General features: G+C 44.2%; 3 protein-coding genes and 3 long non-coding RNA genes across 6 annotated transcripts; 3 read left to right on the top strand and 3 right to left on the bottom strand.

Moving 5' to 3' along the window:
• Nucleotides 1–1,515: 1,515 nt before the first annotated feature.
• Nucleotides 1,516–6,447, top strand: LOC113990288. Its single transcript, XR_003541591.2, has 3 exons — nt 1,516–1,740; nt 4,550–4,631; nt 6,239–6,447. It is a non-coding gene; the product is annotated as an uncharacterized LOC113990288 (long non-coding RNA).
• Nucleotides 6,448–61,391: 54,944 nt separating this feature from the next.
• On the top strand, nt 61,392–67,332 carry LOC113990287. The gene is made up of 3 exons (XR_005564075.1): nt 61,392–61,478; nt 64,794–64,831; nt 66,817–67,332. It is a non-coding gene; the product is annotated as an uncharacterized LOC113990287 (long non-coding RNA).
• A 16,398-nt stretch (nt 67,333–83,730) lies between these two features.
• LOC113990286 (transmembrane protein 182-like) lies at nt 83,731–99,063 on the bottom strand. Its single transcript, XM_027725551.2, has 5 exons — nt 98,911–99,063; nt 96,238–96,355; nt 94,316–94,414; nt 91,606–91,743; nt 83,731–84,096 (listed from the first exon to the last, which is right to left on the bottom strand). The coding sequence occupies exons 1-5, from the start codon at nt 99,061–99,063 to the stop codon at nt 83,867–83,869; spliced, it is 738 nt and encodes a 245-aa protein (XP_027581352.2). The 3' UTR covers nt 83,731–83,866.
• On the top strand, nt 83,862–87,093 carry LOC120323537. The gene is made up of 3 exons (XR_005564074.1): nt 83,862–84,151; nt 84,248–84,595; nt 86,962–87,093. It is a non-coding gene; the product is annotated as an uncharacterized LOC120323537 (long non-coding RNA).
• Nucleotides 99,064–105,153: 6,090 nt separating the features above from the next.
• LOC113990266 (sodium/hydrogen exchanger 2-like) lies at nt 105,154–130,465 on the bottom strand. Its single transcript, XM_027725517.2, has 12 exons — nt 130,216–130,465; nt 128,843–129,306; nt 127,855–128,105; nt 124,774–124,991; nt 121,040–121,236; nt 117,678–117,767; nt 115,455–115,525; nt 114,156–114,320; nt 113,591–113,705; nt 112,231–112,365; nt 107,594–107,660; nt 105,154–106,735 (listed from the first exon to the last, which is right to left on the bottom strand). Exons 1-12 carry the CDS (start codon nt 130,463–130,465, stop codon nt 106,590–106,592), a joined length of 2,169 nt encoding a protein of 722 aa, XP_027581318.1. The 3' UTR covers nt 105,154–106,589.
• Nucleotides 130,466–138,684: 8,219 nt separating this feature from the next.
• LOC113990290 (TLR adapter interacting with SLC15A4 on the lysosome-like) lies at nt 138,685–141,662 on the bottom strand. Its single transcript, XM_039382725.1, has 2 exons — nt 141,644–141,662; nt 138,685–139,827 (listed from the first exon to the last, which is right to left on the bottom strand). The coding sequence occupies exon 2, from the start codon at nt 139,772–139,774 to the stop codon at nt 138,839–138,841; it is 936 nt and encodes a 311-aa protein (XP_039238659.1). The 5' UTR covers nt 139,775–139,827; nt 141,644–141,662; the 3' UTR covers nt 138,685–138,838.
• Between the last annotated feature and the right edge of the window lie 1,939 nt (nt 141,663–143,601).

Genomic DNA, 143,601 nt, shown 5'->3' with positions numbered 1-143,601 from the left:
TAATAATTCATTTGAAACTTTGCAAAACTTTCTGTTGACTTAATTTGCTCCCTCTTTGAGCAGATTTTTGGTCTTGCTCAGAGATTTTAACCCAGCGTTGAGGAACTACAAATAGATGGAGATCTAAAACCCTCGACTAAAGAGCTTCACACGTGTCTGAGTTGAACACGGACAATCTGACAATTGGTTTGTCTGAATTTGGGAAGAAAAGAGGGCCCAGGAAGGCTTACAGGTGATAAATTTGCACAGGCCTGGCTTAAAGCAGCCTCTCTACTTCCCAAGAACAAGGGCAAAGAGAAAATAAGGTAAAGAGAGGCACTGATGTGTGGAAGAGGATAGAGATTTTTTGGGGGGTTTTAATGGTGAAATAGGATTTATTAATCAGAATAAAAAAGGCTTCCATGAAGAATTCATTAATTTATGCGTTTTACACAAATGCAAGACACTGCCTTCAACACCTTTCTGCTTCTACTGCTAATAAGCCTTCCTGGTAAATTTATATTTACTTCTCACCAATGTTTCAATGCTTCATTAGTGATTGTTGCCTTGTTTTTTTATGTCAACAGTCTCTCCTCCTGGGTGGCTTTTATTGTGGCACATATTCCAAATAATTTGTGGAAAATATGCCATTTCCAAAGAGATCAAAATGCTTATTGGCCACTTTATTCTGGTGCCTTCCTCTGTGGTGGCACCTTGTCTTTTAAGATAACATATTAAAACCATGCAACTGCTAATCATTAAGGTACTATGAACACCCACATTCTGCTTTAAACACATTTTTATGTGATTTTTCTCAATTTTATTCTCCCCAGGATGTGAACTTGGTTTCCAGTAGGCAACCAAGGTTCCTCAAATTTCTGCAAAACAGGTCAAGAAATAAATCCATTCCTAGCTCCATCTTGGAAATGGACTTTAAAGCAGAAAGAAGTCTTTCCCAAAGGTAAGAGGCTTTTGTTTTAGGGAGGGAAGATCTGTCTATAGGTCATAAAAACATTAACACAGTCTGAGTAGGCATCCCAAAATGAAACACATGGTGATTTTTTCATTGCAGGCACGCGGGGTTGTTGTGAAAAATGGATGTTCCAACTCAGAAAGTCAGAACAACGCGTACAAGTGGCCCAAATTGGTTTTGATTAACAAGGTTTTCTGCCTGGAAGTCACTTTATCTTCATCCCATTAGCTCCACTCCACAAAACAAATGAATCCAATGCATTAGGCTGAAACACATTCTTGCAGGGGGAATGCAAAGAAAAATCCTCTCTCAAGAGCCACACAACCATTTTATGTTTATAATGTGGATTTTCAGCTCAATATTCCCCTTGGAGTTTATGCAGAGAGAATGCAGAGTTTTCTGCCTCCTTCCATTGTCAGCTCTTGTTGTTGCTCATGCCTGTTGTTCCCAGCTGTGGATCATGGAATCTTGGGATGGATTGGCCGGTGTGATGTAACGTTGGCCATGGACATACCCATTCCATAGAGGTTTTGTAGCTCTCATCCTTTTAAAAAATACGTTTCCTGGGTTCTGTTTTTCGGTAGAGGTCACATAAAGGTGATATTTTTGTCCCGGGACCAACAGGTGAAAAACTGTTGTGTAAAAAACTTTGTGCCCGTTCTACCTCGTGTGCCAACCAAAGCACAGAATTCACTTCCACATCTCAGTCTGCTTTTCCTCCTCTTCATTTCTCCATGAGGAAGTTTAGTTTTCCTCAATCATTTCAAGCTGTGTGCTTAGGAAGTCAGGTAAAATGTCGTTTTTATTGTTCACACAAAAACATGAATTTTGGTGCTTGTTCCGTGACTGTTCAGAGGTTATTCTAAATATTCAATTTCCACATTGATAATTGTTTTGTCTTCACGACTGTTCCAAATAATCTCTTTTCCAGACTATTAATGGATAGCTGAAATGTGTTTTTGCTTCAAGGCATCTCTTCCTCTCATTCCACTCTATCCTCAGTATCTCTACCACAGAAAATATATTTAGTTTCAAAGTTATCTTGGGAACTATTAGTAAGTGCAGTCAAATTCATTTGGTGTCTGCATAAGTAAATATGAATATCTAGACAGAGGCTATGATTGTGTACCCTAAATAAGATCTATTTTTCATTATTTAAGCCCTGAAGATGACTGAATTTTCATATTTTATTTTTTGTTTCTCTAAGCAATGTAATACATGACTTTGTTTTATTCTCAGGAACAATTATCACTAAAAAGTAGCAGTTAGAGAGGACTCTTCCAAATTCTGCTGAGCAAGAGGGTGATATCAGCAATTATAATTATTATCAGCAATAGAAAAAAATATGTGTTTAACCAAAGTCCAGTGTCTTCGCTGGAAAACCAATGGCAGTGCCAGTGCTGCTTCTGGTTATACCCCAGTGTAATATCCAAGCCCAAGAGCCAAGAGAATAAATTTCCACATAATATCTTATTTTATTATGTTATATTATTATATATTTCCACACAATTCATTATCTTATTACTTAAAAATTGCCCGTGAAAACATTCATGAGAACACGACTAAAATATTCACAATAGAAAATACATAAAACCAAAATGTTATTCAAATAAAATAATATATACAATCACAACAGACTGTTCAGCTCCAGCAGACACACTGGATTGTCTGCTTTTTTTTCCAACTGGATAGTTTATTTAATTAACCAAGATGCAGTGAATTTGAAATTGTATATTAGAATGGCAAAATTAGATGGTTAGGAAAAAAAAGGATGTGGTTTAAGTTCTTATTCACTGCTAGGAAAAGTTTTATTGCAGAATTAAAAATTGCAGTTGGCACTTTTTTAACATTCATTTTGTCCACAAAAAGTGTTTTCCCTGACTGCGGAATAATTGACTGTGGAATTCCTTGACCTGCTGGAATAATTTTTTTGAATCTTTCTAAAATTCAAATGAACACACTTGCAAAAAATTATTTTTGTTCCTGTGCAACTTTTCACAACAATACTGAAGATTTTTTTTGTGTGTGTCATTTTTTGTCATCTGGAAACATGCTGAGTGCTTAACAACAAGAAATCTAAATGTGCTTTTTGTACATTCAGTCTTTTACAGTTTAAACAGAACAGGCATGTACAAAGTCCCTTTTTTTATAGATAATTTGATGCAAACTTTATTTTTCAGCTTCTATCAGGAATTGTACTTTGCTGCATTACACCTCTTGATCCCACTTATCTGCATAATTCAAATGCAACCCTGAAAGATATAAACAGAGTGACAGTTCTTAAACATATTTTCTGATAATCAGCACAAACTATTACTTGAACCTATTCAATAACATCACCCTGACAGACGGGATTCAATGACCCTCAATAACAAACAGATACAATCTCATTGTGAAAAACTCTCTGCTGACATGATTGTTGCTGAGTTCTGCCTGGGCTTGACTGCAATATGGCACACGTTGGCTCCAGGAGATGATGATGCTCGGGGACATCGAGATAATGCAGCACCCAAATTGGGCAGCCCAAGTTTCTGTCACAAAAAAAAAAAAAAAAAAAAAAGAGTCCAAATCCCCAAATAGTAAAAAAGATGCGCGAGCACAACCAGGAGACAAATAAATTGTCGAGTCTGGTGGTTTATTAGCAAGGATGTAGCTGTTAGTTTGTGGAAATTTCTTTGCTGGGGCAGATTCTTTGGTGGCTCTTGGGCCAGTTCTGTCAGGAGAGTGGACCGTGGTAGAGGTGATTGGCACCCAAAATCTCTGCAAGTGGCTCTCAGGGAGAGTTCTCCTTCCAAAGGATCTGGCAGACCAAGCTGATTCCTGAACTAAGACAGTGGCGTGTTGTCCATATGGATATTTAGTGGCCAAAAATCCAAAGTGACTTCAGAATATCAGATTCCCTGAGCTGTTGGGGCAACGTGTGTTGATCACAAGATGATAACAGTTCCTGGCCAGGAGGGTTAATGTTCCCACCTTCTGTCCTTCCTCTCTTGGTCTGAGCTCTGAATTCCAGAGAATGTGGAACATTGTGAAATTATTGGGTGTCTGGTGGGGCAAAACTACTGGAAGGGAGAATAACACAAATGATGTTTAACACTCCTGTTGCATCATTGTCAGTCTTTGGTGATGCTGATGATTATTGGCCAGATTTGCCCCAGACTGTGCCCTTGGTGTCCTGGAGATTTGGGGGTAGAGATGTGATCCTTTTGTGTGTGTTTCTCCTCCAAAGAAAAACACACTGAAACAACAAAAATAGAATAAAATGCGATTTTTTTGTATCTATGGGAAAGGTATTTTTATTTACAGTGAGAAACTTCCCAATGTCTTCAATCAGATTGAATGAGGTAAAATAACCATTTAAAAAGTGCCCAGAAGGACAATGCTCTTGTACTTGGAGAGCAATAAAGATTTTTGTCCAAGATCCAATGCTTCTTAACATTGATATTCCCAGTGCATTCAGATGTCGAGGGGTTTGGGTTTGTTTGCCCACATCATGCAGCAGAGCCCAGGATTGTATAAAACTTCATTATTACAAGCAGGTTAGAAACACAGAGCTTGTTTATGAATAAATAATTCTGAATCTATTCTGCAAGGTAGGAAGGACACCCAGGACATTCACCATCTCTGAGGATGCCGTGAGCAGGAAGTGGATGTGGCAGGAAAACAGATTTATGGTCAGGTAAATATAGGAAGAAAATGACATGCACAATAAATGGCATTACTGGGGTTTACATCCAAGGCAAAGCCAGAGCCATTGAGGGCATCCACAGGTTAAAATTCAGCATGGATAGAGAAGTGCAATATCTTGAGTTATTTCCATTACTGGTGAGATAAAAATCAATATCCAAATACTTCCTTACTGGCAAAAAGCCACTGAAAATACTAATCTGCTGTATAATATAAAATCCAGTGTCATTAATTTGAGAGAGGATACAAAACTACGTTCTGCCTTCAAAGAGCTGCTTCTGTTGTTTCCTGAAACGCGGTTTCCACAAAAATATTTCATGGAGAGATGAATCCATTGGCTGTTTGCTTTGCTGGCCTGGAAGGGGCCGCTCTGTCTGTCGTGGTCCCCCATCAATCCAGGGGCCCCAGGGGGATGTTTGGATCTCGTTATCAGGGAGGGATTGCTGGGAAAAGGATGTTAAATCCATAAATGCCGCGGTCTAGAACCACCTGCCCTGGGTGATGTGTGAATAACCCAATTAATACAAGTTTTCTGGAGTTGGTGCAGGCACGTGGGATGGTGGGAAAGCCCTGCCCACCCTCTCTGCTCTCACAGAAATAGTCTCTCTTACCTCTGAAGTTTCCCCCTCTCCTGCAGCAGAGCCAGGGGTCAGGCACACAAAGGTGCTGTCCCCTGATTGCAGCAAACACCGCCATGTGTTGTATGTTTGATGAATTAAAAGGATGCTGCCAACTTAATTACACTGTAACCCTTCAATAAAGGAAGGGCAGAGCTGATTAACTAGTGAATAATTGGGGGCTGATTGATGGCTTTCTCCCTCACTGCTAAAGGCTGTATATATAATTATTTTGCCTGTGGGCCTAATTTTGCCACTGTTAGCTTCCACTTTTGTCATCAGCTGTAATTTATGGATGGGGCCTGAAGCCTTAAAAAAGGCTGGAAAATGAAATAGCCCCAAATCCCCAGATATGTCACCTGGAAATGGCCAGCAGGCAGCCTTTAACGTCAACATTTGCAGCCATTTAGCAGCATTAACACCTCGTGCTTAGCTGGAAAATAATATTATCATTTGTCAACAACTATCATAATATAGATTTTTTTCCTGACACGTAATAAAGTTGCATCACTCACACCAATGATTTAATATATGTTTTAAATGCAAGATCAATTTGTTGCAACTGAATAGCAAATTCTTCTAGTAATGCACCAAAAGAAAATGAGAGCTGGAGGAGGAAGACCCACATCCCCTCATTGCATTGGAGGGTTGGTTACAGAATTAGTATCTAAGTCTCTAACAAACTCCCAAAATCACAGAAACTCAGATGATTTGTGAAACTTATTAAAAGATATTTTTTCTTTGAACTTTGAAAGATGCAGTAGCAGCTTCGAAGAAAACATAGTTAATAAAGCACTGAACTTCTCTCCACTGTAGTTAAAAAACGTTGTGGGACAATTTTCTGTCCCAGACAGACAGTTTTCTGTGACTGTCAGTCAGCAGAGCTGCACATGAGCCCATGGAGCTCTGCAGGTTTGCATGGGATGGAGATCTGGCCCTTTGTATTTTAAATTGAAATAAGATTTCTTACTTTTTTTTTCAGTGAGACAAACCCTAATCATTAATGCCACAAAGTAACGGCAGAAGCCAACGTGTTCTGAAGGATTGAATTGCTTCAGTGGCAAAGAGGAGAGACACCCCCCCAAAATTCAGCCTGCTTGGGGAAAACACAAGATGCTGATTAGAGCTGCTCCAGTGACTGCCTGGTTTATATTCCACAAAGATTTATTTCAATAAAGTAATAACAACTTAGATTCACTTTTCTTTTTTTTTTCTTAATTCCATTTTTTTTTCCTAACCCATATTTTTAAACATCGTGGAGAGGAGGCTTCTAATTTCTGAAGCCAAGATATACAAATCCTCTGTCTCAAATTTCCTTTGTTGTTTTGTCCTCGTGGAGCCCTCCCTTGCCTGTGAATCACAGAAAGATTTGAAGAACCTTTCAGTCAAAGCTCAGTTTTGTGCCAGTGGGCACTGGCCAGGAAAAAAAAAAAAAAAAAAAAAAAAAAAAAAAATTGATATTTGCCCTCTCTTCTTATCTGCACTTGATTTATAAGTCAGTGCGAGTATGCAAGAGAAATAAAGGCAAAGACCTTGATGCCTCCCTGTGGAGAATATGCACCATTTGGATTGAAGGCATGAAAGAGGAGAAATTAATGGTAAGCTGTTCATCTGTCACTACTGCCAGGCTGATGGTTTTGCAGAGAAGGAGAGGACTGGATGACATGCCCTCCAGTCAAGGGCATGACTGCCCGCTGTTCTCATATTATAAACACAGTGCTTTGGGTTTCCGAGGGATTTAAATTTAAATTATACTGTACTTTGGATAGGCAAATCTTTACACAAGTTTATTTTCTTGAAGTATTAACATGCAGGATTTCGCTGGCTTTATGTGGAAGAAAAATAAAAATTAAGTCCCTCTATTTGATAAAAATGTGTAGCAGACTCTTAAAATGTCTCCGTGTTTTTAAAGCAGTGCGTTAGAGTGTAATGAGATTTAAATTTATATATGCATTGAAGATTTAGGCACGGGCATAAATAGATAAGCTTCAGTTATTCTACTTTCTGGCACACAGGGAAAGATTAAAAAGTTCAAAATAGGAGTTGGATATTTTTTTTTCCTATTAAAATGATATAATACCAAGGGCTGCTATCGATGACAACATTAGGGACACATCTGGAGGATAAAAACTGACACAAAACTTTCATGTTGTGCTAAAAGACACAAAAAAATGTACTTATTGCTAAATGGCTCCTTGTCAGGGCTGAGCATTTGTGCGTTTCTTGCTGCTTTTGGAATGTTTTGGTTTGCTCAGCTCCTCAAGATGCTCCTGCGACTCCGACGTGTGTCACAAACGAGATCGGGGTTAATTGGAGCGATTTTGGGGGCCTGGCACGGTTTGGGTGAGTGCACATTCCCTGAGAACTGGTTTGCACTGCATCCAGGTTCAGAGTGCAGATTTGGTGATGTTACTCCCACCCACACCAGCTATTTAAAACCCTCTTTGCTGAGCTCCAGCACTGGGCTGGGAATTCCTGTTTGCCTTTAAGAAAAAAGGAAAAGTTGAGTTGCTTGTCCACTGGTTTCAAGTTACTTTGGGTTTTATAAACCAGAAGCCAAAATAAGAGACTCTCCCACTTACTTCTGTTAAAATCTCTGAATTTGGAGCTAAGTTTATTATTTTCTGGGGCTTGAACCATGATTCCTGAAATCCTGGTTTATGCAGCAGATTCCAGTGATAATTGTGCTCAAGTAAAGTGATGTTTGCTCTTCCTACAGAAAAATCAATGACTTGCATGTCAATTCTGAAAGATCCGTGAATCCTCCACACACCTGATAAAGATAAACCAGTCAGAGAAGAGGAGATGGAGTTTGCTCAGGTATGAGATGGTCCTCCGGGATCTTCAGGAAGGACAGGACATCCTTCCTTCCAGCATGACTGGAATCTCTCAAAGCCATGCAAACCTCAAGGGGCTCAGCAAGGCCAAGTGCAAAGTGCTGCCCCTGGGTCAGGGCAATCCCAAACACAAACCCAGGCTGGGTGGAGAAGGGATTGGAGGTGTCGGTGGGTGAGAGGCTGGAGATGCCCCAGCTCAGAACCACCCACCCCCCCCCCGTGCCCTGGGCTCATCCCCAGCGTGGGCAGCAGGGCAGGGGGGGGATTCTGCCCCTCTGCCTCCTCGGGTGAGACCCCACCTTCAGAGCTGCCTCCAGCCCCGGGGAACAACAGCACAAGGACATGGAGATGCTGGAGGAGTCCAGAGGAGGCCCCGGAGATGCTCCAAGGGCTGGAGCCCCTCTGCTCTGGAGCCAGGCTGGGAGAGCTGGGGGGATCACCTGGAGAAGAGAAGGATCCAGAGAGACCTGAGAGCCCCTTGCAGGGCCTAAAGGGGCTCCAGGAGAGCTGGAGAGGGACTTCGGACAAGAGATGGAGGGATAGGACACAGGGAATGGCTTCCCACTGCCAGAGGGCAGGGATAGATGGGATATTGTGAAAAAAATCCTTCCCTGTGGGGGTGGTGAGGCCCTGGCACAGGTTGCCCCGCTAAGCTGTGGCTGCCCCGTCCCTGGAAGTGTTCTAGGCCAGGCTGGATGGGGCTTGGAGCAACCTGGGATAGTGGATGGGGCTTTAATGTCCCTTCCAAGCCAAATCATTCCAGGATTCTATGCTCTTTTAACCTTTTCTCTCTCCCCACGCTGTTGCCGGAGGTCTAACCCTGCCTCTCACTGCAGGGCTGTGGCACAGAGGCTTTGCTTTCCTGGGCTCCTTGTCCTCTGAGCCGATTCACCTCCTCCCTTTGCTTTGCTTCCTTGGGCACCTTAATCAACCTTCTCCATCACCAGGATAACCCTCAGCAGGGTGATTTCCAGCCCTGAGTGAGGAGGAGCCAGGTGTTCACAGTCCTGTGAAAATTAGTTGACCAAAGATATCCTGCAGTCACCAGGGCTGAGAACAATCCACCCTCATGAATTTACAGCTGCTCTTATCTCCCTGCTGCTGAAGCATCTCCTCTGCAGCAGTGACAGGCTCCGTGCTTTCACTCCCTGCTTGAATCTGCCTGGAGTTTTGGCAGACTTCAAATGTTGCAGGGTATATTTTCTGTGCCAGCTGTGAGTTAAGTTAAGCAATTTTTTAGAAGCTTTTGCTAAAATGAGTCAGATTTTTTTCTTTTTTTTTCCCCCTTTTTTTTCTCTCTTAAGAGATTGTGGGAAAACGTGTTCTTTCACAGTCTTCAAAATTATCCTAATTTTCTCAAGCAACTCCAGTTCCTCCAGGCTCCAGAGCAGGTAGTTCGTTACTTTGACGGGTTGTGGGGATTTTTTTTTTATTTTATTTTATTTTTTTTTTTTTGTTCTTGTCAAAAAAATCCTCCTGTGCCCCAGTTTATCTGCATGTTAAAAATCTGTTTGCACTTGCTGAGTCCATCTGCACTGAGGCTGAGCCGTCTCCTGGCAGCTCCACACCACCAGAGTGTGGCAGTTCCACACCCAGACGGAGCAGATCCGGGTCCTTCCGAGGGGGTGAGGAAGGGGCACCACCCCCTCTGCTCTCAGGTCACCCCTTGCTGCTTCAGGGACAGCTCAAAACCCACTGAACTGAGCGTGATTTTCCCCTGCCCTGAATATTTGGGCGAATTACGTGTTTTCCGTGGCGATGGGGGATGTACAAAAAGCTGTTCGCTGTCACAAAGCACGTGGTGGGCTCGGGCACAGGAGGTGGCAGAACAAGTCTGGAGGTCCCAGTTTTGCTGATGAAGTGAAGGGAGGTCCTGTGGTCCTGCAGGCTGAACGTTTTTCAGCCTTGACTTGTTGGTTGGTTGGGAAACTGAACGTGATAGAGAGTAAAAGAATACAAAGGGTGTGAAGTTAAGGACTGAAAAGCAGGAAAATGCTAATGCAGTCATACATAGATATATTTATATGACTTTTATTATTTGCTGTGCACTAAAATGTGTCCTGGGGTTGTTCAGCCTGGACAAAAGGAGGCTCAGGGGGACCTTATCGCTCTCAACAAATATCTGACAGGAGGGGGGAGCCAGGGGAAGGTCGGGCTCTGCTCCCAGGAAACAAGGAACAGGATGAGAGGAAACGGCCTCAAGTTGTACCAGAGGAGGTTCAGTTTGGATATTAGGAAAAATTTCTTCATGGAAAGGGTTGTAAAGCCTTGGAAGAGGCTGCCCAGGGCAGTGGTGGAGTCCCCATTCCTGGAAGTGTTCAAAAAGCTTGTGGATGTGGCACTTGAGGACATGGTGTAGTGGTGAACACGGGGATGGTGCTGGTTGGTGGTTGGATTGGTGATCTTAAAGGTCTTTTCCAACCTTAATGACTCCAGCTGTGGCTGCCCCATCCCCAGAAGTGTCCAAGGCCGGGTTGGATGGGGCTTGGAGCAACCTGGTCCAGTGGAAGGTGTCCCTCCCCATGGCAGGGGGGTAGAATGGGATGGGCTTTAAGGTCCCTTCCAACCCAAACCATCCTGTGATCCCATAATTTACGGTGTGTTCACCAACTGCAGACAGCAACAAAACAAAAATCCTGCTTTAGTTCCATGCACAGTCATTCCCAGGCTCTTACAAGCCTGGGTTTCTCTGGGAAAAAAAAAAAAACAAAAGAAAAGCTGTCTGTGAGCAAGTAATTAACAACCCCATCATGGTAAAGACAGGCAAGGGCCAAATTAAAGTTGCAGAGGGACCTTTAGTTCCAGCATTTCCCAGCTATTGAGCACTGCAGTGTGTGGTATTAGGAGCCTTTTAGCCCAGTTTTGGAGATAAGGAGGTACCAACGTGAACTGAGATGCTGCATCCGAAGGCACCAGGGCAGGGAAAGCACAGGAAAAGAGGGAGACTGTGGGAGGTGCTGATGTACCACGGTGGGAAGCTGGTTCTGCTCCACATTAATTGGGAGGTGGATCCAAAGTGGAGCAGCACAGCCAGCGTGTGGACCAAACTCAGGCTGGTTTAAGGGTGGCTTGCCAGCATCCTTGAAAACTGGTGTTTTCGGATTTTTCCACTATTTTTTAACTTCTTATTTTTAGTTCTCTCTTTACCACCGAATTCTCGATGTTATCTTTAAAAAAAACCCCAACCCTATCAACATTAATGGAATATCAATACCAAAAAAAAAGTAAAAAGTGAATTCATTTCCTGTTCAGCTTCAGAGCAAAATCCTGAAGTTTCTGTGCCTGGGGTGGCCCAGTTATGAAAATATTTTGGAATTTTTGGGGAACAGTTTTTGTTCCTCTGGAATGAAAAATACATTTCACTGGAAATAACTTTTTTTTTCTTTCTGTGAGGAGGAATGAGTTTAGTAAGAAAGCTTTAAACCAAGTTGAATATTTTGTTGAAAATTGTCAGCAAATTCCTCTAAAAAAACTCACCGAAGTTCTCTCTCAGATTCTTAAACAGGGGAATACTCTCATATATAACTAATATTGAAAAGACACTTCTTACCCTTGCAGGAGACCCTCTATCAGCATCATTGCCTCGTTGTGTAGCAGAACTCAGGGATTTGCTGCTATTTTGTGTGGCCACAAAACCACCCAAAACTCACTGTGAGATGTAACTATAAGTCTAAATTACAGCAAAATTATACCCAAAAATTCAGTTCTGGATTTGAAAATATATGGGACCACTAATACTTTCTGTAAATATTTTAATGTGTCTGGACTACATTTGTTCAGCTGCTCATTTTAGTTTTTTTGGGTTTTGGTTTTTTTTTTTTTTGCTGGGCATTTGATTAAAACTTCGGAAATAAATGCAATTTTTATTTTTATTTCATCTCTGAAATATGATTATAAATGACCTTTGATAAAAAGTTAACAGAGAATATGTCAGGAAGCAGCTCAGAAGGGAAAGATTAAAAGCAGGCAGTCTAGAGAGGTGTTTAATTTCAATTTTCTTTGTGGTCTAAGAAATCTGGAGATTTTAAAGCCATCGTGCCATAGTTACTTTTATCAGTGGGGCTCTTTTGTTTTGTTCTGCCACCTAATTCTTTTGATGACAATGAGTCGCCAGTTTTCCAATGACTGATTTCGATTTGCATGTTATTGTCAGCCTTTTCTATTTTATCATATCTCCACTTTGGTTTTTATGCAGATCCTCACATCAGAAGGCAAGGGCAGCCCGAGCTAAACAGCTGGCTGGATTTGCATGAAAATGGGCTGCCCTTTTTCATTTGTTTGTTCTTGGGAAATTACAGTAGGTGAGTATCTGCCTCAAATTTCCCAAACAAATAAAGATAAAACTTCACAGATATTAAACTGTAGAGCATTAAACTGTATCATTTTACATATAAAAAGAAAAGGATTAAATAGAATTAGGCTGTTGAGCTGACTGAGGAGAAACAATGTGAGTGACAGCCTGAAAACTAAAGATACAAAAGAACTGGGGTGTCTTCAAGAGATTTTTCTCTCCAAATATTTTCCTTTCCCATGTTTAAAGGATAAACACCAATAGAAATATTTCCCTTATGAATTCAAGATATTTTTGCTAGGGAAGAGAAAACCATAATCTGTCCTAAGCCATTATATATTTGATAGCATTCATGGATTTTTATGTATATATTTTCTCTGCAGAGCACTTGCAGAAACCCCTTAGCAGTGGATGTTCTTCACAACCTGGTCTGTAAACCAGCCAAGGTCTAAATGTGAGCAGGGACAGGTGATATTTAGGAGCCCACATTGTTCCCAAGAGGCCAAAGGTGTAGGGTGAGCTAAGATCCTTTATTAGAGTGGCTGACAGAGCTGGAAAAATTGAACCAGCTTTGGAGCACAGAGAACTTGAGAGCTGACAGGTCCAAGCTTTATAGATTCCAACAGGAAGGTATCAGAAGAACACCTGGCACGACTCGGAGTTGTCAACAGCCCCATAAATTATTTAGTATGTGAGCCCCTGGGTGCTGTGAGCACCCTTCCACCGGGCTGCTCCAGCTTGGAGAAGTCAGAACCACTCCCTGCAAACCTCAGACCATCACAGAAAGAAGAGTGTGACTGTAACTCACTTTAAATAAAGGTTTGGAAAGAGAGGGCATCCAGCTGTAATATGGGATTTAATTATTTTATGGATAAGACTCTCCCGTGTTCATCTTAGGTAGGAGCTTGGATTCAAAGTGATGCTCTGCACTTCCTAGAGTTAAACATCTGGGGCAAGGAGCTGTCAGCTCTGATTTTCCCAGAAAAGTGGTAACTGTTAGTACTGGATGAGATAATAAAAGTTGATCCTTTCCTCTGCTAAAGTGGGAACTGGGTATGTAGAGTCAAAGCCGTGCAGTGCTGGGAGAGGATTGTTTAGGGAGTAGCACAGACCAGGTAGCAGCCAGGAGCCCAGGCAAAAAATTGCAGGGTAAAATATATTCTCACCTCCATTTATTGATTTATTTATTTTATTATTCCGATTCCTTCCATGATCTTTCTTAAGTACACACAGGAAAGTCTGGAGAACACTTTAAATCCATTTTCTTCTAAATGCAGAAAATCACACTGAACTTTCATTATGATTATACATTAAAACTTACTAGTGGAAAGTATTCCAAATAATTCCTAAAGCTTGGTGACATGTCCAGGTTTTGTTTTGGTGGTGGTGGTGTGGAGCCTCACCAGCAGCAGCAGGAGACAACCAGTCCCAGGTGAGTGCAGAAGGTCCTAATCCACCTCCTGAGAAGCTGAAATGATTGTTTTGGGAATGCTGGGGCTCAGCAGGTGATAAAATTGTAAATAGTTAAAAGGAGATCTAGTCCTGCAAGACTAAGGATGTTCAGCAGGGTGTTCCCTCAGATGGGCAGGAGCCTTCCTGGAAGGCAACAGGCTGCTGGGAACCTGGAATTTGGGACAACTGAGGGCATGGCCAGTTTTGGGAAGCTGTGTGTGATGGGCATTGTGCCTGGAACACTGGGCATGGCTTACATGTCCTTCTGTTGTTTTCAGCTATTTAAAAAACTAACAAATATAATTTTTTTTAGGAATTCCACATAGAGAATTGCTCCTGCTTTGCTCATCTCCCAGCAGAGATATAAAGTTGGGTTTCCAATGGGCTCAGCAGGAATATCTCTAATCTACAATTCAAGTCTCTGTCTGAAGGTAAGAAAATAGTGTGGGTTTGTTCTGAGGATCAGGGTCCATCAGTGGAGAAAGGATGTTCTTGGATAAAATGGATAATTTTGCTGGAGTGTGTCAAGGGAAGGGAACGGAGTTGGAGAAGGGTCTGGAGCACCAGGAGAGGCTGAGGGAGCTGGGGGGGCTCAGCCTGGAGAAAAGGAGGCTCAGGGGAGACCTTCTGGCTCTGCAACTCCCTGACAGGAGGGGGGAACCGAGGGGGGGTCGAGTTCTGCTCCCAGAGAACAAGAGACGGGAGGAGAGGAAACGGCCTCAAGCTGTGCCAGGGGAGGGTCAGGTTGGACATCAGGAGGAATTTCTTCCTGGAAAGGGTTGTCCAGCCCTGGCAAAGACTGCCCAGGGCAGTGGTGTTGTGCTCAGGGCTCTAGTTTAGTGGTGTATCTGCAGTTTTGGGTTCATGGTTGCATCCAATGATCCAAGAGGGCTTTTCCAACCTTTATGATTCTGTGGATTAACACTCGACATGTTTTTTGAGCAAAGAATATCAGGGGTAAGTGTTTGCTGTCACTGCACTTCCCAAGAGCTCTAAGGAGTGTCACACACCATGTGCATCTACGGTTCCATGTCTAGAGCTCCTCAAAATTCCTGCAAAACTCCTTCAGAAAGCACCATTACAAATCCCTGCCTGTCACAGTCACTGAACCTGCAGAAATTTGCTGTACAAAACCCAGAGGCTCTGCAGAAACCTCTTCCCCTTCAGTATTTCCAGAGTTGTCATGGTAGTACAAATAATTTCTGGCTTATTATTTATCTCCCATGCATTTGATGTTGTTATGTTTTATTTCTGGACTTTTCCCCTAAATTACTTTTATGTTACAATACCTAAAAATAATGCAGGAAACAAGACATTTTGGCTTTGGGAGCTGACCTGGAAATGGATTGGTAGAGGAAGTGGAGTGTTTGACTTGCTTTTCTTTTAATGAAAAGGAACAAACTGTCTCAGATTTGACTGAGTTGAGCAGTTGGATTTTTTTTTGTTGTTGGGGTTTAATCTGGGCTCGTATGAGATTTCCTTAGGTGCTTGGATCTGATTGAATGAACTCTTCCTGCTATTGCTGTTTTAATCAAACTGGGCTGGCCTGGCCACATGAAAATCAGCAGCACTGGGAGAAAGAGCCAGTGCTTTGAGGGCCAGCTCTTGTTATCAAGCTGTGATTTTTCTTTGGACCTCTTGAGTTTGGCAAACCCTTGGTGGATTTCTGTTCTGGCTCCAGTGTGATAAAAAGAAATTAGAGAAATGCGGGGGGGGTGGAGGGGGTGTTAAGAGTTAAATCTTCATGTGATATCAAACAGCTGCTTGAACTACATGAATTTACCCCTGGGGAGGGTCAAGTGCAATATGTTGGTCTACATTTTGCAGAAAATACTCTGATCCTGTTTGAAAAACACATTTTTACATTGGATTTGCAATGTAACTTCTTGCATAAATTCATGGCTATAATAGCAGTGGGGTACCACTGCCATACTTACGAAAATCTGGTGTAATTTGGGAGATCAGAACTTTTTTCAGTGAAAAACAAGCTAAGCCTCCTTGTCCTGCCACCAAAACACCTGTGGCAAAGCCTGTGCACCCCCAGCAGTGGCTGCTTTTGTTGCAGGAGGCAGGTGGAGCTCAGCTCAAGTCCCTGTTCCTGTAGGACAACCTCAATTCAAAGATATTTTGTCCTTTTTCTGATGTTTTATTGGTGCAACTAATTGTGTCCCATGGCTCTGTTGACCTAAGGGTAGAGCCAGGACTTCTCTGAGCTCGACACCTTCAGATTATCCATCTTTTCCCCAAAAATCCCATGGTTGTTTGGGCTGCTGGTGCAGGTGAACAATGTGGGTGGGAGGTTGCACTGCAGGTAAAAAAGGGAATATCTGAAATGCAGATGAATTTGGATTATTTGGGGGGGGAAAAAAGGCTATATTGGAGTTTGTTATGGTCTGATCACTTCCAATTTCCACCTGAATTATGGGCACACAAACAGAGCCTGCACAAGCCAGTTTTTCTCAGTTTTCCCCAAAATAATAGGAAAACAAGGATCTCCATAACCCTGGGCCTCTAAGCAGCTGGATTATTTTGTTTGTGAAAGAGTGTTTTGTTTTCCAAGCCTTTCACAATCCTGAAAGGACACTGGAAATGTTTCTTAAATTTCAATCAGGAAAAAACAAATGTGGCTCTTTCATGTCAATATTTTGTGTCTCCGTGGGTTTTGTGTTAAACTCCTGTACAGAGTGACTGTGTGTTATTGATAACGTGGGACTGGACTTGGTGGATTTTAATGTCTTTTTTCATGTTTATATGGAACATTTTTGAAGCAGCAATTAAAATAATTAAGGAGGGTGAAGAAATCTTTAGCATGCAACAAAGATTTCTGCAAAATGTTAATTTCTGTCAAATAAGTGAATATATGCACAGATGCCTCCTGACAGAGGCTGTGATTTCTGAGTGCTTTGCATGCCAAATAACTTGTTTACCCCCTCAATGTTTGCCAAGTTTACTGTCAATTTACAAATAATTTCCATTTTGCTGTTTATTCTGCTGCCTTTTGATGGATATGTCTTCCAGACTTTTATCTTGCATGTAGACAAACTAATTAATATTTTCCCTTCAGGCAAATATTTTTTTCTTAGATCTAAATGTGGGTTAGATTCTTCTTCGTTTCCATATGCTTTGTTCTGTCAATCATTTCTCTTCTATGTTACTAAAAATGTACCTTTGTGGATGTCATTTCTCATGTTTTACAGATTTATTTCACCTACATCTATATGGGAGTGTGTGTATGTGGAGAGACATATTTGTTATATATGTGTTCATGTATGTTTAAGGAGAAAGAGTGAAAATACCAACTCTGTGGTATGATTTGGGTTATAAGGCTGAATGAAAATGCATTTTTGTCTCGCCTGTTGCTGCCATTTCCCAGGCTTGACCCCACAGTTTGTGGTTCCTGCTGCCCATATGGCTCCTGCAACACCGAGTGAGTCTCTTCTGCAGTGTCAGCCCTGATTCCTGCACATCTTTTTGACCTAGTCCAGCCCTTTTAGCCACAGATAAAATATTTGGGATATCCCATTTCCATCCTTCTATTGCCAGCACAGCCCACAGCGGGCTGACCCTTCTGAGAGGAGCAGGATGATGCCCAAGTGGGTCTTCGGCCTTTGTGATCCTGCAGGAGGGATCATAGAATCGATCACCGCATGGCTTGGGTTGGAAGAGACCTTTAAAGGGATCTTTAAAAGCCAGCTGGTCCAACCCTTTGCCATGAGCAGGGACATCTTCAAACAGATCAAGTTGCTTCGAGTCCCGTCCAACCCGACCTTGAATGTTTCCAAGGGTGGGCATCCACCACTCTGCCAGTGTTTCACCATCTTCACCCAGACTGGTCTGGCCAAGCTTTGCCAACCTTATGCCCCAAAACTCCTCCTAATGCATCAGCCCCAGACACCCCTCCCACAACGCCCTTCGTCAACATCTACCTGCGTTTAAAGATCTCCCACAACCCAATATTGTCACATCCGAGGAACACGATTTCCACGTGGCTTCCGCAGGTTCCACGTGGCCTCCGCAGGTTCCACAAAGCTTTTAGGGGGCTACTGGAAGACACAGCATGGGATTAGAGAAACTGTTATGGGAAGGATGCCTGTTAGCCACGTTCTGCTGAGAAAAACCCAGGTGGTCACCGGGAGTGCAGATACCGCGAACAGATTCTCGCGACTTAACCAGTCACAAAAATATCTCTGCAAAAAAAAACCACTCCCAAGGCCTGTGTTTACAGAATGCCTGGTATTTCCTATATCTGGAAGTATTCTCGTGGTAGCTCCATATGTCGCAGCTAGTCTGACAAGCTCTCTTTTTGAACTGTTTGCAGGTTGCAGTCTGTCTGGAGGGCTGGGTGCTGATGCCTTCAGGTTTTTAGGCCCCGCATTATGGGCATGATTATCTTGTTCACTTTGCAGGCATCGAAAAACGGGAGCTGGGATTCAGCGGGATTTGAAGAAACTTCCTAATTATGCCAAGTGCAGAGCTGCCTGAGTGAAATCTCAGCCAGAAGCCCAGGTTTTTTATTACCGGCTCTGTTTTAAGTGTATCTCTATAATTTTCTGTGTTTCTGCTTTTGTTTATATCATCGTAGTCAGCAGGACTGGGAGATTAAAAACCGAAATATATTATCTTTGCACATCCTCAAAACCTGTCGAGAAAGGAGGAGAAATTAAACAAGGACAAAAACTCGCAGTGAAGTGAAGCTGTTTCCTTTGAGCTGCCTTATTAACCAGTCAAGTACTTGACTGCCACTGTCAGCGAGATTTCTTTAGAGAAAGAGTGGCATTTTGAAAAATACAAATCCACCGCCTGCACAAGTTAATGAGGCCCTTCAGCAATGTTCATTGATAGTGTAAATTCATCATAATACAGTGCTGCAAACCATAAATGGGATCTGCATACAGGAAATCAGCCACTATTAGAAATTTGCCAGACATGGAAAGAAAAAGAAGCCATTGATAAGCAGAAAACTCAGCTCTGTGCTGAGGGTGTGCAGCACGTCAGCAGTGCCAGAGTGCCACGAGGAGAACTTAGTAAGGTGAATTGAGGTGGCTCATCAAGTATATTTTGCTCCTCTTTGTTCGTGTTTTATGGGCTCTCAGCTGCCTCCCTCACGTTCACCAGTGTGAGGTGAGATGAAGTTTGCTGTGTAAGGACTATCGGTGACATAAAGGCACAAATGTCTCCAAACAGGGCCCTTTTCTGGGCACCACAGATGTGCTTCTGCTTTTAATTGATTTTCACTTGCATTTGCAAGGAATAGCTTTGCAGACACCAAATTATCTGAAGGGCTGTCCAGGACACCAGGAGTGGGCAGTAACAAAAATTGGCAACACCCCAGAAATAATAAACCAAGGTGACTTCCTGATCTCTGAAATAATTATCGAGTGGTGCTATTTTGCTCTCCGTATCAATCAAGAAATCTCTCTACATGCAATACATTCATTATTCCTACCCTTGTTGGGTAGTGTCAGTTTAAAAATCTCTGGGACCATTAGGTCAATATTTTAGTGTGATTTGTCTGTTGGCTGGTTTCCACCATCCTGCTCAGGAAGTGAATAGAAAATGAATACCTCACATCATGGTCATAAAACAGGAGGCTTCTTGAGGAGAAGAGGTGACCAAACTTCTTAAAAGCTTGAAGTCTGTCTCCCCTGATGTGCAGGATACCACCAAATTATGTGAATGAACTCTAAGAAATAAAGCAGACTGGCATGAAAAGGCTTTGAAACATCTGTATCTGTCTCCTGTGGTCTTGATTCCAAATATATGGAGATCTGAGATTAGACTACATGGGTTAGTCACTGAGAAGTGTCTGGAAAAAAGGGAATTGCTACCCTCAGCTCCCCACTGTCCTGACTCCCCACTTTTTAGTGGATCTGCTTGTTGGGGACCAACTGAGGACAATCAACAGAGGAGATGGAGAGGATGCAAATTCTTCTTTCCCTCTTCCCACAATGTCTTTGGTTCCACATGTGAAACCAATGAACTCTGGTCTTCTCTCCCAGGGGATTTGCTTCCAGGGCGTGGTTCAGAACTCTTTCCACGGACACCACGAAGCACAAGTGCCCTTCCCTCGGTGTGCCCTGTGTGTGTCACCAGCTGCACCAGGCACTGGGCAGAGGAGCAGCAGCCTCAGCAAACATGTCATTCTTTTGTAAACAGGAATAATTATGTTGACTGGAAGGTAACTGAGCAGAAACTGCTTTCTCTTCCCTCTGCCTTTCAAACCCCTTTGGTGGCTCCTTTGTGCTGCTCCTGTTCCCTCTCCTGGAGGCCAATCCCTGTGAGCACTCTTTGTGAGCCCCTCCAGTGTCTTTTTTTGTGCCTCTTATATCTTTCCCATGTTGCAAAAGTATTTCAAAGCTCCTTGGTCTTCTCTGGCCTCCTGTATTCCTCCTCCCCTCTTCTCTGCTCCAGCTATTCCTCTTTTCTTTCCCCATCACCCCATCAGACTTTGGGCTGGCTTTGGTTGCCCCACTCCTCTGAAACCAGTTTTTCCTCTCAACTCCTGCCAAAGTCCATAGGATGATCTCCAAAGGGATCTCAGAGCTTGGCTTCTGAAGGGGTGGTTTTCAAACAGATCTGGAGTGGAGGCTGTTTCATGCACTGTGGGCTGGAAGAGATGAAACAGAGTGAGATGCTTTTGTTCCTTTTGCCCGCTACTCAAATCCCCAGCTGATAATTAGGAACAATGGATGAAAATGTGTTTGGGATATATCATAAGAAGAGATCTTATGGAAACATTAGGCAGCCTATTATTGTAAGGCTCTTGTAAATACTGTTTTGTAAGAAGAACCTATCTAAGATGATATAAAACTTAATATTCCTATTAACAAGATGTACTATACTATTTCCAATTCATATCAGTGAAAATGCATTTTAAATTACAAAGTACTCGTATTTTATCTGAGCCAATGTTCTGATTCTTATGTCTCCTCTTTAATCCTATTCTCATTCAAAGTTTCACAATCCACATCTTTTTCCTATTTTCTATAATACTTTCTCTGTTTTCAAAATGTAATCAAAGCTTGTTAGCTTCTACCCAGCCATGTTTGGGTGAATGGGAATATTAATAATACCAGCTATTGATGTCTTTATGTTAAAATTTGATTTATTGAGCAAGTGGCACATAATCTGTGGGGAAAATACCTAGAGATAACACCTTGAGATGATTAATTGTGTTTACAGTGCATTTCTGTAATAATTGTTTACAAGGAAATTTATGCATGAGTTGTTGCCCCAGTTCAAAAGAATAACTCATCAGATTGTCAAGCTCTCTGCTCTTGAGTATTCCAGCTAATTGCTATCTTTGCTAGTTGAGCATCATAAATCCTTCTTCCACAGAGCTGAGAGCAGGATTTTTGGATCCTGCTTTTTCATGCAACCTTTTCATCCCTGGGAACATCAGTTTTCTCCTGCAGGAAAAGCAAAACAATATGCAAGGGGCTGATATCTCCAGAAGATTGTGACAAGTTGCCCGGTGGCATTGGGTACAACTTCTGAAACGAGCTTATACAATCGTGTGTTAAAATCTGTGTTGGGCAAATTTGCCAGCAATGTTGCTGATAATGAATAACATGAGGATGAGACTTAAGTCTTCTAAATCTGAACCCATTAAATTCCCAGTTCTGCTGCTCCCTGCTCCTGTATTTCGCTCTCCTTCAAGTGCTGCAGGGTAGGGATGGCAGGATGGGTTGGAGAATGGCTCCTTTGCAGCCATCTGGGCTTATTACTGATCTAATAACAACTGCACAATTCTGCTTTTTGGAATTAAATCCAGCCTTATAAATTCACAGAGATAAACCTCCTTTGCTTTTGCACAGCTTCATGTGTTTCCAGTTGGGGTTTTTTTGTTCCATTTCCAATTTTTGGGCTTAATTATTTCATAACTAACTCTCCTGTAGTTACAGGAGTGTTATCCCAGCAGTGTGTTGCCAGGAAGTAGTTGATAATGTTTAATAATTCCTGATTACATTCCTGTTCCAGTCCATGATCATGATTATACAAATGTTTCTGGTGCTATTTTTCAGTACAAATCCTCCTTTTCAGTTTTTTTCCCCCTCCTTGTTGACAGTGTGTTGGTCAGAATACAAGAGACACCGACCTATTTGCTGGTTTAATTAAAGATGTCAGTGAAATCCTTAAGGTTTGCCTGGGAAGGAGCAGATTTACTTGCTGCTTTTATGCACACTGTGGGATTTAAACATTTTGAGAATTGCTTTGGTGATTTTTCCCAGGAGATAAAGGAATGGATTAAGTGAAGTAGTTTCTGACTATAATTGGTCTGGTTTAAACACTTAAAAATAACTTTAAGAAATAAGAAAACACAAAACAGGTTTTCAAGTAGGGATTTAACCTTTTTTTTTTTTTTTTTTTTTTTTTTTTTTTTTTTTTTTTTTTTTTTTTTTTTTTTTTTTTTTTTTTTTTCTCCTCTGTGTTTATTTGAGCTTTGGTGCCTCATTGTGAACTATCAAAGTGGGCTGTACCTGAGGTGGGATATCTGTCCTTTCGCTGCTCGGAACAGCAGCCCAGGCAGAGGACAGATGTCTGAGGGAGAAGAAACAAAAGGACTAAATCTGAAGGAACAGCGGGGGAAGAGAAAAAGAGAAACGAGGGGAAAAAAAACCCAGAGGCTTTCAGGCTTTGGATCAGCTCTTTGCTCTGTTCAAACACAGTGGGCTGGGAGCGCTTTCAACCCAGGTTTTGCCGGCAAAGCGGCTCCATCAAAGCCAGATCCCAGCACCTGTTGCTCAGGTGTTCCTGGCACTGCTGCTGCTCCTCCCTGCCCGTGGATTCCATCAGGGATTCACACGGGGCAGCGGGGAAAAGCTGTTCTGTCTGGTTTTCCAGTCAAACACATGGGCTCTGCTCTGTGCCTCCCTTTGTCTCAGGTAGGTGAGCGGCCAACGCCGAGGGATTGCTGCCAAATGATTCATGTTGTGGTCGTTTAGAGAGACAGAGGGAGCGTTGGCATAAATCAAAATATTCACATGACTAAACCAAGCCTAACACTGTCACCCCCCAATACCATCAGCTCTCACGGTACCAGCTGCACCGGGTGAAGGCAATAAAACGCGCTGCTGAGCAGTCAGAAAATATCAATTTAACAGCTAAACTTAAGCTTGTGGTCCAAATAAATGAGGATTGCTATTGTGCATGTAGTCACATAGTTCCTATCAAAAGTTAGCAATATGAGAATTCTTAGGAGGAGAGTTTAAAAAAAAGCCCCCAAGACTTTACAAGCAGGTTTTGATCAAAGTAGACGAAATAACACAACACATGAAGCAGATTCTGGCGGAAATATTAGACTAATCTTACAAAATATTCCAACCATGCCTATCAAGGAACATTAATAACAGTGTTATTGACAGAGTATTCATTTAAAGTCATTCTGTTGGATACAATTAACATTTAGATGAGAGACAGTTATAGGTACTCTGCTGATATATAGGAAGGAAACAATGACTCATCCCTCCGACAGCACTGGCACCAAAGCTCACAGCAGGGAAACTGCATTTCTTCCAGCTGCAAAAAAAGAAATTCCATGGGCTTCATGGAAGAAATCAGCTTGTTCCTCTGGGAAGGATTGCTGTGTTCCATTTCCTTAGTCAAAGAGGAGGTTTCTGGGTGGTTTGGAGATGAATGTGTCCGTGGCAAGGGTAGGTGGTGCAGCAGAAAGGGCTGGGATGGACAAGCTCTGGGCTCAGGAGGAGTCTGCTGTGCTTTTTTTTTTTTTTTTGCTTTTCTACCAGGCTTTTCTTCTCCAAGTTGTTTATGCAATTAGATTAATTATAACATCACCCACATGAGCATCAGCAAATGCTGAATTTCTGTGTGACCAAGGTGAGGGCAGTGCTGGTGTCCACATCTCCTGCTCCTGTGTCTGTGCTTCAAGGCATAAATCAGAAGTCCTTTCTTACCAACACTGTGTCTCCCCAACATCAAGCCAGACTACTTAGACCTGGCTGGATGGTGAAAAGGATGCTGGAAGGATACACTGAGACAAGGATTTGAGCTTCACAATGCCTCCAACCAAACAACAAATAAACCTTGGGGCTTGAAATGGTCTCGCTTATAGTTCTACAAAATTAGTCTAGGCTTGATGTTTGACAGAGAGAAGTTTGGCCTGAAAGCCCTTCATCCTGGATGGATTCAGATCCCTTATTTTTAGGGGGCTGAGGTGTTGTCTGAATGCAACAGAACAAAAGCATCCATGGCAGCGTCTTGTCTAAGCCCCTTTGATATGCCCACGGTGAGCTGGCTCAGGAGCCTTTGCAGTAGTGAGTTGTTACATTTTTCTCTGCATCTGGACCTGCCTGGAGGTCTCTCCACCCTACTGGATCTTGTGCAGCTTTAGAAGATGCTTGGTCAGACAGAAACTTGCAAAAAAACATGAGCACAATCAACTGAAAACCTGGAACTGTGACAGAAATTTCCAATGTGAACACTCTCTGCACCAGCAGTCGCTGTGTTAGTAACTAAGACTATCGTAATTTCATTTAGAGAAAGAGGTTTGATAGTAATTAATTGGGAAGAAATGCCTTACATTCCAAACAAAAATTTTAGATGACATGTTGCCACAATAAGAAGTCTTAAAATGGAGTTCTCTCCAACCCTGCTGCCTCAAATCTGATCTGTAATAGCCTGGTAGTAGTTTATTTCTATTAATTCTGTACTGTATATTTTGCATTTTGTAGGAATGCCTCGAGCATGCATATTAAGCAGTTAAGAAAATTGATCTGCTTGAGCAGTGATAACATTTGTAGAATGAAATCCTCACAATTAGAAAGACGTTTGAAGAAACCATGTTAAAAGGTGCTGAAATGTTCTTGAAGAAATGCCACGTGTTGCTGGGGGCAGTAATGAAACATTTCCATATAAAGTACTACATAAACACATAGAAAATGTAGACATATGTTAGCAGATTATGGAGTGTGAGAGTGATAGTGATGATTATTTGCAAGTGTTAATGTTACCAATGCTTAAGGTTATCTCGTGGTCTTGGACCCTGTGTGTAAATAATTATATCTGAAAATATGTGTCTTCAAAGCTATCAAAAGTAATATACATTGAGCACTTCTGAAATCCTGTAGGATTATTGATCTGCAGTATAGAACAGTAAATTTCACTGGATTTATGCTCAGATATCAGGGAACATATGGCTTAAGACGTGCAAGTTTGAAATCAAGTTATTCGTATTACGTTCACTTCCACATGGTGAAGGATCTGCAACTCAGAGGGTGATCAATATGCAAAAGGTGAAGTCAAATATACATTATACAAAGGGAGGCATTTTCTATGCACAGCACACAGTAAAGTAGAGAAATTTGATCTCTGCATCAAGTGTTTCCTCTGAATATGTCCATCTACTATGTAAATAGATCTGTTCTAAAGATCTGTTTGTGTAAGTGAAGATAATACATATTTTCATAGCCTACTGCACCCAAATAATATATATAAAAAAAAAGAACATACAGCAATTTGAGAACCAGCTGTAATGACTTCAGCTTTGGGAACATGGTCTTAGTGGGCTTTTGATTGTGGGTTTGTTCCAAACGTACCCCAAATCCTTTAAAACCTCATTTTTCCATCAGTTATCCTTACATTAAAAAAATAAATAAATTACATTGCTGCTGCTCCAAGATCTAAAAGCACAAAAATCAAATAAGTTGGTTGAATATTCCTGTGGAGATTCCTGGTGTTGTTTTCCTAATGAGCATTTTCTCACATCCTTTTTTTGTTGTTTTTTTTTTTTTTTTTTCAAAATGTTTGCTTGAATTAGAAAACAATCTCTGTACTCCAAAGTGGCAAATCACCTGAGACTCCTTTCTGAATAGTGCTGAGAAATCCCTCTTTGCATATCTTTAAAGATGTTGCTCCAAGAAAAACAGGAATTTGTAGCTCTAAAACCTTCATCAGCCTTGTAACTTTGAAATAAATAGTTCTTGAAAGAATTCAGTGCTTGCCAGGCCTTCTAGTTGTGTGCACTGAAGCTGTGGAAATTCAAGCAGATCAGACTTGATGATCTTAATCTATGTGATAGATTAATCTATGTAATAGAGGGTGTTTGTCTACATCCCAGAATTATGTCACCATTTTCCATGCTGGAAAGACCAGAAATAGAAAAATCAGAGAAATTAATAATACAATTTATTGTAGAAAACTTTCTATCGTGTCTAGGTGGTTTAATCTATATCTCTATGTATACATTTTATGTATTATATGTATTTACAAATATTGGTCAAAAAGAGCCTCTACTAATTTCCTTTGATTCTGTGTCAGGTCTGTTCTCACACAAACAGGAAGAAAATGTAGGCTAATACGGGGTAGATTAATTATAAATTATAAAAGGCATGCTGGTATTACTTTGCATTTCATTATCAATTCCATGAGTCTCATTGATTTTATACTACTAATATCCCATATTTACAATGGGTTGTGTTGAAGGCACACAGACCTTAAAAGCAAAGTGGTATTTCCACTGTCAAAACCCACGCCCCACACGTGCAGAGCACAGCCCAGGTCCAAGGCTGGGGAGGAAGGAGCTGATGACAGCATTGCCTGACCTGAATTTCAAAGAATTGAACCCAGATTTGGGGTGCAAAGAGGTTCTGCAAACACAACAAATGATCCAGGCCATCCCACTCTTCTCCAGACCTGAATCCTACCAGGTGGGATGAGCCCAGCACTGACTCAGTGAGCGAGTTATCCCGTGTCAGGGCTGCAGGAAATCCTGGGATGGGCTCCTGCTCCCACAGCCCCCTCACCCCCCGGAGCAGTGAGGTCAGTGCCAGGTCCCCACTTCACACAGAGGGAAAGGGTATTTCTTTTTTTGATACATAATTTGCTGATTATTGATGATAGCACATCAGCAACAGGTTAAATTGTTAAAATTTAAATAAATTACATTAAAATTTGGCTCAGTTTCATGACTAGAAGCTCTTTTGCCAAGTCCTGCACATAGTGCATCAGCAAAGGTTGAAAGGGGATGCATTAAAATTTGGAAGCAAGTAATCAGATAAGTGTATTTTCCAGGTATACCTGTTTTCAGAAACCCATCTATCTCCTTTCCAGAAAGGAATTAACTTTCAGGATGAGTCTTTCCTTCTTCATTAGCTCTTTATTAGCATTGGGCTAATCAGGTCAGGTAGAATAAAAACTCATCAGAATCTCCAGTGAAAGATCAGAGGGAGCCATTTTTCCTTTTGAAAGTTACATTTCCTTTCTTTTCTGCCTTTTTTTTTTTTAATCATTTCTGTTCCTCCTGTTGTGATACAGGAACAGATGTGAACGAATTCCCCAAAGAAAATTTGTTCTTACAGCATTCTGGTTCCATTTCTTTGTCCATACCCAGCCCCAAAGACAGTAAACAGTTATTATTTATAGAAAGAATTTACGATCTGTTTACTTCAGATCCTTCTTGTATTTAGGAAAAAAAAGGAAGAAACCAAACTAAGTGATAAAACAGCAGCTAGAGCTGCCTTTTCAATTTGAGCATTCAGTAAATATTGCACTGCTAGTAAGAAAAGTCAAATTGAAAACTATTAAAATCCTTCTCATAAGAGCCTAATAGGGGAGATAATATTAGTAGTTACCATAAAAGCTGTTTGAAGGAACATTTCTAGTAACAAATATAAACCATATAATGTCAGCATGACTCTTTTCCGTGTCCATACAGGGCTCTGTAGTGGTTTAAAATGCTGATTTGGGGCTTATGGGTTTGGATTCTTGTGGGTGAAAGGATCCTTGACTGGGTCCTTGAAGGTCCTAGCTCTAAATGCCACTTTGGGGCTGCTCTGTCAATACCCTGTCAGATGCCTAAAAAGTGGGATGTATTTTTGGTAGGGTTTGCTCCATTTTTGGCAGAAAATGACCAATCAGTAAATTGATGGAGCTTAGGTGCACTTAGGTCTAATCTTAGCCTCATACTGAAAAATGGTTTAGGCCTAATGGAAGTATCTATACCAGTGGATAATAATTAATAGTGAATATTTCTTTTATTCATGTTAATTGGGCATTCCATCAGTCACTCACTGAGGGTGTGTTGTGGGAAAAGAGGCGTCTCCTCTTGGGGTAAGGAAGGTGGTCTTAATCTCAAGGAGGGAATCTCAAAGCTTGGGAGGCATCAAGGGGAGAGTCCCTGGCCTTCAGCCCAGTTGCAGTTTAAGGAGAACTCAAATTGGACTCACCCAAAGATCTGTCACTGGGAAAAGCTCTCTCTGCCTCGAGGAGCAGCTCGGAGAGCTGTCCCAGCCCCAGGGTGATCCCCACCCTGCAGCCACACTGCTCAGAGAAGACTCACTCAGGCTGGAACATTTATGGGATAAAGGGGTTGTCTCGTTGACAAATTCCATGTGATGGGAAGGGTGTGATGGGACTCCTTGTACCCACAAATGTCTTTGTTCCTGCATGAAGGGGAGTTGGAAAAGCCACCTGCTGCTCATGATTAATCCTGTGGTTGGTGTTCCACAGCTGTGTGAACTGGTGGTCCCTTGGTCACTGCTCCTTTGGGGGGTTTCTAGAGGAGGTCTGGTCCACCTTTGGCCTCTCCCTCCTTTGAAGGCTGTACCAAAACACTGTTGGTTTGGGTAAGGGGTCAAATATGTCCACTACACACCCCAAAACCAGAGCCCGGTACTGAGGACACTGTAAGTGCTTTTTTTAGGGGGAAAAAAAAAAAGATTTTCACGAGTGCTTATTGACCTTTTAGAAGCTCCCTTTTGGTCCTTTCCAGGGTGCTTTGATGTGCAGCATTTTGGGTGTTTGGCCACCTCCTGGTGGGGTTTCCATGCTCAGCACTTTGTGGAGCAGGAGACCCGGGTCCCAGAGCTGCCTCCTCCAGTACATCACTTTAAACCATCTCCACCATCTGTTTCAACCTCTAATTACAAATGCAAAATAACACAATTCGCAATTGCATCATAAAAAAGTAAAATATAAGTGATTTAAATGCATGTGTGTGTTCCTTGTGCAAGGCAACATTCATCTGTTATGTTTTACTGTCTTTTAGAAACAACTCCGGGGTGAAATCCCTCTTTGTGGAGAGAAGAAAAATTATTTCATTGTAAGAAGACAGTTTTTTAAAGGTATTTTTCCCAGATTATATTGCACTGTCTCTGTTTCTCTCTTTGCTAATTCTCTTTCTTCTGCCAAAACAGCAGCACTGATGGGATGGATGGTTTGTCCAGAGCAGTTTGCTGTCCTCAAACACATGAACTGGGGACATCTTTGGCTGACTGTGCTCTCTCCTGGTTTCCCCAAGCATCAGCCACGTGCCACTGCTGCTTTCCCTTTCCTCTTACAGGTCTGTCTTTATTTCTGTCATTGTGTTTACAGAGGCTTTTTTTAACCTACAGACGGAAACCCAAAACAATTCCAGCCAGTTCATCTCCTTCACAGGGTAAAGGCACTAGTTTTAAAAGCAACCTTTGGTTATCCCGTCATGGAGCTGTTCTCTGGGCTGTTTGACATGTACCCAGCTAAAACTCAGCTTTCTAAAAACTACATGAATAGTGAGGGGTTTTGTTTAAAGGAATTATAAAATTCCGTTATCACTCACATATGGGTGCTTAACTTTCCATTTCTATCAGAATTTCTTGTTTCAGTTCACCAGCCACATTTCTTGGTCTTGAATAAGCCTCTTGTGAATTCTCAATATTTTTTCTTGTAGTAGCCCAAACCAAAGCTCACATGCTGTCTAGACCTTCCACTTTTCTCCATCTGCACTTCTGCCTTGAGCAGAGATGACACCTTGATGTGGGAGAACAGCAAACTAAAAAATGAGCTTCCTGCAGAGAAATTCTTCCCAGTGAACAGCGACTGGGGAGCTTTGGAGTGGCTTTCTGAGCTCGGGTCTGCTGGTGAGCAACGAGCACCTTAAATGCAGAATACTGTGAATTTGTGAATGCTTTGTGAATTCGGAGAACCCTTTGTGAATTTGGAGCCTTTCTGGATAGTAAAATCCAAGCCCTGTGATGTGTCCCTGTGGGTTGTATAACATCCATACTTCCAACCTATGCACAGCCCCGTCCTGGGCTTTGTCCTCCCCTTTCCCTCCTCTCCTCATCAGCCTACTTAAAATAAGGGTCCAATATATCAAGGGATTGAACTTCATGGGTTTCCAATGAAAGCTGAAGAATTTGTTTTCACTCTAATGTGAAAGGAACAATTAGCAAGGGCTCACCCCCCTCCCCATCAATGGGAGACTTTTCAATGGCCTCGAAAGGCTTTGGATCAGGATCTAAAAGAGCAAAGACTTACTCCTAACAAAGATGCTTGAATAGGGATGGAAAACTGTTAATCAGACACTCCTGGCACACTGGATGGTGAAACAAAACCATCAGCACACTCAGAGCCTTCCCTTCAACCACTCCAGAGGCAAAGGGATGGTGGGACAACTGAGGAATCCTGGATAACTTGCGTTATGTTTCTCACTTCTAATGCAGGTTAGAGGGTTACAAATGCAACTTGTTTATTCAGTCTCATGGAAAACACCTGGGAGAGTCCTTGTTTTGGGAATGGGGAGAGGGGAGTGTTTGCTGCTGAGAGCAAGAGGAGAAGGGTGCTGGGCACAGCCAGGTGAGTGTGGAGCTACTGGGCTGTACAGGTCCTTACCTGGGGTTTGGGAGGACAGTGAGGCTGAGCTAAGGATCCTCCCATCATCCCTGTTCCTCATCTTGGTTGGGTGGGAATGGCATTGAAACATTTTTGGTGTTGGATTACAACCCCAATTTGAATCATGTTGAGGCCAGGAGACAGCAAGAGGGGGAGCAGGAGTTACTTTTCAGGGAATATTTTAGTTTTCATGTTTCCAGTTTCCAGTGTTTGGCAACCTGGGCATTCAAAAACATTTTGGAATTGTCTATTTCTCTTTTTTTTTTTCCTTCCAGTCAGCTGCACTTTGATTTTCTTACCAGCTCAGTCCTCTTATGGCTCTGTGAATTTCTTAAAAAGCTTTGTAACTGAATGTTGGGTTTGTTTTTTTCTTTCTATGTGTAATTTGCTTTTGAAGTTGTCAGGGAACAATTTTGTTCAGAAAATCAACAAACCCACTCGTATTATGAATTAGTTTTATTTGAAGAAAATATAGTTCCAGATGCATGAAGATTAAGCTATTTGGCAACTAGAAATTTTGGGTCCATTCCCTCTGGAATGACAGGGTCCTGATGGAACAATTGCTAAAAGGAATTTATTTTAAAATAACCTGACCTGTGCTTAGAAGAACTTGGCCTCAGATAGCCCAGCAAGTTGCTTTTTCCCAGGCTTGCTTATTGTTTTATTTAAAAGCTTGTTCAGAACAGACCCATTAACTGGTCACATTCACTAATTGTGAGCTTGTCTTTTCTTTGGCTCAGAGAGGCTTTGGATCGAGGTCAAAAAGCAAAGGAATGTAGTAGGCAATTTGAAATTGCCAATTTTTCTCATTTTAATATCAATTTTGTGTTGTGCAGATGTGGCACCAGAGCCTAAACCCTGGAGGTGTCCAAACTCTACTTTGGGTGCAGGGGTTCCTCTTGTGGGGTGAGGGAAAGACCTTGAAGTTTGTTCTTCATAATTTCACTCCTTTTCTGTTTGTCTGCTTTCCAAGTTGGTGATGCTGCTTTATTTTGTGCCATAGAAAATATCCTCAGTGTTTTCTTACTTTTCATCAATATAATACTGAGCAAGAGTTGGTTCTGGAGAGTCCCCTTCCAGCTGGGTATTTTTTTAGTCTTTTTTTTTTTTCTTAGACTTAAAAAGAACTCTAAAAAATAGTTATTTTTCTAAAGGAGTACGTCTGGAACCTGTGAGGAGCTTTATTGCCATTGCTCTTTCAGATTTGCTTGTGAGGAAATGCAACAAAATAATTGTTAACATCTTTCAATTACAAACATCAATCTTGACTCTCCAAAGTGTTCTGTATCTTAAATTAAGCTGGAATTTGGACTCTCCTTGGTTGTATTTATCTCCACATATTTACAGTAGTGTGGTTGGGCCTTACAAGTGTCATTTTAATACACAATGAATGTTAAAAAGTGGTGCGTTACCAGGCAGGTTTCTATCCAAATACTCTGCACATCTTTGGCTTGGGTAAACCCCCATTATTTTAATTTTTGAGAAGTGTACTGAAAATAATTTATTGTTCAGAAATCCCTATAATTTTAGACCAGTCAGTACGTGAAATATTTTCTAGCAGTACATTTTTTTTTTCTCCTAAAAGCACCGTTTCTGTTAGTTGGAGAATTCTGCTGCCTACCAGAATGTGAAAATAGGTTTCATTCAATTAATGGTCTGGAAACAGGAAGACATTACATAGTAAATGAGGTTTACATATGATAATGTTGGATTTGTCATGTAAACGATTGCTTCCTTTCAGCTCCCTGAAAGGACTAAATTTTGCTTTTGTACAGATTGTACAATGCTAATAAAAAGAGAAGGCTCTGTGGAAAGTATAACAATAAACTATATCTATAATTCTAATGTGCAGGAAGAAAAAGACGGTGATATTTTAATACACAAGTGGATCAGAGTTGGGAGAAGTGTCAGAAACTAAAGGCTCAATCAGAGCTTTGTAAGAGACTCTGAAGGCAGGGCAGCGCAGGAGGAATGGCTTTGAGCTGAAGGAGGGAGCATTTGGATTGGATATTGGGAAGAAATCCTTCCCTGGGAGGGTGGGGAGGCCCTGGCACAGGGTGCCCAGAGAAGCTGTGGCTGCCCCTGGATCCCTGGAAGTGTCCAAGGCCACGTTGGACAGGGCTTGGAGCAACCTGGGCTAGTGGAAGGTGTCCCTGCCCATGGCAGGGGGTGGAATGACATGATCTTTAAGCTCCCTTCCCACCCAAATCATTCCATGATCTTATTCCCATGAGTCTTGACCTGACCATTCCTGCTGTTCTCAGCTGGACTTTGTTAAATCCTTTCCAGCTTCTTTGCACCTTTTTAAAAATATGAGCTCTGGAAGGGGCAGAGAATTCCAGCTGAGCCCCATCTTAACGAGGGTGGGCTAATTCCCCCAGTAAGACCAGAGAATATGCCAAGTTAGAAGGAACCCACAAGGATCATCAGGTCCAGCTCCTGGCCCTGCACAGGACCCTCCCCAGGAGTCACACCACATGCCCGAGAGTATTGTCTAAATGTTTCTTAACAAATCCTTGAAATCACCTTTTCTGGAGCAGTTTCACTCCTTTGTTTGATGCAGAGCTCACAGGCCACTGTAACTTTGAAGCTGTAATAGAGCTCCTTTACTGGCAATTTCTCATTTGCATCTGATTTCTCCTCTCTAAGTGCAACACTTTACACTTGGCTTTATTGAATTTCATCTTAATTTCAGACCATCACTCCAAACTGTTAATATCTTCTTGGATTTTGATCCAGACGTCCCAAGGGTTCCCACCATCCCAGCTCCTCAACATTGCAAATTTTATAAATGTAATCTCTTTTCCCTTTAACTGAGTCATTATGAAAATATTGAACAGAGCAGGAGCAAGGACAGATCCCTGAGGAATCTCACCTGAAATTTCCTCCCAGTTTGACAGTGAACCATTGATAGCTACTTCTTGAGAGCAGTTTTTCAGCCAATTGTTCTCTCCACCTTATGGTAATTTTATCTGGTTCTAGACCATATTTTCTTAGTTTTATTATAAGAATGGCATGTGAAACAGTATCAGAAAGCTTCCTAATAACAAGATGTATCACATTGACTGCATCTCCCTTCTCCATAAGGCCAGTTATCCTGTCAAAGAGGGAAATTAAATTGGAGAGCTCTGTGCATGAGACTTTTTTTCTTAATCAAGCCATTTGAGTTATGACCCCTGCAGTATTAGATAAATTTTTCAGGAATAACAAACATGCTGGTTTTTTTTTCTAGGCTACCACTGTAAGACAGTTTGCTTGTTTGTTGTTGTTTTTTAAATAATCTGGTGACGTGAGATTAACAACAATGCTTTGAAAGCTAAAAGCCATTATCTGACTGTTACCAAAGACAAAAATTAGGGTGGGAGCAACAAGCCTTCCTTCATAATAGTGTTTTCTTCATTTCAAGCTGATCAGTAGGAAGTGGATTTAGAAGTGCTTTAAATCATTTCACATCATTTACTGGTAATCTAACCAGCATGAACTGCATGTACCCTAAGTGCTGATTTTTTAAAAAGCACAAGAGGAAGAGCAAAAGAACTTTTTATTCTAAGTCATTCTGTAATTTACACATTTTTGTATCAGCCCACTTACTAGTGCCATACATAAGTGTTTCCTCTGAACAGATTTAATTTTTAATTTTCCTGAATCAGTGTTAACCAGGAAAAAGGTAATTGTTGTCAAGAGTATTCAAACTGTCAGAATATCATTCAATCTAAAAGCTGTTAGAATCTGTGCAAAAGTAATTACTGAAACTCTATTCAACTGTAATAATAACCTGCCACTGATGACAGCAATTACTGGGGAAAGTGTAATAGAAATCAAAGGCGCATTTTTCTCTGACAAGTACATTTCTAACTAAGGTTTACATTGGTTGAATAGTGTTGACAATGATGATGTGCTGTATCACTCTTAATCACGGCTGGCATGATGTTACGGTTTGAGCTGCTCCCTGCTCGAGGGGGACTAATTGCCTGTTTCATTTGACACTGGCCATGCTTTCTGTGCACGGCAGTGGAGATTAGAGATGAGCAGAGTTTAAGTGTTGTGCCTCACTGCCTGACTTGCAGCCTTTCTAAGTGTAGGTTAGAAGTACTTTTGTGTTTAACATAAAGGCTCCAATTAGGATGGACCAGTTTAGGTCAGCGTGGAGTATGTACAAAACACAGGGGGGGGGAAGGAGAAGGGTGGCAGAGTCTGCCCACTTTCTGCCTCCTGGCTAATGAAGGCCAGGCAGAGTCCTGCTCCTGGATTTACCTCCCAGGAGCTGCCTGATCAAACATGGTTCTTAAGTTGGTGAGAAGTCACTGAAGCAAAGAGTCTGTTGTTATTGTTGGATCTAAGTGTCAGTGCTGCCCTTCAACTCAAAACCCCTCCATGACTCTACATTGTCACACACAGGGAGACAGCAGGAATATCTGCCCTGGCTCTGGTGGACTTGTGCTGGGAGAAGATGTGGCTGTACCCACTATTTGGAGAGGGAGAAAGAAAGGTCGTTCTTCTTGACATAATTTATTCCTCCGTTGGTGAATTTTGCCCACTTTTTCAGCAGCTGTTGGGAAGTTTGCTCCAGAACATTTCCCCTTTGTAAGAATTCCTTATGAACAGCTCAGTTTCAGAACAATCCATCCAGAAATCTGTTTCATCATCCCTCATGTGTTATCTCTGCAACAACCCCTGTTTCTGAGAATGAGCTCAGCAGAAATGTCCTTTGGGAGCCATCTCAGGGGAGGTGTCCAGAGTGAAATTGTGTTGGTCCTGCTCAGTCATCCTCAAAATAATTCCAAAACCAAGTTAAAACATCACAGGAGGAGTTAATTTTAGCTCTTCTTTTTGCTTCTTCAGGTCCATCAGAGTAACTTTAAGGAATGAGCACATGCAGGAGTTGAGGTGCAGGTCTGGAGCAAAGATAATGAGGGTGCTTTCAGAACACACTGATGGTCAGGTTTTCGTGCAGGAAATTGGGTCCATTGATTTTTATAGAGTGGAAGAAATGAAGGTAACTGGGTGACATTGTGTAGTTAATCACATTTCTATTGTGAGGGCTGTTGTGTCCTTCATTCACTTCCACAGTCCATAAGCTCACACTCACCACAAAGACCAAAACTTGTCATTATTTCATGACAGAACCAGCTATTTCCACCACTGAGTCCCCACAGCAAAACACGGCGTAGAATTTGGGTGTGGAATAGGGAGGCAGAGAAGTAACCAGACTTTCCACGGCCACCAAATAGAATTCATCCATTAAAGTTAATCCAAACTGTGTGCAGAACGTTTTCAACACTTCCAGGAGACTTTCTGAAATGGCTTTTAGGCGGTGCCACATCACAACACAATCATTGACAGTCCCTGAAATCCAGTTTCCCTGAAATATTTCTGGGCTTTTACAAACCACTCACACGCACTTTAATGTGTGAGCAGTCCCAGCAGACTCCCAGAATGATCTTGTGGACTTAGATACGTGCCTAATTTTTCATGGAACTGGGGCCTTGCTTGGCTCCAGAGAGGAGGCTGCCAGGAGGAGTTCGTTCTCTCATTCTACTTATTGCACTAATTGCCTGTTTGTGTTTTCTGACAGCCAACACTACCCAATAATTTTTATAAACAGAAGCTTTCACAAAATCTACTAAATAAAAGTCACAGCTCTTGAAAACCAAACTGATTTTAAAGGAAAAACTTGATGTTTCCCCTCTGATTTTCCTATTGATGTTTAACAGTTGCATCAGCTTGGGTCCCTGGTGCTCTGTTGCCATGTGGCTCTCTTTTATTATAACATAACAATAATGCAATTCAGCTGCAAACATGTGTTAAAACACTCTTAGATTTGGTGCACACCTTATTAATTATACTAACTGCAAAATGATGGGGTCTTTGACAATCATTTCTGTAAACTCTTTGGGTTTCTGAAATGACGGACTCCCTGAATGAAGGCAGAGCTTTCCTGCTTTAGTGAGCAGCGTTTGTGGAACTGGGTGATACCTGTATTTATGTGCCTCGTGCTGATACAGCACTTGCACTTCATCCCTTGGCTGAAATAAAACATGTGAGAATAAAAACAAAACCATGCCAGGACCTCCTCCCTGAGCAGAGTTTTCTACCTAATGGAAGAAAAACGCGAGCTCGGTCTGAACAACGCGAGGGAAGAGCTTGTGCAAATTCTGTGCTCAGCTTTGCTCTGTGCTAATTACAGGTCCTGGGTTTTTTTCTTCGAGGGTTGCAGACACATCAAGGTGTCACAGGCACTCTGCCATGCACGGGGTTTCCATAGGGTTCTTCCCATAGGATGAAAGCCCCCGGGGCAGAGCGATGCCTCCACGACAGTTGCTCTGGGGGTGACGTTGCTGGTGTGACCATAGGTCCCCCTTTTTATGGGGTAAGAGGGGGCAAGAGAGAGTTTGAAAGCCTTATTTGTGTGTTTGTGCCATTTGCACTTCCATGTCCAGAGGTGGAAAGGTTAGGCAGGGATCTGTGTGGGTTGCAGGTGCAAAGGTGTTCCTTCTGTATATGGTGAGTTATGGGAGAGGTCACAAAAGGGTCACCTCTCCCACATTACTCATGCAAATTTTGGGGGGAATTTAGACATTATTAGTGATGGCTTTCCCTTTGCCCATGTGCCTTTCCAGTGTTACACCTGTAAGAATTCCCCATCACCAAGTGCTTAGAAATGATCAGTCAGACCTTCCCCACATTAGGACTTGGGCTTAAAAATAAAAAGCCAATTACTTTCTTTTTTACAATGTCCTTAAAGGTCCATATTTTAGATCTTTTCTCTGAAAACGTGCGGCATATATTTATTTTTTTAAAATCATATAGATAACATAAATAAGCAGCAGTACCTGACTTACAGATGCAACATTACCTTCTTATCCTGGTGTGACCACCTCAAATGGACAATTGGAGAGATGATGGTGACCAGGCCAGTGATGAGACTCCAAGGAGTGGCAGTAAGGACAACATCTGCCTGGCATATTTCTGCCTGCCTGCATAATCACACCCAGCTTTCTATTGTTCCAGGACTTACTCAAGCATATAATAGAGTTTCAATGAGTTCAAACCTCCTGTTTTAGATGGTGTTTTAGTGAGTTGTTTTCCTGCCTCAGCATGGATTGGATTTTTTTCTCCCCAGCTCTGTCAGATGCAGGGAAGTAAATGGAGAGAGTGTGAAGGAAATCCTGGGTTGTAAATGCTGACTACACAGCTGTATCATGGATTTTAAAATGCAGGAAACAAAAATATTCCCTAAGTGATATTACTTGTGATACTTGATTACTTGTGACATTACCTGGGCTACTGCTCAGTAGCCTCTGTCTGTGGTCAGAAATAACCTCAGACCCCAAACACCTCTTGCCATGCACAGATCCTGCATCCACAGGTGAAATTCCAACCTGGTGAAAAGGAACTCGTGTGGCAGAGCCAGGGATTCACCCAGGGAACGTGGCAATGCCAGGCAGGTTTTTGTATCCTGGAGTGTTGCCCAATAATTTCGTTGCAGATTCACAGTGTTAGTTCAAGGAATGTGTTTAGTTTTGCTGGGATCACATAAAGAGTCATGAGCAGTGATGCTGGATCTAAAGGGTCTTGTCTCCTGAGCCCTGGGCTGTGTCTTCTGAGTCACGTGCAATTCAAAAATGGAGAAATCCGTAATTCAAGGGGAAAAAAAATTAGAAATCCCTACTAATTAATGAGGGAAAATATTTAAAATAATGTATTAAGTGTTTCTGGACCTATTTGGTAATAAACACTTGTATTTAAGTACACAAATGATTGACTCATGTGGGACAGGAATGGGAACAGGATTTGGGTGCCAGCTGAGCCGATGCTGAGCCAGGTCTGTGTGCCCCTGCTCCTAACTCCTCTCAGCCAGGCTGGTTTAAACTGTTTGAATGACTGGTCCCAGCTACCCCAGCTGATTTTTATTTTTTTTCATTATTTTCTCCTGCCTGAAGAGAATTAAAGTGCTCATTTGAACTGCTTTGCCAACAGATCTGTTCAGAACCTCCAGCAAAAGGGTTTTAATGAGCAGCTGGGGGAGCAACTTCTTCCTGGCACAGGCTGCTCCTAGAGAGGTTATCCATGCATATCCTTAAGACATTTTAAGAGACTGCACATTTTTCCATCTTTAAATCATATGAAAAGTGACTTCAGGTGTTGCAGAGCTGTAAGTCATTTGATTCCTGGTGCCCACACCTGTCATTAGCACATCCCTTTAATGATCAAGGCTGGACTGTTCAAACGAGGGATCCCTTGGGCAGCCAGCAGGACAGAGCTGAGCACATCAATCCTGCTTCTTAATTAGATCCCAAAATCTCCAAGTAAAAATCCAGTGATATTTTAACCAATTCTTGTATAATTGCTATCTTGGTTGATTTATTTAATTTTTTTTCCAGAGGATTTCCAGCCTGGATTTAGGAAATCACACTTAACCTTAAGCATGTAAATAACCTCATCTCTGCACAGCAATAATTCAAGCAGCTGTTCAGTCACAGGAACACCTTTGGAAGTTATGGGAGTGCATAAAACTTTGGCTCAATAGATATCTAACATTAAACAGATATCCCTGTACTTTGCTCCACCCAGACCTTAAATATGTAATTTAAGCAGATGGGTGTCTTTTCCCAATGATTTTAATAAGAGATCCGTGAGGGAATGTGGTGTGTCAGATGCAGTGGTGGCTCTGAAGAGTGCAGGGATGGATTAAAAAAATTCCCATCTCTCTTACTTTCCTTTTTCAAGCCTGTAAAAAAGGAATCTCATCCTTTTTTTTTTCAGGTGAGCAAATGAAAGGGCTGCTCTCCAAACAGCTGCACCTAAATGTCCCATTTCTTTCTGGGCATTTGGTCATTTGAATTAAAAAAAACTGACTGGTGGGCAGATGTGCTTTGAGAGACTTCTCTGAGCTTTCTCAGAGGGAAAATATTTAAAAATAAACTCACTAAGGGCAATACCATGCATGGTGGTTTATTAGCCATTGTTCTGGGTGTATGACCCATCATTCTGCCTTAAAATACACACAGCAGCAAGTTCCTGTGGCTTAGCAGTCCCAAACCTGTGCTGTTTGTCTTGTTTTCTCTGGTGGACAGCATCCCATTATTTTCACACTCCCTGGTTATATTTAATGCAAGGAGGATACAAGTCCTTTAAAAAAAAAAAGTCACTTCAGTGGTGCTCTATGCATTTTTATTCCTGAATATTAAGTCCCAATTTTTATAGCCTTAGCTCAATCTGGGGCTTCATAAAACATCATAAATTGGAGCTTAGCTTTACAGGCAAGCAAGATGATTTGATAAGCACAGGATTGCCCCTACTACATCAAATAACGTTTCCTCCCTGAGTATCCAGCAGCTCTGAGTTATGGCTCTGCTCAGTAGCCAGCCAAGACATATAAGAAGCCCCTGCAATTAACTCCTTGCATCTTGTCTCTTTTTTTTTTTCCACGGGGAAAGAACGAGAAAAGTTCTTCAAACCAGGTATTTTCTTCCAATTTTACCTTGTAGCAAAGTCAGCCAAGTGCAACCTCTTGTCAGCACAACCATTATCTATAATTTACATGCAAGAAGCAGCGAAGTTTTCGGGTGAAATGGATGCAAACCCAGGAACCTCTGCCTGTTCCATCAGCCAGCCCTGCCAGTACGGGAGCTGCGTCAGTGGCAGTATTAAGGGCTATTAAGCCTTTGATGTATTGCTGGGTTTGGGGATGATTTTCTAGTTTTTATTATTCCTCTGCCTATCATTTGCTATTTTTAAATGGGATCTGCTATTATGGGATACAAGCAGACTGTCCTTCAGAGGAGACTGCACCAATAGCCCTTGTGCTCGTCGGTGGCATGTCCAGGGGGATGCTGCTGCTCCCCTGGTATTTCGGTGTCCTAGGCACCACTTACACAATTTATCATCAAAGCAGGTTGTGATATCCAAGGTTGTGAGCAGGCACAGGAGCTGCATACGGAATGTTTCTGCTGTTTGGAGCCCCGTGGGTTTAACTCGGTGCAGATCCCTGTGGGTGCTGCCAAACCCGCTGCTCCCTCTGGCTCTGCCCTGCTGGGCAACTGGGGCTGCTCTCCCCAGATTCTTCTCCTTGGTTCAGTATGATTCTCCTGAGATAACCCACCTTTAGGAGGGCAGTGAGGATGGTGAAGAGCCTTGAGGGGAAGCCATGTCAGGACACTGAGGGCACTTGGTGTGTTCAGCTGGAGAAGAGGAGACTGAAGGGAGACATCACTGCAGTTACAACTTCCTTGGGAGGGGCAGAGGGGCAGGACTGAGCTCTGCTCTGGGGGGACCAGGGACAGGACCCAGGGAATGGCTGGAGTTGTGTCAGAGCAGGGTCAGGTTGGATCTCAGAAAAAGGTTCTTCCCCCAGAGGATGGTTGGGCACTGCCCAGGCTCCCCAGGGCAGTGGGCACAGCACCAAGGTTGCCAGAGCTCCGGGAGGGTTTGGATGATCCTCTGGGGCACAGGGGGTGACTCTTAAGGATGGGCCTGTGCATGGCTGAGGGTTGGACTCGATGATCCCTGTGAGTCCCTTCCAACTCAGCACAGTCTGGGATTCTGTGACCTTTCTCTGTCCATGGTCAGGTAGCACTCACTCAGCCACAGCTGTTTCGAGGGGTTTTCATGGAATCATAGGCTCACAGGCTGCTTTGGGTTGGAAGGGACCTTAAAACTCATCTAGTTTTTCATGAGGTTTTTCTCCAAAGCCCTGCACAGTTTTAGAATCACAGAATCAAAGTACAGCCTGAGTTGGAAGGACCCACAGGGACCATCGAGTCCAACACAGGGCTGATTTTAAGGCTAATTCAATACCTGGGTGACATGTAGAGGTGAGAAAAACAATGAGATTGTTGAGAAAAGAATAGCATTTAATGAACACTGAAATGTATTATTCCCTTTTTAACAGAGCTGCCTAAAAACTATTGATTTCGCTGCCCACAGATTTCTAATAATAAAAAATTTAAAGCCTTCCAATCATTCCCCCAAATCAGGTTTATTTCCAGCATAAGTGAGCTCAGAAATTCTCCAGTTAGAACTGTGGGGATTGGATCCTCCAAATTAACAAATTCCTCTTCAAATCTAACAAAATGCTGTGTTCATGTGCACCCTCACCCTGGGAGTTGGCATTGCTTGGTAAGAAAACCCAAAATGTGGTTGGTGTTCGGCTGCTCTGGCTCAGCCACCTTAATGAACCCTCCCCACACAGACTTATTCTCATAATTCGATTTACAAATATTCTTTGACCAAAATTAGTTTGTTTTGTCCTTGCCTGTCACTCCCACTAAACCTTTAACCTCCCATTAAACTTTTTAGGCCAGATCTGGGATGACAAGGCTTTAGATGCAACATCAAGGCACCTCACCTGGCCCTTGAGTGCTGTTGCAGCTACATCTGTGTTTGTTTTTACTATTAATTTGACTTCTTTTTTTCTTCATTTCATTGCTGATAAGGTGCCCCAACTTTTGGCCAAGTTACTGGTTTTCCTTGCAGTGGGGTTATCCACTGCATTGCTGGCAGTGCCTTTAGGGGGAAATACATAAGTTGGAAATCAAGCTTCCAAAAAAACCAACAGCACTTCTGATTAGGATCTCATATTGTTATCCTTCCTGCTTCATTTGTTTTCCAGATGGGCGAAATAAAGGTCAACAACCCCAGGGCAACGATCTGATTGGAAAGAAATGTGATTTCTGAAAGGGAAATTTGCAAAAAATAGCCATAACCAAGAAATGAGAAACATTTTAAGGAATTGGCAGTTCAGGCTAATCTTCCATGTAGTTTATCTTTGTGAATTGGTGATATTTTATTGTCCGTGCAAATATACTGAGCATCCAGTCCTGCTCTTTTTGTGGTGTTCTTGAGTTATTTTTCTTTATTCAAATTTGTGTATCGTGAACAAGGAAGATAAAGAGGACCATCATGCATTTAGTTAAAAAAGCGGCACATTGTAGTTACTACGGCCGTAATTTCCCCGGAGGGAGAAGCTGGAGCTGACACCTCCCCAGGCTGGCTCGGAGCTGCTCTTCCCACGTCCCTCCCCTCCCGTTCCCTCACGTGCCTCCCCATGTGCTTGCTCTGGCACACCGTGGGATGCGCTATCCCTGGATCCTCCGTGGCTACTCGTGGATCAGGTCAGTGCTTCCCATGGTGGTCATCAACTCCCTCGCACCCATCGCAGGGCGCGGCTGTGACCGGAGCATCCCTTTTCCACGTCTCACCCCGGCCCGGGAGCCGGGATGTGGAGCCACTGCTGCCTCCCGAGCGTGCCTCCTCCCAAAATCGGGGTCATGTCTCCCTCTAGGGGCTCGCGACGAGGATGAAACCCCCCCCTTTCCCCGCCAGAGGAGGCTTCAAACTTGCTGCGAGCCCGTGTCGGAGAAAAAAAGGTGTCTCAGCGTGTAGGGACGTGACCCCGAGCGAGTGCCCGCGGAAAAGGCGGTTTAAAAGCTATATGTTAATAAGGTTTTCTGGCAGAAATTAAATTCCTGCCTCCTCTCTGGGCTAGAAGGAGGCTGGACTATGAGCTGATGTGTTTTTGCTGGATGGATGAAGGTCCGAGGGTTTTGTCCTTGCTCTGTGCCATGTCCCCAGCCTGGGCAGAGGTGGCACTGCTCCTGCACCCCCAGACCCTCGCTGCGTGCCCATCACCCTCCTCCAGAGCATCCTTAGGCATTTTGGAGGTGGATGCTGCTGTCTGCTCTTCCAGAGGGTGCTTTGCTGATCACTGATGCATCTTAGCGTGAGGTCAGGGATGGGGACATGGATATACTCCCCAGAGCAGAGAGCAAAGAAGAAAACTGGGTGTAACATCAGGCCTTTCATTTCAGTGTTTGCTGAAATGGAAACACAGAAATGTTTAATTGCTGTGATACAATATTTAAACAAAACTCATTGACATGAGTTTCAAGTTTTCAGTTTAATTTGACACTGTTGTGGACTTTCAGGGGAGTTTATGTTTTTTGTTTTTGCAGTAACAAGAGCAGTGGGAATTTCCCCCTGTTTAGTGGCCAGGCAGCCATGAGAATCATTCTGTGCCACTGTTGACCCGGTATTGATCGGAAAGTCTGAGAAGACAAGAGGTCTAATAAATAAATATAAATCAATAAATTCAATCAAAATATAAAGGACAGTCTTCCAAGAGGCACAAGTGGGAATTGCAGAAATTGAAAGGCAGCCCATGGAATTTGAATGCCTCGGCTGGTTTGGTGGGAGAAGTCAAGCAGAGCTCTCAAAGATCTCGCTTTTACTTCGGGGACACGGAGATTCATTTCGCCAACTTTAATAGTCTAAAATTTAGGCTGAGGCTTCCTCCCAGTCAGCTGAGAGCTGGGATGAGTCATGTTCTGGAGGAGGGTGCTCATTAGCTGCAGTTCATCATCGGATGGGACGTCAGTGCCTAATTTTTGGATGACCCAAGTTAGGCGCAGTTTCTCTCATCCCTCTTGACAATCCCTTCGTGGGCTGTTGCAGCCTTTCCCCAGGGAGTAACAGAGAGTCCTGTTTACCACAGCAATTATTTCCATTGCCCAAAAGCTATTCATCTTTTTTGAAATTATAGTTCTTCACTCAGCAGAACTGGAGGATCTCTACAAAGATGTAAGGGGGAGTGTTGCTGATAAATAAACTAATGAATTTTTGAAAGAGCCCAAACCAATTTGACTGATTATTTTTTTCTTCCACTGCAGTGTAAATCAGGAACAGCTCCTGAACAGCCAGCTTGGTGTGCAGTTTATATAATGCTGATGAGCTTTTGGGTCTTGCAGGATGAGTTCACTGCTGAAACCAGGATACATCAGATAGGGGCAACCCCTACGTAATAATTACCAGTTGTTTGTTTATATTAACCCTAACTGGGGCTTGGAATGAGATGATCTTTAGGGTCCCTTCCAGCTCAAACCATTCTGGGATTCTAAATGAAGGCTCTAGTTATGCTCAAACTGGAACTGGAGGATTTGGGGGTTTGAGGATGTTCTGTATGTGTTTGTGCCACAGAATTAAAGACTTTGCTCAATACAAGCTCTCACAGCCCAATGGAAAAGACATTCAACTGACTATAAAAGCTTTGAATTGGGCTAGAATAAGCAAAAAATACTCAGTGATTACCAGGAAAACAATCCTTTTTTGGTGTTTTGGCTGAATTTGTGTTATTCCTATGAAAGCCATTTTCTAAACATGGATGTGCTGCAGGATCTGAGAGAATTGTTCTCATCCCACCCCACCTTCAGCAGATCCACGCCAGGGAAGCAGAGCATTGATGCAGGAGATGTTTTACCTGCCTGCTTGTCTCTCTCCTGCCAGTCACTGAGGGTGAGTTTGGCTCTTAAAACTTCCTTTCTTTCTTTTTGGCTCTTCTGTGTGTGGGTGTTTTGGCTCAGGGCCCTCTCAGGGGAGGTGAGACCAGCCTTGGTGGTGAGGTTCCAATCTAGGGGTGTCCCAGGCTCCTCACTGTGCCCTGACCATTGAAGTATTAGAAATATTAGGGCCAGGAAGAGCCTGTGTGTGTCTCTAGGAATGGGAGCAGGAAGGAGCCAATGTTCACATGGGCAGACTGGGGGATGTGTAAATAAGGAGTAACCAGCACAAGCCAGAGAGAAGGATGCTGACATTGCATTAAGGATGGGAATTGACCTTTTAATTTTTTTTTTATTTATTTATTTTTAGATACAGAAATTCAGGGCCAGATCTAATAAAAGGCTTAGGATCTAAAGTGGGTTTAGGATCTAAACTGGGTTGTCCCACTGACATTTGCCTTCAGGCCGCACAAGGGCAACATTGGGACTCAGTATGGTAAGTGGACCCTTGTGGTCACTCAGACCTGCTGGGACCAAAATAAGCCCCTGATTTCAATGGGAACAGAGTCCCTGGGACTTCAGGAAGGTGGCCTGAGTTCTGCTGTCGGTGGTGGTGGTTTGTGGCTGCTGTGGGTGCTTTCTCAGATTTTCTGCTGATTATGCTGGAGCAATATTGCAAGGAATTTATGCATAATGGACATAAATCTCGCTATATGAGCCACCTGAGAGGCAAGAAAAATGGGCTCTGTCAAGGATCTACATACAGAGATACATTAAACAGGAGCCCTCCGTAGAGCAGGAGCTTCGCTTTCCAGTGGAGGTTTGGGGGAATAATGAAGAATAAAATTAGCACTTTGGTAATGCATTAAGCCTTTTGGGGGGGTTTCACTGGCAGCTTTTTATAGCCTGAAAGGATAAATGGTGCTGCTAATAAATTTTTCTAACTTTTAAAGCCATCTTCCAAAGGAAGCTGCAGAAAGCTTTTGCTGCCTGGTTGTGGAGCGGGAAGAGCAGCTCAGCTGGGACTGCAGCCACTGTTGGAGCTTCCAATTAGCCAAACAGACAGGGAAAGCAGCTGCCTGCCAGGACAGGAGGGTTTCTGCTGGATGTGATGGAGGCTGTGCACCTCATGTCATCCCTCACAATCCTGCACAGGGGCTGAGCGGGGCTGGTTCTGTGTCCACACAAATTGGCCAAGCCCCGATTGTCCATCAGAGTAGGGTTGGTTAAGGATGGTTTATCCCTCTGCCTCTTCTCTTCTACCAGGATATTTTTTCAGTGATTGAGACCTGCCAACTGGTGTTGATAAAAGGGGTTTAAAGACAAAAGCACAGAACAAAGCTGTGCTTCTTTCTTTTGGTGTGCTGGTTGTGCCGAAGGGGAGCGGGATGTCACTGAGGAGCGTACGAGCCCCTTCCTGGCACATCTCTGTGGCTCTGGCTTTGTTACACATATTCTCCTAAATTATTTTGTTGCTATAGCAATACTTTTCTGTGGGCCTAATCCTTTCTCATTTACAGTGAAGCCCTTTACTTTGCTCTCTCAGTGCAACGGGGTCTTTACTTTGGCAAATTACCTTTCAAATTACACCTCGAGGTTACGTTTGCTTTTCAGTGCTAATCTGGATCAGGGAATTCTTAATTTGGGTTAAAATGGATTTGGAAATTCTTAGTAAAATAAGTGCCAAGGGATCACATCTGTTAAACTATAATATATATTGTGTGCATTTATATACATGTGTGTGTGTATATCTTTGCAATCAAAATAGATCTTCTCATCCTCTTACATCCCCTGTATGGAGAGGTAAGTGTGGGGGAATGAGAAATATATAAGAAACTCTGTATGCTCCACATTTACAATTTCTGAATTACATTATCGCTATAACCCTCCTCAGAATTTAAAAAACTCCTCTCAGTCAAAGTTTTTATTCCCAACCCTGTGGCAGGAGGAGAGGAGGGAACGTTGAGGGATGGCACAAGGCAAAGCAGTGAGCTCTGATGGTTCCCAGCATTGGTGGTTTTGTTCCAATCCATAATTTTTCTTCTTTCCTGTTTTTTCCATCAGTTTTCCTTTTTTGTGTGTGTGTGCATGTGTATCTATATGTGTGTACATGATTTTTGCAGTGCTCTTGGACCAAGTCTCTGCTGTCCCTTGCTCTGGGTCATTGCAACTCTCAGCAATCCTTCACTGTGTGGTTTGTGGATCAGCAACAGGGCTCAGAGGTTTAAATTACAGGATTTAAATGACAAAATAGTTCCTTTGGATTGTACATGTGTATGAAAGTCAGGTTCAAGGTGAAAGAATCAACTTGTTTGCTTTGTACTAGTAATAGTTATTGATCAATATTCTCTTATATTAATTTTTAATGGCAACTTTTGAGACCAGATTTTGGATGATCTTTTCATTATATCCTAAAAGAGTAATCATAACCCCAGCTATGCCACAAGCTTGCAAAATTAGTAATCAGGAAAGGTTAATAAACAAATATATATATATATAAAGGTTAATAAATATAACTCAGGTTGTTGAACAGCAGAAAGCAGCTTTTGAAAGGGCAAAACCAGGCTGGATTCTGATATTATCATCTAAAATAAAAGCATTTAAAGTCCAGCACTGAATTCATTGCACTGAATTCAGCCAGAAGGTCTTGGGCTGGTGGCAAGTGCTGAATATGGACCACAATGACCTCATTAGGCTCACAGAGCTTGGCACACCTTGGAATTCAGCCCAATTTATTCAGGGATGCTCCTACAGGCAAATCTATTCAGATGCATCAAGTCTTTCAACTATTCCCACTTGGGTAAGAGCTTCCAGCTCCTCCAGCCTTCCCAGCTGACAGATGGGGATGTTTCAGCTTCCACTGCTCTGCTTTAACACCCTCGTGTCCTTTCCTTGTGGATGAGGTCCTTCCTGCCCAGAAATGAAGCCCTGGTATCTCCCTCTGGGATGCTGCCGGTGGTGGGATGGGCAAGGTGAGCACAGTAGGGTGGAGTGAGAGCCATAGGCACAGAGGAGAATAATTAATTTCTCCGTTTAAGAAAGAGAAAATATAGAGGGGATTCATGATTTACAGGGGATTTTCCCCTGAAATCTGTTGTTTCTAAATTCCTGTGACATTTAAGGACCGATGTCATCATTTACGGATCAGGAAACATTCCCATGGTGGCTGCTGAGTCCACACCAGTCTGTCCCAGCAGAGCTGGGTCTCAGAGATTCCCTGTCATTGATGTTTTTCTGTCTTTAATTGCAGTTATCAATGTGCCTGAACATTTCATAGAATTTTTAATTTCTTTTTCTTGCCTTTTCAAGAGACCCAGCAGGAATTATCCTGTCCTTATTTTCTGTGCCTTTGTTTCTGTTCACATTCCATAACAATTATTGCTGGATTATAACATCTACTTCAGGCTAATACAGAATTTTCCATCATTTTTCCCTGAGATCCTTTTGTTTTGTAAGTCACTTCCCTGTGATACTCTTCCCAAACTGAGGTATTCCTGTGCTGGTCCCACATGGAATGTCCTTGAATCCTTTTGTAAGGCACGAACTCCTCTGGAGCCACCATGGCTTTCTCTGGAGATCTTCAATTTTCTTGACTTCAAAAGTCTATTTGTTATTTAAGGGCATGGGATGTTCCTGCTCTGTACACAGAACACATTTTAACATCCTCTCTTAAGTGTAATTGGAGGGAACTGTCTTTGATGTCTATTGTAATAATTTCCCCTAAGGGCTGCAGGATTGGTCAAAATCTATGCCAGTCTCTGGATATTTGCTTTTTTTTATTTTTTGCCTTCAAATAATGTCTGATTTTTATTTCATAAAATCCTAAAATGGGAATATTTTATGTAAGATTTAAATATTAGTTTAGTTTGGGGGGGGAGGAACTGTAAGTGGGTATATTAATATTCTACAGTAATATTTCAGAGGAATTATTGTATTTGCCTTAATTTCCCTCATTTTATCACAGTTTGTCTGGCTCTTTCTTCTTCTGGATGTTTTATATATATATATATTTATATTTATATATATAGGGAGTGGGGTAGTTGCAGGAACCAAATTGCTTCTGGGGGTTGGGAACAGAAGGGAGGAGGAGTCTGTGCCATGTTCTGAAATACCCTAATGACCCAAAGCCCCTTCTGAGGTGGTAGAAACAGGTTAAGCAAAAAACCAAGTGTTTTCTGCTCATACCTAAAGTCCTTTTGCTAAATTTCTGCCCAGTGTTTGTGGACCTCTCTCCATCTCCATCGTGAACCTTAATGATACTTTAGAGAACTTGGTGCTGTGAATTGCCTTTCTAGACTAAGATTTCCATTTTTGGGTGATATTTTAGCCATCTTTTCTTTTTCATTCTAAGTGTTCCATGCTTTGAATACTAATTTTTGGTGACCAATTAATTTTTATCATGGCCATATAACAGAACTAAGATAAGCATCATTTTTTGTTGTTTATTCCCCAACGCAACAAATCAATTTTACATTTTGAGTGGGAGGAAAACTTGACTGGAGCTGGGAGAAATATAGATAACTGTGTGTCTTTGTTAGGCCACAAAAATAAAGAGATCTCACAGCTTTTTAATCATGGATTCTCAAGGTCTATATTTAATATCTGGAGTTTAGCATAATTAATTTCATAGTTGAATTTATCATCAAATTCATTAAGTTTCATCTGAATGCATGTGATAAATTGTTCTGGATAAATAATCATCCACCTCTGCCATTGCTGGGAGAAGAGTTCTAAGTTGGACTTTGAGGCCTTGGGAATCTTGTGTCCAGGGAAGGGAACAGAGCTGGGGAAGGGGCTGGAGCACCAGGACTGGCTGAGGGAGCTGGGGGGGCTCAGCCTGGAGAAAAGGAGGCTCGGGGGGACCTTCTGGCTCTGCAACTCCCTGACAGGAGGGGAGAGCTGGGGGGAGTCAGGCTCTGCTGCCAGGGAACAAGGGACAGGAGGAGAGGGAACGGCCTCAAGCTGTGCCAGGGGAGGGTCAGTTTGGATACTGGGAAAACTTTTTTCACTGAAGGGTGGTCAGGCATTGGAATGGGCTGCACAGGGCAGTGGTGGAATCCCCATCCCTGGAAATGTAGACAAGTAGACACTTGATTGTGGCCCAGGTGGCCCCTCTCAATATGGTTTAGTGGCCTTGGTGGTATTTGGTTGAAGGTTGGTGACCTTGGAGGTCTTTTCAGCCTTAATGATTCTGTGATCTTCCTACATCAACATGTTGGTGGTGTTGGTTCTCAGCAACCATTCCCCTACCACCTGACACATCCCTGTCTGCTCCAGGTGCTCTCACACCTGGCTGGACACTGGGATGTCTTCCACCAAACCAGGGGAAAACCCACTGATGTATCTGCAGCCATCCCAGGAGGTATCTCGATGTGATCTGCTGTTACCTCCGAGCAGGGAATACATATGCATGTTGTATTATTTACCCTCAATCAGCAAAATATAGGCCAGCTTTGAAATGCAAATAAGCTGCTTCATGTACCAGGCAAAGCCTGCAGTAAGCTGAGCCTAGAGACCTGCCAAAGGAGGCCACGAGGATGGGGAAGGGTGTGGAGGGGAAGCCTTAGGAGGAGCAGCTGAGGGCACTTGGAGAGGAGGAGGCTGAGGGCAGAGCTCACTGGGGTCTTTAACATCCTCCCCAGGGGCAGTGGAGGGACAGCTCCGATCTCTGCTCTGTGTGACAGTGACAGGACCCCAGGGAATGGCTGGAGCTGTGCCAGGGAGCCTTAGGTTGGATCTCAGGAAAAGGTTCTTGTGGTGGTTGGCACTGACCAGGCTCCCCAGGGCAGTGGCCACGGCCCCAAGGCTGCCAGAGCTCCAGGAGGGTTTGGACAACGCTCTCAGGGACGGGGGGGATTGTTGGGGTGTCTGTGCAGGGCTAGGGGTTGGTCTGGATGATCCTTGTGGGTCCCTTCCAGCTCAGGATATTCTGTGATTCTACCAAAACACACCATTTTGTTGTTCAGACAGTCCTGTGGTCACTGGCAGGCCGAGCCCCCCTTTTCTCCGGGGCTTCCAGTGGAAAACAATCTCTGCTTTTCATTTGTTCTCCTGGTTCTGAAGGTCCAGGTTCCCTCCAGGTCCCCATTTGCAGGACACTCCCAGGCATGTGCTGCATCTGCTCCCTGGAGTCTCCCAGCACCCCGAGCTCCCGGGCACTAACAGCTTGCAGGTGCCGGGCCCATGTGTGCTGCACATGGGCTAAATTGGGGCTTTTCACACAGCCATCACATTTGCTTAGGAAGAAAGTTCCTTCCCAGGGCAGAAACACAACGTGGGCCTTTCTAGTGCCATCTGGTAAGAATAAACGGGGCAGCAGAGGAATTCTGTTGTCTCCAGGAATCCAGGCAGAAGTTCCTGACTTATTGCACCTGAAAACGTGTCTCCTGCAATGGCCATCAAACCCAGTGCCAACACGTGCAGACAAGCCCGTAAGTGCTATTTTGATTCCACGGTAACCTGAGCAAAGAGTGAGGGAATCCCACAAAGAGGGGAGATTGTCTTGTTAACAACATGAGCATTGGAAAAGAGGGAAAATACATCCAGTAGAGCAGATGGAGAGAGATTATGGAAATACCAGACTCGGATCTCTATGCACAGTTTTCCAGCCTCCTGACTCAGTGGTAGAAGAAAAAACTTGGCTCCTTCCACAGAACTTTTTACTCCCTAAATAAAATTATTACTCGGTATTATCACATCAAAAATAATACTGTCATACACCCATCCCCTAATGGTTATCACTTCAGTCCCAATTTTTTCGTTTTTAAATACCATTTGAGTAATATATATTATGAATTTAAATGTTATATATGTTTATATAAATCAATAGTATATCTAAATAGATATATACTTTATAAGTATATATAAATACTTATATATATATATAAGTACTACTTTTCTAACATAAATTATAGTCAGCCTTCTCAAGAAAAATAATTTTTATAGCTCTCTTTCCTTACCATCCTTCATCCCGGATGATATTCTTGGCTGAAATTTCCAAGGAATGTCCAAATTTAATTGTATTTACATTTGTCTGTCCCAACCTTCAGTCCATAAGAGTCTGGCTCTGATATTGGATCCTCCACGGGTTGGTGCTACTGAGTGTGCCCAATACCTGCACAATTCCAAGAAGAAACACATCCTTTCTTCATGAGTGACACGTAGGAAAAATGGGATGAGGAGAAGCAAAGTGGGTAACGTTGCACCACTTTTCTGCACAGCACTTCCATACTAGAAATGCAAAATGCTTGGCACTAAGAGCTAGAGGAGGAATTAGAGAATGAAGATTTATTAATCCCAGTTGTTCAAATTCCAGCTCACATAACATCTCTTTTCCCAGGAGCGTAGATTTTTATGCTAAAACTCCTCTTTTGGAAGTGTCTGGAATATTTTTCTATTACTTCGTTGTTCACGCTGAGCCATTGATTTTTTTCTTGGCTCTAATCAGATGTTATTGCTTTCTCTTAATTTAGTTTTATAGCTGTTTAATGGAGGCTGTTCCTAAATGGTAGGGGAAAAAGAAAATTCCAGAGGATTTAAGGAGCTAGAAAAACTCTTGGAATCTGATTTGTGGTGGATTTCAGGTAGGAAGGGGCAACTCCTGCTCTCCATCCTCACCCAGGCTGCACAGCACTGCAGATGAGATAATTTAGTCAGTTAAAAGTCATCCTGAAGCAAAAACAACTTCCAGATGTTCCTCTAATTTTGCAGGACACTGAACTGTGAACAGTCGTTAAACTTTATCCCTTTTGCTTCCTGAGTTTGCCGAGAGAGAGAAACAGATAAAAGAATGGGGAGGAAAAAAAATCCCAACCCACTGCTGGGAGATAATTATGTGAGGGAAAACTCTGGAGTAAATACATTTATTGTGGGGAAAGGGAAAAGGGGAGAAGTGCAAGAGGGAGGTCTGGGAGCTCATCCCTGCCCTGAAGAGTGAGATCAACCCCAGGTCTGCCAAAGCTCAGTCTTGGTAAAGTCAAGTGTTGGAAACCTTCCTGCAGAGAGAGATTTGTTTGACAGTTATCACTTCCCCTATAATTGAGAACACGAGCCTGAGATCTGTCAGGAGAAAGGGGTTTTCTTTTAAAATTAATTTTCACTTGCTGAAGAACAAGCTCCTGCCTCCCCGTCCTCCCCAACCCTGCATTACCACAGTGGGAATCAAGGATATTTTCTCCTAAAATGCTGTTTCCAGGACTGTGAATTAAATCTTCCATAAAATTTTCATCAAGATCTTGCAGCTTCAACTTTAAAAAGCATGTACTTATTAAAACTCTTCTGACTAGGTGTTTAATACAATATTGACATCCAGTAATTAGTTTATCCATGATATCCTTCAATTCTTTTCTGCCAATTAGCGTTGCAGTTTTCACTTTTGCCTGTCATGGAAATAACCAGAGAAGATGCCATTAGATTTTGTTTTGTTCCTTTTTTTAGGTGGTTTTCCCATTTCTTTTTCATCCATTTAATGCTGGAAGCTGTTCTGAGACAGGGAGATTTGCCAATCACCCCAACATCCAGCCTGCAATGCCTCTTTTTTCAGGAGAAACAACTCAGCTCTAATCTACCCAGACCATTCTGTCCATAAATTAGCACATGCTCAGTGTGGGTGACTCGCTGTTGTTGCTGCTTTAATTCCTCACGTGACAGTTGAATGGAAAACCAAGTGGATTTCAAACAGCTCTAATTTGTATTTACCAGCTACGAGCCAGTAAGATCATTTCATGTGGTTGCAACACTGTTTGGAAAAGACCCAATACAGCCTTTTTCTCTATTTTCCCTGTAAATGGTGTCACTTTCCATTAATATCGTCTCTGGTTTTGTTGAAGCAGCTCCTGTGTTTTTTTGTTGGTTCTCTGGATTAGTCTGGCTGTTCTGCATTTGACAACAGTTATCAAATCTCCCCTGCAGCGGCCTGACTGTCAAGGATATGATGGTCAAATGTTTCACATATTGCAATCAAACCATTTGTGTTTGGTTTGAAGAATTCCAAAAGAAAGCTGTCAGCTAAGAAATGAAGCTGAAGTAGCCTGAAGCTTTTGGAGCATGTTGATCCAATTATGATGATCCACTCATATCCTTCAGCCTTTTTTTTTTTTTTTTTTTTTTTTTTTTTCAAAATCAATTTTCATTTTAGCTCAGGGGACGGGTTTTTTCGGTAATGCAGAGAAACATCTGTAAGGGTATTTCAGATGTGTTGTTTCAGGAAATTTCTTTTTTTGTGTGTGTGCTAGAGAGCATTGAACTCTCTGTGGATTTTGCAAGTGGCTTTTGTCTCCAGCACACACACATTTCTATGCTACATTGTCTATACATACATGGACACACATAAAAGCAATACATACCAACCTGAATATGAAATGGAGATCAGTTTACGTGTGTTTAATCTGGTTACTTGAACCTGAGGGGGAAAAAATTACAGCAAAACTCCAAGGGGTTAAATTGCCAGCACAGAAGGATGAATAAACCTAAACCAAGAGCATTGTGGACCAGATTCCCAGCTGGTGTTTAACAGGGAAGCTGTTTGTCACCAGCAGGGCTCCATCCTGGAGAGACACTGCCGCCTGTGACATGTTGACATGACAAGTCAGTGGGCAGATAGCTCCTTTCACTGCTTTAGCTGAAAAATAACAGTTGAAACCACTTAATATTTGTTATTCTGCTGCCAGGGTGTTGTTGCTGGTGAGTCTCAATGTCTTTGTCCCCAGGGCAGACTGTGAGCGATGCCTGGTGTGAAGGGTGTGGTGATGAGGACCAAACCATGTCCACCCACATTGCCCCCCTGCCATGGGGACACAGCATTTGCAAGTGGGACATCAGAGCTGATCCAAGAGTGCTGTGCCAGCCTCATCTCAGATAATGGGCTGTCACTGTGCTGTTTTCATCTCACGTGGCAAGAATTTAACCAGTGTAATTCATTCAGGAGATATTCCAAGTCCTTGGCCACGGTAGTAAGAATTAGGGCTGGGTATTATCTTTGGGATGACACTGCCTTTGGAACTGTAGACTCTCCATGTCCAACAGAGACATGAGATCCCTGATGCTGGGAGCAGACCCAAATCAGGCCCTCAGCCCTTTGGTCAGTGTTCCTGTTAGATCCAGTCCTGCTGGTGATTCCCTAAGCCCTGTCCCACCATCAGCCCCCACACCCTGTCCTCCTCTTGGGCAGGAGCTCTATAAACTCTTCAAACTGGCACTTTTTTCCCAATCCACACTCCCAGCAAGCTGCGAGTCCGGTGACCTTTTGGAGATCCAGAAACGCTGTTCAGAAACCACCTGTATAAAATCTCCTCCATTTAACCCCCCAGGAAGAATTGTGTGAGTCCTCCAAACCTCCAGGAAGGGAAATCTGACCTTTACCTCACAGTTCATCTTTGAGCTTCATTTAATGATGCTTCTGCTCTGAGAATACACTGCTCTGAGATAAGGAGGGGCAGCCTGGCTTTAGCAGCAAGAAATACTTCCAACTTTTTGTGTTGGAACACACATTTGTGTTCTGAGAGTGGAAAAACCACCTTGATTTTAGTAAAGCCCTAAAGGTTTTTTCATGGGAACAGGTGCCCAACCACCATGAACATGCTGTGATCAGCAAAATCCTTTAAAACAATATCCCAGTACAACAGATTTAGGGGGAAATAGCAGATATTGCAGTTCTTACCTGGCACTCAACTCCTTGAATCACCTCACTGTGGTGGCAGAATGTCCTTTATACTGTTTGTCATCGATGCCATGGGACATCCTGCTCATTCACTCAGCACAGGGAGCTTGGGAGCCTTTCCATTGACTCTTTTGGCTCCTGATTTACTGAAGGCCACCGAAAACTATTCAATATTGTCAGCTTTATTAAGGGTTTTAAGATCTTAAATGAGATGTTTACAGAGAAGTTAATCTTCTTGATTTTTGTGCCAACATACCTAAAGCTGAGGGACAAATTTAACCACTCTTTCAACAGTATATTTTGTTAGATGAAGATATTAATATCAGTTGGATTGCTTATATTTCTTGTGGTATAATGTAAGTCAAGGCAGAGTTGATGGTGTTCAAATATCTTTACACCTTGCAATACTAGATTTTAAGAATTATTTTGACAAATGCTGGCTTTCAGCAGAAATCAGGTTTATTTTCTTTTGGTTCTGAAGTCCTGGCATTTCTCAAGGAAATTAAGGGTTTATTTGATAAACCCCAAATACCCAGGAACAGACTCCAAATGCTGATTTAACAGAATGATTTGCACGGGGTGAAACTTTCAGCCCTTTCTCTCTCAAAATTTGCAGTAAAGCAGCACCAAATTCCCTTATGATTTTAGTAGGAACTGGATCAGCCCCATAAAAGTTCTCTGGAAAGGAACAGACCAATAGATACTGAACCAACAGACACTGAACACCTTGCCAAGTATTTTAATGAACTGATGATGGACAACTGTGCTAAGATCAGACATCACCTTTCAAACCTTTTGGCCTAAATGTACTTTATCTTGGACTTAGAACACATCCATCAAACTTTGAAGTTAAAAAATGAACCAGAGAGGGTTTCTTGAGTCCTTTCACGCTGTACAGTAGCACTGTTGTTCAAAAGAATCATTCAAAAATCATTTAAGGTTTTATTTAACTGTAAATATTTATTTTTCATCAAAGGAAGGGATTCCCAGAGGTAGGCTGAGCATCCAGCTGGCAGCTTTTCAGTGATATATTAATTTTTTTACACTCTTTTCCAAGCTGTGCAGTCAGCAGGAGTCAGGAGCTGGCGAAGACAGGGTCTCCTGCAAAGGGCAAGTTCCTCACAGATAAACAACATCAGGCATATTCTGCTCTAGAAAGGATTTATCCTGCTTTTTTTTCCCCCAAACCAAAGCTTTGATTTCATTATAAAGCAAAGCAAAACATTTGTTTCCAGTAAACAAAGCATTCTGTAGGCTTCTGAATATTTCATTAGAAAACCTTTCCCCAATTTAGGTAAATTTTTCAAACTATTTTCTTTTTTACCGTAGGATAGGAATTGAAGCTTGAGTTTGAGGCTCCTCCAGGAGACACTAAACCTCTGTGTTTGCCAACACGATAACAACCCTCCACAGATGTTCCAGACAAACATGGACCTGCATAAACACGGGGAAAAAAACCCTGACAATCTCTCTAGATACTGAATTGTACAAGGAAGAAAGCACACAAAATTAATCCAGCTCATGATACTGAAATAAGGAAAATGCCAAGCAGAGTCTCCAACTGCTGATGTGAAGTGTCCCAGAAACTCAGGATTTGGATGAAAACCTGTGTCAGCAGTTTGGGGTGAATCATTATTTTGCAAAATGGGGTGAATCATTATTTTTCAGCAGGACCACCCCTGGGTGCTTTAGCAGTGGCCTGGGATGGGTCTGTGTTAGTGCTGCAGGAAAGCAAACTTCAGTCTGGGGTGAAAAACAGGGATGTTATTGGTAATAGTGAGGAAAATATTAATTGCCTGCATGTCATAAATCTGGCCTGTGACATTCATTCTTTAGCTGAGCCAAGGAAGGAAAATTTTGCAGATGGATTTGAAGAATAATCCAGTTGTTCTTCCCACCCGTGTGGAGTTGTTTGGATGAACATAAAAAACAGGGTTTTTTTGAAATATTGGCTTCCCAACATTGAATTGGGTGAGGGGGAGAAATTCAGAGTTTGAGCAGTTCCTCAGGAACCTGCTCTGGCTGGACCTGCTGCAGCAGCAGACTGGCCTGGGGGGCTTCTGGAGGTCCTGTGAAGACACAAAATGCTATTGGTTTGCTGATGGATGAACAGAAAAAGCCATGTTTTAGTCGTATCATAGAGGGGAAAAAAAAAATCTGAGACTTCAGCAGAGCCTGGAGGCACAAACACAAGGAGATTTACCAGTGAATATAAAGTCAGTATTACATAAATACAAGCTAAAGGCTGAAAAGGCAGATAATGTGGTGGTGTTTCCCACAATATTTAAGTACTCTCATAATCAGGCTTGGGAAGAAAGATGAATAATTCTGTTTAAATCATATTGAGCCAGCATAGGTGGCTCAAGAGCTACACCAGGACTAGAAAGACCAGGAGAGAAGCAAGATGGGCAGAAGGATGGTGTGAGGTTTGGGCAAACCCACCTGATCCACGGTGGCTGAAGGTCAGCCCTGAGGGACCTGCTTTGCTCCAGGGCACAGAGTGTCCCAGCAAATATTTTGGGACTCTTCATTGGTGTTTTCTCCTCAAGGGGAGGAGGAAGATCCTTGACCCTTCCTGCTTTCTGCTTTAAGCATAAACCCCTTATCAAATCCACGCCTAAACAACTTCCAGAGTTGTGTTCAGCTGCTTAAATTTCCCACCTGAGCATCTGGAACAATGGTATCTATTTGTTTCTCCCTCTTCTCGGGGGCAAATCCATAAAGATGGGGCATTTTCCAGTGGAAGCTTTTGACTCCAGGTTGAGTGGAGTCATTAGTCACGTCACACATGCCAAGGCTGGTGGAATTTGGCAGAGCTGCTTAAACTTTAACAAGGCTGAATTAAAAGAACCTTTACCTGAGCTGCACTGCCGGGGACAGAACGATGGTTACAACGTGGATGTTTAATTTATCAAGAGCTGTTGAGTGCTAAGCTTCCTATTAAAATCCCACTCTCAGCCAGGATCAATCCCTACAAATCTGCCAAGAAAGATACAACTTGGATCAAACAATAACATTTTTGCTCAGGCTGCACAGACAGGGCTTGGCTCTGATGTGTTTTCCTGGGTGAATTACAAAAGCAGGATTTGGAGATTCTTCCGTCTCGGGAATTAAATGCTCAGAACCATTGGCTGTCAACTTGAAAAATGTTAGATCTGCATCTCTCCACAATTGTCTTAAGTTTCTTGGCACTGAGCCCAGCTATTAGCAGGGGGTAAATAAGACAAAAATTGACAACAATGTGCATTATAGGGTGAAGCGAGGAAGGATGATGTGAACAGTTAATGGATTTCTTAGAACTGTGGTATTTGATTTGAGCTTACCATGGGTTTGAAGCAGGTTCACCTCAGTTGCTCTCTGGAAATTTGAAAAAAGGAAAAAAGTGTCTTTTTTTCTGTTTGAAATAGTGCAAAAATATGGGGTAGTGTTTATTAACATGACGTGATTTTTGGAGTTGTCCTGTGCAGAGACAGCAGATGGACTCAATGATCCTTGTGTGTCCTTTTCAACTCAGCATTGTCTTTGATACTATGATTGTTAAAAATTTGTTTTAAATGTGCAGTTTGAGTCAGCCAGATTCAATTTGGTTGTTGGGGTGGACCAACACAGTAAAATGAAAATCGCTCGGTGAAATAGGGGTTGAGGATCTGTTATTTCCAAGTTTATTTATGTTTTTCCAAACTCCTCCTTCTGTTTTTATAATATCAGTGGGGTACAAGGTTGTCAGGTCAGACTGGGAGTGATTCTGCCTTTTCAGATAAATGCTTTTTTGCTTTATTTTTTCTGCTGACTTACACGTTTGGACAGTAAGAATCCTCCTCCTCTGTGTGCTGAGCTGTGCTTTCTATCCCACATCATCTTCACTAATGCTGACAAGCCAAAAGAAATGAATGATAATTTTTCCACAGAGCCAACCAGTGAACAGCAGAGTTAAAATATCCAAACTTGTAAAACATCCCATTTCAACAAGTTGGAGCACAAGTTTATTTAGTTGTGTGTGATGAGCACAAATACAAATACCTCGACACAAGCCCCAAGCAGCACAAAAAACCTGAATACACAGGAAAAAGCCTAAATACACATTAAAGCTCAGCTCAGCAAGCTACCTGAGCCTGAGGTTATTGGATGTGCACATAGCCCTGTTAAATCCACAGGTTTATTTACATGCACCCCCAGTTTTGTGTGTACAAACCCCTTGCCAAGCTGAGGGCTGGTGAGCAAAGCCTTTATTCCCTTCTCTTTATTTCACTGCTGAAGCAAATGAGTGATTTTCTCACCTCTCTCTGGGCTTCCTTTCTTAGGAAAATTTGTTCAGTGGTATTTTTCTTTAGGTTCTGGATGTGTTTCTGGAATGACAGTGAGTTCCCCACCCTCCTCTGTGGCAGTGCTGCCTGAGCCTCTCTCCAAGCAGCTGATGGAGGATTTGGAGAGAGCTTGGCTGCAATTCACCACCTTCAGTTCCTTCCCAGTGACAGCACCAAGTTTTACTTGGGTTTCTACCCAGAACACAGATAAATCTGCAGCCAATAATGTTGAATTTGGGCACACAGACTCTAAAAACACTGTGCACATAAGGCCTTTAAAAATTGACTTTATTCAGTTGGGAAATATCACCCCCTGCCCTGTCCTGCCTTTAGTAACTGTTGTTATGTTCCAGGATTCACATTTTATATCTGGAGGCCACTGGTGATTTGTTTTTGGGGTTTTTTTTATTATTTATACAAACAACTCTTGTTTTTATATTTTCTAAAGAAGGAAAAGAGGAACTTTTAAACATTGTATTCCCATGTTTGCAGGTGTGTATTATGGTACTTGAAAGGAAACAATTTCCACATATATATATATATATGGTTGATGGAGACCCTTCAGGGGTCATGATGTACAATGAGAAACTCCCAAACAGTTTGTCAAGGCACGACTTTAGTCAGAAACTTAAGCCTGAGCCTGAAAATAATCATCTGGTTTTTTACTTTTGGTGAGACCATACAGTCAACAAAAGCTGGGCTGAACCACAGTGACTTTGTGCGTGTTTTTACCAAAATATCACCCACTTGGGACTAAGACCCTGTAGCAGCATAAACTAATAGCTTATATTCAGTAGCTGCATTAGTAAAAAATGAGAGAAGATATTAAATGGAAACTATTTGGAGTACACCAGGAAGTCCCAGGAAAGCAGGGGAACAGACAGGTTTGGTGCGGCTTTTCCAGGGCTCCTGTAACTGAGGAGTTTCCAGGTCCCCATTGATCATTCCTCTTCACACCATGTGTATAAAATAGCAATTGGAGGCTTCAGGAGTGTCATGTCTGCATGATGAGTCCATCAATTTTCCTTGGCTGCAGGTTTCCCTTCGGTGGCTGGGAAGTAAATGATGAGAAGCTGAAGGAGAAAGCCGTAAATTACTGGGCTCTGCCAACTCCAATATCCGCAGCCTGACGGCTCCTGGGTTTGACAACAATCTGCTTGTCAGTCTCTCTTGCAAAATATTAACATGCTCAATTATCAGAGGTGTTAGTCAACTGTTAAATCTGAGGATTGAGCAGTCCAAAGGCCAGGGATGGGCAGGCCCATCTTCCCTTCCTGCTGCAAAGCCTCTGCTAAGGCTCAGGAGCTGCTCCTTCTCTGCCTGTGGTAAGAGTTTCTTCAGGGTTAACAGTATTTTTTGGGAAATTCCGTCTCCTTCTATGAGAAGAATGGAAAGCAGGGCACAAGTGTTGTTGCTGGATTCCCCTGGGTGCAGCCTGAGCTTCTGGTCGTGGGAATGGGCTGTGCCCAGTGCTCCCCAAATTGGTCTCTTTGAGCAGGCAGAAAACAAATCCTGTACTTTAACAAAGCCCCCAAGTCTGGGAGGAAAAGCCAGATCACCTTCACTGAAGAGCATTTTAATAGCTAGTAACTCAGGTGTCTCCTAATAGACAGCCCAAAAACTCATCTTCCTCTGAAAGACCCTTTGGGAAAACCATCCCATTTGAGCTTGATTTTCTCTGTCTTCCTATGCTTTTTCCCATCAGATCTGTGACCTGGTGCTGGGATTTGGACCTGTTGCCTCCATCAGACAGGGAACAGTCTCTAAAGTTGAAGAGAAATTCCCAATGCAGTAAAGGTAGGTTGTTCATTCTCCCACCTCACCCCAAAAATATGAATTTTAAGATCATTTTATTGGCAATAATGGAGGGAATCCATTTAATTTAAGTTACAAGGCCTCTCAAAAATTCCTATGAATTCCTGTGGCTATAATAAGTCCTCCTGTAATAACATCTCTGGTTAAATAAGCACTGACCACTGGTTTAGAAAGCTCTGAGGCACCTCCCATCCACTCATGTTGGCAAGTTTTTTATAGAGGAGGCATTGATCAATTATTACATTTAATTGTTTGTGTGGAATTTAAAAAGAAAGGTGTATTTTTAAGCTCACTACTTTGCCTCAGGCAATGATGATGAGCATTAGTCCATCTCCTCATGCTGTAAATTAGGATGGGCTTCTGCAGATAAGGGTGTTGTGCTAAATATTAGAAACAGTCACCTGGAAACAAATAAAAGGGTGAGCAATAAGCACATGCAAATTTATCCCCCATTTCAAACGTGCTAGTAAATGCTGACTTTCATAGAGGGAATGTGGTGCAGGAGGAGGATGTTGGGCTTTGCAATTACAGTCCCAATCCATTCTCCAAAGATTAAAGTTTTACACAGTGGTTGTTCTGGGGAAATTCGCTGAATCCTAATATTTAAGATGAAAGCATAATGAAGGATGATTTTTTTTTTTTTTTAAAGAATTGTCTGATAGGCTTGATTTGCTGGTTCTCACTGAAGCAAAACTTCCCTCTGACTTCAATTATCAGTAAATTATGTTGACCTCAATAAGGGTTTTTGCAGAACTGGACCTGTAGCATGAATAGGCTGTTCTGTGCAAAAAAAAGTGACTGCATGGAAATGGCATCTTCTTACTCATCAGTTCTGCCTCCCGAGGGCATACGAGCTGCTGCCTCTGCCTTTAATGACAAAAATGAGCTTTTGCTGCTCTTTCCTCCTATGAGACCTTCAGAGCTGCTGGGACTGGGCTGAGAATTTGTGCAACAACGTGAGAGTCTGGGTGAGAACCACCCTGTAGGGCAGTGGTGTCCCCCTGGTGCTCCACACCCACAGGGGTGTGAGTCCCAAGGTTGTCCCCAAAAAGGCTGTGAGCCCCAAGGTTGTCCCCAAACCCCTTTCCCCCCCATCACAGTAAATCAACCATCATTTTCCCAGTGGGCTACTCCAGACTGAGAGCTTTAAACTCTCTCTGTTTGACATCCTCCTGATTTATTGCATTTGTAAAGGTGACCTTAAATATTTTAATGGTAATAATTCTTTCAAGGGCTTGAATCAGTAAATGTGCTGTGTTCATATTTTGGCATTATATACTGGAGGCAATTTAATCCATATAAGCAGTTTCAGTGATATTAACACTGTAGGCAAACTGATACTAAAGTTTAAATGTCAGAGAGAGTTTTCATATTACATCTAGTGCAAACAAAGCATTTTTTCTCCAACTACTGACGCATAAAATACCAGGAGATAGTAAAGACAGAGAGTGCCAATGAATCTGAAATAAACAGGAGGTGAAATTTATAGTATTTTCAAATATGTGCCCTATCCAAGGACTGCTGCAGCTGCACAGATCTATAAAATTAGAGATAAGAGGAAAACCTTGTAGTGCTCCACAATAAATGCACCTCCACCAGGGTATCTATCTGGATTTCTGTAACTCCTTGGAGATTTACTGTTTCCCCTTGGATTTATTACCCACTGTGCATACCATGGATGGTATCTTACATTCCCTCCATTGGCCTGTTCATTATTTAATGACAGGTCCCAGTTATAATCCCTGTGCAGGGAGGTGCCATCACGTGGCCACCCCCTCGTAGGAGCAGAGAAGCTCTGGGAGGATCCCACCAATATTTATCCAGGGATGCTCTGGGAGCTGTGGATTCAGGCAGGTTTCCATCCTCTGGCCCCAAAGCTCTGGGTGGCTTCTCACACTCCGTGGCCGGCCGAGACTTTGCCTTATTGGGGAAAAAAAAGCAAGGATTGGGTAAAAGGATGAGTCTTTTATGGTTTCCAGCCTGCAGTGTTGGATAAATGATGGGATGATGATGGACTGGGTGGGATAAATGATGCTTGAGGCTCTCCAGAGCCACTGGTCCTGGGAAGGTGCACCTGAGCCCACCAGGAGCTCAGTGGCACCAGCTCATAAAACCTGTGCCACATGGTCAGAAGGTTTATTGTCCATGTGCTGCTACTGCAACCCCATAAAGCACCAGGGATAATGTGTGTGGAAACATGGGCTGCTTGATTGGGTGTTTTCCTGTTAAGTAACCTGAGCTGCTCTGAAATGTCCTGCTGGCATCACTGGGCAAGAAAAGGGGCAGTTGTAGGGAGCAACTCACTAAAAATAAATAAAGCCACCCATGAGTGACATGTAGGAAGTCACAGGAGGAGGAAGCACAGGTGCTGTCACGGGGGAAGGGAATGAGCACCGAGAAACAAAATTTATGAGCTAATGATGCTCCTTTTTCTAAGGATTTTTTTCCTTGTTTTAAACCCTCTGAAGCTGTGGTGACCGTGGCTCCTGGGTATGCCCATCACTGTCACTTAGGTACATGGGATGGGGTAGTGGAATTGGCAGTGCCCCTTTATCCCAAGGAATTCTGGAGGTGCCTCAGACAATTTTAGACAAATCCTGCTCCTGGGGTGGTAAAAAAGGTCTTCAGCCTTCATCCTTCCCCAACTCCCAGAGCTCCCAAACTAAGCCCTGCTAGACCTTGATGAGATGTCCCAGACCAAACCAAGAAGAGCTCAAGACCCCATGGGAGGAAGGGACAGCCTCTGTCAGGAGCAGTTTACCTCTAAAACTGAAGAGAAAACGAACGTGCTCAAAAGCTTGTTGTGAATTTCAATCTTCTGCTGAAACAGAGCCAAGATCATTAATTCATATTCAGATCTCTAATCAATATTTCGAGAAAATCAAAGTGTAAAGCTCTACCTGTATAATGGTGTTTCTGTCTTCATCCTGATTGCACTTAATTTCATCAGGGTCACACTGAAGAGCTCAGCCTTGTTTAATTCTAAACTCCAATGACAGTCAGAGGAACGTTTTTAGCTGTGGCTCTGCAGGATTTTTTTTTTAGTCAAAAGCAATTAAAAGGCTTTCTTTGGCCTCCTTAATTTGGCAAACTAAATAAGGTGTTCTCGTGGCTTGTTTCTCCACAGAAGATTCTATCACCGTGTTTAAAACCATTTATGGAATGACTTGTGAGAACTGCTGCCACCTCGATAGATGATACACCAATAAATTAAAGGCACATAAAATGATGGATTCTGATAGAATTAAGAGGATATAAATTAATTGGAGACTTTATTGCTGTTTCTGTTTTGAACAGGGTACTATGGCAGTACATTCTGGCAACAGGCTGGAAAGGTAAATTAATCTTTATGCATCATCATCAAGCAGGGTAAACATGGCCAAACTTAATTAGGACATAATAGGTTGGTAAGTGTCTGCCCCTCAGAGGTGAGATTGCTCTCTGGCAGGTGATCACAGCCCAGAGGACTATCAGGCAAGGTCTTCTTTCAAAGACTGGTAGTATCTCTGCAAGCCTCTGACAACAAATCCTATGGAAAAACCACCCCAGAGGCAGCTTTCCACAGTCCCAGGGACAAACAGAAATGAAACATGGCCTGAGATTGCACTACTTTGGCAGTAGCAGCTCTTGTTTTACTGCAAAACCAGAATAGGAGTCATTCAAACCTCCAGCTGGGAGCAGGCTGGAGGTGCTGGGCACCCCCAGTTCATCTTCCCACACCTATGGGCACCCTTGGGTGGGCTGGGAGGGAAACCCATGGAGAGGGGAACTGGGCTGAAGTACTCGTGTAAAAAGAGCAAAACTCTTACTTGGCATATTGTCCTTGAGAAATTATAGCACATGAAGGAGAGAAATGCAATACAGCATCTCTTTTCCCCTTCTATTTCTGATACTAGTTTTTGTCATTAGCAGCTCCATTCCTGTGGGTTTATCAACCCATTGAAACCTTATCTCTCTTTTCATGGCAGCATTTGGACTTACACTTACCTATACAAGCATATATTTATCCTTACTAGACATGATCTTGCTTCTTTAACGGCCAAAGTTCACTAAAGGAACACAAGACAATAATTTCTATTTTAAAAACAGCTGCAAAATGTAGTTCAGGAATCTCTTAGGTTATGGGGGGGGGGGGGGGGGTTTGGTTGTGAGAAATTTTGGGGAACTGATTCTGAGAAGAAAATGTGTTTTATTGAATAGTTTCAGTCAGTCTAGATTTGATGTCTGGGCAGAAGAAAATTCAGGCCAGAAAGTAACTTTTAGTTTTGGGGCAGTTTTAGTTTAGTCTGCTTTAAAACTCATATTGCAGTGTATGTTTGGTGTCAACACCACGACAGTGACACGGGTATGAACTGGTCAGATGTGGAGTGGCAGATCTTTTTCACACTGTCAGGCACCCAAGGGTGTCTTAATAACTGGCAATCAAACAGCAGCATGATCTTGAAACCCTTGCTACTTCAAGGCACTTTTTGGAGTTCAACATACTTGTCTTTATTTCCTGATAATTGTGCTCAGAGTTTGCTGCTGCTCGATTGCCTCAGGAATTAGGATATGCTTTGAGAGCAGGGGGAGGACTCCCCTGCCAGCACAACTCTGCAGAGCAGAAAACATCTCTCATTATGGAAATTATCATAGATGTTGTATGAAAGGGGGGGGGGGAATCATTCTAGAGCCATGGTAAAAGTCCACTGCAGAGCCCCAAGGAGGCCACTTGAACCCACCTTGATAATCAGAATAAAACAGAAGGAAATACACCAAATGTTAAGTTCCAAACTTTATTTGGTCACTAGCATCGTTGCAGAGGGGTTCTGTGTGCTTTAATTTCTATTTCAATTTTTCAGTTCACTTTTTAATTCCCTCTTTGCTCATTTATTACATGGTTTCCTCATTGTTTCCACCACCTAAAACTAAACCAGTTTAATCCACCTATACCTCAAAGTCAGATTCCATCCCTGCATCTTGCTTTTGCATTTCCACTCTTTGATAATAGCTTTTGCTACCAGCCCAGTTTAAATTCTTAATTTTGTCTAATTCCTCTAAATGCACAATGATTCTTCAACTGGAAAGGAAAGAGAGGAGCTCGGAATGATCCATATGTTGAAGTACTGTATTTTCATCATTTAAATGATGAACTTCCCATCAAATATCCACAAATGTACATTCATGACTCCCATCCAATGATCTATTGGCCAGAGGCACATACATTCTTTTAATTTATTTTGGAGGAAAGGTGCTTTCCTGCCGAGTTTGGATAAGCTTTCTCTGTACCAAACAGATGTTCAATAAAAGAGACTTTACTGAATATGACATATAAACACAGGGAAAGAGAAGGAAGGAAGGAAGGAAGGAAAACTACAGGCTGTGTGGATTCCTGGTTCATCAAACAACAGGCCACAGTTTTAATCAGGACCCTGATGTCTTGGAAGAAGGTAATGTTGGCACTTTGCTTGTGGTGGAATTCGCTTTGGTGAACCCACTGAGAGATCACAAAGTCTCCCAGTCCTCTGATGGATGTAAACAGTTCCTCCCATCACGGAAAACACACCTGGAAAATTTTAATTGCGTGGTCTGGGAGAATTACAGGGGTTGGTTTGGAGGTGGCACGTGAGGGTTTCTTCCCCACCACCCAGTTTTGCTTTAGGAAGAAAAAAGGGTTTCTTTAAACACCCAAGTCTTGCATCTATTCAGGCTCTTCCTATTTGGAGAGAGGTGCTATTTAAGGAGGCATTGAGGAGCACAAAGCCAGCCTGATTCATCGGGAGATCAAAGAGGGAATGCTGCCTTTGAGATAAAGATGGCTCTGCTTTGAAAGGCTTCTCCTTTGTTCAGGAGCTGCCACGGGATGTCCACCCACCCTGAGTGGGAACCTCCTCCTGAGGGACACACAGGGGGAAAAAAGCACCTCCTCTGCCTGCTCCAGGTGAGCTGAACCTCGGGGGCGAAGTGGAAATTTTGGATGTTTCCATCAAAGTGAGACTTCGTACCCGACCTTCTCCAGACCTTCCCAGCTTCCCGGCCAGATCCCAGCAGGGCAGCACTACGGGGTCCACGATGTGCTCCCACCTCTTGGCACGTAATCACACTCAAAGCTGCATCTTTTCAATTTTAAGACCCCACTGAAAACCTTCTTATTTGCAAGATGTGAATCCCAATGGTGATTTTCTAAGGAAGGCGAATTAACATTTTCCACCCACTGTGCTTGCCCAGGGACAACTCCTCACCAGTTTTTCCTCACTCTGCCTTCCAGTGCTGATGTGTCAACGTGGGGGAAACCTGGAGTATTTCAATACTTCTGGGATCATTTTGGTAAAATCTGATGATATTGAAGGCAATGGGGAAGCAATAATGTCCCTGTCATAATAAATTATTTTATATCCCAGTCCTCAGTGTGAGCCACTGACCACTCAGAACCAAGTGTGAATAAACAGGAATCTCCAGTATGACCCTGTGTAGATTTACTGAATTGTTACTACGTGTAAGTACAAGCAGGAGCACCAACTCTCCAATGCCAGCTGATGAATTCAAACATGAACCGAAGTTTTAAAAACACTGAAGCTTGGGCAGTGTTTTTAACAAGATGGATTGGCAGTTTTAATAATTCCCAGATCCCAAACACATATGAAAAGAGCCCTTGATGAGAAAGGTCTGATTACAAATAACCTGCAGAGAGATGAAAGTTCGTTTTTAATATCTGTTTTTTTAAGTCTGCTTTAGACTTTCAAGAGGCTTCAAAAGAAGGCAAAGACTAGAAAACAGTTTGATTTAATACTGTTAGATGTGTGAAATAAAATACTGGACAATAAGAGATGTAAAATAAGCAACAAGTGCAAGTGACTTAAATCAAATTAAAGAGCTAATTGAAAATAATGGAATTAAAACCTTTTTTAGTTGTTTTTATTCATCTGTTTTTCAGCACTGTTTGCAACAGCATTTTTTTTTTTTATCTTCTTTACTTTGAAGAACAAACTTTCTCTGCCATGAAAGACAATGATTTTAATCAGGATCTGAAATGTCATTCCATGGGCTGGAGGTGGTAAATGCCAGGCAGGAAGAGAAGCACCATCAACACAAACCAGCAGGGCAACCACAGAGCTGTGTGGCCTTTGTCTGTGGAGCTTTCTGATACAACGCCATGATACTGAGGTGCTTTAGCTCCCTTTATACTGATCCTCAGCAACACATCTTTGCTTTCATTCTCTGTATAAAGGAGTTCTCTTTTTCTCTGCTGTGGCACACTCACAGCTCCCACTGAGCCAGTCTCTGACTCCAGGGAGTAGCCACGAGGTATCCACTGGTATCACGTTGTTCTGAGGACAGTTTTTGTCTAGATCACCCAACATGGAGCCAGCTTTTTGTTTTGTTTCATTTTTTAAATGGACTTCAGGGCGTGTTTAAGCAACTGAAGAGAAATGGGCTTGGAGTTGGATTACTTAGGTGGGGTTTTTTACCTGATGTCAAAGGAGTGACTCCTCTGCAGTGGGATTGGTGTGACTGCAGACCTGCCTGTGCTCCAGGGTGTTCCTGGTGTGTGGGAGACCAGGTGTCCCAGCAGAAACATGAGTGTCCCTATGGCTCTTCACTGTCCCACTTCTGTCCCCCTGCCCAGTGCCATTGCAGTGCCAGGTTTTCTCCTGGCTCTCCTCTGTCCATTCCCAAGCCTTGTCCTCGTCCTCCAGCTGGTTTTGAGCTCCAGGGCAGGGATGGCTCAGCATTTGCCCACAGGGGTTGTGAATGCCAGAAGCCTTCAGGGCTCAGAAAAATCCTTTTGAGTAGAATTGATGATTTAAAGGGTCTTGGCCAAATGAAAGGATAATTCTCTGACTGCAAAGTGCACCTGCAGCGGGATGTTACCTACAGACCTTGGATGAGGCTTGGCTTCGCAGGGTAAAATTCAACCTGAGCCCACCAACCTGTTAAAAGCATTTTGTACAGAAAATTCCAGCATAAATCCCTGTCATCAGTGGTCAGAAAGTTCCCTCCTTTTTTTTTGACTGGAAGCTCCCAGAAATAACTTCCCTACGGGCTTCAAAGATGGGCAGCATGGCGGGTTCAGTTGCTTTAGAGGTTATTTTTGCTTTATTCCATCCTGCACACAAGCAAACCAGGCTGGGAGCAACCTGGTCTAGTGGAAGGTGTCCCTGGTCATGGCAGGAGGTGGAATGAGATGATATTTAAGGTCCCTTCCAACCCAAACCACTGCAGGATTCTGTGATTAACTGTGCTGCCTTTCTCATGGGCAGCTTAATTTTAAGTCTTCCAGAAGAACAAGGGAAAAACCAACTGAGACAACATGAGGACAATTCCTCTGCTTGTGGGAATGGTATTTTTAAATGGAATTATTCCCTCTATGTGCTGCTGTGCTGCCTCCTCAGTAGAGGGAGAGGAGAAGTGGGTGTGCTCAGTCCTGAGCTCTCATGATACGTGTAAAGAAATCACTCCTGGTGCTAAAAACCAAACTGACACTGCCCCTCAAGTTTGGTGAAATATCCAATCAGTCTCAGTGAGCTTTTGAGGGAAAAAGAATAAATAAAATAACACACACACACAAAAAAAAAAAAGGGGGGGAAAAAAAGAAGAGAGAAAACCCACCAACCCCAGTGTGTTCCCATAATGAAGGGTCTAAAAATGCCCCACTCATTGATGCAAAATTACAGTTATTGTTTATCCTCCTTCTACTTCACACAGCTTTATACAATACACACCACGAAAATACAAGCAAACAACCGACACATTAGTTAAGAGACCTTCCATTTTACTTTGGCAGTTCACGATAATGGAATTTAATTGTGGAAAAAGCTGAATAATTTTAGCTGAATGTCATTTGGTTCATTCAAACTGGGAATCAGGGACATTTTTAACAAAGGTTTTCAAACTTCTTTTGAAATCAGGAAGCTGCTGTGCACAGATAAGGGGAGAGGTTTGAGGATTCTCTATCAGAAATTTCAAGGTTTTTTCCATCTGCTTTTTCACATTAACTGGTAATTATCCAGAAAGGCACATAATAGTGCAGAAATGACAGAAGCTGACAAAGGTTTTCCTAAGATATGTAAATTGTCAGTGATAGGCAAGGTGCAACAGAAAGCCTTTCTACAGCACAATTATTTATGCCAGTTCCATTTGCTTTTAGGTAGCGCTGATGGTTCTCCGGCACCGCCGCCTTTATCACGGGCCCTGCACGTTCCTCACCACCAGCACGCAGGGAAGTGGCAAAATCCGGGCTTGGAGCTTGGTGGTCTCTTCCAACACCTCTATTTTCCATTAAATGCACACACGGGGGCCTGTGGAGACATTTCTGAGGAGCCTCGTGTTTGTTATAACCTCCCCCTGCTTAAGTAAATAGGTGGGATCTTTCCCACTGGAACGGCTTCCATGTATTAGTTCTGGGTGGTTTAGGAGTCCACCTTCCCCACAGCAGTGCTATTTGAGGGAGGAGGTGTTATAACACTCTGAGGTTCATTAGCCCTCTCTGCTAATTGCCTAATTTCAGCAAAGAGGTGAACCCGTTGAAGATGCTCAGACAAATTCCCTTCCCCCAGCTCTCACTGCCCAGTGTGTCTCTTCCTGGGGGTGGGAATGGTGGGTGCTGGGACAACCACTCCATCTGCTTTTAAAAACTCAGTCTGGGAACACAGAGCCATGGAATAGTTTGAGTTGGAAGGGACTTTTTAAAGGTCATCTTGTCCAACTCCCCTGCAATGGGCAGGGATGGCCAAATTGGGGTATTCTTACTTTACATTCCTTGAGGGAGAGAAGATCCTCTCTCCCTAAATTGCCCAGGCAATTTTAGGAATTATTACCCATAGGAGTGCATGACATGTCCCTGCAGGGCACCAGGGTGGGCTCCAGGTCTTGAACAGGGTTTTACACAGGTATTTTCAGTCTCTGCTGTACAGGCAGGCAGATTGAGGTTGATAAATGCCTCCTTTCTATAGGAGAGGTCGGGTTGGCCTTCTGAGTCCTTCTGGAAAGTTAATTCATGTTTAAGTAAAGAGAGAGGGGCTGTGCAAGGGAGAAATTCCTGCCTGACCTCCCCCTCCCCCCCCCCCCCCCAATTCAGCTCATACAGGAATCACAGGTTTTAATTAACCTTTTCTGAGAATAGGACTTCATATGTAACTACATATGTAATGAGAGGTTACAAGATCTTTAATGGATGGAAGGACTTTACCTATCAGTCCCTGATGGAGTGGCACCAGAGGTATTATGGTGGGATAATTACTTTCCATCCCCACGTGAGTGATGTTAAGTTGCCCTGATGGGAGGTGTTTCCATGTGTGTCTGGGGGGGTGGAATTAATTTCCTTTATGGTAATATTAACTTAATGGGTGCTGAGAGAAAGTAAACAAGATGCAACACAGCAGAGTTATAGAGAAAAAAAAAAACAAGATTGCATTTGAAAGTCAATGGGCTTTGCTGTTTTCTGTAAGGACCTTGTGTTCTATCTGGAGCTTTGTCTTCCCAAATCAGGGAGGTCAAACCCCTGTGAAAGGCTTTGGGGTGGATGGAGGGGAAGGATTTGCCCCACCAGATCCATTGAGGCTGCAGTTGCTGCCTGAGGAGGGTCTGTCCGTGCAGGAACCAGTCGGGGGGGGGGGGGGTCACTTGTTTTCTTGATTTTATTTCATTTTTTTAAGATAGATTTTCTTTTGGGTGCCTTTACACCATAAAGAATCAACAAAGACTTTCAAGAACTGCTTTACTTGGTCAGAGTTTAACCTCATCAGGAGGTGAAGCTCAGGGGCTTTGGGTGGAACATCCCAACAGCTGATTTATGGAATCTTCAGCCCAAAAATGGCTCCTGTGCTTGTGTCCCTTTTGTCCCCATTCCTGTAAACTCCCAGGACTCCTTCCTTTCTCTGAGCAGCCCCTGGTAAGTGCTGGAAGGACAAAACCAGCAGCTCCAGCTGCTGACACTGGGCTGTAGCTCCACTGACACTGGAAAAGCCAAAACACGAATGGAATACGTTTGGGTTTTTTTAAACAGAAGTTGATATATTATTAATTGCAAGAGGAGACCCCAACTGAGCCCTGGGGGAGACTCCAGGAGAAGCTGAGATGGGGGACCAGAGCCCAAGCCCAGCTGGAAATGCATTTTGGGAATGTGCAGGTTAAATTAGGTGCCTGGGCCACCAACGTCATGCTGGTATTTATACAGAGCATTCAGAACATTAAAAAATTGCCTGAGTGTTAATTATGTCCTTAAACTTTCTGGATTTGCTTTGGGTTTACTTTTTTAGGTTTTTTTTTTTTTTCCTAAATAAAGTTAAAATTAAATCAAAGCTTACCAGGCCTGTGAAGATGGTCCTAAGTGGTGTGTGCACAGCAGAGCTGAGGACTTTGGAACTGTCATGCATAGACACTGTTAGAGCTGGCAAAAGGACTTTGGAAAGGCACTTAAGGACAGAAACCCTGAGGATGCTCAATAAATAATCCCAGGAATGATGCTGTGAATGTGACTTTGCCCTTGTTACACATTTCTGCTCCTCCTTGTAGTGACATTTTGGCCACTGTGGCACTACCAGGGACACTCCTGAGCAGAGAAGGTGCTGCCAGCCCCCAGCCCTGTGTCCTGCCCTGAAAACAAGTCCTGAAAGAAGTTTCTAAGCCTCAAACTACCAGAAAAAGCCTGAAAATAAACAATAGAGGAGCATCTGCCTGAGTTTGCTGCCAGTCCAGAGCCTGGTCCCCCCTCCATGAGCCTCCCATGAACAGGGAAAAACATCATCACAACTCCTGTGAGCAGTTGTACTTCCCCAGCAGAGCTTAAATTTTGGCCATTAAATCATTCCAGCAAGATACTCACCACCCGTCTCCAGCCAGAGAATTATTTACTAAAGCTATTCAGCAAATAATTGGGAATAATGAATCCATCAAAGGAAATTGTGCAGTGAAAAAAAGAGGTGAAATGCACTGGAGGAATTATTCACTTCAACTGATTCACTCAGCCCTGTGAGCAAAGAGCTGAAACAATGGAAGGAGAGAAGGAAAGAGAAAATAGTGATGGTGCTTTAAAATGTGATGTTTTGATTGTCCAAAACCTTCCAGCTTCTGTGATGCCAGAGCTCCCCAGTGTCACACCCAGTGTTTTGGGGGCAAAGGGGTGGAAATCAGAGCAGGGAAATGTGAGAATCTAAAACCACAGAAATTACCAGAAAGAATCATCTTGATTATCTGTTATTGTTGTTTTGGGTTTTGTTTTTCTGTAGCCTCTTGTTAGACTTTGAAAGAAGAAAAGGGGGAAAAAAATATTAAACATATTTCAGAGTAATTGAACTGTGTTCACATTAACTTACACTAAAATTATTTTTAATTAAATGAACTTCCCCTGTTTGTAGCTGGAAGGTACTTATGTGAGATAAAAAACTCCATTCTAATAACGCTGAGACTCACCACCACTTAATTAGCATCACAACTCAAGGCAGGAGGATGAGCAGGGAGGTGGGTCTGTGCTGCTGGGTGGGATTTTGGGCAGGGAAGGTCCCTCCTCCAGCTGCCCCATCCCAGAGCCCACCCAGCACCTCCAGGGACACCGGGAGGGGAAATCACGCCTCGTATTTGACACAGTTTGTGGCAAAAGCAATTATAATTAACATTATATTAAATATTAAGTCAAGATCATAAAATGTTGATTGGTACTGATTAGCTGTGTAATCCATAATTAGAAATCACTGCACCCTTCAGCAGGTACTGTAGTGCCTCACTCATGATTTCACTGCTAAATTAAGCCAGTGATTCAGCTTTTGCCCTGAGTTTTACTTTTGCATTTAATTTAGGGCAGAAGCACATTCAGGCAAAGAAAGGCACAAGATCTGTTCCTGCTGAGGCTGTTCCCAAACTCTCCATCCTGAGGGCTCCCCATCCTTTATACACCCACGGGAAGGCAGTGGCCAAATTGCCCTCGGCCATCCCCGGCCCTGCTTTGGTTGTGTCTAAAAGACAAAGGAAGAAGCACTGGAACAAACTGCCTGGGGAAGTGGTGGAGTCAGCATTCCTGGAGGGGTTTAAAGGATGTGTAGAGGAACAGACTGTGCCTGGGGAAGTGGTGGAGTCCCCATCCCTGGAGGGATTTAACAGCTGTGTGGATGTGGCACGTGGGAACATGGGGTAGTGGTGGCCTTGCAGTGCTGGGGGATGGTTGTCCTCTATCTCAGGTTTTTCCAACCTTTATGATTCCATGACCGGATGATCCCATGAAAAATTCCTTGTGTATTTACTCACAAAAGCTTGAGGTGAGTCTATCTGTGCCCTCCTGGCTGTGCCCAAGCCAGGCAGACAAACCACCATTAGGCAGCTCCAAGATAAGGATTTATTTCTGGCACAAACTAGGACACCTCAGCAAGGAGGGATCAGGAGAAGATTCTTTATTCTGAATTGATTTTAGAAGACCAAACCTGCCTGTATATTGTTCATTAATGGGGTGGAAACACCGACCCTTTGGTCAAACAGCTCCGAGAGGTTGGTGGCTCTGGGCTGGAGAGCTGCTTCAGGAGGGGGGATTATTTAGGATGACTATATATTGAATATGTGAATTTATTAAGGTTTGCTGCAGCAGCCCTGCTTTCCCCTAATTTTATGGGTCCATTTATCATGGATATCCATTTGTAATGGATAATGTCATCATTGCACACTGAGAGACGCTCAAGTTTTGTTAAAGTAAGGAACAAAATCCCCTCACCACGAGGTTTTATGTCTTTGCTGCTAATTTCGGTCGCTGAGACCCAGCTGTGATTTTCCACAGTATATCTGGATAAAAATAATAAAGTCTGGGGGATGAAATTCCAAGCCTGTGGCAGCCTGGCTGTACCTCCTGGAACTCCAGCAGCCTCCTTGCAGCACTGCAGATGAGCTGGTCCAGAGGGACCTTCAGAGGCTGCGCTGGGCACCCGCTGGCAAACCCTGGGCTAGAGACAGAAAGCACAGGCAGAATTTCTTCTTTTCCAAAGGCACTTTGGAGTCCTAGGGAAGAAATCTTTTCATCCCTGCTGCAACTGGAGCAGGCTGTGTTATCTTTTGCTCTGATTACCATTGCCTGGGAGAGGGGATGAGGTGCTGGGCAGAGCCCGACGATCCCAATCAATTAAATCAATGAGGCCGTGACGCTCTGCAGATTCTCCCTAACCAAGGGTTTGGCCTAAAAGGCAGCACACACAGCGTTGGGAGGGCACATGGAATCACAGATAACGTGGCTGCTGGGCAGGCTGAGGAAAACAGGGAAGCTGTGCTGAGAGGATCTACGTTTCCCTGCGATGGGCACCGTGGGATGCGGCCCTGGAGGGGGTCAGGGAAGCACTGCCCCCTGTGATGCTCACACACTTTTAATTATTCTTATAATTATATTAAAGGCTATATTTTTATGGAAATGATGGGTTCAAGATTGCATAGCTCATCTTCTTTTAAGAGCTGCTTTTGGCTATTCCAGGGAAACCACTATGTTCTCCCCTGCTGCCCTACCTGAGCTCCTTGAGCAGAGATCTTTACCTGTCCCACTACAAAGCATCCAAACCCCTCTCACTTCCTTCCCTTGGGCATCCAACAACCTGAAAACACAAGAAAGCACCAGAAAAATGCTCCCAAACCTTGTGTGTTCTTTGCTGTTGATAGTCGAGGGACTACCTCTGAGCAAGCAGCTAAATAAATACATTTAAAAATTTAAGCAGATTCTCGTGCCATGACCAGTAAAAACAAGGTATTTCTACTCTTTCAGCACATTGATTTGAAAAACAAATAGTAAAAAAATGAAAGCAGAATGTCTTCCCTGTATCTCACCCTTCCCTGGGCAGCAGGGAGTTGTTTCTCTGGGCACAGGGCATAAAACTGCATTTGCATCAGTACAGCAAATCCCTCCATCCAGCAGCCAGCCTTTGGCTCCTGGAATACTAAAAATGTCGATTTTTTGATTTTTTTTTTTTTTTTTTTTTGCCTGCAGAACCAATGCATTAACTCAGAGAAGGGGCAGCAGAAGGAAAGCCTGGAGCCACTGCCCACCCTGCAACTGGAACAGGGTTTGAGCAGCAGAGATGCAAGAGAAAGAAAAAACACCTCTCTCAGATGGCTGCAGAGAGAAGGTCTCTGCAGTCACTTCTCAAACACTGAAGATATTCTCATTTAAAAATATCCACTTAAAGGCAGGTTTAATCTCCAAATGGCATTTTCCACTTTAAAAAAAAAAAAAAAATCACATACACACACGCACACAAAAACCTTCAAAAAACCCCCGTCTCCAGTTATTTCTCCTTCATTTTTTTTCCCCCAATTAAATTAATTTAAAATGAGTGGAAAATGCTTTATGCCCTAAGAGCCTGAAACCTCTGGTGTCAGTTGAAACTGGCACTTCTGCTCTCAGCTCCAGCCCTCCCTGCAGGCACCTCTGCTTTGAAGCCTTTGAAGTGTTTGTGGCACAGGAAGAGTCTCTCCTCAGAGAACACCCCTCATTTTATATATATTTAATGTGCAAAGTGTGTGTGAGTGTGTTTGTGTTCCTACAACGTGGATTTTCACCAGGCAGATGGGAAAATGGAGAAGAAATCTTGACTTGCAGAACAAAATTCAAGTAAAAATCACTGTCTTGTTGAGAGATCTTTGAGATCTTCCAGCCTTCATCCATGAGGTTATTTCAGCATCCTCCTGAGGATGCAGTTGAAATGATCTGCTGGCCTTCAGGGGGACCAAAACAGTTCTTTTAGTGCCTGTAGGACCTGCTCTCACCTCTCCCAGCATCAGGATTCCCTTCTAAAGGAATTTCCTTAGAAAAATGCCATCAAAGAACACCATGGAAATGCCACCATGGAAACACCAGGAGCAAAGGAGCTGAGGGTGCCTGTTCCGGCTGGGAGCTGCAGGGCAGCTGGAATAACCCCCCTGAGCTTATTTTGGGGATGTGATGCAAGAGAAATGCAATAAATTTGATTAATGGTTGGATTTGGGGGTTAATTATTTGACTCACAACGTAAGGACCTCGCTTGTGGAAACGAGGTGTGATGTGGGAGGCAGCACCTGAGCTGGGCTGATGCAAAGTCTCCACCTCAACACCCAGCAGGACCAATTTTGAGGGTGATTTGTCTGAATTGTTACATTTCCCTTGTTTTTTTGGCAGGGAAATATTTAGAATCGATGCCCCTATTTCAGAACGTATTTATTCACAGTGCCCTGCAATTATTCCAGCCTGTAACCAGTGAAGTTTGTTCAGTAGTAAAATCTTAAATCAGCCAGTTCAGCCAATGTTCTTTGAGCCCTGAATGCTTTGTGAACATCTTCTCCCACTGACTGGTTTTTAAATACAAGAAAACCCCAAAAGTTTCTTACAACATCTCAAATGGAAAACCAATCATGTTCTGTGACTCTACAAAACTGTTTCTGAGGACATGTGATATGTTTTGCCAGGGAAATGTCCCTGTCCCTGTTCTAGGGGTGGCTCTTTCTGCTCAGCATTTGTTGCTTCTTTTAATGTAAACACAGGGAAACACTGGATAATGGATAGGGAAAATAAATAGACAGGGAATATAGAATTAAACCTGTGTTTTTCACATGCTTGCCCTTCATGCCACTTTATTTTTAATTTTTCTGGCTTTTCTGAAGCCATCTTTGAGTCAGCCAAGGCCAGGTGAGACTTTTTCCTTCTCTGCTGATCCTGAACCTTATAAAGCTTCAATTTACTCTTCCATAACCAAATGTTTAGTACCTACCAGGTGGGTTAATTAAAGTGCATTTTTTACAGCTCTGATAATAATCACTACTACAGCACCACAGCAGTGGCTGCAGACTGTTTTTTCATTTGATATTTCTTTTTAACAGTGGTCACACTGTTTAACCCACTGGTTCTTTCGGGTCAAGCCAGAGGTTCTGATCCTACCTGGAAATATCAAGTTCCAAGAGATGAGAGCATCACATGCACTCATGACAATTCCCAAACTAAATACAGCAGAGAATTTTGGATATAACTGAAGAATAGGTGATTTTTAATTTATTTTAAGAGGAAGAGAAAATCTTAGTAGGAAAAAAAAAATATGAGAAGAAAGAGAGAAGATCAGTGAATGTCCAGCATTGATTTAGGAACAGGCTCTGCCAAGCAGGGGAAAAAGGAGCCCTCCCCAGCCCATTTAGTGTATGGTTATTAGTATTGATATAGTATTTCCCTTGGCTCCCAAGAGAAAAATTGGGGAATGAATTAGGAAAAAAAATAATACATTTCTGTGAATAATTTTTTTCCAATTCAGACTTTTTTTTTTTTTTAGGAAACGGGAGGGGAAAAAAAAGAAAATCTGCTTCTCAAATGTCAAGGACTTGAAAGACTAAAAATACATCACCGGAATAAATAAATTAACCCAGCCGACAGGACTGATGCTCTGCAGGCATCAGGGATTAAATAAATTCACTAAATTCAAAGTGGTATTGCAGATAAGAGCTCTTTGTGCTGCAGCATGTACAGCTTATTGATTGTAGGATTGAGGTGCTGTGCACTCTTGTAAAAGGGGCTGGGGCTGATAGGGCTTAATCCTGCCCTAATGCAGAGCCCGGTGCTCAGAGCGTGGGGCCAGCCCGGATTTCCTCATTTAGTTTAATTTGGTTTGGGTCTTGGTTTGCTGCACCCCACCTGTGCCTCTCCCTGGGCGGTGCCTGAGGGACAAGAGGCACTGCAGAAGGTGCTGACTTAGCAGGATGAGGGCTGGGGCAGGAATGCTCCTGGGAATCTGCCTGGGTTGTCTTCCGTAGGGATGCGAAGCCTCGGCACCTCTCATGTTGCTGCAACCCCGAGCTCAGGGGATGGAGGGACCTTCTGGGGGGAGATCCTTGTTCTGCAGCCCCACCTTTTGTTCCATGAGCCCACCAAGGCAGCAGGAGTGTGTGTGACCAAGGTGAAAACACTGTTCCTGTCCAGAGAAGACGGATTTTTCTGGACAAAAAGAAAAAGTGGAAAGGTTTAAGTGCTGCTGGGTCAAAGCAATCCCAGAGGGGATTATACACGTGGCTGGAATGAAGGTTGGTAAATTCCTGTCAACCTGTTTTCCATGGCAGAGGGGGTTTTCACCCTCCTGGTCAGGTCTGAACTGCCAAATTCACTCCACACTAATACAGAAGGACATTTCTTTCCTCCTCTGGAAGCTCTCCTGCCTCTGGTTCTTAGCTCAGGTCTGTGCAGGGTTCTCTGAAGAGCCAGCAGAGCTCTCCAAACACAGAATTTTATAATTTACCAAGAAAGGGAAAACCCTCCAGGCCTCTGGAAGTGTGAGAAAGCAACTGGGCATGGCAGTGATGCTCTCATGGAGTGCTGGTCTCCTGGTCCGGGTCTCCTTGAGTCAGGTGGTCCCAGGTATCAGCACCTTCCCAGCCTCAGGGAGTCCTTGGGTGTCAGTTTTCTGGTAAAAGAGCTGATCTGACCAACAGGAAAAACTTTTATTATCGATTGTTGTCTACCAGGTATGAGGGAAAATCTCCCTGCTATGAAAGAAGGAGCTACAGGGACTTGACTTTTGGGTAACCTCCTCAAATCCCTGTATCTCTCCCTCAGGTTTGGCAAATCTCCCAATTTCCAACTTCACCAAAATCCAGCCTCTTAATCTCAAGACACATCATCTCTCCTACGTAACTCTGCCTCCTGAGCACGATCACAGGGCCTGCATTTCAACACCCAAGATTCATTAATATTTCCTGCAGAGTGTTCAGTAAGTAGCAAATAAAGCAGGAAGTGTCCCAGATGTTGGAAAGAAAAAATGGAATTATTCATTGCTTACTAACATCAAATGCTAATCTGAGAAAAGCATCCTTGAAGAAATCCTTGACTAAAATTCATCAGAGTGATGTGAAATCACTGTTTTAATTATGCATCTTTGAATGTATTTATTAGTCCCGGTTCTGATCTGACTTACAGATGTTTAACAGTGATAAGGGTCTGCTGCATCTTCGGAATTACTCGTGATTTATAATGACAAAACTTGGATCAGAATTAGGTCCTTGTCACTACTCTATAATATCCTTTCATCAAACTTCCTCACATGCAACAGATGAAAGCAAAAACGTGGTTTCTGCAGTTTCAGACCTCACCACTGAGCTCGTTAGGTTGGGGTTTGAAATTTCTCCTCCAGAAATGATGATTCTCGCACAAAACGTTGTCTGCCTGAGCTCTGCTCGTCACAGGAAACTTGAGAGCAAAGGGAACTCTTTATTCCACCAAAAAGGTGTTTGGTTAACCTTGTGCTGGCTGTAAATGTGGAGTTTTAATAGAGGAGTCAATTCTTCAGTTATGCAGCTCTATAATATCATTCCCTCTTATTGTTGTGACTATTAGATGTATATCTATATCTAATACTGGGAGATTTGTCAAACCTATGGGAAATAGGGGAATTTGATGGGGTTACCCAAAAGCTCAATACCAGATGACTATTGGAGAGAGACTGTGCTCAATACCAAAGATATTTAAAACAAAACACTCTCTATTCAAGACTGATTGAAAGCCACCTGTGTTTCCAAAGAATGATGGAGTTTTAAACTACTGCTTGTTCTAGAGCTGATCCAGAAAGAGCAGGTCTCCAGGGATGGTTTACTCCCTAAGGCATGACTGCATGATTCAGCTCAATGTATTCCATAAATGCCTTGATGACATTAAACTAAATTTTTTAAAGAACAGATGGAGAAAGTTAATAAATATTTCATTCTATAATATAAAACTCACTTCTATATTCACAACTTCAGGGATGCTCAGCTTCACAGATACCAATAAGTCTGATGGATTTCTTGCTGCATTCTCATTCTTCTGCCCTGGTGTCTCTTATGGGATCATCATTTCTGCATGCTTGGTTTGTTTTATGGGATCAAGGAAAGGCAAGTGACTGTAAATCTTGACCTCCTCTGCTCCTGGATTATATACTTTTATTCTTTGTGACCATAAGTGTTCGTCTCCACACTGAATAGATAATTAAATGGCAAAAATTATTCAAAGGGAATTTATAGTGAGAAATTATCCCTTGAAGAACTGATAGGGCACAGGCATAACCCAAGGAGATACCAGGAAAAAACCCAGTTTAGAATGGCCAAATAAAACACTGAAATATCTGTGTATTTATAAACGTCATGAAAACATCCATTTCCTGGGAAAAAACACGATCTTTACCTGCATATCCCAATTCTGTTCAAATAAAATTTCTATGAAGGGAAAACAGTGTGAATAGTGCTTAAGAACTGGAGACCAAGCCAGTTATTCATATGAAAGAACTAATCTTTCCATGTGGGAATTACAATTTCTCACTCTATGTATGCCATGAATCTTGTAAAAGAATAATTAGAACTTGCTCCAAAAGGAAAGAAATGCCAGACTTGAATAATATTTTGGGAAGAGCATTAACAAACAGTTTTATACTGCCAACAGTCTTCTAGAAGAGATTTACATTCCATTATTAATTAACTGTACTGAGTCAATAGCATGACATAAAGCTCAGGAGATGTATGTTTAGCACAAACTCTGACATTCAGGAGAACTGCACACATTTGGAGGAAGTTTGATTTAAAATTTATGCAAACGAGCTCAGCAAGCAAAGACCCCACAAACTACTTCAAAGCATCACCATCCAGCCCAAAAAACATGACAAGATCAAATCTTTGTCATCTCTCAAGTGTCTTTCCAAAGCATATTCCGTGTAAATTATATCCCCCCCCCCCCAGCACCTGGATGGTTTGGTGTAGAATTAGGGATGCTTTGTTCTTCTGACACTGCCACGTCAGACAAGGGGCACCTGAGTGATTGGAAGAATTTAAATATATCTAAATGATATGGAAATTGTCCTTGTGGAGCTGACTCCTGTGCAGAGTCCGTAGAATACGAGGTCCCACGCTGAGCTGGCTCACAGGGTCGACCACAACCAAGCAAAGAAAAAATACCAGGGCTATTGCCCCCTTCCCCTTTCCCCCCAACTCTGACCATCCTTCTGGCTTAGGGTTGAGAAACCTCACAAAACTGTGTCCAGGGAAAGTATTAAATTCAGAGTAACGACAAAAATTATTCCAAGGGAATTTATAGTGACAAATTATCACTTGGAGAAGTGATGGGGCACAGATAATCCAAGGAGATACCATGATATCATGCTATTGTTTCCACCTCCTTTTCCCTTAATTCTGGCCATCTGTCTGGTTTTGGGTCGAGAAACCTCACAAAACTGTCTGCAGGGAAAATATTCAATTCAGAGTAACGACAAACATTATTCAAAGGGATTTTATAGTGAGAAATTATAAGAACTGATGGGGCACAGGCATAACCCATGGTTTCATTGTCCCCCTCCTTTTCCCTCGACCCTGACCATCTTTCAGTTTTTGGGATGTGGATCCCCACAACACTGTGTCCAGGGAAAATATTAAATGTGGAGTAACACATTGCTGTAAAGAAATACTAATTAATTCAGGTTAAGTTTCATGCCACAGAAATTGGTTTATTCCCTTATTGAAAGTTAGGTTAGGTCCAGGTAAATTTGTATCTTCAGAATCAGGGCTTTTAAGGAAAAAAAAAAGTTTCTCGTGTTTCCCGACATCCCATTAAAAAGGTTGTCCTTTGACGTCAATTAGAGCCAGCTAAGGAAAAAAAATCATCCTTAATTGCTTTTCAGAAACAGACATTAGAATGTCCCCCTTGCAGCCAGATTCGATTACCTTTTACAAGAAACAAGGATGCTGGGAATGCCATAAAACTCCGGCTCTGCTGAATATGGATGTGGGGCTCTGCTGACAATCCATGGAGCTGCTTTTCCTTGGGCTGCAGAGAAAGCTCATGCAAAGCCCACAGACACCCCTAAACTTCTCCAAAATGTAAAAATGCTGAAGCTGGGTTTGCATCTGGGGCTGGTTTTGGGACAGCTCTGCAATGGAGTGAGGTTGGGAGAGCTGGGGGTGTTCACCTGGAGAGAAGGATCCACAGAGACCCAAGAACTCCTTCCAGGGCCTAAAGGGGCTCCAGGAGAGCTGAAGAGGGACCTTGGACAAGAGTGTGGAGGAACAGGACAAAGGGGACTGGCTTCCCACTGCCAGAGGGCGGGGTTAGATGGGATATTGGGAAGGAATTCCTGGCTGTGAGGGTGGGGAGGCCCTGGCACAGGTTGCCCAGAGAAGCTGTGGCTGCCCCTGGATCCCTGGAAGTGTCCCAGGCCAGGTTGGACAGGGCTTGGAGCAACCTGGGATAGTGGAAAGTGTCCCTGCCCATGGCAGGTGGTGGAATGAGATGGATTTAAGGTCCCTCCCCACCCAAACTATTCTATGGATGCTCAGTGCTCCAGCCCTGCCTCCACGTAAGAGCGAGTGTAATTTACCCTGACGATTATAGCTACAAAAACGATCTAGTCCTCAAAAACTTGTGCCTGTTTCTTTACATCACCAAAGCCTTCTCCAAACTTGTCTTACTCCAGGGACTCCATAATGTCTCTGCCCACCAGGAAGAAGAGGAGTCCAGCCAGCAGGACCAGGGGTACCCCGGCTGCAGCGAACATGAACGACCACCCGTAGTAGACGTGCACGGGGACGTCGTCCAGGCACCTCTCGCTCCTCTCCAGCAGGATGTACTTCTGGAAGTCAGCAGCAAACTCCTTCCACATCACGAAGAGAAACACCAGCAGGAGAAATAAACCTCCTGGAAAGGGAGACGGAGATGAGTTATTGTCTGCACATGGAATACGGGAGTAAAAGTAAGAAGAGATCTCAACAGATCTCCAGTTATCCCCGCAGGTCCTTCGGCCAAAGCTTACTGTCGCAGCATTGTTACCCATGATGTTTCTCTGCAGGTTCCTGTGGAAGCCAAGCCCTCTTGTCCTGGAGGAGACCACACTGTGACAAGTTCCTGCCCACTGACACCTCGTGCTTTAACAGTCAGGCTCTGCTACACCTGGACACGGGCACGAGGAGCCATCGTGAACACCACTCATGTTCTCAGCAGGGACCTGAATTCCTCTCCCAACGGTGCCTTTTTGCCTTTTGAATTTCTCTGAGATGAATGAGGAGACACCAAGACTCACTTTTTCCTTTTTTATATCTACCCTTCCAAGCACTGTTAGATCCAACTTCCAATTTAGAAATGCAAGGATATGGGAATCAGTCCTGCTGATGGCAACTGAACCTGCCACCCCCAGCAGGTACAGATGATCCTATTTTGCAAGGAAATAACACATAATAGGGTGGGAAAGGCATGTAGCCCCGAGATACCAATCTTAGATGGGCTACAAAATAACAGAGAAATAAAAAAAAAACAATAAGCAGCTTTTACCAGGAGGCTACAAAGACTTCACATGGGCGAGTGAGACCTCCTGGCCCTCCTGGAGCCAGACAGATGAGAGCTGAGGCCACACAAAGCCTGAGCAGTGAGTGCAAGGTCAGCATCTCTCCTGGAGGGGTCTGCTCTCCTTGGAGCCTCCCTGGCCTCGCAGGATGCCCATGACCCAAACAAGTCTCCCAGGAGACCTCCCCATCTCGTATTTCCAGCTGCATTCCCGTCGAAGGTCAGTGGGAAGAGCTTGGTCACATCTGAAAAGCACGTGGTGAACAGGCACCTCCTGGACCTGGGGCCTTCAGTGCCTTAATAGGAACCTCCTTTCCCCATAATCCAAGTGCTGGAGGTTTAGTTTCCCCCGTATGAAGCAGATGACAAAAACTAGAGTGGCCCAAATACTATTTACAGCATAAAATTAAAAATATATATTAGTCGTAATATATGTTGAATTTAAACTGCAGTCAGCAGTGATGGTGTGATGACAGGTCTGAAAGCACTTCAGTAATATCTGATCTTGGTACTTCACAGCCAGAAGCTACTATTTTTAAAAGGTGCTGTATAACATATAGATACAAATACACACACACACATATGAAAGAAATACATCACAGCTTATAATATTTTTATGGTAGAAGTGAACAGCTCAAAATTAATTCGGTTGACAAGTTGCCACACAGCTCCGTGGATGTGTTGTGGCTTCTGCAGGATTTAATTTCTCCCCTTGCCATTTTTAAATCAAAGGTAGTTGTAGCATATTTCATTATTCTCCCTGGCAGCTTATACACTCCAAAATCCAACTCTTTTGCTAAGGAAAGGAAGGGGGTAAAGCCTGATGTTGATTTATCTGCTTAGTGATTACTGAATCCTCAGTCAGAGAAAACATGCCAGTGTTTTACTGTGATTCTGTTTATGATGGATATAAACACCCAAAAATCAGACTTACAGGAAGGTAAGAGGGTTCAAAGTGCTCATTACGAGTTATACAGAAGTTGAAGCTACCCATCCTAAACTGTCACATCCATCACACTGCCTCCCACACCCTAAAAAATGGAATCTTATCAACAAAAAATCAGCGCAACCACATGAATACCCTTTACTTCACCCTACACTGTCATTTCAAGTGGTTTTCCCTGATGTGGAGAAGCCCTTGTGTTCGCTGGAGAGGCAGGCGAGGAGTTAAACAGCAGCTGCTGGAACATTTGCATGTTCATTGAGGTTTTGATACCACTTGAAATTAAGTGCACAAATAAATATTTTACACTTACCATGATAGTTGTATGCTTAAAATACCAATTATTCTACTGTAAGAAAACCATCGTGTGTTTAAATAGTCGCATGTCCTTTACAAAATACAATGTATTGATAAGAAGGCAATTAAGTCTTTATTACCGATGTAATTTAAAATTAAATTAATTAGATAGCAACTGAACCTTGAAAAGTGCTCTTTTAAAGATCAATTTCTATTTCATTAACTTATAATACCTATGGTAAGAGACACAAATGAAACCGTGGCCCCAGTGGGAGAGAGAACGTGGCCTGGTAAAGTGCTTTGGATTTCTCCTGTTTTTCTTTAAATAACCAGGAATTCTGTGCTGACTTGACCCAGGACAATTTAGATGGTGCAAGTCTCCTTTTTTTTTGAAGTAATCAGGTCAAAACCTTCCAGTTCTTACTGAGGAGGGTGTGAAAAGTCCCACAAGTGGTGGCCCCATCCCCAACCTCGGCAGGAGCTAAGGATTGGGATTGATCCCTCCCCTTGCCCCAGGAGAAGCGCCAGGCCTTGGTAGGGAAGCATTTATTATTAAACAGGTACTGGAGGTGATGGCACGGCCATGGCATCTAAATTAAGAATGTTTTCACACTCTGGGAAAATGACAAGAAACTGTAAAGTAAGCAGCCTTCTTCCCTGGAATAATTACAGCTGAGTGACAAAGAGTCCCTGGGATTTGCACCATGTCCTCAGCGAGAAGAGAAAATCAGAAGGGCAGGTGCAGCCAAAGGACGGTGGGAGCGCAGAGAAAGGGCAGCTCAACAAAAATTGCTCAGCTAAAAGTGCCGGTTTGGAGCACTCACAAGTATTCATGAAAGTGCCTAAAATTTGTCACCCTCACAGCCATCAGCAGACTCTTCATTGCAACAAAACCAGGAGCTTTCACCTCCATGTTACCAAAGTGTTTGGTATTTTTGTTTCAAAATGCTGGTTTTATTTTGGATTTTTCATCTTTTGAACAGGTCTCACTTTACCACCTCCTTTCTTGGATGCTCTGGAAAGTCATCCTCGTTTCCTGCCAGCTTTTGGTGTGCAGAGACAGATTCCCTCCTCCCTTGAGCAGCAAAATGAAAAACTGAAGAAAACGCAGTTTTTCTGCCCTAAAAATGAGACTGGCGTCGGCACCCACACCTGTGAGACAGGATGCATGTTGGGTTTGGGGAAGGGGAAGTGAAGACCTCATCAAACCAAACCATCCTTACAATGCTCTCAGCATCCCTGTGGTTTCTGCCGCTGGAAAATTACCCAGGTGATCTCTCTCCTTCTCTGCCTCTGTTCATCAGGATGGTACAGGAAAAAATTAACTGTGAAACTCCATCTCAGTGCTGATGAGGTCAATGGCATCTTCTGGGGAGGGGCTAATTGCAAGCAAATTGAAGTGGGGTATTAAATCTGTCTCCTTTGAACGCTGCAGAACGAGGGACCCCAGTGGTCCATCCCCCCCTCCCAGAGCTGCATCTTCCCTGTGGGTAAATTGGAGTCGAGCTTTTCCTTTCTCTCTCTTGACTTCCTTGTGACACCTTTATAGCTGCTAATTGTAGGGACAGGTGAGTGAACTCAATCTTTAACTCTTATTCTGTGGAAGCTACTGAACTTTTGTGCAATCTGCTAATTATGACAATAATGAACTTTGACTCCTTCTCCTCTTTCACCAGTTGCCTCTTAAGGATGTTAATAATGAGGAAATGGAGGGGTGACCTTCAGCTGCCCTTCCAGAAGTGTCAGCCTTTACTGCACGTGGGGAGCCTCAGACTGCCAAAGTGCTGCTGGATTTGGGATAATCTGAGCAAAAAATTCAGCACTTTAACTCACAGGACTGGGAAATCTGCCTCTTTTTTTCATGCTGTTGGGTCACATTGAAGAACAGGTTAGTCCCACCATGGGCAGGGATGCCACCCACTAGACCAGGTTGCTGCAAGACCTGGCCAACCTGGCCTTGAACACTTCCAGGGATGGGGCAGTCACAGCTTCTCTGAGCACCCTGTGCCAGGGCCTCACTTCTAATGTCTGAAAGGAATCAAAACTGAGGAGCACAAGGTAGAGAAAAGGAAGAAGTACAAGCAAAGTTGCCTCAGCATTTCAAAGAGTTTCCAAAAGCTGCAGCACAGAGTTCACCCATCTCTCTCACTGACACTGTAGTGATAATTAATCATGTTGTCATCTGACTTTTGAAACAAGGGGACAATTAGTCACCAGGCAGGATCTGCCACCCCCTCGGAAGCGCCGAAGCTCAGGCCGGGATGGCAAATACTGGAAGGGAAGCAGCACACTGGTTATTTACTTGTGTATTCCAGGTTTTGGGAGCAGGCTGGCAGGGAGGGCTGCCCAGCTGGGGCAGTGGATGCACAAATGCAGCAGCAGCAGCAAATGCCAGATGGGCTCTGGCTGCCTTTCCCAAGTCACCCAGCAGAGGAAATCAAGGGATGTGGCTCTGGCCCTTTGAAAGGGCTCCCAGAAACACCTCCCATGGAGCAGTCCATTGGTTACAGTGCTGGCACACAGTCACATTTGTCCCCTTGAAAGGACAAAAAAAAAGGCTTCTCAGAGAGGAAACCCAAAGGGTTTATTGAACAATAACAACCTTCACCCTTTAGCACTGAATTCCCCTGGCACAGAGGGACACGTGTGACTCCTCAAGACCATGTGAGGCTGGTTATCCATGAATGCTTGGGAGTGAGTTTTCAACACTTTTAGAGCCTTTTGGTGGCAAAAGTTACATCATTTTGCAGTGATTAACCATGGCTGTGCCGTCACAACCTCCACCAAAAGGAGGGGGTTCGTGGGCAGAATGGAGTTGCCTACGAAGGATTCCCTGAGAGGTCAACGTGGTGCCCCATCTCACCACCCGACTGCCAGCCCACCTTCCCACTCTACAGATTGCCAGCATTTTCACACTTCCTCGAGGAGAGAGCATTTCTGCAAGGGAGGTTAATTAACACTGACCCCCAGGCCATGATGAGAAGACAAGAAGTGCTTTCTCCTGCATCATCCCTCCCTCCACATCCCGCTGTCCCAGGGAAAGGGGTGGCTGGGGAGCTGAAGCTGTGGTGAATCTGTTGTTCCTGCTGCTTAGCACAATTATGCAAAAGATTTTTGGAAAGGATAACGAGAAAATAGCCACGGAGAGATGGAAGCTGAATCCATCAGGAAGCCAAGGCCAAGCAGGATCCAGAGACCTGAGTTCAGGATAAGCCCCCCCCAAAATAAAAGGAACAGCTGGAACACTAAGGAAACTTTGCTGAAAAACATCTTGCATCCTCCTGCTCTCATTTGGATTGAAAATACAGCAGGAAGTGTCTTCCAGCTGAACTCGTTCCCCTAACGACTGTTAATAACAATGATTGCTGTTCACATTGAAGCTGCATTAATACAAACTTCAGTTTTAACAGCAGCATCTTTGTCTAATGCCAAGAGGTTTATGTGATGCATAATCAGCTCTCTTAAAAAGTGTCACATTCTACGCCCCAGCCCTTTAATCAAGAAGTAGTCAAATAAAGTGCAAAAACAATGAAAAAAAAAGAAAAAGAAAGGAGATTTTCAGTCTCACTCGACACCCTTTTCTGTGATATCTCTGCCCAACGTGCAGAGTGGACACACTCCCTGGGGACACCTGCTCCCTCCCTGGGGCCTGGGTTACGGATGGGAAGAGAAAGTTTCCTGCCTTGGTACAACCCTTGGATTTTTATCCATTATGGGGTCACAACAGCCCCATGGAAAGCTACAGGTTTGGGGCAGACTGGCTGGAAATCTGCTTGGGGGAAAAGCACCTGGGGGTGCTTGACAGTGGCTGAACACAAGCCCGGGTGGGTGAGAGGCCAAGGGCACCTGGCTTGGATCAGGAATAGTGTCACAGGCCCTGTGCCCATCCCTGTGCTGGCACTGCTGGGGCACCTCCAGTGCTGGGGGCACTTCTGGGCCCCTCAGGACAAGAGAGACATTGAGGGTCTGGAGCGTGTCCAGGGAAGGGAACGGAGCTGGGGAAGGGGCTGGAGCACCAGGAGCAGCTGAGGGGGCTCAGCCTGGAGAAAAGGAGGCTCAGGGGGGACCTTCTGGCTCTGCAACTCCCTGACAGGAGGGGGGAGCCAGGGGGAGTCAGGCTCTGCTCCCAGGGAACAAGGGACAGGATAAGGGGAAACAGCCTCAAGCTGTGCCAGGGGAGGGTCAGGTTGGACATCAGGAGGAATTTCTTCCTGGAAAGGGCTGTCCAGCCCTAGCACAGCTGCCCAGGGCAGTGGTGGAGTCCCCATCCCTGGAGGGCTTTAGAAGACAGGTAGATGTGGCATCTGGGGACACAGATCAGCTTTGGGACCTTTCTTATTAAATATCTTCATTAATGCTTTCAGCTCTCCCCAAATTTGGGCACACTTAGAGCCCAAACTGAGAACAAAGACACTGCCTCATGGTTGATTTATGCCAGATATGAGGAAGCAGGACCGGGTGGAGGATCTGTAATTAAGCTGTGGTTTTTCAGAGAAAGGCCTGATTTCATTACCAAGTTCTTCACTTGGCACAGCTCAGCTGAGATCCAGCCTGGAGCTGCTTGAGTGGCAAAAGAGCTTTTTTCTGAGTTTGAGTTCCCGGTAGTGAAGCCAGTTATTCCTCTCAAATACAGAAAAGGAAAAAGCCCAAGTGATAATTCAATGGAATCATTTGTAACTGCAGTGGGAGTAATGAATAAATGCCTATTTTTAATTCATTTTCCTGCTGTGCCACCGCTTCATCTTTTCAGGTCTCCTTAAGCCAGCCCTCCCATTTTGGATGGCAGGGTTTGCCTTTCATCCCTCTGTGGGTTTCCAGATGTTAACAACAGAGGCAGGAGCAGCCTAAATGCAAAGCCTGACTTCAGGGAACAGAGTGGGGCTGATGCTGCACAGGCTTAACACAGCTTTACTCAAATAAAAGGCTCTGCCTGTCTGGGTTGCATAGAAGAGTAGAAAAAAAAAAAAAAAGCAGTTTTCAAAAATCTCAGCTTTGATAGGATTAAGTTCAGCCTGGAGAAGAGAAGACAGAGGGGAGACCCCACTGCAGTTACAACTTCCTCGAGAGGGGCAGAGGAGGGGCAGGACTGAGCTCTGCTCTGGGGGACCACGGACAGGACCCCAGGGAATGGTTGGAGTTGTGTCAGAGCAGGGTCAGGTTGGATCTCAGGAAAAGGTTCTTCCCCCAGAGGATGGTTGGGCACTGACCAGGCTCCCCAGGGCAGTGGGCACAGCACCAAGGTTGCCAGAGCTCCAGGAGGGTTTGGATGATCCCTCAGGCACAGGGTGTGACACTTGGGGATGGGCCTGTGCAGGGCCAGGAGTTGGACTTGATGATCCTTGTGGGTCCCTTCCAGCTTGGCATATTCTGGGGTTCTGTGAAGGACTATCTTGCTAAAGCCTGACTGAGCACAGAATAATGGAATTCCAGAATGGTTTGGGTTGAAAGGGACCTTAAAGGCCATCTCTTTCCAGGGATACCTTCAACTCATATGGCTCAGAGCTCACAGGGGTTTAATTCCAGGGAAAGGGAAGAGGGAAATAATTTACTCCAAGCAGTGCAGCTCCCACCAGAGCTCCCGGCAGCACCTCATCCCCCTCTGCCTCCCCTGCATTCCATGCCCTTACCTGAGAGCAGGAGGAATCCACCTCCCACTTTGTAGGAGTGGGGGCTGACGAAGGGAATTCCACAGACCAGCAGGAGCCCCCCCACCAGAGCAGCAGCCACGGCCAGCAGGATGAACGCCGTCCAGAACCCTCTGTACACTGCACAACAGGAGGGGAGTCAGGCAAAGGACACCAAAAGAGGCTTTCTTCAGTCCATCCTTGAAGATCTTGGACTTCTTTTCTAACCTTAATGACTCTGTGTTTAACCAACAGCAAAAACAACCACCTGCAATGGTGTCGTGTCAGGCAGAGCTGAGGCTCCTGCTTTGCCTGGAGCTGGTGCAAGTTCAGGGTGAATGTCATGCCCTACATAATGGGACTGGAATGAGTACAAGGGGTTGGGAGGGTTTGCCAGGGAAGCAGGTCACAAAAGGGGGGAGAGGAAAGGCCACTGTGCTTAGCTGGGCCTGGAGGAGGATGGAAAAGCTTGGTAAGAAAGGAAAGAAAACAGCAAAATTTGGAGAGGTGGAATCAGCCCAGAGCTTTGTTCTGTTTTAATTAACACTTAGGGAAGGTGCCAGGTTCCTGGTTTAAAATAAGGGCAGTGTTTGTTGGCAGGACTGCAGGGAAAATGGGAACTCCTGATTTCCCCCATTAATGGCCTTTGTGACTGAACAGAACAGGAGAGGGGAACAGCTGCCTCTTCATCCACTGAGCTTGGGGCTTTTGCTGTGACTTCGGGCAACCACCCCACCCGGGGCTGAGCAAGCTTGTGTCCATCACACCCCACAAGAGGGGACAGGGTGGGATTCAGTCCACTTATTTCAACCTCCCTGCAGCCAAGTCTCTTCCAGTCACTGCTATAAAGCTTAGCCAAAGGTGGTGTCTTCTAGCAGAGACCCCCCCCCCATGCCCCACTTGCTGCTCCCCTGATTTATCTGATCCCCTCAGACCAGCACATCTCACTCCTCCTGTTGTTTTTCAGAAGCTCTAGTCTGAGAGATTTAAGCCGAGCACGAGCAAGTGGGTAATGCTGAAATGATTCACACTTGAAAGAAAAATGATACCGAGGAGATGCGTTTTCCTCATTTGAAACCATTTTGTCAGGAGAGCCACTTAGGCAGAGATAAGTATCTTGAACTCTCCAAAACCACTGAATTCATTTTCATGTTTAACCTCCCGTCACCCGTTTCTCTCAGGGAGCCTCAGAGGATGCAGATAAGGCAGAATTATCTCTGGAGCAGGTAATAGCTGGAGGACCCTTCTTCTTGGACAGCCTCCTGGTCTGTCAGCACTTGCAAATGAGGATGGACTGGTTAAAAACGAAAGGAGTGTTAACTGCTCTCTGCAGCCCCCGTGGGCGCTTTGCAGGGAGTTGGGGCAGTGGAGGATCCCGGTGCTCCCACCGTCCTAAATGTGGGGGCTGAGACATCCCCCTCATCTCCCCAGGGATCACAGGGGTGGGTGGCAGGCAGAGCTCCCTCCCCAGCACCTCCATAGAATCATTAAGGTTGGAAAAGATCTCTATGAACATCGGGATCTTCCTGGGACCTGTCCCAAGAGAGGCAGCTGGGCAGGGTTTCATAGCCGGGGCTGACAGACAAGGGCAGATGCCTCCAGCCCTTTATTTAGGACAGGAAAAAAAGTGTGTTTATCAGTAAGACCATTCAGAAACTGGACGTCATTCCTGCCTCTCCTAAGCAGGAAAAATCCCACTGCTTAATCCGTGTGTTCGCTGCACATCCCGCACCCAGCTCCTCCACCTCCTCCCATCCACAGGTCCCTCGTGTCCATTTGACACCACGGTGTGTTCCCCGGGGCAGGAATTCTGCACAGTGCAGCAAGAGAAACTGGCTGCTCTCCCTCACATTCTCCTACTGACAATGTGGGGTTTTTTTTAATTAATTTCTCATAACAAAAAAAAAAAAAAAAAAAAAAAACTAAAAATAAAAAAAGGTACTGCTAAAGGCTAAGGAAAAGGTCAAGATGTTTGTTTGTGCAGAACGTCTGCCCTGCATCCCCGGAGGCAGCGCAGACTGATGCACACTATTTAAAGAAATCAATTCATTTCAAAAAAGATCATTGAATTAATTCTAGCTGCTGCCACCAATTTAGCAAATTAAAATTCCTAACAGCAGCTGATTCATTAAAGAACTCGGAAAATATAGAGAAACATAAATAAAAAGGGAGCTGGTTGAAAGGCAGCTCTCCAACCATGCCGTGTTCAGGGTATTAAACATAAGCCAGTCACTTATGGGGATCTTCTGACAATTTGGTCTTTAACTGATTTTCCAGTGTTTGTTTATTTTGTCTTGCAATAAATCAACACCAGAGCTCTCCCAGGAAGCCTCACTCTAGGAATGAGTCAGCACTGGCATAGGTTTGGGTTTTCTGGACGAAGCCCTTTGTCTCCAGCTCCTCCCAGTGAGCGAGGAGGTGGGACAGAGTGGATTTAATCTCCTGCCTGGCTCATGGGAGTAGTTGCTGAGCACACAGTGGGAGGGTGCACAGCTCATGGCCAGGAATGGCAGGTCTGGAGCAGAGAAGATGTGGGAGAACATCTTGATGTGCCCACGGTTTGTGGCAGCTAACTAAGCAAGGCCAGTGTATAAAGGAGTCTTCCAAAAACCCATGCTTGGCCACAGGCATTTACAAGGGACTGACACACATCCCAAATCTCTATCCAATCCCTTGGGAAAGGAGCTGCTGGGGGAGGAGGACAGAAACCCACCTGCAGTTGTGTCATAGGAGGGGTGGGGAAAAGGTCCAAGAGCAATGGGCATGGGGAACAGGTATCCATGCATGCAGAACTTGGGGTGTGCTTGGCTGGCTGAAAAAGAGTAAAAAAATTCATTAAATCCCTGTTTGCTTTTGTTTTCTGCAGAATCACCATTACAGCACTCACATGGGGACGTGCTGTCGTGTAAAACCTGCAAAACCCTCACTGAAATCAGAAGGCTGAGGAGGAAAGAAGGAGGGTAAATCTTGGTTAGATAAATAAAATAAATAAAAACTGTGAGAGAGGGGGGATATCAGAGGATCTGGGTCTGCTACTGGTACATGTTCTCATTTTCATAATCTGAGTCTTAGGTGGATGTAAATCACGAAAGATGGAACAACTGAAATCAGTGTAAATATTCCCGTTGTTTTCCTCCAGGGAATGTGCCAGAACACCTGGAAGTGGCAAAGGTGTTTGGGTACCAGAACAGGGCTCCTTACAAGATCTCCAGTTGGTGAGAAGGAAAAGCACAATTAGAACAGAAGTGCCCCATCAATATTAATACCACTGAGGCTTATCATGATTAACAGTAATAGAATGAATGTTAAATGAATTAATTAATGGTTGGCCACTTATTTAAATATGTTCCCCAGCTCAAAGGAACACTTTATAATAGGTGGACATTAGTTCATGCTAAATTGACTATGGAATACCTATTGAATTAATTATTACATCCACGAGAGCAGCAAATTAATTTGCCATGATCAATCCTATTATAATAAATACATAGAGAAGCAGCACAAATTTGCCAGTTATCAGAGTGAGTCATTTCACTTCAGGTGACATTACATTACGTATTTTTATACAATGTAATTTGATAGCAAACTCCCTCTCTCCAGCCTGTCCTTTCCTCATCAAAAACTTTGTGTGAAAAACCTCACGCGGTTCAGTTGAATGGTGGCAGTGACTATTCCTGCAAGATTTTACAGGGAACAGGTCAGGGGCTGGGGGAGACAGCAAAGTCATTTGAAATTTTAATCAATGCAGAGTAGATTTATTGTGGGAACCTGCATTATTTGCAGCCCTAGGAGGCCACTGTGCTGCTCCACAACCACATGAGCACCTCCGAGAGGGTCGAAGCCCCAGCGGGCACAGGGTCAAGGTTTTAGTGGTGTTTAAATCCAGCACCCTTCACTGCACAAGGGCCACCAGTCAGCAGCAGCTGGGGTCTCAGAACAGGTTTCACCTTCTCCTTCAGTTTGTTTGGGGTTTTTTTGCAAGAGTAAATGTGCTTTCAGAAAAAAAAACAATAATTATTTGATATCCCTCTCTGTTTATTCTCACGTGTAATTTGAATGACCTTAAAAAAGCAAAGCAGGCAAGATCTTAAAATAAAGAGCATAAACACATGTGTTTATGGCCCTCCATGGTCCACCACTGGTCCTGAGCGTGCAGACACCACACATGTGCATGTCCAGCCTCCCCTGTGCTAAAATCAGTGGGAGATGGGAATGCTCAGCACCCTGATGGTGGAAAATAGGGTGGAAAACAGAAGACCAGGAAGGGCATGGGCTCAAGTTTAGCAAATTTAGCTGAACACAAACATCAAGAGGTATGTGAGGAAGGGTTCTGGAGGTATATGAGGTGGGTTACGAGGCCACCACTTCATAAGACTTTGAAAATGATTTATTAAATGGCACAAAAATGTTTCTACATTTCTGTGAACAGCCCTCTGAGAGCAAAATCCAAGTTTAAAAAAGAGCACAGAAAGGACACAGAAAGGGTGAGCCAGGTTTGCTTTTGGGAGGGAGACAATGAGAATGAAAACCATGAAATAAAACCATCTCAGCATCCCTGGGAGCCCTCCTTGTGATCGTTTCCCACTCAAACCATGAGCAATTGCTGTGGGTACAGGGTGGTGGTATCATACTCACTGTACCAGAAGGTCCAGATGGTCTCTGGGTGGCCCTCACCAAAGAACCAGCACCTCCAGAAGAAGCCCTCGTGGTGGAAAGTGAGGATCTCCTTTCTGGTCTCTGTCGGCGTTTCAGCCTGTGGAGGAACAAAAGTCCAGCTGACACAGGGAAGATCAGGGTACAAAGTGTGTATTTTCTTGCTTGGACAGGTGTTGCTTTCATTTTCTGACAGAGTTTTCATTTGTTGTTTGAGTTGGTTTGGGGGAACAAGGAGGCAGCTGCTGTTCTTGGCTTTCTGTATCACAGCTCCAAAAGGTTCTGATAACAAATTATCCAAAATCCAGACCTGCACAAACCAGCTTCTTCTTTAATATCCTTAAACCACTGATGGCCAGAGCTGGATGGGTATGGCAGGGAGCTGAGCATCTGGGTGTGTTCTACTTCTTAAACCCCTTCCTTCAACCCCCAGACCAGACCTGTGAGCACAAGGCTTCAGTCTTTCCAGAAGGGAAGATACTGTAAAGTTTAGCCAAGGATTATTTGTAAAAAAAATTGCTAAAACTACAGCCAAAATCAATTTTATCTTTATCATACACAGTGTGGTAAAGGAAACATGACTGCAACAGAACTATGTTTTGTGGAGGGTGGGGAATGTCCACATGGGAATGGACCTTGTGAACTACAGAAAGGAGATGGGACTCAACAGGGAGGCGCTGGAAGGAACTTATCATATCATAGAATGGTTTGGCTTGGAAAGGACCTTAAAGACCAATCCCTTCCATGGGCAGGGACACCTTCCACTAGCCCAGGTTGCTCCAAGCCCCGTCCAACCTGGTCTTGGACACTCCCAGGGATGGGGCAGCCACAGCTTCTCTGGGCAACCTGTGCCAGGGTCTCACCACCCTCATAGCCAAGAATTCCTTCCCAATATCCCATCTAACCCTGCCCTCTGGCAGTGGGAAGCCAGTCCCCTTTGTCCTGTCCCTCCAGACCCTTGTCCAAGATCCCTCTCCAGCTCTCCTGGAGCCTCTTTATAGGCACCAGAAGGGGCTCTGAGGTCTCCCTGGAGACTTTATACTCCCCTCACCTCAATGTTTTCATCCATTATGGCAGATTCCAGAGCTCTGACCTGATTCTCCTTTTCCTTTCAGGATAAAACACTGACTGTGACAAGGGTAACATTCAGCCCTGATCCCCCTCAGCCTCCCAAGTCAGCTGGGTGGCTGCTGACTTGGTGCATCCACAGCAATTCCACTGTTTGCCAGCCACTCAGCCCATCCTTATCTGTGAGGAACAGCATTCGATGGTTTAAGAAAGGACAGAGAAGGTAAAAACACAGCAACAAAAATAGAAATAATAGAAACAGTGTCTGAAATAGAAATAAAATAGCTCAGAGGGAAGAGTAAGAGCAGCTCCTGTTTCTGCCTGGTGCCTTTGAAGTGGCTCTGCCTCGGTGACAGGCACGGCAACACTTGGCCAAGAGCGTATCTGAAATGTTTGAGATGCTTATTCACGGCGTGCAGTGAACCATCTCTGCTCTCTCCACTTTAAAGGACAACAAAAATGGGAAACAATTAACATTGTCACTTTCCAAGTGCTCAAAAACAGCAGCACTTCTCTGTCCACAACTGCCATCGCCAGGGCTTTACTGTGCTGACTGAAATGGTAAAGATCCCCTCCCTGTTTCACCTCTTCAGGCAGTTTTTCCATCATAATGGGTTTTTTTCTCAACAGAGAAAGTCATTTGGAAACCATGACTCAAGCAAACAGTGCCCCACGTTTGATTGTGGGATTCTGAAATGAAAGGAAAATATTTCTTGCTGGCATCATGATGCTCACCCAGGGTGAGTCACCACACGAGGGAAAAAAATCAAGCCTAATTGGATTGAACTTTGAAGTAACAAAAAGTCTGCACACAACAAGGATCTTCCTGTCATTTTGTAATTGAAGCCACACATTGATCAGCACAAAAACATTTTGGAGGAGTGGGTGGCTCGAGGAACTGAGCTGGCTGTTATTTCATTGAGGAGTCAGACAACAGCAAGTGCAGTGAAAATCCACCTTTAGAAAGGATCTGTGAACGAGTGACACCAGTCCTTGGCACTAAAACACCAAACTGTCCTTCAGAAATTACATTTTTCACTAACTAAAATCCGCAATAAACCTTAATTTGAAAATATACAGGTCTCCTCTTGTTAGATGGGCAGGAACTTGTCAACACTGCTGTGCATTTGATGTTCACTTTTGTTTTCTGTCTCTGCTGCAGTTGTATCACTTCAGATGTAAGTGATTACCAAGCCCCACACTTTTAAATATGAACTAGTTTTAAATGAAGAAACTACAGAGGGAGAAATCTTTTAATGGCAAATATCAGCAGATATCTTTTGTCTTTAGAGGGAAATGCTGTCAACAACTAAAGCTCTCACATTTTTGCCTTTCATTCCCTAATGTTCATATCTGCCAGATTACAGAGGTGCTGTCTTAATGTTTCCTAGACACACTTTACTCCAGTCAAAATGCTCAATGCCATGGAAAAGCCTGTTTGCATTTTAAAAAATTGAAAGTTCTAGCTCGGGCTGACGTTTTACATTAACAGGTCACTTTGAGCAAAAATATTGTCACGGACTTAAAAATTTTAAATTATTTACAGAAGTTAATTGTTGCAGAGCAAGACAAGATTCCAGAGCTCACCTCCCCGGTGCTCAGAGTGCTGTTCTCATGCTCGAAGACGCCGCAGGTCTCCGTAGCCAGGAGCCAATAATCTGTCCCAAAGGCGACGAGGAAGAGCAAGACGCCGGTGCCGCCGAGGATCCCGGCTGCCAGGGCAGCTATGCCAGCCTTCATGGGGCACCACGAGGGAATGGGGGATCAGAAAAGAAGAAAAACCCTAATTTTTCCTGGGTGGCTGGAAGAGAGGGGCGAGAGGAGTGCTATTTTTGGCCATGGGGGATGATCTCCTGGCTGGTATGAGTTTCAGTGGGTGGTGGAACGGGACTAAGAAAAGCAGATGACCTGGTGGAACCAAACAGCTGTGGCATTAAGGATCATGACAAATCGCTCTGGAGGCAGAGCAGGAAGGGTTCCAAGTGAACACATGGCTGCTCGTGTCAGAGGAGAGGAGCAGGGAGCCCTCAGTCACGGTGCACAACTCCCCGGACACCAGGGAGTTTTTAACAGCCTTTCTGCACAGATTAACAGAAGATGAGCCTGGTGTGAGCAGAGATGAACTAAAATATCTACACCACACCCTGGAGCCCTCAGTGTCCTCAGCCTTTGCTGTGAGACACCTCCAGCTGTGTCCTCACAAGTGCAGTAGAAGTGGCACTTCTGGAACGTGCTTCTCCTTCTTCCTCTGAACAAAACACACCTTTCACATCGAGTCACCCCAGAGATCCAAGAATAACCCTGAAATACTGGTGATATCCTAAATATCCCAGCCCTCTTGGAAGAGATGCACTCAACCAGTGCAAACACCTCTACACCAGGCAGGTCCACATCAAGCCACACCAAGCAGGTGGACACACCAACACACCTGGGGTGTCTTGCTGTGCAGCTGTAGGATGATGTTCCCTCTCCTGCCATGGAAGAGTGGCCTATACAGCACCCATTCCACTGCCACCACCCCAACCTGCTGTGGGAGAAGTGTCTCCTGCGGACGAGGACATTCCTGAATGGAATTTCATTGCCATTTGGTTCCTAACATTTTTGGCTCCTGCTGGAGCATCTGCTGTAGATCACTGCCAGGAATGGGATGCCAGACTAGGAAAATTATAATTTCTGTAGGGCAATAACTATATTCCTGTGACATGCCAGGAGGCTGGGGGAGGAAATTCAAATGACAGTGAAAATCAAGTTCTGATTTTCTAACCTCAGCCTAAATCACGACCTGTTCTAAACAGGGGGAGGGATGAAATGTTGACTTCCCTATCCTATGGGAATTTGTATTGCCAAATTAACTTCCAAATCAATTTAATATTTAAAGTTACTCGTGATCATATGGGTATCTTAGAGCAACTGCACACTGGTTATGGAACCTGGAGAGGGTTGGGTATAATTTTGACTACACTTGTAGCCAACTGTTGAGGTCTATGGACTGATGGATATACTCAGTCTTCTTCTATAGGCATGACAGACAAATTATAATAATTTCTTCTATCCTCTGCATTGTTTTTACTTAAATATTGCAGAGGTAGCTGTTAAACAGCACGTCATACCTCTCTCTTCCTCAGTGTCACAGGGGCAGAGCTGCTGTTTGTTCGACCTGAACGTGAGCACGAGGCATCCCGTAGGATCCAGGAGGGAGATCCCTGCCCAGAGAAGTCCCCAAACTGACACAGGGAGAAAGGAAAGGTGGGACAGGTCACAACTCAGCCACAGCCCTGTGATTCTGCAGGAATAAACACACACTGCCCCTCCATGGGCACTGAACTCACCCTTCCATGGTGTGCTGCCACCTCCACTGGAAGCACTCCCAGATCCCGCGATGGGTTCCCATGCAGGTGCTTGTGGTCAACTCTCCCTACACCTCCACTCATCCCATTCCTACACATACTAACCCTCTCCCAGCCCAACCCATCCCAGCACATCCACTCTTTTTCCATAACATACCCATCTCAGTTATCCACAGTTATCAGTTATCACAGTTATCTCAGTTATCAGTACCTCACAGCTGCAGTGAGATGAGCTCCTTGTATTGAGCATAAAAGGGTTAATGAAATACAAATCACAACATATCTATCACCTAAATCATCAATCAGTGTAATTTCAGTCACCATTTAAGTAACATGGAGTTCTGGTTCAACCTGTCTGAAGTGACGAGGAGAATCCTCGTGATCTCCACCTCAAAGCTGGGCACGACTGACAGAGGAGCTTTGGCAACTCTTGAAGGAGCTCAGCAAAGACAAGGCCTTGCATTTTTGTAGATCACCCTGCAATTGCACCAAATTAAAATGCAAAGTGGGCACTTGTGCATTTAAAATTTAAAAAAACAAAAAAGGGATTAATGCACACTTCCACATTTCTGGGTGTGTTTTGAGTCAGCTGTGTTTGGCATTGCTCTATTTATGCTAATGCACATTCCCAGTTAGTGCTGTTTGCCATTTGGAAGGTGTCCTCAGCAATTCTGGGTCCCACTGGCACAGAAACCCCTGCATGGCTGAGGCAGAGCATTGCTGGTGCCCAGCCTTGGCTCCTCACGGGCTGCCTCGTGCCCAGTCAAACATCTTCCAAATTCCTGGGCTGTGGAAGAGGAATTGAGTTCACAAGGTCAAAACATCTCTCTGTGCAATGACTGTCCCACTCCTGATGGGTGTTCCTTTTCAAGGACAGGTTGGATGGAGCTCTGAGCAACCTGGGACAGTGGAAGGTGCCCCTGTCCATGGCAGGGGGTTGGAACTGGATGATCTTTAAGGTCCCTTCCAACCCAGACCGCTCTGTGATGATTCCATGATTCCTTGGCACAGCCTCAAGCACGTGCTCATCACCTTCAGGGTCTGAAAAATTCCTGGACACGATGGACAATGAGACCATGTGGTCTCTCCCACAGCCTGTAGAAACTGGTAATGATGTTGGTTGTCCTTTGCAGCCTGTGTTGGGATCTCTGGAAAGCTACACCAAAGCTAGGGAGGTGTATTAACTGACCACCACCATGATCCACGCAAACTCAGACACAAATACCCTTTAATTCCCAAGGAAAACAACCCACCCTTCCCTCCCTTACCTCCTGTGGTGCCAGCAGGGACCTGCCTTCAGCATCCTGTTATCCACAGAGGTCAAACTCTGGTGCCACCAAGGACAGCCCTAGGACTTAGGTGGAAGGAAGGCAAAGTTATAACCCTGAGCATTTTATTACTTCCTATTTGATCCTGATGATTTTTTCCCACTTATTTCAACTGAAATTGTGAATCTCCAAAACAAACACGTTCTAGCAAGAAGCTGGGGCAAGTCAGCTCAGATTTTTCCTAGAATCAGTGTTTTACCTTTTGACTGATCAAAGGCTCCATCAGCACAGTCTGTGTTGTCGTTATTTCTCGTGGTTTGATCTCACAGGAAAATTTACATTTTATGTAGTTAGAGCAACATATTTTCACTTTTTCCTGCTGAAAGCAGAAATTTCTTGGAATTTGATGAACAGATGAGATTTCAGGGCTGCTTGTGGAGACTCCCCCAGGTCCCTTTGGAGATGTTCAGACCTTTCTGCACTGGAGCTTGGCCTGATGATCACGTGTGGTCAAGCCCTGGAATAGGCTGTTCAGGGCACTGGTGGAATCACCATCCCTGGAGGGATTTAACAGCCATGTGGATGTGGCACTTGGGGACGTGGGTTAGTGGTAGACTTGGCAGTGCTGGGGGAACAGTTGGACTCAATCTTAGAGATCTTTTCCAACCTCAATTATTCCGTCATTCCATGATCTATCACACTCTGAAGGATGTTCCACGCAGTGTTTCCACAGGTAGGTGAGGTGAACGTCTCTCATGAGTCTCTTCCTCTACTGTTGTCTCCACAAACCTCAGAACAAGGAGAAACCAAAGACAGCAAAGCCAACCAGACCATAAGTGCTACCCAAGCACTTCCAACTTTGCCTTGGAAAAGCCACCAAAATCCCCAGATGGTCACAAAGAGCAATCCCCCAGCCTGACCTGTGCTGGAAGGGAGAGGAACAGATACCCATGTTGACATTTGCCCCTTTAATTCTGCATTACAATTATAATCTCCAGTTCATCTCCATCACATGCTCCTCTTTCATGTCTCCCGCCTCCACGTCTCTGGGAAGAAGCACATAAGCCTGGATGTTGAAAGATCCTTAATGTTTCCTAGGAGGTTGAATCCCCTGCAGGACTTGATGTCAAAAGAGAAAAAAGCTCAAATTTGCCTCACCTGCTTCTTAAGCACTGCTGGGCCTTTCCAGGATTAAGCCATTATAATCTCCTTAAGCAGTTGTGAAATTAAATAAACACAAGAGTGATTTTCTGCTCAAAATACAAATATTAAAACAAGTCCACGTGCTGAAATGCCTTTTGGAATTGTGAGTGCTAAGGAGATTTTGCCTGATTTTTGAAGGGGCTACTTGATCTGTGTGCTTTCTGAGTTTTCTGAGGTGGCTTTTGGGCTCTCACTTTGCCATCAGGAACAACTTCTGCCCATTTTAACCTGAACTTTCCAAAGACTCCTGTAAACTTCCAGAGTAAACACAGAGCAATAACTCTCTGAACTCCTGAAGGAATCAAACTGATGCAATTTATTTCCACAGAACCATGCAATATTCAATGATACACTGAATCCGTGTTTTCAACACTTTTTAAAGGACTAAAACCCTGGAAAGAATTAATTAGGCACGCTCTGAAGCCTGAGCATTTAACAGTTTTCCACTCAGTTGTAGAATTTTAAGACCACCAACACTGGATACTGGCAAAGATTATCAAAGGTATTCTGGGCTGAAATACAAACTAGTCAGAGGGCTTGGCCACTGAGCAGCTGGAAAATGCTTCATGAAAGCTTTAGCTGGGCTTTTATATTTTGTAAAGAAATTTTAAGAAAAACTCCAAAGTATCCAGAAGGTTAAATTTGGAGCAGAGTGACTCATTGGAAAAGTATGTGCTGCAGGGAATATTGTCTTCTCTGCAGATCAAGCAAATGGTTAATGCAGCAGAGGGGTATTTATGGACTGCAAAGTGGGGCTGGAAGGGAATGATGGGCTGGGATGTGTGCAGGATCCAGCCAGTGCATGGGAATGTGGGGCTGGATGGAGCAACTGCCACAGCCACGAGCCACAACACCTGGAATTGCCAGAACCCGGGAGATCCTGCCATCAAAATGTCTCCTGTTGTGCTGAAGTGACTTGAAAATGTATAATCCTGACAAAATACAAGGATTTTTTTTTTTCCTTTTTTCCACATCAGATAACATTTCAGTTCCATTTTCTGGCTGCATCCTCATTTTTCCCAACTGTTGCCTACAACAGTATTACAAAATTCCAAAACAGCCACTGTTTGATAAGGTCCTCACTAGCCCATAATGATATTGTAGAAAGCTGATTTTACATGATGGGAAACTCAGTTGGGAAAAGCTCATTATTTAAGTACCTGATGCCCAGGGTTATGACAGATGCTTTACAAGACAAAGATGGTTCAGACATCCAGGTATTCTGGACAAAAACAACACAGTTGAGAAGCAAAACCACAAAACCAAAATGAAACAACCAAAAAAACCACCAAACAAAACCCAAGCAAGAATTAGCCATGGGACTCACACTTTCTGTCCCTGATTGAAGATTCCCAGACAAGCAACTTGATTTATTTTCCTTTTAGCTCTCAATCTACAGAATAAAAACGACCCATCTGAGTGAATCCTTCTCTAGGTATTTACTGTGCAGAATTTAAGGAGACACTTTAAACACTGAGGACCTGGAACTGCAGGTGAACAGGGACATTTCAACCCCAGAGAGCTCAGGACCTTCAGACTCAGTATTTTGTTTCCTTTGCCAATGAACAGCCCATTCTTCCCCCTCATCCCAATCCCTCTCCTCCCTCATCCCCTTGTGATCACTGGCCAAGGGTTGAACAAGGCAGAGCTGAATGAGCCTCAGTGACATCCTCATGAGCATGTTGGGGGTACAAGGAGGTAATAACTCTGAGATGAGCCCATAACACAACACATTTAATTGAAATAAAACCATAGTACACCTCAACATATTCATACATGCTATATATTATGTCATAACATATCATATATTACAACTTCTTGAAGATGGGCAGTTTTCTAGACAAAGCACAGCCAAATCCACATGGTTCCCATTCAAGATGGATTTAAGTGGGAAACAAACCCAAATTTTAATAAAGTAACTGAAGATGACAATGAACTTACACTAAAATCAATAAATATGTACATCTATGTATATACACACATGAAATGCAATACAAGCCTAAAAGGGCCAATTTTCCTTTGCAAGGAGGTGAATTTCCAGGGATGGGGCAGTGAGGAGTGGCCTTCAAGTCACCAGGAACTCCCTCAGTTTATGGCAGGACACTGTAAAGGAGCTTGTTCAGGTGACAATGAGACCTCTGCTCATTGCAAAGCAAATACACACAATTTTGTGTCTCTAATTTAAAATGAAAGCCCAGGTGTACCAGGCAGTGGTCTCCTCATGGACCATTTCTGCACACCTTCAGGAGGTTGCTCTGGAAGCCCAAAAATATCATGGAGGGAAGTATGTGAACTCCTACAGTTCCTTTTAATTTCGTTTCAAATTAAAATTCGTTTCATATTAAATACTCTTGGATCCTTCAAAGCAGAGGAAGGAGAAGAGAAAGAAAAATGTTGATACAAATCTGCCCTGCCGGGTTCAGCTGAGGACAAGAATTCAAAGGCTTGAACTTACCTGGAATTTCAAAGAAAATTACCCAAACGTGGGGATTTCTGTCTTCCTGGGGAGCTCCCTGCGTGTGCCGTGCAGAGAGGCCACACCTCTCCTGGCAGAAGTGCCTCCAGAGCAGGGAGGTTTTGGGTCCCTCTCTGCTGCACCTTTTAGGAAGATACTTTCAAACCCCCTCTGACCCCCCAGCTCCTGGCTGGGGCAGCAAAGATCATCTTAGAGCACCTTTACAGCCTTGCTGCCACCAACCAACCTTGTCAGAAGACTCTCCCATCTGTTTAAGGGCTGGCACACTCACCTCCTGGTATCACCACTGGATTTGGAGCTTCCTCATTTTACTTTTTGAGGTGAACCCCTCTTACATAAATTTTTGAAAATCAGCAAGAATACTTTTCTCCCTTTTAATGCAGCTGTGGTAAGTTTTCATCAGAAGAACTGTGTCTAGGTGTGGGATAGCCCCTCTGATAAGACACAACACCTTATTTAATTGTCATTTACCTTTGGGCTTCACATGATGGATATTCATAGCCAGGATCCATCAGTTCCCGAGGAGCAGAAGAGATCTTTTGCTGTTTCTGCTCTCTCTCCTTCACCCCCTAATAAAACCTCCTTTGAGATTATCAAGTTTTTCCCAACCTATGACCTAAATTCTCCCTGTTGTTTAGTCTATCCCTGTCACCTAATGAGAAGATCTGATATCCCACCTTCCTTGCAGTTTTAGGCAGTTTCAGCAGTTTTCCCAGTCTGAACAGGCTCGTTTTTCCTAGAAATTCCTTAGAAATTGTCTCTCAGCCACTCCCTTGCATTGCTAATGCTCAGTTTGGCACCTTTTCCCTGGGAAAAACCCCATGTTGGGCAACAAGACCAAGTTTCCATGCAAGCCATTTCGGATATTCCGCCCTGTCCATGCTGTCCCTTCCAATATGCACCTTATTTACATTATCTACATGTAGAGCAGCTGCCCAAGGAGGAGCCAGACCCTCGTGGGAAGGCAGAGCATCACTGGTGCCTGTATATCTCCACACTCAGCCCCCTCCTCAGGTCTCTCCCCTCTCCCCAGGTCCCGCCGGGCTGTGCTGGGGGGATGACGCACACGGATTTCGACCGGTTCTCCTTCACTTCCCGGACCTTTTCCGTGTTCCCCACTGTGGGAAGAGAAAAAAAACCACCAACTGGGATGAGAAACATTCATCTTTGTGGGTCAACAGGAATGAGGAGATCCCAGGAGCTACTAAGGTGGCCATGTGCTCACTAGGGAAGAGCTGTTCCACCCCAAGGATCGCTTCTCAGTTATAAAACCAATGATCAGTGTTTCAACGGAAGAAAAACCCCCCCAAAAAGACAATTTAACCCCTGGTTTATACTTTGAAGTACACTACATATCTGGATCAATATCATCATTCTCTGTCAGTCCCCACCTGCAACTTTACAAAACAAGAATTCCCATCAGCGACCACCTTAGAAGAGTTTTGGAAGGTGCAGGAGCACCTGGAACATCACCTTGCCACATTAAGTGATTTAGGAGGGGGAGGGATGTACATGCAACCACCCTGGAAGGGTTACAGTCTCCTTCAGTCCTGTCACCAGACTGTCTCAGGGGCCACGGTGCTCACATTTTCCCTGGGGTGATAAAAAGCCTACCCAGAAACGTTATTTTTGACCACTTTGCTCTTCAGAAAGAACATCATTTAAATATTCATAGTAAGCTGTGGATTAAAACAGCTGGATGAGGCAACCTGATCTAGTGGGAGATGTCCCTGTTCATGGCAGAGGGGTTGGACTAGACGGCCTTGAAAGATCTCTTCCCACCCAAACTATTCCCACTGATCTCGGGTTGGGCTGAGAAGGGGCCCCAGGGTTGGGAAGGCTCTTCTTGCTCATTCCTGATGCTCATCTACAGAGCCCCACTTTGTCCACACATCCTCCCTGAACCTGTTGGGTCATCCCACATGGAGGAGGGGGCAGGGAGGGCAGGGAATCACCCCCAGGCCCCCCCAACTTACCAGTGAAGGAACGGCAGAGCTTGAGCTGGGGGGTGGGATCACCTTGTGCCGAGCAGGAATCATCTTTCTGGGACTGAGGGAGAGAAGGACTTTAGTGCATTTATGGAGACAGCTACAAGTCTGGGAGCTACACTCCTGCCTCATAAATAAGCATTTGCAACCTATAAGGATTCCACTCCCATTTGTTTAACTTCTGCCATGAAAAAAAAACAAAGTAAACCAAACCAAAGCAAACCAACCAACCAACCAACCAAACAAACAAACAGAAGTATTGCTAAAAATAGACCGAATGGATGGCAGGAAACATTTACAGACACTGATTTGAGTTGGTGGAAGAGGTCTGGGCTCTCCAGGAGTGGTTGGGAGGATGGGAAGGAGCAGCCCTGGAGCTGGGAGGATGGAGCAGGGAAAGCAAAGCTGTCCCCAGGATGTGGCTGTTTCTCACACCTTGGCTGTTCCCCACCTTGGCTGCAGGCCAAGGAGGCAGGTAACGAGCTGCACTAACGAGCTCCCTGTCCTTTCACTCCAGTGCTAATCTCCACCCTCCAGGACAAAACAAATAGAACTAAAAAAAAATCCAAATCAGGTAGCACAATGCTGCCTGGATTGTTCGGTGCCGCCGTAAACTGGGAATAAGTCTCTCACGCAGCTGTGATTTGGCACCTCGGTCCAGCAGCCCAGACTGCCAAAATAACTCTGGACACCTCCCAGCCTGGTTTGCTGTTTTGTTTCGGTTCGTTCTCCTCCCTCCCCTAACGAGGACCGCTGCCCTCCAGCCCTTGTTCTCCCTTTTATGGACCATTTTAATAACAATGCCTTCCCGGCTCCCTGGAAAGCCATTCCCAGGGGCATTTAACATTCTCGGAGCCTGCTCCGTGAAAGGGCTCGGGCATAATTACCAAAGGCGGTGTGTCATTTACGCACAGGGCTCACGGGCAGCTCCACGTCGGCTCCTTCTGGGGGAGCGCACCCGTGTTTTGGCAGAAGAAAAGAGGCCGAAGTTGCCTGGCTACAGGTGCAGGGATTTGCTGGCGCTCAGCGGGAAATAAAGGCTATCCCGGGGGCTATCTCGGCCCCCACCCTGCCAGCCTAGGCTGTGCTGGAGCCCTGCCTAAAATAAGGCGAGCCCCAAAGGCGGGCGGCGCTGGGAGCCAGCGGGATGCGCGGCTCCAGGAAGCGGCAGCCTTCGGCAGGAATTTTGTCCCGAGGCGGAGGAAGGCGAACTTTCTGCTGGAAATAGATAGTCTTGGAGTTAATCCTCTGGGCTACAGTTCAGCTCTGAAGTCACCCCGAACTCCTGCCAAGGTTTTTCTGCCTGGTGTAAATCATTTAACCTGCGCCGCTGGCTCCGGGGGGGATGAGGACTGTTCTTTTCTTGCTGCTTCCCTCTGCTTTTTCCCGGTTTGCTCTCCAACCTCTCCTTGGCAGGGGCTCCAAAGGCAGCCTAAGAACCCCCTCTCGCTACTGCCAAAGCCCAGGTAGACACCTAAAGTGCAGGAGACCCCTAAAGGCACCCAGGAGAGGTGATTCACAGTCACAGAATGCTTTGGGTTGGAAGGGACCCTTAAGATCATCCAGTTCCAATCCCAGTCCATCCTGGCTGGAGCCTGGTGTTCATTCTGGCCCGGGCACTGGTTTCTCCTGTGGAAGGAGATGGATTGTCCATGAGCCAAGAGGAATTTGGCTCCTCCCCAGCCCGGTGAAGCCACAGACCTACAGAAGGAAGCTGTTCCACCCATCCCTTATTTTGTGGTGACTGACACGGGGGGGGGTGGGGGGAAGACCAACCAGCACCTGATAAATTATGAGATGAATCCAAGCTGCACTACCTTCATCTTTAATAGCAAAGCACTAACCAGCTTCATTAAGAAAGAAAAATATATATGTAAACACACAGCAAGCAGAAAAAACGGGGTTTCTACTGAACCGAAGGGATTCTTTAATTATTCCCTCAGCTCCCAACACTTAACCGACTGGATGCATCACCAAAGCTTTTTCCAACAGGCTGGCAACAGAACTGCAGGAGTTTCACCAGCCCCAGAGGGGTTTCAGTGGCCCTTTGCTGGAAGTTCCTTCCCCATCCCTGCATTTCCAGTTGGATGTGCAAACACAGTTGTAATGCTTCCATCTCGTGGTGAGATGTAGAATAGAAGCACATGTGGAGTGACAGCAGTCAGTTTTTTCTTGCTGACTCAAAACCTGGAAGGCCAAAGCCTTCCCCTTTGGGAATGTCTGACAATCAGAAAAATCTCAAACATTAACTACCTTATTTTTCATTCACCTCTTTTTTTTTTTTAATCAGGAAAATGCCATTTTCTTGTCAACTTGGCATGAAACTAAATATAAGTAGCAGCTTTTTTGCCCAAAAATTTAAAGTATGGGGCTGCTTATAATGGGCTAAAATCTACTTTTTAGTACAGTGTTCCTTCTTTCTGCTGATAAATTCTGCAATCTGTCCTCCTACAGCAGGAAGTAGCAGTGTTCACCCACCCCCCTTAATATTACGTAATATTATATATATAAAATTAATACCATGTTAATATTCCAGGGCTCTGTTAGAACATTTTCTCATCACTTTGGGGCATTGCCTTATTTCTATTCACAGCAAAGCAAGGCAGATATTCCTATAAATTACCAGATAAGCTGCTGATGTCACAAAATAGGCCTGGCTTATTTTGGGCACAGCTGGATGGTTCTTGCCTTAGAGTCACCCTTGCAGGTGTCACTGGGATCAGCTCCCAATGTTTAGTATCTCTCTCTTCAAGGCCAGGTTGGACAGGGCTTGGAGCAACCTGATCTAGTGGAAGATGTCCCCATCCATGGCCAGGGATTGGAACTGGATGGTCCTTAAGGTCCCTTTCAATCAAACTGGCATTTTCCAGGACCCACAGGGCATTTTCCACCCTCACAGGGCATCAAACACCATCCATGAGTCAGAGACAGTGAGTTCTACTGCCTTTGCAATTCCCCAAAAATATTCTCCTCCCTGAAAGCCCAGCTGTAAGAATACAAAGGAACAGGAGTAACAGCCCTCCCAAAGCTCCTAAATTTGCCACCTCATGCAGCAGCAAAGGGGAAAGCAGGAGCACAAGGGTTAACAATCAAATATCCTTAAAGCAGGAACGTCGTGCTGAAAATCAGCCGGAGTTTGATGTTGCTCTTTTGAAGTTTAATTATACCAAATGTTCTACAGGAACATGCCATGTTCTTGCCTATCTATTTTGAATTGTAAGTACCAATCAGCATGTAAATGATCAAATTAAAGCTTTTAAGTTGTTTGCAAGAGCTGGAGCACCTTTCTGTGAATGAAGGGCTGAGAAGCAGCAGCTTTTGGGGCGTTGCTGCTGTCCTGGGTGGGCTCCTCCATGATTGGTATTGCCACAAGGAAAATGGAGAGGAAGAAAGCCCATGACAGCCCCAAGTTCTTGTGCTGTCGTGGAAAAAATACTACCTAAAGAAAGGTTATCTATTTCTTTTTCAAAGGTCATTTTGTTCTCCTTAATGATGGAGCCTTGCTGCCCAGGTTAGAGATCACAGTCCACACTGGGACAGTGTGAACAGCCATCACAGCCTAAAATCTGGAGAAGTGGGTGAAATTTAGGGATGGCTCAGCAATTACTGCAAGCACCAAGCCTGACAGGGCTCAAGGACAGCCTTGGACAACACTCTCAGGTACATGGTGGGATTCTTGGGGCTGTCCTGTGAAGGGCCAGGAGCTGGACTTTGATGGTCGCTGTGGGTCCCTTCTAACTCAGAATATTCCATGATTCTACCGTGCTGCTGATCTGGAGGTTTGGGAACAGAATCTGGCAGGGGTTAAATGCTTTTCCTCTAGAACAGGAGTAGAGAGGATGGGAGGAACTGAAAAGACCAAATCTGCTCCTCATGCACCATCCCTGGACTATTTTGTCTTTCCGTGAGGAAATTGGCCCAGCTTCTCTCACTGACTTCCAAAGAAGTTAGGAAAAGTCTTCAGCACAGACATTGTATTCACCTTGTTTCTCCTCTGATGCAGAACATGAACCAACTGTGCCAGCAGTAAACTGGAAAAAGTTTTGGCTCTCCCAGGAATCCAGTAAGCAAAACTTCTCTCTATTTTCTCTCCGGAACTGTAGCTGCTTTTAAAAACAAAAACCCCACCTCCAGAATAAATAGGAAAGCTCCCAAAAATGCTGCAGTCCTTTCGAAAGAGTTGGGGGGGTGGGGAACCACCAGTTTCAAATATTTACAGTCCACCTGGACCACTGACAACGGGGGAACCAAATTCCTGCCTTTGATCGAATTGCCCAGAAAACATGGGAAAAACAGACCTTGGAATGTACAGAGTGAAGCCCAATTAATAACATTTGCTCAGTAAACAACCTTCCTAGCATGGAAGGCTGGGTCCACAAGGCAGTGGATGGGGCTGTGCTCAGGATGGCTCCTTGGTTTGGCATGAGTTGGGTTGGGTTCTTTTGCTTCAGTGTTTCCTGCTCACTGGAATGTGATTTGGGATTAAGATACCCTTTCTTTTTTAGTTTAAGGTACCAGGATTTGTCTTTTAAAGGAAATACCCTCAGCAATAAAGAGGCTGTAGTTACATCTGCCCAGGGAAAGCAGCCTGTGCATGATCCCTGCTTGTTCCTGCTCCCTCTTACCTCCTTCCTGGAGCTGCCCGCGTCGCTCCCGCTCACTTCCACGAGGAGGCTCTTGTGCCGGAGGATCAGGATCTCCTTGGCATGTTCCGAGGGCTCGGACTCGCCGGGCAGGGTGTGCCTGTTGTACGCCGGGCCCTGCACGAGGCACCAGAGAGGAGCTGGATGTGGGACCGTCCCAGCCTTCACTTCACTGCCTTCACCCCTGTAACCATCCCACCTATTTATGGGGATAAACTGATCCATGAGAGGTGGGGAGGGAGGGAAAGCCACGGAGGGGAGAAAGGGCTCCAAACTCTGCTTTCTTTGGGTGAGATCACCCAAGAAATCACTGAATGACAAGACTGAGATACAGCTCTGATAGTCCAGGTAACACATGGAATGAGTGCCACGACTCTGCTCGAGGCACCTTCAGCCCCAGCCCTACAACATCTTATATCAGCCCCACCTTCCTATATAGATCATGCAAACAACAGGTACCATAAACCCCAAAGTGAAACCTCCCACTAACATCCGTGGGAGTTGGGATAACTCTGTCACTACAAGGGGTGAGGCTGGATTTGGGCAGGAGTAAGTGCAAACAGGATCTGTGCCTTTATCCTCATCCCCTTCACCACATCTATAGGTTTCCTCCCAGCCTTATTTCCTTGCTTCCCTTGGCTCAGCAGAGGGACAGGAGGGGGTGGCTGATCCCCCTGTGCTGAGTGCCTGCACCAGCCCCATCCCCAAGGACTCCTCATTCCGTGTGTAATCCGTAAAACAAAGGCTTAGGTGGATTTTAGGGATAAGGCTCCTTGTGAACAGCAATTACCATGCACAGCCCTGGTGCTGTGCAAAACCCCAGCCATGATCCCCGAGTGGCTCTGTAAACAGAGAGCAGGGTTTGTGCTCTTTCACCAGCTGTACCAGTTCCGTGGCAAACCTGCCGGGCGGCTTTGAAACCTCTGCACATCAACTCTCACTCACAGCTCACCCACCGTGTCCCCTTCCATGGAAAAAAGTGCAGTGTGAGGATAACACACCCCTGCTCTGCCCTGTCAGTAACCAGGAGCTGCTGCTGGATGTGCCTGAAGTTCCATGTGCTCCTCCTTTCTCCTTTCTGCTGCCGGGTACTGATGCCGAAAATACTCCGGGAAATTATAGGCTGACTGGGGGAACCTTTCAAAAGCTGTCATGTGCAAACAGAAATGTGCCACTGACTTGGAAACTGGATCTGGCTCCACACAGCCAACTATTCTCTGCTCACAAAGAGACATCATGGGTAATTATGGAAACATTCATAACATCTGCTCAGGCTGCTCAGATAACTGAGGTAACTTGTGCTGTTGGACAGTTAAAATACAGATGGAGGGAAAAGTTATACCGTTCTCCTGATCCGGTACAGGTTCCTCGCCAAAATTTCCTGCATATTATCCAGGACATCAGGATTCTGAGTATCCTCCAGTTTTTGGTCTGTTCTGACAGTCCTGTCGTTGCTGCTGCAAAGAAAACCAGGACCCCTCATTTTAGAAGGGACACAACCAGTGCATCCCCAAATCCCAGCACCCCCAGCAGCCCTTCAGCCAACATGACCAACAGCTCATCCTTGCAGAGGGGGAATTTAGTATTTGCATCAGAGCTGTGCTGACGTTGTGCTCCTGGGTGGATAGAAGAGCTGTGGCAGAGCAGAACCATCTGTGAGGGGTGAAGTGCCCATTCTGGCACTCAAACACTCATCCCTGCTGTCTCACTGGTGGTTCCTCCAGGACACCTCATGGTGCAAAACCCTCAAAAACTGGGCAAGAGCCTTCTCCTCAGAGCATTGTTTCCACATCACTCAGGTAAGGCTCCATGTCATCGGTGTCAGCAGATGCCCATCCAGCCCTTCATTTGTAACACCCACCCGCTGACCTTCGAGAGATTTAGGAGGTCTAAGAGGGTTTACTCACAGCAGGGAGGGGTGGGCAGGCCCATGGCCCAGCTGCCCAGCCTCTGCCAGCTCGATGGCGTGTTTCCTCTCCAGCTTCTCGTAGAGCAGCACGATGCTGGACTTGGGCTGGTCATACTCCCTGAGCAGGATCTTCTGCAGGTATTTGCTGTTGAAATATTCTAATCTGGTTGAGGACAAAGCAAGGTGGGCTTAGTCTGCTCCAGGACTCCCCAGCACCAAACCAGACCTGAGCAAGGCAGCAGGTTCACAGCCCACAGCTGTCCCATATTCCATTATATTACATTATATCCCATCACTTTCTATCCAGAAATTGATGGTCCAAGAGGTCTATCCCTAATTATTTCTGCACTCCAGTACATGAGCCAAAATATTAAAACCTTCCCAAATACAATAAAAACTCCCCAAAATGCCAAACTTAGCATGAGCTCCACTGTAAGTCTTGCAAGCACATGCAGCAGCCCCAGATTTAAACACTTCCAGATTCCCTTTTGAGCCATTTTTCTTGCTTTCAGCTCAAATCATAGAATCATTTAGGTTGAAAAAGACCTCTAAAATCAGTATCTCTAAAGGAGCCAGGATGCTCCTCAGTAGCAGTGATTCCCATACCCTCTAGTGGCACTTCCAAGCATGAGCATTCCAAAAAAAAAAAAAAAAAAGAAAAAGAAAATCTACCAGCTGCATCTGTGTCTGCACAGCCAAGGAATTAAATCTGGTAGATTGCTATTAGTATATTTTATGTTATTTGTGTTTGGGTTTTTTTTAAATCTCACTGTCGTTTTTTAAAATTTCAAAATGTACAAACTATGGGAATTTAATGAAAATTGAGCACTTGGCTACAGAAATCTGTAGAGATCCTCTGTAATTTCAGTCCACAACAAGCAGTGCTGCAAACTCATAGTTTTAATGTTAATTTTTAATGTTTTAATGCTAATTGCCAAGCCTGGGCTGGGGAGCTCAGCTCCCACCTGGCCAGACAGGCAGGAGGGCACAGGCAGGGATGGGCTGTGTGTCGTGGCCATTCCACTGCCAGCAGATTCCTGTGGATGAGAAGGGACAAACAACACAGGAGAGGAGAAAGGATCTTTTTAGGGCGAGGTACCAGAGGTGTCTGCAAGCAGGGAAGCGCTCCAAGAACCTGGAGCCACCTTGGACAAGGAAAAGCTGCCCCTGTGTCAGCTCTCTTGTGCCACAAGGATGAACAAGGCTCAGCTGCCCACAGCAGAAACTCTGGGAATAGAAACCAGCCTCCTTTTTTTTTCCTATGCATGTCCACAGTTGTCTTTTGGCACATCCTTACTTGTCTTTCCAGTAATACTGTCCCCAGTGTCCAGATATATCTTCAATGCCAGCCAGCAGATGATCCAAGAACTAAAGAGAAGAGAGGATTTGGCTGTACCCCGGGGATGAACCCAGCCAGCAAACAGCAAGAGCCACACACAGCACAGGGGATGCTTCCAGCTCAGAATATGGAGCTGGGAAACAAGGAGAGGGGGTTTGGGGTAGTTCCCCATCCAGTCATCCACGTGGATTTGTTGGTTCTGGAGTACAATAAGTGGTTTGCTTTCAGATCTGGGCAAGCAGAGAATAAATGCTGGGGGACATGAACCTGCACCTGATTGTGCAGGATGGCTGAGGGCTCACATGTCCTGCCCACTGGGCCTTGAGAAGCAGGAAATACTCCTACTGGGGTTTTTGAGGACAATCTGACTCAGGGAATCAGGATATCACTGCAGATAACTCATAAATGATGTTTTGTCTTGAATACTTAATACTGCCTTCCCCCAGACACTTCCCACTAATCACTGGCCATATTGTGCCTCATACAGAGGTTTTTATTATTGTTTAAAATATTAAAATTATATTTAAAATCCCGGACAGGTTGATTTTTTTCACCTAGAAGTTAAATCTTTGTAGTTTCCCAAATTGTTTTCCCTCCTACTGGCATCTCTGAATGGGGAGAGGGCTCTGCTCTGCTGCCCCTCCCCACTCAGGTATCAATGACCCTGGAGCTTCCTCCAGCTCTAATTGTTTTTTTAATTATTTTTTCTTGGGTCAGAGACAGAAAATTTCAGAGTGGCTCCCTCAGCCCTGCCGCCTGGTGGGGGTTTAGTGTGCTCACATTGGCAGCTGCATGTTCTGAGGACCTCCAAAACCACTGGAGTGCCCCATCCCTGGAAGTGTCCAAGGCCAGGTTGGACAGGGCTTGGAGCAAACTGGGATAGTGGAAAGTGTCCCTGCCCATGGAAGGGGGTGGGATGAGATGAGCTTTAAGGTCCCTTCCATCTGCCCCATTCTACAATTCTAAGAAATTAAACCCACACACGCTGATCCTCATTCCTGTGAGGAACAGTGTCCCGACCATCCAGATGGAGAAATAAATTTGAGAAGGAAAGCTATCCTGGCTTCTGCATCCCTGATTTCCAACTACCTGCATTATTACCTTCTCAACTTAATTGGTACACAGTCACTTTCAGCTCCCATCTCCTAATAAACACATTCCCAGAGATGATTTACTATTCACACAGCAACAAAAGAAGAAACTCTTCTCTGTTCCCGGTAGGAAAAGACTCTTCAGCCCCTCGAGCTGTTCTGTTCACCTCAGACAAAGCCCTGCAGAACAACCTCATTGTGAGGGTGCCAAACAGGTTTTGTAAATGTCCTCAGCCCTAATGGCTTTATTTCTAAAGAAGACAATGACAATAATATTCCTGAAGGAGCCAAACCCACAGAAATGTGACTGGGATTGAACAATTGGATTCAGAAATATCCTAACTGTGCATGGGATGCAGATGCAAACGCAAAGCATCAGCTGGATGGGTGGAATCCCTTGACCTCCTGGAGCTGAGCCTCCCTCTGAAGTCCTCTATGACTAGAAATACCAATGTTTGGATGGTGAGAACAAAGTGACTGAAATCCTGAAATCCCACCTTTGGGTTATGGATTTAGAATCATGGAATGGTTTGGGTTGAATGGGACATTAAAGATCACTTCATTCCACCCCATGACATGGGCAGGGACACCTTCCCCTAGACCAGGTTGCTCCAAACCCCATCCAACCTGGCTTCAAACCACTTCAGAGGTTTCCTCCACCCCAACCTCATCCTCCCTTTTCTGATTCTTTTGCAGAAATATCCAAACCATTGGTGGTGATGGGACTGGGGAACACACGGAAGATCCCAACCCTGAAAGCTACCAAGTCTCATTTTCTTTCTATCTCTCTTTTCAGGGAAGCAGAAAAATTGGAGTTAAGTCGTAAAGTTTTGGGTAAGGGATCATCTTTTCCTATCATGTTTGTGCATTACCTGATGGAACATCAGCCTGATTGGTGGCTGCTCTTCCAAAACAAACAACAGCCCATGGTTAGGAAACTGCACAGGACTTCCAACCTGCAAAGGGACTGACCTGAGGAGGATTTGGGTCAAACTGCAGATCTGTAGGGTCCCTGGAGACACCCCCATTTTAGAAGGCCCATCCTATCAGCAAAGATATCAGAAAGCTCTGGCCTCCTGTTGATCCTTACCCGGATGTGGATCTGCTCTCCCACTGTGGGAGCACTCTCCCTTTTCCTCTTGACAGCCAACAGGTCAACGAGAGGACGGATGGTCATTCCCTGCAAAACAACCACAAACACAGAAATCAGCCTTTTTTCCCATCAAATGTTCCTGGTGGGACAAAACCACCACCAGCACGGGGATGAGCCGTGTTCTGCTGTCTGAGCCAGCACCTCTCATCTGCCCTGCTTTAGTGGCAAGATATGACCTGCAAAGCTTCAACAAGACTAGAACCTGCTCTCCCAACTGCAAACCAAACCCAGGGTTTGCTCGTGGGAGCAGCCTGTCAGCGGGAGCTCACGTGGAGAATTCGGGATGGGGGAGGCACAGAGGGAACGCTCCACTCGCCTCCTCTGGCAGCTCAGAGCCCACAGAAAGCCAACCAATAATTCCAAGGTCAAGCCTGTGGTCTGACGTTGCTCGTGGACTCCCAAATGGAGAGGGGCTTGGAATGATCAAAGTTCAAATGCCTGAAACAATGATAATCCCTGAGATTTCTCAGCGTGGAGCCTCTGCCAGCAACTGTCTGCTCACTTCTGGAGCTTTATGTGTCACAGCCCATTACTCCAACGATCTCTGGTGGCCAGCCAGTGGCTAAGTTTGCCAATCAAAGCATCCACCTGGTGGGAAGGGTCAAGGGAAAAGTTTTAATGTCCTTTAAGCCTCGTGAGAGAACTTCTAAAACACTGCTGTGGTGTGTTTCTTAGTCTGGCTTCAGTATTAAATGACTTTTCTAGGACATGTTTACAGCAAAAATGATGGAGTAGTTGATGTTTATGACTTCTGAATGTCACAAATGCTGGCACAGAGGAGAGTTGAACACATTTTTAATTGCAGAAACAATTAATGTGTCATTTTAATAGCTAATAGCAATAAAAAATGCATTGCTATTCAGGGTCAACAACACAGAACTCACAAATTCAGAAATAACAGATATTACAAAAATTAGGTGGAGACTATGCTGCTTATCCTCTTGGATAATCAGCTGCAGTTGTTTGCATTCATAAAGCAGCATTTGGGACCGTTGTGGGAATCCCATGTCATCTCCCAGCACACCTGGAGGTCCCTGGTGATGCTCCTCTGCTCACCAGGGACAGCTCAACCAAGGGCATCACCTGAGGCTCTGTCATGGCCCACACAACGTTTTCCACCTCCAGCCATCCAAAGGGGCAATGTGGGCAGCAAACAAACCCCCCCACCTCTTCACAACTCTTATATTTGCTAAGGATTCCATGGAAGAGGTCACAGGTCACTGAGTTGGGAGAGTGAACCTCAAATGGAGAGCACAGCATTTCATTTCAAACCACAGCGAGAGGCAGAACAATGAGGGCTTTTTGTGACATTCCAGCCAAGCCCACAGCTCCTTGGAGGGCTTCCTGGTCTGCATGGCTCATCTCCAGCCCGCTTGGAAGCACTGAGGATTAGACAATTGCTCAGTCAACCTTCTCAAAATTATTAACCAGGCTTTTTGTGGGAAGAGCCTTGTGCAACTGGGTTAGAGAGGCCAAGAGAGAGGAGTTTCCTGGGTTGTGCAGTGCTGTGATAGACCCATGGATGGACAAGCCCAGCTATTTTACAGGATTGTCCTTCCTCTGTAGCAGTGTGGTCAGCATTGCTGAGGGAATCAAAGAAGGAAGTGGGTTTGTGCTCTGACAAGATGCTTTGCTGGCCCAAACCAACCTAGAAGGGCCCAAATCATCTCTCCCTTAGTTCCTGTCCTATTTTAACACAGACACCGCCCACCAAATCTGTGTTGAGATCACTGTGAATGTAAAGAAAACTCATTGCACAAAACAACAAGAATGTCCACTATGCACAGAAGTTGTTTCATACCCAGTGTTTCTCTTGTCCTTTCCACCCCCAGTGATGTGCACCCTGAAAAACACTGGGATATTGAAGATTTTCACTCCTCAATCCATTGATGTGTCTGGCAGCAGTGCCACAGACTTTAACCCAGGCTTCTGAAGGTTCATCTGAATTCCTGCCCCTATTACTTTTCCCCACCTTTCCTGTGCTGAGCTGCAGCAATATCTTTCCTCCTCAGCTTTCGAGCAACTTTCCTGGTTTTTTCCTCCCCTGTTCTGGTGGTGGCCTCAGCTCCCCTTGGCACTGCAGGTACCTGGAGCCTGGCAAAGCCTGGCTTCACAGACACCACATCCCCTCTGAATGGCTGAAGGTCAGGGGGTCGCCCCATCCACACGTACCCAGGGGGGACCCTGTTTAACTCTCACCCTTTTGCAAGGAGGTGACATCACCAGTTGAGCTCTGAGCTTACACAAAAGCCCTTTTCCCAGTCCTGGGAAGGATTTCCCGAAGCCTCAGCAGAAAGGAGCTGCTGCCTTAGAACAACCTTTGTGTGAGGCTCAAGAGCGTCTCTGCGTGAGCGGACGTGCCTGGTGACCGGGGCTTTTCAATTCCTGACCCACATTTGCATCTTAAAACTTGTCAACCTCTATCTAAGGCTGCTCCTCCCAGCCCTGGCCCCTGCTCTCTCCTCTCAGGCTGAGGCTGTGCCCAGTCCCACTGCCCTGCGGGTCCCAGTTCCAAACCCATCAGCACGTCCCCCTCCTCGACCACTTTTTCAGCTCAGGATGAGCTCAGGTGGATGTGGGGAAGCAGAGAGTCAGTCCCAACCCTCCACATTGCCCCAGGGCCCAGCACATCCACTGAGGGCTTCAGTGAGCCCAAGTGGAAGGAATTTGCTCTCAGGGTGATGCTGAGCCACAGAACCACTCATTAGTTGTCACCACGAGCCACCATCTCCCAAAGCCCCAGAAACCCCTCTGTTCCCTCCATCCCAGGGCAGGAGAAGGGCAGACCCGGGTCAGCAGCTCCACATGGACCTCATGTCCTTGACCAGGAGCCCCCAGGGAGTTTTTCTGCACAGCAACTTTCCCAGACCCCCATTATCTCACTTGCTTCAGCCCTATGGAGACCCACACTTAATTTTTGGGATAAACATCAGCCTTGCTCACTTCAGGATGACAGGACCCCAGTTTTTCCACCACATCCTCCTTTAAATGTGGTGGAAACCGTTTCCCCCCCCTTGATAAGTGTATTTCAGAGAAGCCCTTGGAGACTCTGTTGAGCAGAGAAGAGACATCCAAGATCCTCATCCCACAAAGGCTGCAGGAATGGTTTTACCACTAGATGTCACAGCAATGCCGAGGCTGCTGCTGCTCCTCCCGAGCCCTGGAGCACCAGAATTCCTTACAGACTCAGCCCTGGAGCCCCAGAACTCCTTACAACCCCAACCTGAGGGAGAGGAACCTTCTCCATGGTCCACCTGGAGGGGTCCCAAGTCGGAATTCATTCAAAATGTCAGTTTTACCTGCACAAACACAGTGAAGAGGATGACGACGGTGGTTGCTGCAATGAAGAGCTTCTTTCTGTGAAATTCAGGGAGCAAGAAAACCAAAGAGAAGCAAATGGCCCCCCGGAGCCCCCCGTAGGCGATGATGAATTGGTCCTTACTGGTGATGGTGTTCACGTGGAATCTGTTCACAAAGAAAGTCAGCACCAGGACCCCTGGAAGGCAGGAGAGAAGACTGAGGCACAGCAAACAAACAGAACAACTGGATAAAACTCATCATCATCTTCTATTTCACTGTAAAATATCCTGGGATGGGTAAACACCAACCGGGAGGAACTGCCCAGGGCCCCAGAGGGTGTGTTACCAACATGCCACTGGAGAATTTTAATTCCAGCCTGGTCCAACAGGTTGAAATTTGATTTGTCCAGATAAAAATTAATCCCCAACATATTTCTGGTTTAGGGGATTACAAATATTGACTGGTCACAGTTCTGAAATATCGATTTATTCTAATTAGTGACAGCAAGTGACTGAATTGCTTGGGTTATAAATGCTCTCGAGGAAAACCATCAGCAACAATTTAGCTGCAAGTTACCCTCCTCCTTCCAAAAGTTTTCAAGCAGTAGCTTGGATAAGTAGCTACATTCCACCTGTGTTAATGTTATTTCTTCCCCTCAAAGATTTATACAGGATGAATTTAAGGCTGTGTGAGGTGACACAGCAATTGCTGTGATTTAAAGCCATTTGCAAATACACAAACAGATGCAGAAAGGTACAAAAAGTCAGGCCTTAAATCAGGCAGCCGTGATTTCCATACCAATAGATGCAATAAACATCTTATTTCCCAAAGATTAATGGCCATTTTGAGAAGTGATGGCACAGCCTGACACTGAATTTTGTCAGGAATTAGCTGTATCAACAGCACTGTTGCTTTTCTAGAGGAGGTTTGTAAGAGAAATAAAAATAGTGCACTTGTACATATCAAACATATTACCACACACCTACAGCTAAAAGTATCTGAACTTTGAGTGCACATCAGACCAGTTTGAAGAAAACAAAAGCTGGGGATGTTTGGGAATAACTCAATTAACTGAACCTTGGAACACCTCCCCCATGTCCAGAGTTCCACAGAGCTGGTGTCCAGAGCAGTTCTTCAGTATCAAGGTTCTTTGAAACTTAAAAAACAACCAAATAAATAAAATAAAGCATTCCTTGCATCACATCTGCACCTACTGCAGAGCTCAGGCAGTGCTGATGATTTAAAGGAACAAAATTTACTTGAGCTGATATCCTGGCCTTTGTCTTCATTTAATCTTTCCTCATAAATTATTATTAGCATGCCCTAAACTAATTCAAGGCCAGTTTGCTGCAAGAGATGACATACAATTAATCACTCTGAGCAGAGTGGATTTTTTTCTGGACATACACCTTGGGAAGGAGCAGACAGAAATCTCCCCAGGGCTTGGGTAATACTGGTGCTGTCCTGCAATGGCTGTATTTTCCTTTTTAGATGATCTTTCTCATATCAAAGTAACTCCCTAAACTTCAGCAGAATGATTTCTCAAATATTTAGGAGCACTGGGAGGGTCCTGTGAAGAACTGAGGTACCATCTGCACACTAATCCCAGCCCTGCCCACCCAAAAGCCCCCAGTTCCTGCAAGTACAATTCCAGTGGCACCTCCCATTTCTAAATCAGTGCCTCCAGCACCTCCAGAATCACAGAATTCTAGAATTGTTAAGGCTGGAAAAGCCCTCAAAGATCATCAGGTCCAACCACTCCCCCAGCACTGCCGAGGCCACCACTAACCCATGTCCCCAAGTGCCACATCCACACGTATTTTGAGCACTTCCAGGGATGATAATTCCACACTTCCCTGGGCAGCCTGTTCCAATGCCTGACCAGCTCTCAATGAAGAAATTTTTCCTAAATATCCAAACATTAATTAATTATTAATTCATCCAGAGCTGCTGGATGGCTCTGAGAAGGTCAAGGTCCAATCTCCACCACCATCCCCAAGGCAGGAGTTTCCCAGCCCATCTTGGAGCAGCTCCTGCCCAGTTCTCACCCTCCCAGCTCCCCAACAGCTCCCCAGGAAAGTGCTGCAGGACAGGGACCATTCAGACCATGTCCAGCCATGGTTTGTGTGTTCTCTCCTGGCTGCAGCCTGAACCTTCCCTGATAATGTTCCCCGTAATTTGAGCTGTACTCAGAAGGGCCTAGAGAGAAATTTTGGGGTGCTTTTGTAGCATTATTATGTTCCTTATGTCTTGCAATGAAGAATTTTTGAGCTAAAAAAGTCAAACTCGTTCAGAACTCCTTTTATCTGAGCAAATAATTCAGGAGAAAACCACTCAATTGTAATAAAACACTTGAATGTACAAATAACTAATGAGCACATTTCCAAGGATGGTGCAGTTATTAAAACAAACCTTGGCACGGATTAACAGCTAATAAACCCCATTCTGCCCTGTCTTGCTAATCATGGCACATCCTATTTATACAATTTCCTGAAGTGTCTGTCAAATTCAAGTTCACTGTTTGACTCAGTGGTTTGTAAACAAAATCCTGTTGAATGTCTTTTAGCTCTCAAATTCTCTGCCAAAAGTGGGTGCTGTTATATTCACAAATACAGTTAATATATAAAAATATCCATAAATGAGGAGACAGGCACTGTGCACTCATTAGGTGACAGCACACTGTGACAGGAAGGGAGGTTCAGCCTCTCCAAATACCAAATCAGCTCAAAATACAACTGGGGATGACAGAAACACAGAATATCCATTTTTCTGGTGATTTACAATGCATGAAAATGGGATCCCAGGGAATTCTGGGACCAGGATTTGTGTTTTCATTATAATTGGGGCTAAAGAAACCCTTGAGAGAGTCATCAGGAGACTATTTTCATGCCTTTCTCTCTTCTTGTTATCACCAAGTCTTGGTGGCTTTATTGCTCTGAGATTGGTCAAACAGTCCAGTAGGTTTCCAAGGGAGGTTCTGGAGTCTCCATCCATGGAGATATTCAAAATCCATCTGGACACAGTCCCTGCCACAGGCAGGGGTTGTTGGACCAGGTGATCTCCAGAGGTCCCTGCCAACCTCAGCAGTTCCCCAATTCTGCCATTCTCAGCCCTGACCTGAAGCTCTTGAGCAGGAGCAGAAGCATCCTCACATTTTACATCCCACATCTCATCTCTCCAGCAGTGACCTGGGTAGATGCTGTTCTGTAAAGCAGATCAGCATCTCCAGGGACAGCTGCTGGAAGGTTCCTGCAGTTTCTCATGGAAAGATGCTGCTGTACATGAGCTTGTTATTAATTAAATCCCTTCAATCTCTGCCTTGCAGAATACGACACGTATCTCTGATCCCAAAGTACCTGCAATTTCCCTCCTGTTGTGAGGATAACAAGGGACCAAGAGGCACTGAAATGGAAGAGGAGATCACGGCAATGGAAGAGGGATCAAAGACAGAGATATTGATAAAATGTCACGAGCACTTCTATTTAACACCAGTGAGTGCCCAGAGCAGGAAACTACAATACAATGAAAGAGCTGGAATTGAGTAGGATGGATGAGGGAAGCATTGGCTGAGATGTCCCAGTTCAGGCCTTGCATTCCCATCTGGGACAGTCACACATGCACAGTAAACAGGAAAGGATGACGGAGGGGCAGGAGCATTCTCTAATGAAACCACATTTTTCACTCCCATAAACAATAATACACATTAAAAAATAAAATGCGTAATTAGCCCTACCTAGAGCTCTCCAAACGAGGCAGAAAATGACAGTGAAGCAGATGTAGGGCCAGTTCCACTCATGGTTTTCTCCAATGGTGGAAACTCCGAGGAAGATGAAGATGAGGGTGTCACTGACGCTGCTCCACATCTTCATGAAGTATTTCACTGTGGTGTGGGACTTCAGAGAGATGTTGGCCTCCACATAACGCTTCATGCCCATGGCACAGGCAATGATGCTGAGAAAGTTAAAACAAACAATAACTTTTTCTCTCCTTAAGCACTGAAAATGGACTCATTGTCATTTATAAAAAAAATACGTTTCATCAAGTCCTGGATGTTTGCAGACATCTCACTTCCTACATGAAGGACATCAAGAGGACGACCAGGACGATAAAATTCAGACAGGTTGCCCAAACTGCCTGAATCTGGTTTTGAACAGCCAAAAAACTCATCACCTTCTGCCTTTGATCAGAGCACACACCAACACCCACAAGTAACGACACCCAACCCTTCCCATCACCACACACTGGTCTCGGTTCTTCCACTTTGCCAAACTCTGACCTTGCAATTGCCTCGTAATTTTTCATGGATAATTGGTTCTTCAAGTTCCAGGGAACATGTGGTTAGTCTGATTCATCAGCTTTCCAAATCAATACATTTTCAGATCAGCAATCCTAGAAGGTCAAAACAATCGAGCGCTCGAAGTATCGAAGCTCCATTTTATTATATTTTAACCTGGACTAAAATATTTCATTCTAAACGTTGTAGCAGCAATAACAAAATGGCTCTAAATTTCCAAGATCTGATTTCCATGGCTATTTTGTAAGGCATCCACATTTTTATTGCATTTAAAATTGTAAAGTTGTGATGGCTCTTGCTGTGGAAAGAGATCCTGAGCATGAGACAAGGATTCAAATCCCTTTTTCACCAAATGTTGTTTGAATTCACATCTTTCACCTCCTAAGAGAATGTACAAATACTTAAAGATATTCCAAAACTGGTCTGTTTTGATTTATCCTATTTAGACCGACCCTCTTTGCCAGAAAGAGCAGCAGGGATTGAACCACAGTCTAAAAAAACCAATAAATTCTTCAGTTTCTGTATCTGCTTCAATAAATAGTGAGTAAAACAGTTCCAGCCAGAAGCTAAGAAATTCAACAAGTATTTATGGGCAAGTGACTTCCAGAGCTGTGGTTTGGGAATGCCTACTGGAGAATGGTATGGGGTCACAGCAGGGACACAGAGAGGGAATAAACCTGATCTGTCAGGGCCTCAAAGATAGACACTGCCACCAGGGCAAGGGAAAAAAAAGGGAAAAAGAAAGGAAAAAAACCAAAATCAAACTAAAACCCATTTGCAGAGCTGTTTCCCAGACTGGGTTGCATTCACAGTTGTCATATTTTTTGGGCTATGCAGAACTGATTTTTTTGGCAATCAAATTATTTTCCAGTGAAACAAAGTGCCAAAAGCTGGTTTTTATAATCCAGTATTCCCTGGGCACGACGGGACAAATTGTTTGAACTCCAGATATGTAAGAGAGGCATTTCTAATTTGGCAATTAGAAGGGCACAGGGCAGGAATCAGTTGCCTTTGCCATTGTTTGGCTTTAGAAAAAATGCATTATTCAAAAGAACAGCAAATGGGTTCCATAATGGGTACAGCAGATTGTGATTGATGGAAGGAGACACCATTAGGATTGAATGTTTTCTGCTCCACGATGATTATGCAGCATATTTATTTCACTGTTCTGTCTTGCACTCCTATAAATAGGCTTTTCCTACCTATTCCCAGAGCTAGAATTGTTTGCAGGAACACTCGAATATTGCTCCTATTAACCAGCTGAGGAAACAAAATCTGCAAGACACGGGAATGGTTTATATCCAAAGCAACATCATTAGTTTTAAAATAGATCTCTCAGATCCTCCTGTGCCGAGCTCAGAACCCACTTCATTTTATTATTTTCTTTTCATCTTCATTATTCTCAGCTGCACAGTTGTTTACACTGCAGCAACTGATGCAGGCTCAGAGTCTTTGGGGGAATATTAGGTGGTTGTGATCCTCAGCACCAGCTGACTCAGTTTTGGTGGGAGAACCAAACACAACAGAATTCAGCCCACAGAAACCAGGAGGGCTGGATCACTCTGGTTTTCATCTCTCTCTGCTTCCCAAGGTGAGATTTTGGTGAACATTGGGGTCATTATATCTAATTTTTATCTCAGCACCTGCCCTACCAGGGAAATGCATGACAAGATAAGCACAAAGTTAGTTTCTTAAAACTGAAGGATCTGGCCCCAAATCCTTCATTTTATGGAAAGATCTACCCAGTAAAAAGAAAAATAGATTAATTGAGTGATCTCTGACAACTTTGACTGAAATTGGTCAGATTTCCAACACTACTGGAGACAGGGAGGTGCTAGATGAGACCCTCAGGAGCCCTGACAGATCCATGAGCTGTGTCTGAGCTTCTGGTGCCAAGTCAGAAGTTTCCATTAGAGCCCTCTGCTCCCAAAGAGCAGGAATATTTCAGGCTTCAGCTCCATAGGGAATGCACAGCTCCCATCCTATCCCTCTCTGCTCTGTGCCCGCAGGGGCTGTGCATCCTCTGGGAGCACCACCCAGGGTGGGCTGATGGCAGGACGTGCAGATGGGGAGGGGGATGTGAGAGCAGACATGCTGTAAACCACGACCAAACCTTTCCAAGGATCTGACTAAACCCTTGTAACCCTTCCCATGTTGGTTTTGACTGGGCCACACGGAAAATAACTAAAGAAGCCAAGAAAGCCTCTTCTGGCTCTGCCAAACCTACTCAAACTCTCACTGCTTGAACATCCAGGCTTTCCAGACAAAAACCATGGAGCTCAAACAAACATTCCTCAATAACCTGCATAAATCCACCAGCAGGATTGCTGGTGACTTGCAATTTGACGTGTAATTTGGGAAATGGAGCTGCACTTGGAGAGGGCTCCGCCACGGGCTTTGATGGCCAGCACACACAGATTTCCAACTCAGCAGAGCTGAAAACTTTGTCTGATATTTTTTTCACCCAGGGAAAGGACATTTTCAGACAGGACAGATGTTTTTTCCTGGACAGGAACTCACGCCACAATCCCTGAGAGGTGGAACATCTCGGCGGTGAGGTAGGACAGGTAGCTGTAGAGGAAGACGAAGAGCGGCTCGATGACGCGGATGTCCTTGGTGAAGCGCGTGGTGAAGGCGGCCGTGAACCCAAAACTCAGCCCCACCAACACCCCTCCCAGCCCAACCACAAAGAATTTCCCAACTCCTGCAAAAACGTCCACGCTTTTGATGGTTGGCATCTCACAGAAAGACCGGAAGAGCTTGTAGAGCACCTTTGGGGGGGAAAATGAAAGAGAGAAATGGGTGTTAGTGAGACACTCACCAGACGTGGCCACACGTGGTCATGACACCAAACACACTGCTGGGATTTTTGACAGTGCAGGGTCACCATCCTTCCCTGAGGTCTGGGTCCTACCAAGAGCCTGCTGTGGCACTCCTGGGCGTTCCTGTCCCCAGACATACAAAGAGCTCTTCATCTGAAAGCTTCTGTGTTCACCTGAAAGCTGCTCAGGACCTCAGGACAGAGAATTGGACCGGGAGCCCTCTGCTAGAAGAGGCTGTTGATGCCTTTTCCCTCAGCATATCAGAAAATCCTTAAGGTTGGAAAAGATTTCCAAGATCACCAAGTCCAACCATCAACCAGCACCACCACCATGTTCACCACTAAACTATTTAATCAAGTGCCACATCCACACATTTTTGGAACGCTTTCAGGGATGGTGACTGCAGCACTGCCCAGAACAGCCTGTTCCTATGCTTGACCACTCTTTCCATGAAGAAATTATCCCTGATATCCAATCTAAACCTCTCCTGGCGCATCTCGAGGCTGTTTCCTCTTGTCCTGGCCCTTGTTCCCTGGGAGCAGAGCCCGACCTCCCTCCTGTCAGGGAGTTGCAGAGAGACAGAAGGTCCCCCCGAGTCTCCTTTTCTCCCGGCTGAGATCTCACACCCCACCCTTCCTTTAAACACTAAAGGACCGCTAAACACCCCAAACCAGGCTGGTCCTCACCACTGTCACGGCGTCGTTGAGGAGGGACTCCCCAAAGACCAGGATGTGCAGCTTCTCGTTGACGTGGATCTCCTCGAACACGGCCAGCACGGCCACGGGGTCCACGGCGGCGATGAGGCTCCCGAAGAGCAGGTTGTGGAGCAGCGACACGTCCTGCAGCCGGAAGGCCCTCACCTGGCAGATGCCGTAGAGGGAGAAGCCGATCCCAAACACGTTCCATATGGTGCCCACCACGGCGTAGAGCAGGATGGTGCCGATGTTCTCGAAGAAGGGGCGGCTGGGCATGAAGTAACCGGCGTCCAGCACGATGGGGGGCAGCAGGTAGAGGAAGAAGATGTCGCTGTCCATCACCGGGGGGGACCTGTCGTTCAGGCCGTAAATGATCCCCCCCATGATGAGCCCTACGAAGATCAACAAGCAGCTCTCGGGAACCACAGAAGGCAGCTTGTTGTAGAGATGGAACCCTGGGAGGGGATGGAGAGAGAAAAATTTGGGTTGTCTCACCTCGTTGGGTCAGGAAATTCCCCGTTCTCCCACCATCAGCAAATTACAGCTTGGAGCAGCAGAAATAAGTGCACCCAGTGAAGGTGAAGTCGCTCAGAAATAGATATAAGAAACAAAATATATGGGTCTATGGAGAATATATAATATATATATTACATATATATATATTACATATATATATGTGTGTGTGTGTATAAATATACAAATATATAATGTATATATATAAATATACAAATATATACATATATACAAATATATAAATATATACATATATACAAATATATAAATATATAAATATATAAATATATACATATATACAAATATATAAATATATACACATATACACATATGCATGTAATATAACTATATGAATATATAAAAATATATAACAAAAATATATATAATAGATGATATATAATATTATACATTTTATATTATATATTGTAATATTAGTAATATTATTTCTATGTATCATTTTATTGATATTATTGCATTATAGTAATATTATAATATATAATTTATGTAATTATATTATTGTATAATTAATTACAGTAAATATAAGTACAGCAATGTACACAGCAGTATACATAACATATCTTAAATTTTTTTTGTAAATATAAAATATTATATAATGGATTATATATTTTATAAAATACTATAGATAGAATTATATAATATATAACATATAATATAATATATAAAATTATATAGAGTGTTATAGATAGAATTGTACATACAAAACACAATATTAATACTTCCCATTAATGGGCTGGGCACATTATCTCAGGCTCCAAGACTGGAGAGGATCTGAAGCCAAGGCCACCCCTTCCCACCCCATCCCATCCCTGCTTCCCCTGTCCAGCCCTCACCTATCTTGGCCAGGGATGCCAACATGATCCAGAGGGTGATCTCGAAGGGCACCTGGACGTGCTGATAATCCAGGGAGAAGAACGTGTGCTCCGAGGACTCATTCCCTGGGGCCTCCTCGGCTGCCCAGCTGATGTTCTCCAGGGTCACGTCCTCCAGCAGCGGCTCCTGCAGGGCTCCCACCCCGGGGGCCTGGAGAAGGCAGGAGAGCAAGGACCCAGCCAGGACAGCGGCTGCTCCCTGCTCCTCCATCTCCCTGGGAGCCTCTGGCTGCTCCCAGTTGGTGGCTCTGGCGGGTGAGCAGTTGGGAATGCTGCTGGACACACACGCATCGTGTGGGTGGCTGCAAAGGGAGGAGCAAACGCTCCACCTCCCAGACTCCCCTCCCTGGTCCATCAGCTTCCAGCTGGGAGATCCCACTGGAGATTCGCACCCTTTGGAACAACATGGCCAAATAGAGGCTCCTCCTGCGGATGCTTCCTCGAAGGAAAGCCTCGTGAGCCCTCAGACCAACGGCACAAGGGGCATGTTAGTCCTAACTCTGGGCATTTTTGGCTCCCAGTCTCTCAAAAACCCTTCTTGGAGGGGAACAAAATTAATCTTCACTGTCAGAGCAGCCAGACCTGACAGAATGGGTCCCATAAAAAAAGCCCCATCCAGAAACAGCTCCATCTCACCGTGGGCTTCCCTGGATTTCTGCAGAGGAAACACGGCAGCAACATTTCCGATAATCAGTTTTCATCAGTAAATCATGCAATCCACCCAGTTTGTTGTGCTAAACACAGAGTTGCAGGGATGGAGGTCACCCGTGCAGGTGGAAGTCACCTGTGTGAGACAAATAAGATTCAATGATTGCTTAAAGCTTCTCCCTATAAGAAGGATTTACAAGAAAAGTTCTCTTCATCTCTCTTCACCACTTGAAAATGGCATCAAAAACTGAGCTGCTTAGAATAGTTGGAGAGATGGAAAAATAAAATTATTTGCAACAGCGTTTAACAGATTTTAATAACACAGAGGAAAAAAACCCCAACGTATGGGGTCAAATTCCTCTGCTGTGAAGCTCCTTTTAGGTTGATGATGTTTCAAGAGGGATAAATTTAGTGCAGAGAATACACGCAATTAAAACAGGGGCCCGGGGCTGCGTCCAGACGGATCGATGGCCTATTTGTTCCCTTCAGCCACCCAAATGACACCAAAATTGAGCTGCCAGAGACAGGCTGGTGACCCAATTCCATGTGGGAGTCACAGCCCAGCGTCACCCCGACACAGCTCCTGGGCCTCAGCAGCACAGGAGCTCCCTGTTCCTGATGCCAGTTGGGAAGCAAGAGGAGGATAAATTTTGGAAGACAGGGATACCCTCCAGGAGTGACCTCTTTCTACTTTATCGTGGTTAATTTGAATTCACAGAATCACAGAATGGTTTGGGTGGGAAGGGACCTGAAAGCCCATCCAGTCCCACCCATGCCGTGGGCAGGGACACCTCCCACTATCCCAGGTTTCTCCAAGCCCCGTCCAACCTGGCCTTGGACACTTCCAGGGATCCAGGGGCAGCCACAGCTTCTCTGGGCAACCTGTGCCAGGTCCTCCCCACCCTCCCAGGGAAGAATCTCTTCCCAGTATCTCAGAAGGGATCACTCCTTACTCTAAAGGAGTGAGAACACAGTGCTCTTAACAGCAATTAAGAAGTAATTAAGACATTACTCAGCCAGAGCGAAGAGCAGCGGAAGCTCTGAGCCTGGGCTCACATCCCAAGCCATCATATTTCCTCTTTCTGCTGAAATATTTGGTGCTAAATTTAAGAGTCTGAGGACTTGTTCTATTTGGTGGCATGGAAAAAGTTCTGAGAACCTCCCACTCCCCTCCACCCCCAAACAATCATTTTTTTTTGCTTGGGAAAAAAGGCAAGAAAATGAATATTCACCTACATTTACCTTAAGCCAAAAATGAAACCTTTGGATCTTGGAGGGAAAAAATACCCACAGAGGGGAGCTCGACAGAGCTCTGGAAAATGGTTTTGTGTGTAGAATCAATATTTGTTTGATAATGGAACCAGAAAAAACAACAGAGTTGGGACAGTACCTGAGGAAGGTCAGCAGAGAGAATAATATTAAAATATGCTCATTTTTTTCCCTTTTGCATCATTTTACCCTGAAGTTCTATCTAAATAACCTTGTTGATTCCCTTAAATCCTTATTTTTGCCCCTGTCCATTACACACACTAGCTATGAATAAACCAAAAGCCAAGGACAAAATATTTTCCCAAAGTTCTGTGATAACAAAATACAAATGTTGTTCCTCTTGTAGTGGTTATTGACATTATTGAACCACTTTTTCATGTGAGCACCATTTGATCCACTGTTTATGGACAGGCTTTCATTTTTTCCCTAATGTAATGCTCTTTGCCACATTTTAGGGTTTCCAGGCTGGATTCTGATCCCACAACTGTACTGACAGGCACCTGGTGGAACGAGGAGGACTGGGAGGAGAACAGAGTGGGCCTTGCTGAACTCTATTAATTAGTTTAGAGATCCACCACATGATGTTTGGGAGCACCCAGATGATGTTTCAGTGTTACCATTTTTTTTTTTTTTGCCTATTTTAGAAGTAAACCTTTTTTCCAGTTTACCCGAAAAGCCTCCACGCCCCTCAGCCCACTTCCCTTTCTGGGCAGGATCACAACCACAGCTATTCTGGGCAGCAGCAATGGAAAACCCCTGAAAATCCAAAGCTGCAACAGGGGGTTTTCTCAGCACCTCACAGGCCATGAAGACACCGAGAAGTAACTTCGTGCTGCAGTGAGGGGGGTGAACTCCCCAGAGCCCAGGCAGGATGGGGGTTTAATGTAACATCAGTGACTTCTCTCAAAAATCTGGGTTTAGTGAGAATTTGAACGAAATTACCTTGAGTAAATGCAACATCAATAAGAATAAATGAAAAGAATAAGGCTTTCTCTTTGCACACACTCCCTCCTCAGAGGAGCAAGCACTTCATGCCTCCTTCTAGTGATACCATGGATATTTAATCCATGGATTTCAGCTCGGTGTGGAGATCAGTCTCCACTTATGAGCTGCTCTCTTGGGCACCCACTCTGGTCCCACACACACCCCTCTGGATGTCTGTGCTTTTCTTGAAGTCCTGCTGGATGCAGGCTTTGGTTTCTCCTTGTGGAATAAACATGAGCAGGTGGCCATTTCCTGGGGTGTATTTGTTATATAAGGATATTCAATAAATCTGCCCCAAAGCCCTTTCAGTGCCATGGCTTTGCCTGTGAGCAGTGACCTGTCCCTGATGTTTAATGGCTGGGCTGGAGCAGTGCCTGGGCAGCAAAGGAAAGGGAGCTCTGCCCGTTTCCATTCCAAGCACCACCAGCACAAGTGTCCACATGGAATATTTTACAGCCCAATTTGCACCAACGTTGCATATGCAACAGGAACGTTTTCACTTTCTATTCCAAGAAAGCTTTGGGGCTTTTTTATGATTCAACTAACAGAAAAGAGGAACAAAATTTGTTAATTTAAAATATCAAGCTGAGATTTTCAGGAAATTGCTTTGCAATCCTGTTCCCTGTTCCGTTACATTCACAAATTCATCCATTTGAAACAAAGCACTAATACACTTTATGTACACAAAGCAAAAAATGAGAGTCTGGATTCTCTCTCGCTCTTCTTTGTTAACTTTTGTTGCCTCTCAAATTAGTAATTAATTATTGAAACACCAACTTTACACAGTTGAGCAACAGGCAGAGCAAGTGAATAAATGGTTCGTGTGCCTCACAAATTTGGCACTGGAAAGCAGAAGTGTGTGATCACAGATGGGAATGAGAACAAAAAATAGCAACACAGCAGATTAAGAAACTGAATTATTGCACAAAATTAGAAATTTTTTGAGGAAGATCAACGATCCCTAAATAGTCAGTCAGAACCCAGGGAAGCAAAGCCTTGGTGCTCCTATCCAGGGATGAGAGGCAGGGAAACACTTCCAGGGATCCAGGGGCAGCCACAGCTTCTCTGGGCAATCTGTGCTGGGGTCTCACCACCCTCACAGCCAAGAATTCCTTCCCTGTATCCCATCTAACCCTGCCCTCTGGCAGTGGGAAGCCATTCCCCTTTGTCCTGTCCCCAAGTCCCTCTCCAGCTCTCCTGGAGCCCCTTTAGGCCCTGGAAGGGGCTCTCAGGTCTCCCTGGAGCCTTCTCTTCTCCAGGTGACCCCCCCAGATCTTTGAGCCTGCATCCATCCCAGAGTTAACATTCCCACTGAGAGTTCCACAGAGTCCAGAGCCCACATTTCAATGTCACACAACTAGGGTTGTGTTTAGGAAAGATGCTGTCAGCACTTACCCTGGGGGAGGAGCAGCAGTGGTGAGACACAGGAACCCCCTGCAAGTCTCAGTCTTCTGGGGCTGGTTTTAAAGTCCCAGTTCCTCAGGCCCCCTGCAGTCACCCTTCCCCAAGGGAAGCTCCTCAACCCTTTGCTCACCTTCTCTGAGCACTTAAACATCAGCAAAAAAAGCCCCAGGAAAAGTTGGTGAGGTGCCAGATTGTTTCCAAGGAATTGCAATTTAAATATTGTAACAATAGCCACAAATGTTTTCCCTAAAGAGAGCCCCAAACAAGCATCCCAAGGAAAATAAAGCCCTGATGGACATGCTTACACAGGATTCCTAACACATTCTGTGCAAGCTCCAGTAATTCAGCTCCAGAGACAAATTTGCTCCAGTTTGCTCCACAGCATCAAATATTCCTCCAGACTTTTTGCCTTCCCTCAAGTGAAAGGGAATATCCACAACCCCTACATGGAACAGGAGGGAAGAAGGGAGGGGTTTGCCCCTCTTGGGATTCATAAGAGGCAACCAGGATGTCACATGTGGGAGTGGGAGGGTTTGTTGCCACCTGGGCACTCATTTCCCAAGCAACCACTGCCCCTCACAAGTGATTTACATTCCCAGCAGATTGATGGAGTTACCACAAATAAAATAACGCAAAAGAAAAGCAGGAAGGGATTAAATTGTGAGGATCTTCTCCTAAAGAGGAAGAAAATTAGGTTAATTACAATCAAACAGCTGAATCTTGGAAACCTTTATGTAAAGCAGGAGCAAAACAGAGAGGAAAAAATCAGTATTGCAATGTCATGTATAAACTTGAGGAGAGAGAGAAGGAACGCTGCTAAAAAGTAGATTTCAGCCCATTAAAAGCAGCTCAGTATTTTAAATTTTGGGTGAAAAAGGAAGCCACTCACACTTAGTTTCATGCCAAGTTGACAAGCAAATAGCATTTTCCTCTTTAAAAGAGAAATGAATGAAAAATACAGGTATTTAGTGTTTGAGATTTTTCTGATTATCTGATATTCCATTTTTTATAGTCCCAAAGGGAAGGGTTTGGCCTTCCAGATTTTGAGTCCTTCTAGATTTTAACCTGCAGAATAGAAGAACATCAACTGATGGAAAGTGTTGTCCTGCAAACCTGGCATCCTTTTTGTGGGAATTAATCCTTCTTTCAAAGAAAATGTGGATTTTGAGATTTAGTTGCAAAATGGTTGTAAAGCTCTGGAAATCCTGACCTGAAAGGTACTAAAGGAAACCACCACTAGATATCACCATTTGACTATTCAATAAATCTCAGAAAAATTGTTAATCTTGATCTGGAGTGTAAAAATCCCAATTATGCTCCAGGCAGATGAAGTCACCTCCTATAGGGGCTTAAATCCCACAACCTGGAGCAGGCTGGGAACAATATCCTGACTACAGGACTCAGTTAACTGGGGAGATTTAACTCAAGAGTCCAGCTTATTCCAAGGTCTGTGTCCCAGCACCTGGTGAATATTCCTCTGTGGGAACACAGAATGAGAACTGGATGTAAAGGTAAAAATTCCCTGCCAGTATTTCCCTTTCAATATCAGATTTTCTGGCACATGGATAAAAATCAGCACCAGGCAGAATCTGGCCTGTAAAATATGGCCCTGCTTTCCTTTGGAATGAAATCCAGCTGCTGCCCTTCAGAGGGCTGGAAAAGCACCTTTTCAGGGATTTTCTCTAAGGAAATTTAGTTCACTGAGGCATTTTTCCTGCTAGTGAAAACAGGCACAGTTCTAGTGCAGCTGATGGAGTTTTACTGGAGTTAAACTCAGAATGGGGCTCAGCATCTTTCAAATATAAATAAATCCAAGGCATATAATGGATTGCAACATGTCAATTAAAATAAAATGTAAATAAAAATAGTATTTGAGTGAGTAATAAATGGATTTGTCTCATCTTTCCTGAAACGACCAGATTTTGCTCCTAAAATGTACTCTGCAGTGACATATCAGATATCTTTCTTTCTGTGAGAAGTTAATTTGGAGAAGTTAAATTTTGGATTAAACCAGAGTCACAAATGTTGGGTGGAAAGAGCACATGGATGATATTTTCCCATGGACAAGACTACATAAAATCAGTACAAAAATACAGTCTGTGGTGCTTTACATTAACCAAGTGCATTTATCTACACCTTCACTGCGCTGTGAAAACACGGATCATTGTGCTGAACGGCCACATAAATTACTTAATTTTCCTCAAAACGCTGCCGTTGTGTTGTTTTCTTTTCATTCCAGCTAAAATTGTCCACATATTTGACAAAACTAATTAAAAAAACAAGCTCTGAACCCGACCCTGAGAAGGGATGGGATGGACAGAGCTTCCCAGTAACCTCAGGCTGTGCCAAACACTCATTTTTGATGTCCATGTTCTTCTCTGCTGCTCCATTTCTGCCACAGCAATGGAGCAGCAGATCCATCAGGGATTCTCCCACTGAAACAGCTGATGATGGTCTGTTGACTTTAACACCAAGGGCTGGCTCTGAGGGAACCAGCAGAGCAAAGTGGGGCTTCTCCAACGCATTTCTCAGCCCCGGGAAGGACAGAAAACAACCACGGCCTGGGTGGGCCTCAGGATTAACCTCCGACTTTCTCATTTCCTGAGGAAGAACCTTGTGCAATTAACGTCTTTCCAGACTTTGGTCTGAACTATAAACAGATCCCAGGGGGAACCAAAGGCAGCTCAAATGCCAGGGAGCACTTTTTTCTCCAGTTAGCTGCAAACCCCTGGGTTACTGGTGCCCTTTGGAATGTTTTCCCCCTCACCCTCAGTTAATTTATTCTCTCTCCCAAGGAAAACTTAGGAGTTCTGCCCACCCTGGACTGCTCTGGAGTTTAATGAAGTCATCTGGCCTCTTTCTAAGGACTCCTGACTTGATTTGGAATGCTGAGAAGGGCATTCATGAGGCACATGTGGAATTAGGGCAAGCCATAGTGAAGCAAGTCATCCTTTTCCTTGTCATCCTCTTGGAAAACAAGGACTAGATGTAGTATTAGAGTTAGTAGAAAATGGGAATTGTTGATCAGGCAATGATCAGTTAGGTCTTGGATGAGTCTGATTTTATGGAATTATTTTCTCAGTGGGAATTGTCTTTGCCTGTCATTTTACTCACGAGAGAGAAGTTCTTACTTTGGCCACCCAGATCACTTTTGCCTCAGGAGCAGCTTCTTCTCAATCCTGCCACCCAAACTCCAGCCATCCCTCTTTTCTTTCCTCCATCTGAAAATGCCCATCCTACCACAGTGATACCATGGCAAAGTCTGCCTCAGGGTGAAGGCTGTTTAAAAAATAACATGAAAAATTGGAAGTTGGGGTTTCAAGATGAGAGCAAGAGCAGGAATCAGATTTGAGAAGGCAGCTGAGGGAAATTAATTATTAAGGGTCCATATTCCTTTATTCTGCAAATTCCCATCCCTGTACAGACCAAAACAGGTCCAATTTTAACTCTAAGCCCCATCACACAGCTTCTATTACAGTAAATGCCACTAATTAATAAGTTATATTATTTGAATTAGAAGCTTCAAGGTGAATCCCTTGTGAATTCAGATCTTCTCAACGTTCTTCCAAGCCTATTGGTATTTTCTTTCAGCTCAGAGATGATTTTAAGAAACTCCCAACAAATAAAGATGCTGGATTAAAACAAACAAACAAAACCACAGGCAAAAAAACCCCAAAACACAACAACAAAAAACGTTCTTTACTAGAAAAAAACTTCTGCAGGGCAGGTAACAGTCCAATTCATTTCTCATTTTACAATGGTGACACAATGATTCATTTCCATACTTACAGAGAAGTAAGAGAAAGGGAAGAAAATGGGTTTGAAAGTAACAGGATTTCCATATCAAAATCTGCATTTAAATTTCCAAAGATGCAGGAACCTTGCACTACTGTTTCAGGAATGCTGCAGTCATTTTTGCTTGCTGATTTTGCCAAAAATTAAACATTTTTATGTGTTGATGAGGCACTTGAGGACATGGTGACCATGGTGGAGGTGCTGGGTTGATGGTTGGACTTGATCTTAGTGGTTGTTTCCAGCCTTGATGAATTTCTGATTCTATAGACACTATAAAAACATGATTAACTAGTATTTTAGAGAGAAATTAATTTCAAATCCTGTATTAGAAAAAAGAAACCAGTGCCTTCTACTTCCCCTACGGTTTAAGCCTTAAAACACTGATTTGAAAAAGTGTAGTGTGTAAATGTTCCCACTTCCCAAGCTCATCCCTGGAGTGAAATATTCGTACCCTAATGCCATCCATCCCTCCAGCCCAGCTCAGTCAGGATGGGAACTGCACCCTGCAGCTCCGTTTCACCCCCGCTGGGTTGGAGATCTGCAGGTTTGGGGTGCTGAACTCTGAGCTGTTCCTGTTGGGAGCGTTTCGCCCACTCAACAAAGCCAGCGAGTGCAGGAGGGCTCCTCTGGCCTTGGAGGCTTCTATGTTCTGCTCCTGGGAGATCTGGAAGCTTATCTGCTCCAGGCTGTTCCTCAGCCAGCTGCAAGTCAGGAGGTTTGTTACAGAGCCACACCTGGCCAGGCTTTCTTCAAAAAACTGCTTGTAGAGCTCTGCCACCTTGGCTTCCATGTACTTGTTGAGCGTGGAGTTGGAAAGAGGCTCCTCAGAGAGCACGATGCTCCTCTCTGCAGCTTCAGCTTCACCTTCATGCCCAGATAGGGATGTCACACTGGGCTTTTCGGGGTGCTCACAGGGAGGGGACTGGCCCAGGGGAATATCTATGGACAGCAGGACAGGGCCATCAGGAAGTTCATCACACACGTGGTCCAGGACACAGCCCGAGTCACACGTGTGTTCCCCCACATGGTCCCCCCCGATCTGCAGGTCGGGATAGTTCTGGTAAATGCTATTGCATGGCCAGGATCTGTACAAATCCAGCTGGTATAGGCTCTGGCCTCTCCTGGGGATGTGTAAAGCTGGGGATACAGGTCCTTTAACCTGCATTTCCTGATCTTTTGCAGGTTCCCTTTCTCTGGATCCCCAGCCAGGGCCACTCCTGGGTTCTGTTTTGCTGCTTCGAGCAGAGATCTCATCCCGCTTCTCACATCCATCACCAAAGCCTTTGATTTTTGGGATGTCTACAAGTTTCTGCCTCCAGATTCCCTCTTTAGCCTTTTGGGATGCAGGGGATTTCTGAGGCTTATCTTGATGACAGCTTTCTTTATAGATGAGCCTCATTAAGATGCCTTCTGCCAACATGAGGACAAGTGGGAGTAACAGCCTGATCACCAGAGTTCCATGGAGCCCTGGGACTGAAAGACAGGCAGAGAATAATAATAATAATAATAATAATAATAATAATAATAATAATAATAATAATAATAATAATAATAATATATTTAATAAATATTGTGATTTTTCTCTTTATTTTTTCTCGAGAGCATTTATTTTTAGCAAACATTAAACTACATGCTTTTCCTCTTTTCACTTTTTTACCATGCCCACAAAAGTCATTCTGAAGATAAAGGGAAGGCATTAAACAGCTTTTCATCTGTAACATCCATTCTGTTTCCAGGTCTCTCCTGCATCATGGCTACTTGAGACACTTAGTACTTATAAGCTGTAAAAATCAGCAAATTCATCTTACTTGTCTGTGTCACCATCATCAGTTGCAAATCAGTGTTTTCCATTGAAAGACAACAATTTCTAAGAGCTAAAGAAGTGACACAGGAAGGATATAAAGAGCTGAATTAGCTCTTTATATTTGCAGGTTGTTTCTGACTTGAGCCCTCCTGTGATGTACCAAGGAGCTTCAAAAGATGCTGAGAGGTCTACAAGTATAATAAAAATGCACCCAAAATGCAGCTCACAGAGCTGCTGGACAGAGGTGTGTAGAGTCCCTCTTAGTGATGAATTTAAAAGACACAGTTAATTTGTCTTCCTCGATAGTGAAGTGATAAGCAGTGAAAAGTGTCTCAAAATAATCTACATTTAATGATTCCTTATCATTCCTTTTCAATCCACTTACTGTTAAAATCAATGGGAACCTTCACTTTTAAAGTCAGATCTGAACTCACCAAGGAGAAGATCATCACCACTCCCCTTGTGGAGGGATGGGAAAGATGAACACAAGAAAATCATTCTATCCTTCAAATATCTTTTGAATCTCTGCATAATTCAAGTACATTCACACCCCCATAGTGTGCTCATGGTTTGAAATGGTGTTTTTTTCTTTTGGGGGGTTGTTTTACTGGCACGAGTCTCTCCCTGGAGCTGAAGGGAACCCTGGAATTTTGAGGCCAAAGCAGACAGCAAAGGCAGCACACTTGGCTACATCAGCATCACTGGTTATCTATTGTATCATTTACATATGCAAAAAGCTGGACAACACATTCTGAAGCACTTCAGGCACTTAGGAAACCATTTTCCAAAAAGAGGAGAATACTTGGCAATTTAAATCTTGCTGAAGGTCACTGGAATTTGGAATGCTGTGTTCCTCATAGGATGTGTAACCAGGTCCTTACCCTGGTCTGTAAGACCTCGAGGTACCCAGCTCCTTCCCTGCTAATAAATTTTGGTTTATTGCTTTGAAAATGCTCATGTAGAGCTGAAATAGGGTAATTTTAACAAAACTGCTCTGTTTCAAATGAAATAAGTGGCTCCTGCCCTCTGGGACAAAGCATAAGGGAAAAAGCAAGGCACAAAAAGCCCAACTTACCAAGCCCAGCAGGGTCTGAGGTGATTTCCCCGAGCCCAGAGCTGTCCCACTCCAGCTGCTGGGGGAGGACAGACTCTTACATACTCCTCCTCCACTGCTCTCTGTGAGCAAAGAGCCTGACACACACATGATGTGCTTCCCCATTTTTTGTTCCTTGTAAAAACAGAAGCGATCCCAGCGGGAAAGGGCGCGGGGTTTGAACACAAAGGGAGGCCCAGCCTCAAAGAGGATGTTGGAAACTGGGCTGAGAGATTTCCGACCGCGGTGTGATGCCAGTGAGCTGAGACTGCCGTAATAGGGCACAGGGAGGGATCAGAGGGGCTGTGCTGGTCGAAAGTGGAACCAAATTCCACCAGACGTGTCCATTGACACGTTGAGTTGAGCGATGCTCCACCACCCAGCTGACTTACCGTGCTATTCACTCCACTTCCCCTTCAGAGACACAGCTAAATTTAGACTCTTGTGACGTCCTGCTGATGGGAAAGAATTTGACAACTTCATGTCATCAAGATTTTGATGAAATACGCCATGTTTATAACACACAAATATGAGAATCTGTGAAAGCAACAGCCATGGGACAGCTGTGGACAATCATGTCGCTCTTCGACCAAACCCACTTTTTCTGGGCTCAGAAATTGCCGCTGGCTCAATGGCACATCTGAGGTTCCTCCATGGGGGTTTTAGTGCGTCCTTTTCAAGCTGAAGCTGAGGTCAAGCACTGAGCCATCTCACTGCTCAGCACAACATCCAGTCCATACACAGTCTGCACAGTTTTCTGTTGATGCCTTTTCTAAATTTCCTTCTACTCAGAAGACAAAAAACCCCCAATAAATCAGAAGCTGAATCTCATCCAAGTACTAGACAAAAGATCCTAAAACTACACTGTTTAATGGCAAGGGCAGGACACAAATGTAGAATAAAACTGGAGAGTCAAGATAACCTTACAGCAGCATATTGACTGCAACCCATCACACAACATGTTTTGGTAGTAAAATAATGTTCATACCGGATGGTTGGGGATGGAAGGACCTCAAAGATCATCCAGTCTCACTCCCAGCCATGGGCAGGGACACCTTCCACTAGACCAGGTTGCTCCAAGCCCCGTCCAGCTGGGCCTTGGACACTTCCAGGGATCCAGGGGCAGCCACAGCTTCTCTGGACAACCTGTGCCAGGGCCTCACCACCCTCCCAGCCAAGAATTCCTTCCCAATATTCCACCTAACCTTGCCCTCTGGCAGTGGGAAGCCATGTTGTGCCTTAGAAATTAATTAATGTAAGGTCTGAAGAAACTCTGGCCATTTAGGTCTAGGGGAGTCTCTAAAATTACTCCTCTTCCTTCCTTTTCACCTCTGTTTCAAAAAAGACCCCACTTTTTGTGGAGGCAGAATTACAGTTATTTTTATTCCCACTGAATTTACATAAGAGCCATTTCCCATTTAAAAGCCATTTAAAATTACTTCATATTTAATCATTTTACATTAGTAATTTCTGCACAGAAGGTATGGTTGGGACTTCAGTAGAGCCACTGCTCAGAGTCTTGGGGGGCAGGAACCAGGGTGGTTCAAATTCCAAGTAGTTTAAAACCTTGCTGAGCTTGTAATGAGTGCCAGCTGCAGCTGGAATTTTTGTGCAGCTGTTTCAACAAAACACAAAAGTAACAGAGACAAAGAAACCAAGTCAGATAATTCACCTTGTGTGATTAAAACCAAATCACCTCCCATTCCAGTTGCAGCGTCAGCAACCTGGTCTAGTGAAGGTGTCCCTGCCATGGCAGGGGGTAGAATGAGATGGGCTTTAAAGGTCCCTTCCAACTCAAAGTATTCTGAGATTCAGGGGTTAAATGCACCAATATCCAAGGAAATCAATGCATTTCTATCAATTCCATCAAAAAGGAATGCCCTTTTATCGACAAAAAATGAAACCAGAACCAGAGTTATTTCAGAAGCTGAGCACAGTTGGGAGAAACAGCAAGGCAAGGATGTCACAATACAGAGGTAAAAAAACTACTATAGCATTCATCAGCTGTGGAATATATGAAAAAGACATATATATATACATACGCCCAAGATAAATACTACAGCATGGTATGTTACCACACACTTATATTACACAACTATGGCTGCATGTAAGCAAAGTCCTCTTTCTCAGCACAACCTGTGTATTTTACATGCATAAAAACATGAAACAGACATTGAGTGTTTTGTTTTTTGTTTGTTTGTTTTTCCAAGCACAGCTGCCCCAAGTCCTTTAGTTTGGATTTAAACTGCCAGCACTTCCCCTGAGCAGCCCAGCCGAGCCCTCAAACACCCGCCGCAGAGCAGCCCCTGCCCGCCCCCAGGTGAGCTCGGCCCCGCGCTGCTGACACAGG

Source organism: Pipra filicauda, unplaced genomic scaffold (genome assembly GCF_003945595.2).
Source record: "Pipra filicauda isolate LSUMZ 115617 unplaced genomic scaffold, ASM394559v2 scaffold281_size1565311_pilon, whole genome shotgun sequence".
Classification (NCBI taxonomy): domain Eukaryota; kingdom Metazoa; phylum Chordata; class Aves; order Passeriformes; family Pipridae; genus Pipra; species Pipra filicauda.
Note: the sequence above shows the minus strand (reverse complement) of the source record. Positions and strands in the feature narration are given on the sequence as shown.

Coding starts and splice junctions, on each gene's coding strand:
- LOC113990286 (XM_027725551.2), bottom strand. CDS start 99,063: ATGAAGGCTGGCATAGCTGCCCTGGCAGCCGGGATCCTCGGCGGCACC. Junction 96,356..98,910: donor GCACTCTGAGCACCGGGGAG/GTGAGCTCTGGA, acceptor GTTCCTCCACAG/GCTGAAACGCCGACAGAGAC. Junction 84,097..91,605: donor TGGATTCCTCCTGCTCTCAG/GTAAGGGCATGG, acceptor CTCCCTTTCCAG/GAGGTTTATTTCTCCTGCTG.
- LOC113990266 (XM_027725517.2), bottom strand. CDS start 130,465: ATGGAGGAGCAGGGAGCAGCCGCTGTCCTGGCTGGGTCCTTGCTCTCC. Junction 117,768..121,039: donor TCTTCACTGTGTTTGTGCAG/GTAAAACTGACA, acceptor GTTGTTTTGCAG/GGAATGACCATCCGTCCTCT. Junction 114,321..115,454: donor CAGTATTACTGGAAAGACAA/GTAAGGATGTGC, acceptor GTCCTCAACCAG/ATTAGAATATTTCAACAGCA.
- LOC113990290 (XM_039382725.1), bottom strand. CDS start 139,774: ATGTTGGCAGAAGGCATCTTAATGAGGCTCATCTATAAAGAAAGCTGT.